The sequence below is a fragment of the Scatophagus argus genome, chromosome 15 (assembly GCF_020382885.2).
Source record: "Scatophagus argus isolate fScaArg1 chromosome 15, fScaArg1.pri, whole genome shotgun sequence".
NCBI classification, from domain to species: Eukaryota; Metazoa; Chordata; class Actinopteri; family Scatophagidae; genus Scatophagus; species Scatophagus argus.
This window is the reverse complement of record NC_058507.1, coordinates 15,569,215-15,687,315: the sequence shown is the minus strand read 5'-3', so window position 1 is coordinate 15,687,315 and position 118,101 is coordinate 15,569,215. Positions and strand designations below refer to the sequence as shown.

The following is a 118,101-nucleotide window of genomic DNA, read 5'->3' as shown; positions in this document are numbered from 1 at the left end:
ATTTAGTTAGTGGTAATGATCTCGTTAGGGATCTGAATGGACCACCGTCTAAGCCCATTGAGGACAGCGAGTGTGCCTCCCCATCCCCCACCTCTGCCTGCCTTGTGTGGGCTTACACAGCCCGTGAACTGTGATTAATGGACTTCCAGGGCTTAATAACTTGCAAAACAGTATTAAACAAGGGAGGCCCCGGGACAATCGGAGAGGCTACCCAGGCGGAGTAGGAGGTGGCTGTAAACAGTGCCCAGCAACAATTGCAATGCATGGAATTAATTGAGATGGGCCACTCACAATGCTACAGCTGGCTAGTGGCAGGGAGCCAGGCCTGGGAGAAAGCTTCACTGGTGCTTCCAGGTGGCCCAGAGCAGGCCAGGGCTTTTCAGTTTTGTAAGTGTTAAAAAATAGAAGGGGAGAAAGGCTACATTTGTGATTGGGAGACAGTGAGAGGAAGCCATTGAGCAGAGACAAGAAAGAGATTAAAGAGCACAGAGAGTGATAAGCAGATAATAGGGGGACACATTCAATGGAACAAGTAATCCTTGACACGCAAGCGCAAATATGAAGCCTTTTGTCTCTTGTGTCTAATTCAAGGCAGAATGTGTAAAGTGGGAAAGCAAGAATAGTGATCCACATTAACACAGTACACAGAGACAGATAAAACACACTCATCTGTCCAAGTGACACACACATACACAAACACAAGCATTTCATCACCAACTCCCACCCCTTACCACCCTTCCCACAACTCTCTGGCCGTCTTATGCTCGATTTTTTTTCCCACCCTTGTGCCCTCTTGTGTGGAAACAAATGATCCCAGCGTGGAGTCATGAGTACTGATGTGTTCAGACCACCCTCCACTCAATCATAGAGCTTGTCTTTTCTCCCAGGCATCGGTGTGCATTTTATGCCGCTGTAATCTATCGCAAATTTGTAAATATCAGGACCACACGAGAACTGAAAAAGTCAGTATTGTGAGAATGCTTTGGTTTACTGGATGAAATTTTAATTGACTGGTTTGTGGTCACTGACAGTCATAGTTTTGAATGTTTTTATTTTATTTTTTTTTTGCAAGTACATTTAAAATGCGTTGCAATGTCGTCCGGAAAATAATTTGCGTAAGTATGTTTGAAAAGGAATACCACAGATAACAGTGATTGCCATTGTTGAGACAAATGTAATGCCAGCAACTGCAGAAAATAGATACTGGCATGAAACAGCAAAATTGCACCGTGTGTGTTCAATTATACGTAATTATGAAACAATTTGGAAAGCATTTGATTAAAGCATGAACAGGTAGTTTCTCCCACCACGACACGTGAGATAAATGTTTTTGTCGAACACAGCGTAACCATTGTTTTTGTCCCTCAGTCTCTTAAATAAATATATTTGGTGACAATAGCATTTTGGAAATAGAGCATCATGCTGAAATATGTAAGTAATTCAGACATTGCTATTGTCTTGCTTCAGTGAAAACACTCGAATTGATCCCCCTTAATAATAAAAAAATATATTTGTAACATGTTTTGGTTATATAAGAGGAAAAAATGAATAATTGCATGTGAAAAAAGCAGCAAATCGAAGAGGCTTAGCTGTTAATGCTGTTTGACATTCTCTCCAGTATGTTTGGCTTTTCTCAACAGTGACTCATCTCCAAATGAGTGACACTGAGGTCATCCTAATCTGATTTTCTTGCAGATCAGAGACATGTTGGACAAAAGCTCACTTTTCCATTCACTGTGGTGTAGAAGTCCAAGATGTCTCCAAAGTATTTACCCAAACCCTTTACTTAATCAGCAGCTGAGAGGTTATTCAGCACCACAGTCTGACGCTCCTTCCAGGTTTCTCATATGCAATTTGTGTGTGTGTGTGGGTGTGTGTGAGTGTGTGCATAAGATGAATGTGAAAGAAAAAGTAAGAATTAAAAACTATGAGTAACTCTCCAGCAGAAATTGATGTAAAAACACACACTGGTCACATTTTAAATACGAATAAAGATAGTAATTTCAGATCACGCCATAATATCTTCAAGCAGTTGTTACAAATTTATGTACAATTGCAAGAAATTATAACAGTTACTATGTGTGTGAGAATATATACTGTTGCATTATCTCTCCCTCTTCTACCTCCCAGCTGTCATCCGTGCTCCCCCCGCCCCACTCACCCTCTCTTGCATCTGGGTGCAGCGGGTGCAGCGGGTGTAGCGGGGGCCTTGGCCCTGACGAGGCCGAGAAGGGATCCACTGCTGTGCTAAGCCGCTGGCTGGCTGCTCCTTCCCCACCTCCTCACATCATGAATAATGGAAGAGAGAAATACATTTATCTTTTAATAGCTCCGGCCCCCTGGCTGAGACCGTTCAGTCTGGCCCAAACCGCCACAGCACAGGGTTGAGGGTTCTGAACACACACACACACCCCCCGCTTCCCCATGCCACACCACCCCACCCATGATTGTCTCTGCTCCTTTTGAAGATCGGCGCTTCTTAGTGTCCTAGAGATGGGTAATCAGGCTTGATTTTGTAAGGGTCAGGCCATCTTTTGAAGGGGCGGTCATCCCCAAGTTCGACCAAGGAGGGCTATGCTCACAGTCTGTGTAAGAATTACTGTAATTTCATCAGACATATTCACTGCCCAGCTTTGAATTTAATAGACTCAAAAACGTAGATGATGAGAGCATGTTGGTCGTGCTATGAATACTGTAGCAGGATTGTGTAAGAAGCAGTACTGGGATAATTCTGAGGTAGAAATACTGTATTCATCTTTGATGCTGGAAGAATTGGTCTGTTACTCTTTCAAATATGAAGCTTTAAGAAAATGAAATAAAAAATTAAATTAAATTAAATGAATAAACATACAAAAATGTGAGACGATGTGGTCTGTGCAGTTCATCCAGTATTTCATAATATTTTAAATATTTCTCCTTTGAGAGTTTCTGCCTTCATGATGAATATCTTAATTTTGAAAAAAAATAAATAAATAAAAAGTATAACATACACCCTTGTGTATATTTTCTATGAACTTATAAATATCTTAATTCTGAGGTTTTACAAAGAGAACACTCTTGCACACACAGGTACAAACAAACCGATAGGCTTCAAACAAACCTAAGACAGTTTGCATAATCAGTGTTATTTCTAAAACCAGATATGTGCATGAAATAAAGACACTCTGTCTATCTTGGCTGTCACACTATTTCTAATAAGGCATATGATTTCCAGTCAGCCAGGCCCTTAATGCGCTTCGTATCGGTGCACCATAATGTGGGAATAACAAACGTCTTTCTCTATTTAACTAGGATCAGGAGGATTTCAGTCCAGCCTCTTCGTCCTCATTGCTAACACATCTGTATGTGTGGGCTCTGGGGAAGGCAAGTGTAGCTGGATACCTTAACCCTCTGTTTGTCTACGCTGATTTAAGGCTCAAGCAGCCCTCGCTGTGACACCTGCAATAAAACAAACAAGAATAGGATTTAATCAGCCTGCAGTGGCTTCGATAGTTATTTGATGGTGAATTTGTTCAACTGAGGAGTAAGTTTATAGGACAATTATTCACACAATAATCTGTTATTTATGCTTTAGTGCATAGACAGCGTTAAACAGGTTTGTCTATCTGAAGGAGCAAAAAAACAAAATCACTATTTTTGTCCCTGTTGTGGTTTGACTCACTCTCTGTAGGATTTCTCATTAAAGTATTTTTTTTAATTTATTTATTTTTTTACAACAGAGCATTTTAATTTAAATAAATGCACAAAATTACACCATCGTGTGTGTGGCACCTTTATTTTAAATTCTATGTTTAAATAAATTACATTGAGTGTTTCTGTATATTCAGTGTCAACAAAAACACAATTTCTAATTATAAAAAAAAGCTTTCTTGTGACAATTTCTTTGATTGTCTTATAAAATTTTTGGTAGCACTAATATTAATGTATATGTTGGTACCATTTGTAAATTAAAAAAATACATTTTCATGCTGGAACAATTCACTGCATTTCATGGCTTATAGCCAACAAATACTTTCATCACAACTTTTAATGAAATTTGATTTCAGGTTTGTTGGCACAATATACATATGTAGGAGTCAAAAATACCAAAATACAATTTGAGACATCTTTAGGTCAGATATTTTATGTCACTATCTTGTTATCATATTATCACATAATTAAAAAATCCAAAGAACAAAACACACTTGAGAAACAGTGAAGCTGACATCACTTTTTTAAGCCAACAATAACAAGTTCAAGCACACACTTCCTCCCAACATGCCCCCTCCTCCCCCACTTCCAGCATGCATACACACACACACACACGCACACGCACGTGCACACACACACACACACAGTGTAACTGAAATCTCTTTTCTCCATATCCACACACACAACCCATACGGCACCAAACCCCTCTTACCCACCACTCCCCTGCACCCACAGCCTTCAAGCAGCCCCAGGCTTGTGTAGTCATGCGTCAGTTGCCCGGCGTTTGGGATGAGGCCTTGCTAGCCGTGGCTGTAGCTGGGTCCTAGCCAGCAACTCCTCAGGTCCCTGCTCTGCTCTATGGAAGGCAGAGAAGCTGAAAGCACCATTTATCATCACTTGTGTGGGCAGCATCACCACGGCAACGCTCGGGCTGGCAAATGCCACTGCTGTGAATACTAATGAGGCTCTTGGCAGGCCTGTGTTGGCGTCAATGGGGCCAGGGTTGTACTCTATGTGTGCGCGTGTGTGTGTTTGTACGTGCATGTATGTGAGCAAGCGGGTGCTGGGCTCTAGGAGGGCTACAGTAGAGGTAAACAGTCCAAAGGAAATCAATTAAGTGTTTCCACAGTGTTTGGCAAGTGCTCTAATCTTCAGCACCACATTTTAAAATAAGGGCGGAATCTGCCTTTAATACCTCCTCTGCTTTCTGCATGACAACAAATAAGCAGGCAACAATAAACAGCCGAGCACAGCCGAGCTTGACTAAGTCCTCCTGGTCTCTACTTTGAGAAAAGTCATTATGGCACAGTTCTTTAGCTTTCTTACCCTTTGCAGTATGTCTGTTCTTACAGCTGAACATTGTTGCACTTAACTAAGTAACAGCAAAAGGTTTCATATTTTATGAACATAAAGGTGAGACACTCTCAGATGACTAAAAGTTGTGTTGTGCAACCCTTAGTAGAGGCTGCAAGGCATTTCAGCTAATGCAGTGAAGTATCAGCAGTGCATGGACGTGAACACACGACACCTGACTTTGTGTTATTGACACTGGCTTTTAGTATCAGCAGGACCTTCATTCTGTCACCTGTCAGAGATGCTCTCTCTCTCTCTCTGCCCTCTCTCTGTTTCTTGGTGACTCTTATGTTAAGAGTGATGCTGTGAATAAATTGGGCTGGAGCACGCCTGCTCTGCTCTTTATTGATTCAGGCACTTTGATTGAGCAGAGATCTAATCAATTCTTCAGTGGTAGTGAGACGCCAGAGTAAAATTATTCTTAGACAAACCCCTCAAACGACTTGTCGTTAATTTCCCTCTTTACTGGCACTTGTTTGCTGGGAACGAGATGCGTTTTGGGCTTTCTCTGTCTATTAGTGGGGTTGTGCTCCTGGGATTTTTCATGGGCTGCTAAGCTTGGGGGGAGAGAATGTGTGTGTTTGTTTTTTGTGTACAAATCTGTTTATGTGTGTGTGAATGCTGGGTGATTGGGCACACTATGCTTGCTCATCCTTACAGAGTGACTTATTAGTGCTAATTGGGAAGGACAGTTCAAACAAGCACAGAGGAGTGGTTGTCACACAAGCGTGACATGAGTGTAGAGAGGCAGGCAGTGCCGGGTGCTTTTCCCAGCTTCAGCCCTCCCTTTTCCCCAAATCCAGCCCTCCCTTTGCCTCCTCTTTCCCGGACCCCTCCACACCCCCCCCACCTCTGGTTGTCCGCGGCCCCCGGGCTGGCCCCGCACAGAGTGGCCACAGAGTGGGTTCTTTGTCTGGAAACGGCCATTAGCAGTCAGCGGACTTCAGAAATGTGAGCGGGACAAGGCAGTGGACAGAGGCGCAGACAGAAACATGGCTGTCTGAGACACTTAGGAAGTCAACAGCTGACGGAAGGGCCAACACAAAGGAGGAGCTGCTGAAGCACGGGGGAGCGTGATCTGCATAGAATATAGACCTCCCTCCCTTCGCTTGTGCACTTCATGGCGAGCACGCGCAAACAGCTACATGAACCCAGGCGCACATGTTATGCACATAAACACGCCTGATGTGCTATGCACACAAGACTGCACACAGATGTGAATATGCTACATCAGTGCCTCCATTAGTTAGTGCAGAAGATGCACTGACACCACAATATGATTGGAATGGTATTCCCTCTGCCCTGAACCCTCTAGTTAATGATGAATCAACCGGTGGTACACAGACACTAAGACCTTTTTCCTGGAAAATGCTCCATACTTGAATTTAGCACATTTTTTTTTTTTTTTTTGCTAAAAGATGCTAATTCCAATGATTATTTAGTACCATAATGGCTGCAATTATATTCTGCACAAACTGATATAAGGTATAAGCACCAATTAGTAACTGGTCATTATCTTAAGCATTTGGTGCAGGGAGAGTGAAGTAATAGGCAACCATTCAGTAACCCCTTGCTCAGAAAAATGACTGCATAGTGCTTCAGTAATTAGTGGAGCTTGTTTGCCTTTAGTCTTGAAAGTGGGTTGTATATTCACTAACCTGCATTACTGCTTATTGCTTGCAGTCATATTTTGCTATTATACAGACAGCCTCGCTATTAATGGGTAGCATGAGGACAGTGCCGTATTTTAATTATTATGTATTTGGTTGTGACAAGAGGGTGCTTTCAATGAAGTAGCTTTTTCTCGAGAAATGCTCAGCATTTTCATGTACCTGCAAAGTTGCTGTGTAACACACTTTTTTTTATTTTTTTTTAGCTATTTCAGGAATGGACACGAGATAAAACCAAATATTGGTTTGAAGATGGCGACAAAGTGCAAATTTCCATACAAACGCATTTAATGCCCAACTGAAAGAGGGCGGTTTCATGACAATAATAATGGGAAATTCTGGAATATATAAAAAGCACTGTGTTCAAATGGTATGTAATGGTGATGGCCTGGGTTCTGTGCTGTGTGTGTGTGTGTGTGTGTGTGTGTGTGTGTGTGCGTGCGTGTGTGTTTTCTCAAAGCCACACCAGCGAGGATCACAAGAGCTGTATCAAAGCACTCGGCCACCATGCGAAATGTCTTCTCGCAGCAGGAGGTTGTGGGATTGTTGTCGGCATCCCAACTCTCTTTGAATGTCAGCCTCACTAACAGGGCAGTTGGCCTACACGGCACTGCTGACAACACAGCTACACTTTCAACTTTTATTCTTTAATTTTTTCCCCCTTTTTTGCCCGGGCACAGCGCCTCTCAATGGCAAAGAAGATGACAGACACACAAACCAGTCTGAAACACATTCACTCCATCCTTGCGGGAAACACAATGAACGTGTAGGTGGGCATGTGTTGAGGTGAAAATCGGGCCAATGTGCATTATTTAAGGCGACGTATGCCGTGGGATCTTTTTTTGTTAGCTGTGACACAAACAGGACTTGTGGAACATGCAGCCCAATACGCTGCTGAGTGTCCTCACAGCTGAACACAACAGCTTTGCACATAAATCAAGCGCACCCCAACACACTGGGCCTGCCTAATAGATGTTTAACTAAACCCCCTCATTTCAAACAGTTTGACCCCAGTTCGCTAAAACACAATGGGAGAACTCCCTGAGGATTAGGCCCTGACCTCGCAGGGAATGGAGGGAATGGCCTGCACTGGCTATAAAGGAGCCTGTCATTGTGCTGTCCAGGCATGGGGGAGGTGGTATGAGGGAGATACATGCCAGTGGGTGGAGATAGCCTTGTTGTAACGACATCTTGATGGAGCATCTTTCCCACCCACCAGAGCAGCACCGTCTCTGTATGTATTTTAATGAGGCTTTGTGTCTGCCCACATATAGCCCCTCTACTGACAAGGAACGTGTTAGCAACATGCTCACCCTTTGTCACAGCACCCAATCACGTAATCGACTGGTCGGCGAGATTTATTCTCTTGACTCGACATGTGAGAGTGTGTGTGTGTGTGTGTCCGTATGGGCAGGGATGTAAATAGTAAGAGTGACCTTTTACAGACAGTGCACTGCATAGTTGGCATGGGTTGTAAAGCTTCTGTGGTGAACGACAAAACCCACGGAGCTTTTGTAAGTGCCTTTACAAATCCCTGTGTGTGTGCGGATGTGTGTGCACAGGCATGGTAGACCCTAAATACAAAACTTCAAACTTTACCAAATCTATAATTTACAAGGGTTGCTGTGATGACAGAAGTACTCTGAAAATGCCTGTCCTGAAGATGAATTTACCTTTCATTTTGTAAGATCAAAATAATGATTTTTATTTTTGATGAACAGTCTTTTCATTCCAAAGTGCCCCTATTGAGAACATGGTGAATGTGTTCATCATTTTGGGGTGGTGGTGGTGAAGAAAGGAGGGGCGTAATTTTATTTTCTTAAGCGGGGATATAGCAGGGTTGGAGGATCCAATTGTGTGCCAGGTTGCAATTCAGATTTTATTTTCTTAGTTACTGACCTTGATCGGGGAACTGCAGGGTCAGAGCCTCTCCAGTCTCTATTGTAGGCTCGAACAGAATGTTAATGAGTTGGTGCACTGAATATTAAAATGCAGACCCACTTTCAGCACCCAGTCAGACTGCTGTAGCATGTTGAGTGTTTTGGCGGCTGGACATGTAGTGTCTTCCTCACAGAGTCTGCAACTGACTGGAGAAAGAGCAGGTGGGGATACCGAAGCCATTCCACCCATTTGTAGCAGTGAGAATCTTTTCTTTTTCGCTTAACAATGCAACTAAGTCTCAACTACCAGGAGAGGGAGGGAATGATTGAATGAATGAAGGAAGAAACTGAGTTTTTCTTTGTTTTTGTTTTTTTTTGGGGGGTGGGGGTGAAGGAGTATCACTTGGTCCATAATTCCACACTTGGGTGCTGTGTGATCCTGAAGGTTTTTCCAGGAGAGTACAATGGTCCATTTTGCTTGCACTCAGTGCCCTGGTCCTCCTCGCTGGCCCCGGAAGTGCTTCATTTTGTTCAGAGGACAGCTGTGCAGCTCTGTTTGTCTTCCCCTGCCTTTTGATTGGCCTGGCATGCTCGAGAGGGGCATGAGTACTGATTGTTTCAAACAGAACCTGGCATGCTATCAGCTGGGAGGATTGCTTATTGGGGGAGAGGCAGGACAAAGTCAACAAAGACAGCCAGTAGCCAACAGTGGATCTGGAAACATCCAAAGACAGAGACTTCAAAGGAAACATGCATCTGTATGGCACCTTCAAACCACCAAGAAATATTACAAATAGCGACAGAATACTCATCTCTCTAGTGCCATCGCAATCAATGGCTTTTGTAGTCAAGTATTAACCCCACTGAGCCAGAATGGGCTCCATAGCATCAGCAGCCATCCAAGGATGGATCACATGTAGAGAAGTATGAATATTAATTATTACATAAGGAGAGGCAGTCCATCAGTGATGATGGAGAGCTGCATGACTGCAGTCATGACTAGGGGTCGCCATGTCCTCAGCACACTCTTGAAGCATTTATGTGTAGTGTATATATTCATATTTAAATTGGTACGTCAAATAGGATATGTTGAATGATGGCAATAAAAATGGATGTTTTCAAATGTATTATTTATCAAGGACATTTATCAGTATATTTACCCACAAAAAAGAAAGTGTTCTATAGAAGCAAACACGAGTGAGAAAGAAATATTGCAAATATAGAAATATGTTAAAAATGGTGAGCTGGGCCACTTCAAAAATAGAACCACACTAACAAACAAGACTCGAGCTGACTAAATCTAATTACTTGTTAGCAGCGGCAGTTTCAACTGTATTTACCTATCAAAGGAAGCAGCATATTTAATGCCACCTAACTGACAAGTTGAGCTGAGTTTCACCTTGCATTTGGTATCTAAGTGAAAAAAAGGGGTTATCCTTTTTGAGTCTGGCTGAATAGAGCAGATCCCAGAATTAATTTAGCCATGCCTATTTCTCTTTCACGGCCCTACACTGAGTCCCACTATACAAGGATGAGTGAGTTGTGGCCTTGTGCTAGCCTCCATCTCCCTGAAAGAGGAAAGGGAGAAAAGGCAGCAAATAAACAAAAACGCGTCTTGGAGTTGCTTTTCCTTGCCTCTCCATCCTACTCATTTTGAAGCAGCTGTGCAAAGAATGTCAAAAATTCAGAGTGTCCTCTTTTTATATACCTTTCTGTCAAGTATTTCTTTTTTCCCTCAGGTTCAGATGGAAACCAATGTCTGATGACACATCTGAGGTACTCTAAAACGACCTGGAGAGAAAGGGAGAGCAAGAGAAGTAAGAAAAAAAATAAGAAGAAGAAGAAGAAGATGGGTGTGCATATGAGTGTGTCTGTGAGTTTCCCTCTGTACATGTGCCTTACTGTGCATCTGAGCGTGTGAATGACTGTGTGTGTGTGTGTTTGTTAACACACACCATCTGAAGATGGTGCAGATGTCCATGCTGTGGCTGGTCTCACACACTGTTCAACATGCCTCAAAAAGAAGGGATTTTCCCTCTTTGTTTCAAATTTCACAGGCCGTCCAAATGGGCACAGACGTGCTTCCAAAATAAATAAATAAATGGATGTATCAGTGGCCAACATCTGCAGATTATGATTAGCATTTGGAAACTGCGTCCTTGAATGAGATTTGGATGTCAGTCTTCTTTTATGCGAGCAACTCCTATTTTGGGGAACTAGAGGGTACTGCTTTGTCCTTAAATTGGCTACAATTTGGAGGGAGAAAGAAATCCTCTTCTCTCTCTTCCCCTCTGCCCGTTATGATGTGCCGTCTGAACAAGAAAGAGACACTATTAATTGTGTTGAATATGAATAGCTGTACTTGGTTAACCAGTTTCAAAGGAAATTGGCCCAAAGGAACTTCTTTTCCTCTTCTTCCCCCTACTGTCTGTCTCTGCTTTTTCTTCTCCCTTTATCAAGATTTTTTCTTCCCTCTCTAATTTTACACTGAGCGAGCTGGCTGCTTTAGTGCGGCTGCATTATCTTATGTATTCAGCTTTCAGCTCCTCTCCCTCTCCCGATGAGGCGAGGCTTAATTGGGCTCCGGCTTTAAAGTCTGTAGAGCTCTCCACTTGCTCATAGAAACACATTCAGGGGCTGCTCATTCACTTCGAGTATGTGTTAGATGTACAAATATTATTTACTTTTATACTCCAAATCAAAAGGCACACACTTCCTGCCTCTCTACACACAGTCCGTGCAGGAGAATTCACAGTACAATTCACTTCAAGGTATTTTTTTTCCCCTCCTTCGTCAACTGCATTACAAGAATATGCTGCTGCTTTATAACAAAAGTATTATTTAAAAGGACTGTTTCATTACAGTGCAGTGGTATTGTTGATAAGAAAATATTAACAACCCTTTTAAAGGACAGTAATTATTACACTGCCTTAAAGTGGCGCAAAAGCTACCACTATTTAATTCTAATAAGAAAAGAAACTATTTTTACCTCAATCAACCGACAACTATTTTGTGCAACTGACACAATGTGAAAATTTGCATTTTACTTGTTGTAAGCCATAATTCAATATATGTCTAATTTTTCATTTAAATTTCCAAAAACAGTTTTAGTAGAATTCATGAACGAAAGCTTAAAACAAACAAAATATATATGAGAGAAATCCAACAGAAAATTCTCGAATTATTTTCTTCTCTCTCTTTGGAAAAATTAAACACACACACACACACACACACACACACATACAGGCACACACAAAATAAAAATAGACACAGATGGCAGAAGTGGAAAATTAAGGTTTCACCTCTTGGAGATCAGGCGAAGGAAACAGCTTTACACAGACACACACACACACACACACACACACCCCTCCATTCCTCACAACTAAACAACCTGAGCAATTAGTTGCACCATTAGAGCCTGGAGAAGGGAACAGAAGCTGTCAACAGAAAGGAGGAAAAAGAGAGGAAGTCCGACACAGAGAAACTTGGTGACTCTTGTCAGCGTGTCAGTATGCTGTTTACATGGAGTGTCCCGGCACTGCTCGCTGGCCGTGCCCAGGCCATTTCAGGCGGGAACTGATGAACTGCAGATGAACAATTTCGCACTTCCTTTAGACCTGAGCTTACATACAAACTCCTCCTCATTAGTTTTTGTCACTTGCTCGGGTGCCAGGCACAGGAATAAATGAGACCACTATCAGCTGCTGCCTTGATAAGCTGCCTTATCTCATTAGGTTCCACATCAAAGTTAATCAGAGATGGGAATAGTAATTGGCCGACTAGACAATGCCACAGATCATGGGGCTTTTGTAGTGCATGTCATCTCCAAAACATCGGCAGGCTGGGGCTGGAAGATAGGGTGCATCTGTTGGAGAGAGAAGGGAAGAGGAGTGTGTGTGGGGGGAGAAGGAGGAGGGGGTAGGGTGAGAGCTGGGAGTGAGTGTGCATGATGAAGAGCAGGGGGTGCGAGAGACCGAGAGAGAGAGAGAAAGAGAGAGAGAGAGCGAGTAAGAGAGAAAGAGAGAGAGCGAGAGAGAGAGCGGGGATGAGAGGGGAAAGGAGTAATGGCAGAGGCATAACAAGCAAGCTGCTCAGAATTAATGAGCTTACTCAATAAGAAAAGAATAACCAATCAGTGTGTGTTGGGCAAATATAATTTGGGAATAATTGCTTGATTGCTTTTCTATAGTAGGCTGATTTGACCACACACAAGAACTGAGAATTAAGATGTCAAGACAAGAATTAATTTGGCAAGCGAGGGCACACAAATGTTCCTCTCGCTCCCCACTCAGGCGGCTTGGGAGGCAGCAGAGCCGTGAGTTGGAGCGCACTAATGATGAAAACACAGTGGTAGATTGCGTATTCATTTCTCTGTCTCTATTTTACATAAAGAGAGCCACTGCTAATGTCACAGATGTTGGGATATCATACAAAAAAAAAAAAACTGTGCGTATGCTAACACATTTAATTGGCATTTTTGCATATTCCACTCCATTGTTGATAGCTAGTTGCAGCTGATTGTTCATTTTGTGTGCTCATTGATTTCAGTGTGTGTGTGTGTGTGTGTGTTTGGAGGGGTAACTGTCTGGGGATAGTAATTGGTGCGTTTTGACGCTTCCCACCCCCAAACAGTGCTTATTTCTGAAGTCTTCTCTCCTCTCTCAATTGCCAATTCGTGAATGCTTAGAGTGTGTCTTTCATTACTCGCTACCTGCTTTGAGAAATCAGTCTCGACCTCACTCACACACACTTGTATGAGTGGCAATGAGGAAATGTTTTTGTCCTCTAACAAAGTGCCGGTGGTCAGAGTAACACATTAGAGAATAACCGACAGGAATACAGTGAGGAGAAGAGCAAAACAACACCCACCCTAGGATCCTAATGGCCAGCTGGACCCTGCTAATGGTACACACACTAACACTCACATGGATGTGCATGCGCATATGTGCACACACACGCACACACACACACACATAACCCTGATGTTCCACTTCCATTACAGGGCACTGTATAGGGTCTTCCAATGTACACATGGCTGGAGCTTATTAATAGTAATCATGGGGTATGATGCAGGATAGAATCCAACATTAGTACCACATTTGGAATGGATTCAGCCAACCCCCATTCAATTTAGATTTGAATAAGAAATATATCCCAACCTGACCACATGCATATGAATCGCCACATATATTTGCTCCCACATGTGTCTGGTACTTAGTTCCAATTAGGTTGAAAACACTGCTGCTGTGACACAGGCTGCTCACACCGTCTCAGTTATCACTTCTCTGCAGGTTCCACAGCTAAGGCTATTCATTTTCAAATGTGTGTGTGTGTCAGCGTGTCAGGGTTTGTATGTCCGTGTGTGCATTGACATTATTTGAGCAGTGAGGTAAGTAAAGGGAATAAATAAGCAGGCAGAGGTCCTGTCATGATGATGTTATTGCCACCCTGGGTTTGCCTGAGGCATTATGAGGACAGGCACGCTGCCATATCCCTCACTGTCACATGCACACACACACACACACACAAGCATGTGCACACACACGTGCCGGCGTGCTGGGGATCCAGGGCACATGCTCTAGGTAAATTTGCTTTGATCCGCATTGCACCTAATTGAGTCATAGGCAATGTCTCTATTCCCACATCAAGGAATTTGAAAATGTTAGATTATTTCGCTTGGGGATTAAACCTAATTTTCGTGTGTTACGCATTAACCTATTAGGCTGCTTCATCTGCATTGCTAATGCCCTGGTGCAGACAGCTGTCAGTGCCCTGGAAAAAAAAAAAAAAACGTGATCATGCAATCCTTGAATGAGCGATCCCTGCACCGATTAGTGGCAGTGAACTTCGCTGAGCCCAAGTGATAAGGCTGCAAAATTCCCAAGTTGCCAATAGCTCCGAAAATTATCAGACTGTAGGCAAAGGAGAAATTGTGCCTTCCGGCTCAGGGGCTTCAATCCAGGGTTTGCCCAGATTGACATTATTTAAAGCTATGGAAATGGGCTCTGGCTATCTGGAGGATTGCTAGAATAAGAAATTTTCCAGCAACATTTATGAATACGCTGACAGGAGGGGATAGGGGCAAAATACACACACACACACACACACATATATATATATATATATATATATATATATATATATATACTACATAAATATATATGGTGTGCATGTTCTCGAAAAAGCAATTTTAGGGTAATTTCATGATTTTATGATCTAATCTGGGTAAATAAATAAACAGATATGTGTGGAGGGAAAACTCATATAGCTGTAATATTCTTAAAGGACCTCAGCAATCTTCGCTGAGAAGCTACTTTTACAGGAATCACTGTGTACTCTGTGTGTGGACCAAGTGCATTGTTTTCTAACCTGATGCAGCGGAAATGGAAACAAAATCCCTTCAATCGCTTCCTGTTGTTTAGCCAGAACATATTGGCAATGGAACATCTGTGAAATGGCTTGAACGTGGGGTACATGGAGATTGTATTATATTTGCTGGTCCAGTAAAATGGATCCATGTTCTTACTAGACTCAGCTTGGGCGCATATTTTGTAATATCACTGCAGTGATGCCTCCATAGTGGACAAACATACAAACACACACACACACAGACACACACACACACACGCACTGGTGGCTCATCAGCTCTCTTTAGCATGCACAAGCACTAGTGAATTGTGAATGTGGCCATTTTGCATAGCTTAACACAAGTGTGCACACTGATCGACAAACGCATTTCTGTGCAGTGGAAGATGGTGTGTATGTTTCTGTGTGCATGAACACAACACGTATTCATCTGTCTTCAAGTGTGTATGCGTCTGTGAGTGGAAGAGTGTGTTATTGTCACATATGAAAATGTGTGCTGAGCGCGGGGGGGGGGGGGGGGTACACTGCCCCTGAGTGCCTATTCAAATGAACACAAACATCCATCGTTGGCCGGCCCCTTGTGTTTGCAGCCTTGGAGGGTGACACTGTGGTAGTCACGCACATGCTCCACCCAGGATGCATTTGTGGTGTTTTAATGAGAAGCAGAATATTAATCCTGTCCAGCTGTTTATAGTGTGTGTTTTTTTTTTAATTATCTGTTTTCACTTTTGTTTAAGCGCTATGCAAATAAAGCACATGCATGTGTGTGTATGTGTGAGTCTCGGGGCTGTGTGAATGTGGTGCTGGACACTTCACCATGCCTAATGGATACAACTTCATTGGATATGGTCATTATGGTGGATGTTCAAGAGCGACATGACCTCACATTATCACAATAGATTCCCTACTATTCTCATCCACTGTCTAATTATGCATGGGTGATGGGCACGGTGTGCTATACCCGCAATATGCACCTTGCCAAGTCTGGATTGATTTTTATCATAGCTGGCAGACTGTTTTGGTCTGCTTTGTGAAAATCTGTGACTTTCGATGAAACATCAGGCTAAATACTACAGTTCATGGTAACCAGTCAACTTTCTTGAGTAATAAATAAAAACTGAAATGTAAGACTAAACCTCAAAATACAGATCTTAGCCAGTACAAAGGTAGTGCAGCACTAATTTTAGGCATTGCTGATTGGTAACTCATCGGCTGTAGCCCCAAGGTTGGGGAGTCGCGGAGCACAAAGGCTAATCAATGTCAGGGTGGAAGCGGAGAATCCCCTGGCCCACCCTATTTTACTTAACTGCTCCGTTTGTGCTCCTACTGATCCTGTGGTCTTTGTGTACATTGTAATGAGTGCTGACATAATCCTACGGATTTTCCTGGAGGCCAAACCTTTGCAACCCCCATCAGGCCTGGGGTTTCTCCTCCGATCAGGAGGGCTGCCAGAGGGGGACCACAATGCCCCCCCCTCATCCCCATGAGACACTTACATTTAGGGATGGTTTGAAGCTCTCTGTGATTGAGCTAGTAACCCATTTTAATCCTATTAACACTAGCCAACAAAAGCTAAATCTGCTGCAGGACAGGCAGGGCTGGGGCATGGAGGCTGGGCTGAGGAGAAAGTGGGGGATGTAACCAGAGAGACATGTGGAAGTATAAAAATTGGTGTAGCAAAAGAAATAAAAAGATGCTGAATTGAAAAGCCTACCCTTAAGGGTACTTCTTTTTCAGGAAAAGAGCTGGGGAAGCAGGAAACAAAGAACAAGAAGAAGAACACAAAGGCGAGAAACAGAAAAATGGTGAACAAAAAGGTCCTTTGTGCCAAGTCAGCCTCAAAGACGGGGGGCCACTAATAGCCACTGTCAAATATACACAAGGTTAACTCATTCAGCAAACATCTATCATGGAGCTTGAAGGACATGTTATTGGCAGAACAGGATAATAAATGTACAGCAAAGTGCAGCACCGGAAGTGTGTCCAGTGCCTTGTGGGTGTTGGTACCTCGCAGGTTGAGGAACAAAACCCGGGGAGACTCTCAATGCACTTTTGTTTTGGGTGCATCATGGGGCAGAGGGGCCAAGTATGCTGGTGGTCCTTGCCCTAGCCCCATCATAGAGGGAAGGGTTTTACACATCTAGTGTGGCAGCTTAAAACCCCCCATTGTAAGAAACAAGAGGGGAGTGACAGGGCCCATACAGAAAGAAAGTGTTCTTTAGCCAAACAGGGCAGGATATGACTCTTTAAGGGGCAAGGGGGTGAATGAACAATAACCTGCATGAAGAATGAAACTGTGTGTAGGAACACCGATACTGCAATTCCTCACTAGGGTGTCTTCAGTCATCTCTCAGCGCTATGCTTGGTGCTTGGACATATTCCCCTGCTCTTGCCCTCCTTCTCTGTTCCTCTCCCCAGCTCCTTCTCCTACCACCACATCTCTCATCACCATATCAATTTGCCATAATAGTGGCCTGATCCGGCAGCAAAAGCTACATATACGATTATAATTGTCGGTGTGGGGTCTAAGTGATGAGGTATGATATGTCATTACAGTTGTGCAGGGTAGTCTTTGACATGGGTCATTAGAGACATGAGCCTTAACCAGAGAGGCGGCAGGCCATGAACCAAACTCCAAGGGGAATAGCAGGCACCCCTGTTCATGGCTCCAACATCATTATTTAGACACGAAAAGGTATAAAACCTTGCTTCTTTGCCCATTTCCCTGTGGAGTATCTCCAGTGCAGTCTGGGAAGTGTGCATAATCAGTGAAGTGAGACATGGGATTGGCTGACTGGTTGAGACAGACAGTCAGCTCCTGTGAACCTCCTGTGAGGTCTGCCCTTCTCTCTTCCCAGGGCGAAGTTCTTTAAGTATCCTGAGATCCTCCTCTGAGACAGGCCACGCTTGCGGTAGCCTTGCATACATTTATGTATGGGTCTGACCTTTCCTATAATGAGTTCACGTCATAACCATTGACCTAAAACAAATTCAGAAATGTTCTCTAAGTCTGAGGTGCAGTGGAAGAAAGGTAGCAGAAGGGAAAGAGGCGACGACACAACAATTCCGTGAGTGGGACTAACATTGTTCTTGTGTAAAGTCCCATTTTACGAGCGTCTTAGCTGGAGGCTAATTAGAAAACAGCTCGATGGATATGGATGTGTGATAACGATGCCGTTTACTTGGAATATTTATTGTGCAGAGAGTGAGCAAAATACAAGCATGATAATTTGAAATATTTCTCTTTTGTATGTGTGACACATTATTCCTGTATCAGTCCGGTGCTGCTGCACTTTCTGCTCAGTTTAGTGGCTCTTGGTGTTAGCTGTTGTTATTTGCTACCCAAGTGTCTCATGTTGTGAAAACTAAAAAGCTAATATGAATCGTGCATTTTCATTTTTTTAATGTCTTGCTAAAAAGCTGAGAACGACTGTGGTTTAGATTTTAAAATGAATTTGATTGAATTCGTCACCATTTTTTAAATAAGAATTTTGTTTACATATAGAAAATATAAAAGTACAAGTACTTGAGTATTGAGACTTCATAACATTTTTATCCCAATCAATCAAATACTGAAAATAGTTAAAACAAACATCGTTCCTCCGACTGTCATAAATACTTTAGATTATCACTACAAATTTAAGATTTTTTAATCCAGATACCACATATTGCAGTACAGAAAATAATACTGCATTTCGGTGGACACAAAAGCTCTATGATATCAAATTCTAGTATCTCAAAATGATTCCAATTAGTCAGAAAATTTTGTCTGAAATAATTTGAGCACGTGCGAGCGCGAGAGAGAGAGAGAGAGAGACAGAGAGAGAGAGAGAGAGAGAGAGAGAGAGAGAGAGAGAGAGAGAGAATAAATAGCTGAGTGAATGAGGGCCTCTGAGAGAATACCTTGACAACCCAGTGTGTGCCCTGTTCACAATAGAAGAGACCACCCTACCAGTTAAGATTGCAAATTCAACCAGGGGAAGTGAGCTTGGAGGAATTGCTTGGCTAGATTGGATATGACCTCCTGGCTACAGGTATATGATAAGCACTTATCTGTTTGCACTAACAGAGAACATGCATTCGGAGGCTTCTTTCCCCCCTGCTGGAGTATTTCTTCCGTGCACTGTATACACCCTCCGATGCTGCACACACATATACGCGCAGGCAAAGACACACACAAATGCAGCCGTAAATGTTTACATCCCGGGAAATAATATCTCCATACAATGGAAAGAAAGGCAGCAAAATAAGTAGCTGCCCACCCTGCTCCTCACCCCAGCTCATCCTTCTCATAATTAGCTCTCTTGTGCCGTTGTGCAGCACACACAGTCGCCACGAAACAAGTGCTTCATGGGAGGAGGTATTTATCAGCATTTCCATTTACTGTGTACAAAAAGGACATAAGCAGCACATTCTCGTCAGTTCATGGACAAACTCTTTTAATTCAGCGAGGAAGCGAGCAGGTTTTCAGCACACGTGGCGAGACAAGCGTATCACAAATAGTGCCAGGCAGGCAGATAGGGGCTCATAACAAGAGATCATCAGTAATTTTCAAAAGTACTGAGTTCCGCCATGTACGGCGTTCAGCGGGTCAGAAAGTGTACTTGACAGGAAATATGCATACTGAGTGGATCCTACTCCCCTGCTTTTCATTTGCATTGTGTATTGATTTTTTTGGTCCCATTTAATACAATATTATGTGTGGGTCTACGGCAGCTTTTAGGTGTCTCTGGAGTGGACCAGTTCCATTGGAGGCTTAATGATAATTGCAGCTGGTAGAGGCAAGCTCAGGCAGATTTCATTGCAGGGCCATCAGGACCCTCTCGCCCACCTCTACTTCCATTCCCATACCCCCTCCTTATGTTACACACACACAAACACGCAGGCACACACACAATCACAAGAGCAACGGCAGGGAAAGAAGGAACGTATCAAGAGAGGAAAAACAATGTTGATGATTTTTAAAGCAATCAGCCGTCCGTTTTGACTATTTGTCACTGATAAAGACTACAATAACATTTTATAGCTTGAGGAAGACATTCAAAACCCTTTAGGTTGCTTTTGTTCTTCTTCAAATAACCTTTACTAAGGTGTATATTGGGTCTATCCTATGCGTGCAAAGATATTAACAGGAACTGTCAGCTGCTGCAATGCAAATCACCTTTCTCCTCCTCCCAGGAGACCCTGATTAATGCCATTATTGTAATACAATTGGTCACAATGTGGCTTCCTTTGAGAAAAATAAAGTCAAATATGTAACTCCCTAATAACATGATACTTATCACCGGGATGGCTTATAAAACTGTTAAACCATGACACCAAAACACACAAATCACATTAAGGTCCCTGTCACGCTCTCTCTCTCTCACACACACACCCACACTGAGGTTAGAGATTATTAAGCTGTCACAGACAGTGGGAGTGATAAGCGGCTATTTGGTCTACAAATTAGGCATAATTAAAGAGACATGTTGCCAAACAGAGCCGCAGATATCTTCATCTGGCCCAAATATGACAGCGCCCAAATCCTATGCCTGGATTTACAGAGACAAATCGAACTGGGGATGAACTCAGGTGTTAAGGAGCAGATAGTAATGCCTGTATGCTTTAGTCACTCTGTGTCTTGCTGGCTTAAAGGAAGCCGACCACAGTTGTATATCTAGGGAGGTGGCTGGCGGTGTTCATGACGGCTGTCTTTTTTTTTTAAGGGCTTAATGCTCATCCCTTGTTTATATCTACAGCCACCAACAGACATGCACAAACATTAATGAGATTAAGAGGAAGCGCTGTGCAATATTTATTAGGCTAGACAAACACTTCTGGGCTTTAGTGTGCTGGGAACAGGGCTCTCTCCAGGCGCCGGCGTTGGCACAGGCTGCCCATGCAGGAGAGGCAGATGTCTTGAATTGCCAAGAGGATGTGCCTGCCTGCCACCCTCAAGATTGCTGATCCACTTCTCCACACAACTTTAAAATACACTTGATGTGTGTGTGTGTGTGTGTATGTGTGTGCGCTTGCATCTCTATGTGTGCCCAATAAATTCCCACCCTCCTTCCCGATGCTATTCATTTCCACAAGTTACCGCCTCCCTAATTTTTATTTTCTCTGTGACCGCTCTTATAACTTAAAAATGCAAATGTGTGGATTGTTGTGATCATTGATGAGGACCTCTTTGTATTGTGTGTTAACCTCCATTAGGCAGGATTACAGGGACACGGGCACACTGGCATTTGGTCAGTGTCACAGTGACAGCACTTGCTGCTGGAATGCCCGGCTGTCACAGTCAGTTTTATCACTGGGCTTTCTCTCCTCCGAGTGTGAACTAATAAGCCTAGAAATTACAATTGCCTCCCTGCTAAATCCCTGATAGGCGGAAGTAATGATATCAGTGCCCTGCTAATCTTCTTGGCTTGCCGCTTGGCATCAGCCTATTGAGGCACCAGTCATACTTACGTCTGATGAGATGAATTTAATCTCTCTGTCCGTAATGACAATAGGGGCCATTTTAATGTTATGGATGATATTTGTTAAGGTTCTGTCTTAGTCTATTTTTTTACTCCATCTCTGGCACGCACCCAATTTGAGACATCCTGTCAAGGTATCAGAACATTTGGACATTAGCTAAAGCAGACACAGATAGTAAGTCTTTGTTAATTTCCTCATTTCATAAGGAAACCAAACAAGTTTCAACAGCAACACTGTTTTTGAATCTAAATGGATACTGCACCGAATGTTCCTCAGAGTAATAGGATGTTGAAAGTACTGACAGAGCTAAGCAGATGCAACCAGACTTCTGCCACCAAAATATTTTAATTTCTCTGCTGCTAGCTATTACCCAGTGCTAATGGGTCATTCAGTGCTCCACAATGTCCTTCAACTCATTATAATCCCAAACACATTTGACAATGTTCAGCATTCTCACAATATTAATGCATTTCATTATGGAGGGTGTATATCATCATAAAGGCATGTGTACTTCCCCGAGCTGTCATTATTTTCCTCTGGTGGACAAGAAATAAGGGAGACAAATTTATATCAAACACAGTTCTTTCATGACAGTTATCCAAGGACACCTTTTCCAAGAATAAAAATTTTTGACACTACCTAAAACCACAAAGCCGTTGTCATAATGCACCAGGGTCACATGAGAGTCATAGCAGTGACCTGCTTGGTGCAACAGGAATGTAACAGTGAGAATTTAGCTAAATGCTTTTGAGAGTGGAGATAATTCTTAGTCCATTTACAGATGAGCGCTAAAATATAATCTAAGCTGCTTAACGATTCCCCCATACTCCTTCTTCTTCAGCACACAACACACACCCGCCAAAAACAAAAATGTCACCATTACCATTTGGTTTCTTTTCTGTCACTTATTCACAGGAATGAACATGTGACTTGGCCATGACAGAATAAGGGAAAAGAAGTGATTTCAAATTGGTGGTATGTAAACAGTGTCTTCAGACTTCAAGTTGTGCACAATATCATAGAATTAGGAAACATTTCCTTTGGTTATGTTAATATGTTACTAGAAACAATATTAAAATTATGCCATAATTCTGTCAAACAAATACATTAAACATAATTTTAATAAACTAATTCTTCCAATGTGAGTTACCAGGATACAACGCAGACACTCAGAATTAGCAATGTAACAAACTGCATCACAAAATATCAGATATAAATTCAGTGGTGGACTGTTGTGTCAAAGTAATTACAAAGTAAAAATTATTATTTTTGGTATTTAATAAATAATTAAATGTTCCTGGTAGGTCAAGAATATATTTAAGTAATACCTTCACAGCTGCACATCGCCACAGAGCATCTCTGTCCTCACGTCCTGAATGTTTTACTGTGTTCAACTAACAGTGTCCTCCACCACACACACACACACACACACACACACACACACACACACAGGCTGCTGCTGGAGGATCGATTGTCGTCATAGAAACTCTGTTATTAGATAAATGACTGCTTCCCCGAGCTGTCAGATTAACTTTGACAGAACAATCAACACTATGTTATTTATGCCTGGCTGACAAAGAATCGTTTTGGCTTGGCGAGAACTGAACAATCCCACTGTGTCCCAAGTTGTCCTATTCAGGAAAAGTACGCCATTACAAGGGCTGAGTTATGGAACATTGGACTTCCTTTACTGTCTGTTTATAGGCCAACATTTGAATCGTTCTCCTGTGTCATGGAAATTAGGCTTTAGTTATTCATTGGCAACTTGTTGAAATGGACTTCCTGTCAAGCTGTGAGCCATAAACTTCTAGTTTTAAATTAGGGAAATAAAAAAATTCTGTCACATGCCATTCTGTATACAAAGCAGCACCAATCGTTACTTTTGTCTTCTTACCGTATGGCGCCAATTATTTCAGCAGGGAAAACACAACAGATGTATATTAATATACAGTACGTATACAGAGGATGTTTGAAGTGAAGAACAGTGGGGGAACAATAATTATCAGTATTATCTGATGTGTTTGGCACAGCTACATGCACGTCATGCAGACAGTAAGTAGTCAACATTTGTTGAAGCAAGTTACTATGCAGGATTATATTTTCAATGGATGCTTTTCATGAGCTAGCTATGATTAAAAAATATGAAAGATGCGCCGTTCAAACCAATAACCATGGCAAAAAATTTCAGTCACTTTAACCCACCACTAGTGTGCACAAATCCCAGTGCGTGGGAGCAGAATATCACCACACCGTCTGCTTTGTTTCCATCCTCAGTGTTTTTCCAAACTGATTGCCTCTCTGCTTTATGCTCTAATTTGAAATCTGTTTGGCTTTCCTGGAGGAGAGCATTGTTCTTTCCTGCACTGTGCTGTTAATGAGTATGGTTAAGAACATCATTATTTTTTAAGTATCATTTGGGTGTTCACAGTGGGTGATCTCGACAATAATCTGTTTTCTTGTTTCATATCCAGAGTGACAGCAGTGGGTGCCTCTTTAATACCCAGAAAATCATTAGTGCTGAGAATCTTTGGTAGGGAGAGAGAGAGAAATTGTAATGAAGACGTATTAACTACGGGTAATTTGGTTGTTCTTCAGCTTGAGTTTCCCTTCGCTCTGCTAGTTGGTTTTATTTGCATTGATGTCTCCTCAGAAGTAGTTTGCTTCTTGAACAAAGGGGCTGGCGTATGTTAAGTGCTTTTGAAATCACAAGCGTTCCAGCCACTAGGGCCGGGACTGATGAAAGGGTGTGAAATACAATGTGGAAATCGATTTCACTATCTACTGATTTGGCCTCACCAAAGCACAGTTTTGTGTCAAAGAAGCAGACACTGGGCTGCTGTGTGCATGTGCGTACATTTAACACACTTCATGCAGTGAAGGACTAAGAACAGGCAGCCTGGCTTTAAGCCTCATAAATTCATGCAAATTCCAGCTATGCTATGGACAGAATACATTAAAGCTGTTTAGTCTTGATATGAAGGCTTAACAATTATGAAAAAATAAAGAGAGAACACTGGCAGGAACGGGTGCTGCTGCACCATAAGTCTGGAGGGAAGGCCGCCACAGCATAACACTAAGCCACTTGTAAGATACAAAGGTCAAATACTTGATTTTCATTTCCTCAACAACAGACACAATCATGTTACAGTTACACTAATGTGAATGCTGTCATTCAAAAAGAACGATGGATGGAAAAAGGGGCAAGTCCCAGGAAGTCAGGGGTCCTTAGATAGTGTATGCACGTCATTATACTCATAGCGATCTGTCAGCGCTGCACCGAGTTAGCATCATCAATTTCTTTCCATTCCCTGAAAAACTGCTTTTTGTTTTTCCAAATAGCTGCGTTGTTGCCATGACTCGGGCCATCCATCCCTTCGACCATCCATCCTCAGTGTATGTGTCAATTGAATGTAAATGACAGCTCAATGTCTATATTGTCACAAAAGGGCCACAGAAAGCTGGGGCGATGGAACAACAGTGTGAGAGCTCCTCTGTGGAGTGCTGGCAGTACCATCTGTGTGGATGGGTAAACAGGAAGCATACACAATGAAATTATAAGGCCTTCTCTCTCCCTCTTTTCCTCACTTTTGTGATTAATGGCAGTGATATCCGTCAAGCTGTTTGACCATATTTAACACTGCCACAGCAGTTTGCAGCTGTTGTATTTTTTTTTCCGGTGCAGAGAGACAGAGAGAAAGAGTGAGAGAGCACAAGACAGAAAGTGGAGAGAGACAGCAACTCAATCAAAACACAGAATCACTCCTGATCATTTTTTTTGGCACCTTAGCACGGTGCATAAAAACAAACAAGTACATCTAATAACAAGGCCATTTGACACAACACCGGCCAAAACAAGCTGAACAAAAACATCACGTCATTCTGAGCTTTGCCCTGTGAGACAAGGCCTCTTATTGGCTGGGTGGGATCAGTGAGATTCCAGGTCAGGCAATGAGCTAGGGGAGTCAATTAAAGGAGCTCCATCTTAATAGGGCTGTGATGTGGAGCCATAACAGTGTTATCTTGGCTCTCGCTCGAGGTGGCCAGATCTCTTTTGTGACACGAGCCAAGTAAATAAATAGCCAAATGAGGGCACACAAAAGAGTCGGCAATATCCCAGGGCACCTATTATGCAAGGGGCAGGGGAAAATTATGCCCTCAACAAATTGCTAATGATGAGCCAGTGATGTCTTGTTAAGCGACATTGTTTTCCCTCAGATCCCTTTGTGTCTGTGTCGTGTTCTCTATTTAACGAGACACAAAAAGGCAGCAGTGCGGCTCTGCGATATTTTCACTTTCTTCTCTCTCTTCTCTGCTTCGTCCGTTCCTTTCTCCTCCTTCTTCTTCCTCCTCCTCTTCGTTTCTCCTTTGCAGTTAACTTGTGCCTTTGCCTCTGTTTTTCGTTCCCCTCACATCCGCTGCCACTCAGAGGTCCTGATTTGGCGCATGAGAACATGCTAGAGTGGGCCTGCTCAGCAGGGAAGGGCCTTTTGATGCAGACCCCCCTGGGATCCATCCACTGAACCAGCAGTACGCATCACAGATGTGACAGCTTTCATCTAACAGTTAACTTTTCCTAATTAAAGTCCCAAGTCTAACTACACACCAGCCTGTCTGATATTTCTGAGATGCTTATAGCAGTTCTGGGGGCAGAGCCCATCAAAGATCCAATCCATTCGTGATTGGGAGGGTGGGAGTTTTTTGGAAGGAAATGGAGCGTTTCTGGTGCCCTGTGTGGGCTGTGGGCTCACCTGGGTGTGGGGGGCAGTGAATGCCAAATGGCAAGGCCTCATCTCATTTGCAAAGACACTGCCCCTGAATGCGGATGTGCAATTATGAATCAGGCAGCAAAAAAATGGTTAAAAGAAAAAAAACATTCCATAATTAGCAAGGCAACTCCAAGCACAAGCAATGGAAATTAGTCCTGGTGCAATAAATTAGCCTGTGCATATATTACATGGGATGAACACCCTCGGGGCCTCGTATTAGCAGTTTTGGCTGTGCACTCCTGTGTATTTAAATAAACCAGTCACTCCTTCGTTATGGGCCCAATGACAGACATTTCTCTTCAAATCCTTAATTTTTTAGAACTCATCCCCACAATGTCAGCTGGGTGTGGTCTCTTTGTTCCCATGATACCACATGGGCTATTGCAAAGACAGCCTCAATTCTACGCACAGTCTGCCAGCCCGCGTGGTGGATTTGTAATCATGGGATATTTTGTGTTCTATTTTACATTGATTAGAGTTACCCATTTCTCCCTAGCTATTTTCTCTAGCTCTGATAAACAAATGTGAAATTAGAACCCATGAGCTGGGAAGGAAATTTGCATCAAAATAATACAGTGTGCAGCTAACAAACCAAAATCAGATAGCAGTAACAAAAGCTGGCAAATTGCAAATTAAAAGGCATGATGTAAATGGTATTTGTCATTAAGCTTCAGCAGCCATTTTCAGGGTGGGGGGTTGGTGGTGGTGTGTGTGTGTGTGTGTATGAGTGGGAGTGGGGGGCAGTTAGGCACTGACTGTGATGAGTCTTATCCAGAGCGATTATTCATACTTGTCCTTCTGCTTGAATTAAAGCAAGAGTGCTGGAGCCAGTTAAAGCCAAATACTTGAATGGCTAGTGAACTCTCACCTTCACGCGCATCCATTTAGCTCACAAATGAAAGCCAAGTACAGTCGGTGGAAAGCCATAATGGGTCTTTCTTCTTGCAGAGTGTGGCCATTACATACTAATTTCTTCTGGAGGCTCTTCAGGAATTTAAACACTTGGCTGGAGCCGCTGAGTCTTGTGCTGAGACAAGCAGACCCAACAATGCCAACACACAAGGTGTTTGTGCTGGTCACAATCATGTCGACTGACCACAATTGTGCTAAATTGGAGGGTTACAGCATGTTGTTTTATCTGGATAAGTTGCTGTATGTTTTTGTGCAGTGGAATGTTTTGTTTTCATTATTTGTAGTTTTGAATATGTGTTCATACAAAGTCCTTATACACTCAGACTGTCACATAATTACAAAGCAATGTCAAAATATTAATATGCATTTGGCCATCATGTACGAATTGTTGAAATATTTTTCAAAATTCAAAATACCATTAGAGATGAAAACTGTTTCACTTGTTGTAAACAAAGTGAATATATTACTTCAAGCTCTAAAATGGAGTGTATTTCTTGGTCAAACATTTTCTAGTTGCATAATTATGAAACAGAAAACACTATTTTAAATTGGGTATCAAACTGAACAGCTACATTAACATGAGTAGAAGCACAAATGGAAGAGGGCATTGGTAATACTGTGTCATTGTCTATTTTGATGATAAACAAAATCTTTTCCCAGAATGATGCACAAACTGACCGTACCCTTTTGTGCATTTATAAAGCAAGTTGTCTGTGGTGAGATGCTGTGGTGCTGGCGATCCATTATCAACCATCCCACATTGTTGATGAGTGGTATTTTTGCGCCAGATTACCCACTGCACATCAGTAACACCCAGGAGGCAGTGATTTAATTATGCAATTAGTGTGGTGGATGATTAAATGGCTTAATTAATAGAGGAAGATTGGGAATTTGGCTAGAGTTGACAATATTTAACTAGCACACTAGTTTATGTGGATCTTTCAATAATTAGTCTTTAGCTCTTTTGTTCAGTGTAATGCATTGGCATGATGAGAGCAATGATGGCAAGGCAGCTATTGAAAGACTTACCCAATACCCAACAATAGTTGCATTCATTTGGCTATTATGAATTTCAAGTGACACTCTTTTAAACATGGCTTTCCACAATAATGGCTAATATTTCTGGTAGCGACTTGTTAACTAGCTAATGACTCCACTCAGTAAATCAATAAATATGATTATTTGTCATTGTTGGTGGTAGCTTCGTCTAGCACGCAGGCTCAGCTGTTTCTTTGGAACTAGTAGGATTTCACACTTCATGCCTGCTTTGGAGTCATTAGATTTGTGTGTTCCCAGCTTTCCTCCTGTGGTTTGAGACTGGATCTTCAGACAGGATTTTTCTCAGGTCGAGGCTTTTGTTGTATTTACTGGATTAGTTCAGCTCTGAGCTCTCTAACACAGCGTAGTGTACACTTGTCCATTTGATTGATGGCCTGCGGGGACCGAGTGAGCAAGTTATTTACTGCTCGTCTGTTTGCTCTCCCACCAAGATATAGGGACGATACCAGATTGTGAGGTAAAGTCAATGGTGAGTTACACGGGCCTTTGTTAGTCACAAATAGTTGCAGCAAAGGCACAATCACTGGAGCATGTTGTCTCCTGAGTCGAGCAGTGCTTGCTGTAAGTGCATATTGTTTGCAGCACTTGACGATACAACGTCAAGCCTCATGTTCTAGTGTCAAGTTCACTGGCCCTCACAAGTGTGACATTGTCTTGTGTGTAGAGAAAAATGAGCCTGTCAACTACGATTTTACTAAACATAATTGCCACTAGTGTATTGCAATTTGTGTTATTTCTTTTCTGTCACTGTGAGTTTCAGTAAAGCTTTATTTTGTTTTATTTTATTTTTTTTACAGTTTTTTTTTTTTTTACTGCTTTCTGGAGTGGCGCTTGAATGCTTCATGCTCACATCATCTGAAAAGGAATATAGTGGTAGAAGTCAACAGTTGTCTTTTTAACAGTGTAACCCCTGTTGCACTGAAAAGCTATGTGCAGTTTGAACTTTCTGCTCCTCTGGGTAAATCCTTTTCATGGATCAATTTAGAACATTCTGTTAATTTACTGCAGTATATGGCATTGTGTCTAGTCAATCAAACTGTCACTGCAGTTATACAATCTCAGTGTCTTGTTCAGAGCACGAATGCAATACAGTAGATATAATTACACTATTTTAATCACACATACGCAGCAGCCATCATCAAATGGACAAATTACTAAGTGTGCAATTTTCCATTTGTTCGCACAGAATTGCACTAATAGAGGCTTTAAAGCTGGATATAATTATTTGCTTTTCATTTTGCATGGTTACATTATCCAACTCTATTTTGAGCCTTCTCTCAGTCGAGTGGGAGCCAGGCTTGGGGGTTCTACCCATTCCTTATTCAATAAATAACAGCATCTCACTTAATAAATATCTAGCTCTTCACTGATGCTCAGTGGGTTCACATTTTGGTCACCGCTCTGAATCTAGAAGTCACTGTCTGGTAATCAAAGTGAGCTAGCTGTGTTTATAGCATAGAGAATTTATTTGGGAGAAGCATTCAAACAGAATTGTCCCATTTATATATATTTTTTAATTTGTATTATTCTTTTCTTCTGTTAAAGATGTATTATTTGTATTTGTGCCATTATTATTTCTTTCTTTTATAGGTCTGTGCGGAAATGCAGTTGAAAGTACAGAGTGATTAAGAGGTCTGCCACAATTGAACTGAATTTGTGTGCAATCTTGTCAATCCCACGTTTATGTGAAATCACCACTGTTTCACCTCGCACTCTCCTTCGGGTTCATCACAAAAATTTAATTTTTAAAAAATGATGTCTCAATCAAATGATGAATCTGGGGACTGGAACTGAAGGCTCCAAGATAACTACAACCTTCAGGAAAACTCAGATTTAATTGTGATTGTTTAATGAGATTATTCAAAATTATGATATTCCCCCCCCTCATATTTTAAAAAAATGTTTTGTTAAACTTAAACTTTTTAGATTCAATACTTTGCTCAAGGGCAGCATATACAGTATGAACCACTGTATGAACTGTAGCTGCTTTCCGTGTTTCTGCCACTGTCAGCGGCCTGTCTGTCAGTTTGCCATGCTGTGATTGAGACATCAACCTAATCCATGTTTACACTGTCCTGCACGTGTCACGCCTAGCCGTTAACCACACAGAATTAGGCCGTGTTTGACACCTCCTGCAACCTGCCACTTGAACCCATCATCGGCTTCAGGCTCAAAGAGCGGTTCCACTGCTCTGTAAGCAGTTACTGCATCATCGAGGGCCGAGAAAGCAAAAATGAGGCAGGACGCTATAAGGGGATCGTGGGATCGGTGGGTTGGGGGGGAGTGGAAGGAAAAACGATGGATGGCTGTGGGTAAGTGCCACTCCTTGAATATCCTCTCCGGCTCCCTTCCCACTCTGCCTCTCTTCCTCTGTCCTTCATTCTCCTCATGTCTCTCCTCCTCCCATCTTTCTCTCCCTCATTCTCTCTATCTTCCCCTGCTTCCCTCTCTCCGTTGCTTACACAGAGAAGCTGCCAGTGTTTGCTTCTCCTTATCCAGGTTTCTAATCCGCCGCCAGTGAAAGAGGGGGAGAGGGACAGGCAGAGCCATTAGAGGAGAGTTTATCAGAGTCGCTCAATCTGTTATCACTCCTGTCCCTCTGTCCCTCCTGCTAGCCACCACCTCCCTCCCTTGTCACAGAGCTACTGATTGTAGCCCCTACTGCTGGTCTACACGCACACATACACACAGCCCACCTCTGAGTATGCTTGCGCATGTCTGTTCACTTGCTTTGTTGGTGTGGTTTGCCATAAGTGAGCGCGTATGTTGTTGTGTATTGCTGCCCATCAATTTCTGCACCACCTGAAAATGGCTGCAGCCAAGAATAACACCCCCCACCCCCCCACCCCCCCCCAACACACACACACACACACACCACTTCTTTTCATCAAGGGTCTACTCTGAGTTAACTTTCTGTGCCTGTTCACAAAGGGCCCAAGAAATAACATCAAATGTGGAGTATTTCGTGAGAAACCAGCAAGGAGACACTGAGAGTCCCTGAGGGCGCTTTGAGGTGTGAAGCTGGTGCTCTAAAACACGCCTGTGCTGTTTTGTTGGCACGGGTGCTGTTGGGACTGAGAAGGGAGGGCTAGAGTTTACCTAAAGGATAAATGTCAGAGGATCAGCTAAATTAGATCCTGCCTGTATTAAGACATCAGCTGCTGCTGAAGTGTGCATGGTGTGTGGCTTCCAGTGTGAGGACCCCTGCTCTCAGCTAGACTGCAGTTCAGGCTAATAAGGAGCTCGAAATGGAAGTGGCAGAATCAGTTGTTTCCTAGAGTTCTGTGTAGAGCAGAACAAACCAGCGAAGATGTGGCCAAATAAGCAAATAAGACCATTTGAAGGACTGTTAGTTTTAAATAATGGACAGTGACCACTGACACCTTCAGGAAAGTAACACACACAGTAATAATGATTTGAAAACATTTAATCTACTGATACTTGAAGGCAGCTAACTGTGAGATTCTTCAGTCCAGTGATATAAGGTGCATCAGAGCTCCTTGACCACCATAGCTGGAGGCATTCTGGGCCTATCTTTAATTACCATTAAGGTTATATAGGTGGTCACAGTGTAAGTAGTGCTGTGGCCCTAGCGCATGGAAAAGGGAATAGGTTGTCTTTTCTACCCCGGGCCCGAGTGTAGGATGCTGGCTATAGTCACTGAGATCATTGCTGCTTATCACACCTGCAGCTACAGCATTTGTACTTTGTTTGGCTGCCCAGAACAAAGCCTATGAAACATGCCGCCTATCAATTTCACGTGAAAATACAGACGGGGAATGACTGCATTTTGATACTTTCTGCGGGTAATTTACTGTGAAAACAGTACCACAGACCTTATTAGTAATTCTGTTTTTCAAATTTTGATGTCTCCATCTTGGTTTATGGTGGAGCACAGTACAGCGCAAGGCAACAACAGGAAAATGGCTGGTGCTGAGTGACATTTCTGCCACTTCGTCCATGTTCCGTCATTTAGAAGTAATGGCCGTGACCACTGTCTCTGTGTTTACATATCAGTGGGCTCCCAGCACCCAGCCTGTGACAAATTATAAAAGCCAGGCCTCTGTAGCTGGGCTGCATTTCATTAAACTTTAACTTCCCTTATCTGCAGCAACAGAGGATGGAATAATAAAGGCTGACAGGTATCTAAAGATGTATGTTTGGACTAGGGGACAGGAACAGCATGAGAGCCTTAGCCAGCTTTGTCACCAAAGAAGGGACATATGTTGTGGGCTATAAAAACTGCAGGCAGATGTTGCTGTTTTACTGAAGCTGGGAGAGGTTGTAGACACTGATGGTGTTTTGCACATATGTCCACCATGAATAGCTGTCTGTTTCACTAACAATGCTTCCTGCTGCACATGTCAAAACTGAATGAAAAAAAAAATACAGGTGTTATTTGTTATCTGATCAAATAAGGTGAGGACATAATATTCACAAAACATGGTTGTCATTTTTCAGCCCATCACTGTACATTTTACATTTTTTATCCTACCAAAAATATGTAACTGGTTGTAATTGTAATCTCTTTGTATTGGTGGTTATATTGAGAATGTTACATTAAATGGGAAATGAAAGATTCAAGTAAAGAATTTCTGCCAAATCTATATATATATATATATATGTATACATATATAACATATAGATAGATAGATAGATAGATAGGCGGAAATGCACAATGAAATAAAATGCATAGATTTTATTTAATACATACTCATACAGCACTCATATTGATTGTGTGAAAAGTTGAATATAATTTCAAGATGACTGACATAAAGATGTTTCTTTGACTGTGGCCAGTAAATGTGTCTCAAAAAATACTTGAGGTATGCTGTCACTCATTATTAGTGAGAACAATATACCTCAGCCTTGCTTGTCTCTGGTTGTTTTTCCCCCCACATGGAGGCCTCTCTGAAATCCACTCTACACAAAAAGACCCCTCAGAAAAGAAACTTGGATCTCAGGCGTAAGTTGGATGAGGTTTATATCTCAAAAGGACAATGTGGCAAGGCCAACATTAAACCATGTTAAGATCTTCTAAGAGAAGCAGTTGATTGATTCCATAGACCTTGTTCATCAAGGCCACCAGGTTTGAACCAAAGATATTTGAAATGTGAGGAAGAAAGAGGTAGTTACTGCAACAAAAAGCTGCTGAAGCGGCCTTTGTAAGTATCTGAAAGGACCTATCTACAGCAAGCTAGGCTCTCCCGTTGAGCAGACGAAAGACTGCCATGTAAATAAAAGCCAAGGGTGAGCTCAGAACTTTGCCTGCATGAATAAAATTGCCTACAATAACATTACAGATGCATACCCAAATAAAGCCAGCCATTCATTTCCTTGTAATACCCAGCAGGCGCTTTCTCTTTATTCAGTACTGCAAAAGCATATGAATTTCTCGTGTGGTTTAATTTCACGTATAAAAATAAATTCATGTTCTGGTTACAATTTCATTCATTGTGTTCAATCTTAGCACTGATTTTGTGAGAAAGATGACTGCCCAATACCATTTTCTCACTCTATAATATCCAGTTTCAAGACTGGCTGGATGCTGTACACATTTAAGTGCTACCAATTTTGTGATTTTCTTACATTCTCCATGTAAGGTTGTTTTCTGTATACCAGTGCTGCTTTACCAGTGCAGCCAGACAGTTGCGCACATGCTGAGATAAGGTCAGATATGGCCTTCCCCATGGCTGCTGGTGGTGGTGGAGGGTATCAGCCAGCCTGAGGAGTGGACTAGGTGGCTGAGATAGCCTCCTCCTGCAGGCGAGTAGGTCTGGAGTGCTGCTGCTGCTGCTCTCTCCCCCCCAGCAGCCATGTCCTGTTGGAGTGAGCCCCTTCACCAAAGCTTTGTCTGAGAAGAGAGTAGCCGAAAGGGCCCTCTGACACACTGGACAAGACCCTTCAATATACAAGCGCCACCTCCACAGCCTCGTAACCAACCTCAGCTACGCACACGTGTGCACATTCTGCATACGCGCATGTGTGGCACCACACAAGTGCTGATGTTGTTTTATCTACCGTTTTCTTTGTGTGATGTTAGAGCTAAGCTCAAACACAAACATTGGGAGCTGGAGGCGAGAGCAGAGCGCCATCTGCCCCGTTCACGGCCTATCAGGCTTTCACTGTCCATTTCCAACAAGAAAATCTCTGCATTCATTGCAAGCCAGGGGAGAGAAAGGAAGCTAGATAGAGTTGCACATTGCCTGAGTAAGTTTTAAATAGTTCTTTATCTACAGTGTTTTTCAATGTGTCTCTGGAAGGAGACACAGAGATATAATCAATAATGAGCAACCTTGAAAATGGCTGTAAACAGATGGCCCATTGAAAAGATGCTTTCACCTTCTGTACTTTCCTCCTATATTTGTGTTTTCTAATTTACACTCAAAAAAAAACTTTCTCCTTTCCTGAGCCGATGGCCGCATCTGTTCCTATTAAAAAAAAAAAAAAAAAAAAAAAAGATTGAAAATCTCCCAGTCAATACCAAAACACAATTGTCTTTCATGTTATCACAAATAATAACCCATCTTTGCCTGTCTCTCAGCAGACACTTTCCCAAGTCTCCACAGAAAGCTAACACCATGTGTCACAAGGCATGACAAAGCCCACAGTGTGTCATATCTAGACTAACAGAGAGAACCCTGAGACAGTGAGGGAAGAAAGAAGAATGAAGAAGAGAGTGGTGGGGGAAGGACTGTTAAAGAGGAATGCAGTATAATGTATAGTGGTTTTGTCCAGGTAACTGTTGGCTCAAATGCAGCTGTGACACATTTGAAATTGGCCCTGGCCTGACCACAAAGACGGACAGAAGCGCTGCAAGCACTAGCCAATCCATACTCTCCAGACACCTGCTCGGCTTGGAGAATCCTCAGATATTGACCTTCAATTCAGCCGGCATTCAGAGTTGATGAAAAGAGATAAGCACTCTAATCTGTCCGTCGTCTTCGCGCTCCTATTTATTGACTAACTGACACAGACTTAGACTTTAGCTGTGGCTGCATGCTGTCGCCACACGCCAATGTCATACATAAACCTAATAGATGTTTATTTGAAAGGGGCTAATATGAAAATTGCTGCTAAAGACACATGAATCAATTTTTCAAAAGCAAACATAATTGGATATTCTGGGACACTTATTAAATGTGAATTTGCCCAGGTCTTTCTGTCTGTCAGAGAAGCCCCTGCAACCCACCCCACCACCCCCACCCCCATGTTTCCTTGTGTGACATGTTATTATGCTCCATTTCCGTCTGTCAGTAGTAGTCATTTAACAGATTGCCTGAGAAGAGAAACTGCTTTAAAATCTCAATGGAGAATGTGTGTGTTTGCGTGTGTGTAAAATTACTGTGTGTATATCGAAGCTCATTTATGTGTACAGTTACATTCACACATTATACTCAGGTAGGTCCCTTTTCTTACTCCTCCCACAATCATCCTACATTTTCACATGGCAGTTGTAGGATGGATGTTAGAGGCACTTGACAATGAGTAGGGGAGTAGGAGGAAGTGCTTACTGAGAGCCTCTGTAGAGAAAAGTGATGCCCACATACTGTGTCACAAACCTGCCATGAGGGCGACCATGTGGACAGACAGACAGACAGACACAGAGACACACACATAAACACACACACATATTATTGAAAAGATTCACACACACCCAACCATGCATGGTCACACACTGTATCAGACAGCCATCCGGTCATTTTCATATTCATATTTACATGTATATGAGAGCCAGCGCATCCCAGGAATACAGATCTATTTAAATTCATACAGAATCCGTAAATACCCACCTCCCGAGAGCTAGGAGAGGGAGAGAGAGAGAAAGTGGCCAGTATATTTATTTGAGTGACATTGTCTAAATTGAAGTTTGACACTCTTCACCACTCTAACCTTTATGCAAATGTGAAAACATCTATATGTGATGGACAGAATTCAATTAACTGAGATGACAGAAAATAATCTAGTGAACTGAATACATCATGCAGTTGAAAGTAACATAATCATCCTGGTAGGAAAGGGTTGGTGGAGGGGGGGGGGTCAGTTTGACAGAGAGAGAGAGAGAGAGAGAGAGAGAGAGGGAGAGAGAGAGAGAGAAGTGGGGGTGGAGGAATAGGAGGGAGGGCACAAAGGAAGTAGAAGATAGAGCCCATTTCTCCGCCGTCTTATCGAATGGCACAAGCTCTATTTCTCCAAAGCGGAGTCTCCAGTCCACTAAACTCTTGATCTTAAATGAGAGACCCTGGAAGACTGTTGCTAAGCAATTAGGGGGGGCTTATTGAGCAGCTGATTCCCGCTGCTCAGTGTCCATCATTACAATTTTTCCTCACCTCATAGACTTCCATACTGATGAACAGCGGCCAGCGCCCAGCGACCACACACAAGAAAATGGGCTCCAAGGCAAAGCTTGGAGCAAGGCTGCAAATTACACTGCCACACCACTGCCGTGACTTCCCCCAATACAGTAAGACACTCCCAAAACAACTGTTGCTGCATTGTGTGTGTGTGTGTGTGTGTGTGTGTGCGTGTGTGTGGTGTGCAGGAAATGGAAAAGGGGATAGTAATACATCCCTAAAATTCTGATGCAAGTAAAAATCTCCCTCAACTCCTGGGTGTTTTTCGGTTCTCTTAACTCCTACATTATAAACACAAATCATCACATGTCTAGAATCATTAAAATCACCTTATATCAATACCAAATTAGCATAGGCCTTTAACATCTTGCTAACAATTAGCTTGCATAATAAGAATCGGTGCAAAGAACAAGCAGTGGGGCAGGACGAACCAAAGGAGCAACCAAACAGCCTCACACAATCTCTCAACACACTGATGGAGCTGTTGGCCAGATGGGGGCACCCTTAACTAAGATATGAGAAACCATACTACATGAGTGAAATAGCTTGCCACAGTGAAACAAGGGAGTATGTAGGACTGGGAATGTTTGTTGTTAAGCTTAAAACTGTTCAAAAGTTGAAATCCTGTACTTATAAACCACTAAACAACACTCTACTCAAACACACTTGTTTAAATTAACTGCATACTTTTCTGCTTGTTGCTCATGATATGTTGTGACATCAACTTAGGATGGATTTTCCTGACAATTATCACACACAAGCAAGCCCATATGAGCTCTAACACTTTTGTTAGTGTGATTTCCAGCCATTCAGTGACAACAGCGTACCTGAGGCCGCTAGAGGAGTCTATTGTGTGTGGAGTGCTAACACTAGGTGGCTCTGTGCTCTGTTAGTGGTCCTGAAGAGCCACTCAGTCTTACTGGATTGGTCTTGTGTTTACATACTGTAGATTTGACAAAAGCTTCTGTCCTCACCTCACACTGAATCTGAAATGAAAATAAAATGCATTCTAAAGTTTAAAAAAAAAAAAAAAACTATAGTAAATTTTTACTACAGATCATTGCCAATCACGTGACATATTTCAGAAAGCACAGAATGTAACAATGAAAGAAATGGTATTAAACAATGAAATCTGCAAAACTCCTCTCACTTCACACATCTTGGATAATTTGTATTAGAATGCTGATTTAATCCCCATCATTTACACATGGCTAGAAAATGCTGCTGCAGAACTGAAACTGCACCTGTAATGGATGGTTAAGTGACTCCTCACCAGATCTCTTACATATAATATAAGTTCCATTAGCCCCGAAATGGCTACTGTATGGCATTTAATTAAATATACCCTTTCAAAGAAACCGACAGAAAGCAATTTAGAGTGCGGTAACATTTGAAGCTTGTGTGAGGTTACTAGTGCTTTTAACTACTGCACCCACTGCACAGACCGTTAATTAACATATTTAGAATGAAGTAGATTTGCCATGCACTAATCATTCTCTAATTCACCAAGAACTGCAGCCTTTCAAACACTGGACGGTAATCAACATGCCAGGCCTAAACATTACATAATCTGTAATTATGTTTCACTGAAAGAAAGCAAGAAATATATAAATTAATATACGGACGTTAACCAAGCCTGTTGATGTGATTGGTTAATGGATGCCTTTGTGTGTAGTGAAGACTAGGTCTGCAGTGAAATACACTTTGTGACCTACAACAGACACACTCACAGGAATGCTGGAGAGGCAGAGTCAGAAGACAGTGTGCGTTCTCGATTGCTCTTAATAAGTTTAAGTACTCGAAACCTATTTCAAACATTATGTTTCCTGCTTTTTGAAATTAACCAACCACACAGATTTCTAGTTCAATATGTACTAATAATGAACATGAAGAACAAGAAATATCTGCTTATTGCCCATCAATGTATGGACACCACCCTGCTCTGTATGGTACAAGGGGTGGGCCTATCCTAGAGGCTCGAGTGCAACATGGGTATTGTTTTGACTCCTCAGGTATAATGAGGGAGCTGTGGCTCGGCTGCTGAGAGGGAGAGTGGCAGCACTCCAGCCCTGACCCCCTCCTAATCCTGGAAAACCCATCCTGGGATGACTCCCGCCTCACTCACAGCTTTAGGGTAGAGGAGAGAAACAGACCCAAGCACTACTGCTCAGTCACAGAGAGGACCAGGGAACTCAATGTACCCGAGCCCATCAGCAGGTTAAACGGTGGAATTCCTAACTACACCCCTTCTGCTGTCATTCTCTTGGCTCTCTCAGCTCTTACAGGATCACCTGTATCTACATTAGATAGGACTGACTAGTGAGATATAAGTACCAGAGAATAAATGAGATCTTTGATAACGCTTTTTGCTTTCTGGAAAAAAACAAAAAAACTTAACAGACATCTATGTGTCATTACTTACTAGAATGTTGTTCTTTATTTACACTCATCCAGAATATAGATTTGAAATCAATGGGGAAATTAACCATGCAAATCAGGACTGCTGAACCAGAAAGCACATAAAATGTGAAGCTTTGTGTCAGGAAGGTAATCATTGGATGTCTTGCTTGTGACCGTGGCGAATGGGAGGTAAAGCAATGAGCAAACCTGCTGGAATTCAACAGTTTTGTATTATTGTTTGTGCAAAAGCAGTTAGTTTAAATATTTAGTTTGGTTGATTCACACTCAGGTACTGTGAGGATCAAGCACACACATATATTCTCTGATTGAAAGAGGACCAATAACCAGAAAACTTGGCAGGGCTTCAGATATATATTTTTCAACATCGCATTACTTCCATCCCAGAGGCCTGTAGTTCAGTCACATGCACATTAGGAGGAGATCACACAGCAGGCAGGCCGGCCTCTGCTGTACTGGCTGTTGTCAGGTGACTCTCTCTACGTCTTCAACAGCGGCAGATCCCAGCAGGGGACGTTGCTGATTGCTGACCACGCACACAACAATGTCGCCTGTGAACCCACCGCTTTATGGCTGCCCCGGCTTTGATGCTACATCTAATTGGCCAAGATGAACTGTTCGCTGCGGCAGCTTGGGGCCCAGCTCCACTGTACACCATGTCCACACAGTCACTGTCTGCATTTAATTAGGTCCCCTCTGCCTCTTGTGTGTGTATACTGTGTGTGTGTGTGTGTCTGTGTGTGTGTTCACACACACAGTGCATTGCTATGTACATCTGTCTCTACGTTTGCAACCACTTGTGCGTATCTGCGTGCATTTGTCTTTACAAGTTCGATATTAAATGTCTCAGTTTATTATTTGTTGTGATTAAGAATAATTAGAAAGGTAAATCTATGATTTCACATTAAGAAAGGAAGGTGGGGTGGTTGCACAGCATAGGTTATCAGTGACATGACGAGGTGCATGGTAGAATTAACATGGAGAGGTTAGGGGCTTTATTACCAGGTGGTTTGTTTTCTCAGTTCTTAACGTAGCTTGAGGTACTAGTGATTGGCTGGGATGGTGACAGGGTGCGGTCGAGAAGAAGGAAGAGTGAAGGGTGTCGTAGTGGTTTGTTTTCACAGGCCCTTCACTTCTCAGCGACTGGCGATGGGTCTGGAGCCTGTTGTCACCACGGAGTGGCTGTGTGTGAGTGGCGCTTTGTTTAACTTCCTCTCAGTGCTGGAGGAACCAGCAGGGCCTGGTAATGAGTCTGCAAACAGGACTCACGAGGAAGAGAACCGCGTTCCTCATTACTAATTACAGTGACTGACGGAAATGTGTTGCTTAGCATTTTAGCAAGAGGTTCAATTTAAAAGTATATGGTGTTAATCATGATAAGTCGTTTGGTACAGTAGATCATTGCATTTCATGGCAAATACATAACTCGTATAACAGAGGAGTAGAGCTTAGCCGAAATCACTCATACCTAACAGCTACATGAAAGTTGTGTTGGAATTTACATGCAAACAGACATTTTCATGTCAGAAATGGAGGGCAATTTTAGAAGCTGTGCTGCTTTGTTTATTTGCATAAAATTGAAGAAATACCACAAAGTATCATGTGTCTCAGCTTGTGCTGAACTCACCAGTGCACAATGACTGATTATGGCAAATTACTATCCCTGTACAAGCTGCCGAGAAGCCGCTCTCTGGCTGTATGCAGCCCTGAAGCAGGGGAAGAGAAATTGTTCCGCCCAAGTACCATAAAAACAGATTGGAAGCTCGGCACTGTGAATTAGCTGCACAGGAAGCCCCTAAACCCCCTGTTTTATTCATGAGCATGAAGGCTATCGGAGTCTAAGAAACCCCTGTGGTCGCACCCGCTACATCAAGGTTGCATGCCGCATTTGTGGAAGGTTGTTTTTTTTTTTTTTTTTTGGACATGCCGCATTAAAAAGCGTTACAGATTAACTGCTGCTATCATTTGAAAGAACATAAACAAATTCTTTAGCCTAATGCAGTGAGAGAGATCAACCCTGAAGCCATGTTGAATGATTTTAATAAGCAAACCATCATTCAACTAATGGAATCCTGAATGAAATGTTCACAACTTACATTTTGGGATTCGAGGCTTTGTTTGGATGACCGGGGGAAGAGCTGGTGTAGGAGAGGAAAGGAGGAACTTTGCACTGTTGGGAAATGCATTGTTGTTGGTAATCCTTTGGAAATTGGAACAGTGAGAGGGAGTGGCTCCTAAGGGAAAGTGTTGTGGTGGGCACACACATGGCAGGGCTACACTGGAACACTGCAGAGCCTGAGAATTTGGTGGTAGCCACAGGGGGCGCAGCAGATAGGGGGCCATGTGAAAGGAAGGTGAAGAGGCCATATATGCAATAACTGCATAGGAGTATACTACAAAAAATGAGCTTTCAAATTAGCAATGCCTTATGCCATCTGTTTACTGTCAATGTTGTTGCTATTCTGAGATCAACTTCTACACAGTTTAGCATCCGTGACAGTACTGCATACATACTGAGAAAAATGCTTAACTCTTCAAGCCACAGAGCAAAGAATGTAATTTGTATATGCATGGGAAGCTGAATTTCCCAAACAATATTTATTTTTTACTCTACACACCAAATATATATATACTGTCAATAAAGCTGATTCTTCTTCAAAAATGCTCTCTTTTATTGCATTAAACTCAAATCTGACTACAAACTGCATGGTAAGAAACGTCTAGGCTTTTGCCATAAACCAAGAAAAAGACACTTTGACATGATGATGGCACTAGATGAACAGTGGCATTTCCCTTTAATGAGCATGAAAACAAATATGAAGGTCTTACTTTACCAGTGAGAAGGGAATTGATTGGTCTATTTCACATTATGCAAATAAATAAGCAATGACAAAGAAGTTGCTACTGTGACAAGAAATACCAAGCAGGAGGCTGTTTATTTCTTTTCTTGTTCAAACTCCCCTTGAAAGCTATTAGATGTATCTCACCGTGTTGAGCCACAGTATATGGACAATGCAGAGCCATGTGTCCTTGTTTATTTGGTTTGTCTGGTTGCCAGCATTTCCTAATTGTCCTCTCTGAATTTAGCAACTTGGTCTCTCGTCATTACGGTGGCACTGAAGTCCTAATGAGTGGAATTGTTATCTGAAAGATGGCCCCCTTTTTTTCCCTGCTGCGAAAGCACATTAGATCCAGACAGCTCATTTCCATTCCCCCTGTCATCTCTCTAGAAATGACGTGCAGTGCTTGAAACTGTTTATTTCCAAATTCAGACCTCCTCCGCGGCAGCCATCGGCTTCAATTACCAGTTTTTCCTGAGCGGAGCCATCAGGCAGCCTGACACTGAGGTCCAACCTAATTCCCACCTTCTCCAAAGTCAAGAGCATAATGTGCAGATAAAAAAGGTGGAAAATAGCCTGCCACTCATTAGCATGCAGCGCCTGCCTGTTCATTTGCTTGCTGCGAATGAAAGTTCTGACACTCAGCGCCTTGTGCAATATGAGAATAGTCCTCTTCAGACTGCCTCGTGTCCTTACTGCCATGGAAAGGTCATCGGCTGAGGTGTGCGCTCACCAGCCTGGCTTGGTGCTCTTCACTGGCCCACCTGGGAGAGGGGTTAGCTAGGGGTATTGATTCAGGGAGAACCTCATTACCTGCTGAATCAACATATTATTGCCATGTTTCACCCAGCCGAATTGTTTACAAGTGTCTTTAGCGCGGGCAAAAGCCTGCTCTGGTGGGCCATGACCGCATTCGTTAGTGCCTGACCCCAGTGATTATGTGTTATCTGATACGCTGCTATCTGGCTTGGCTGCATGAGCAGGGTCAGTGGCCTGCATCGGCCTGGGCCCATTACAAGCCCTCTCCTTTCCTCTCTCCGCTTTTCTCTCCCTCTCCTCCTCTCCCCCTCGATCCCTCTGTCTGTGCTCCCTATGAATGTATCCATTAGCCTGCCAATGTGTAAATTGTTTTCACCTGCACTGCGGGCAGATGGGGAGCAGTGTCTCTGTCGTGATTTCCTATGCATGAGCTTTCTAATCAGTCGGAGAGTAACATGATTCCCTTGCTCCTTGCTCCAAAAAGGTGAGCTTACACGATCGTGCACACATACATTACATACATGCACTCACAATCTGCAATCAATATGCACGCTGTGTTGTGAGGATATTGGCACAATGGTAGCGGTGACAGGGTTCATTATATGAGCTTGCGTTACAACAACGTGATGGCTTAATACAGTGGGGAGGGCTTGGACCAGAGCTGATCCTTGCCTCTGCTATTCCCAATTTCAGTTTAAATTGAAGAATAATTTGACCTGGAAGACTAAACCCACATCAGCGCAGTGACATCCAGTAGCAGTGTCAACCGAGTGTGACCCACGGAAGAGGCAGGAGAGGATGCCCCTCACGCAAACAAATAAAGCATTCCCTAATGCCTTAATGTGGATGCGACATATGCCCTGTGGGCCTCTCCTGGAGAAGGGGGTCAAATGGGCCATCCAGGACTGGATTGGCTCTTTGGGTGTAGGACGAGGTGCTTATAAAATGAGCTGTTTAGTCCTGGCTGCATGTCTATTCTGGCTCCTCAGACAGAATATTACAGATCTTGGTAACATACCTTTAAAAATTACAATACCATATCGCAATAGCTGATTATGTCAAGCATTCATTCAGTTTTATGGCATATGCAGGGTTTTTGCAATTATGCTGCAAGGAGCAGTTAAAACAGACCCACAAGTTCTGTGTGTGTAACATTGCTGTAACGTATTCCAAGCCTGGGTATACATAATGACACAAGCTACCCCCTGGTTCAACATCAGTAATACATTTGCTTCAGCGCAAGTGACTCGCTGCATGACAGTTGGTTCACTACCATTAAACATGAGCTGATAAACAAAGAGGTGAGGTGAAGCAGGGCCCAGTGCAGGTGCAAACATCAAGCCCTGGCTGCCAGACACCTGACCCAAACAGCCCGGTGCACAAGAATCTTCTGACAAACGCCCACGCTGCCCTTATTCACTTGTGTGTGCCACACTGCCTCAGCTGTCAGTCATACTCCAGGCTCACAGACTGTTGTCAAACTGAGAGATGATCCTCTCCTTCCTGTCTCTCTCGCTCTCCGACAGGATCTTTGACATGAGCAGTAAGCATGTGAAAATGACTGGAAAGAGTCTGGATGAGACTAACAGCAGATGCCCAAAGGAAAAAAGACTTTAAAGAAGACAGAACGAATCCACTCTGCAGACCACAACATCACAAGGCGCGTGTATGCTAACAACAGGCCACTGTCTTCAGACCTGGGAGTCTTTGTTCAAAACCACACTGATGCATTGTGCTCTCAGACAGCACTCGAGACTGCCCTGATGTTTATTCAAATACCCAACAAGTGCAGCATCATGGTGAATCAGATCTTCTCACTCATCCTTAGCATTAGAAGAGACAACACTACAGAAAGAAATAAGGTTAAAAGAAACAACTCTTCATTTGAAAAAAAAGTATCTTCATACAGCTTAGCACAGCCTCTTGGTGTTCAATTTCTTCTTTAGTCGCAAATGAAAAGGCAAACACTGGGAACTAGTTCCCCTCCATGCCATTCTATTTTGTCAGCTTTCTTTTCCATGGAATTATAAAGGGGATTTGTTGCAGCTTTTCATCCACTTGATAGCACTTAACTAATTGCTGTCCTCTCATAGACAAAAACGTACTCACGAAACACAGACACGCAAATAAAACATATGCAAACACACAGGCACATGTGCACACACACATACATATAAAGATTAGATTGCAGTATTTTGTATCCTTTTGAAACTTTAATCAGATCCGGTTCTGAACACATACTACTGATATCATAATCTGAATGAACTGAATCTTTTTAATATAAGTTTGTGAAAATCAAACTATACCTGTGCCAATTACAAGTGCCTACTTTTTTGAAAAGATTATAAAAGCCCAGTGAAAACTCTTTGCCCAGTGGTATCAGCCAATTAGAGAAAGAAGTGACCATTGAATTAACACATGGAACTTGAAAGCTTTTGCAGTATGATTTAGAATGCTTCCTGGAAAAAATATGTCAGACCTTAATTTGCAATTTCACAGGTAGTCACCTGAGTTCTGGGCAAACAATAGCCTTTAACTCAATGGAGCTCACAATGGCATTGTAAATGTTAAAATGTGTTGATAAATGTCACAGTTCTCCTTCGAGATTTTTCTAAATGTTCAGACTAAGTTCATTGTAAACTTACCACAATAGGCAACTCCTACACCTTTTTTTTCTTCATAGATGAGAACTGAGGATTTGCATTAACCCCAAACACTGCTTCAGTATCTAAGTGATAGTGAAAGGAGTGAAGGGAGGGCCATGAAAACCAGAGCTGTGGAAGAACAGCCACAAAAGACAGATAAACCCAACACCACAGAGAGGTGAGCCAACTGTTCCAAGTCTCTCACAAGGGGAGGAAGAAAAGGGGAGGGGGCGGAGAAGATAATTTAGCATTTGTGTAAGCTGTTTATCAAATTATTAACTGCACAGATGTTTCTGACTAGCTAGGGGCTGAACATGGGCTCTGCCAGGCAGGGGAACAAAGGTCTGACGGATTCAACTGAGATGTGCGCTGAATATCAATTTAATTTACTAGCTGTTAATTCTCATGCAAATTGTGACCTCTGTTAGGGCATATCAATGGCCATACACATTGTACGTCTTCACAGGAGCAGCAGGCAGAAACACTGCCGAAACACTGTATGAAACTACAAATAGGGAAAATCATATTTTCATTGCAGCCATTCATGTAGTAAGATTTGAAAACTGTATGCATAGTACTTTCTTGTTTTTACTGATAAACACTTGTAAAGACTATACCTACTCTATCACTAAAAAGGGTTTTATTTTGCACCATTTGGGCTGTATACATTTTTCTAACTAGGAGGGAACTTCACCGTAGAGATAATTCACTGTAGAGTTCACATATATGCTGTTTAAGAGATATATAAATAAGAACACAGTATGGAGGGAGAAAATAATTTATGAGCTCTGTAGATTTTCTATGCAAAGTGACTGAAATCATACTCACCAACACATGTTAAGTTACACGCTGAGTCCAGGCTTAAATGGAGCATCTTTGCTTTTGAATCAGTCTCACTCATGCTGCCAGTACATCTTGGTGAGGTTTCTGCCTGATACACAGAGTACGGCAGAGCAGTATGGTACATTAAACAGTGGTTGTGAAGGCAGCCTATATTATGAATCATGATCTGCAGACAATAATCATTAAAATGTTGTATGACATTCAACAAAGGTTGATCAACTGGCATAAACCTCAGCTGAGCTCAGCTGGAATGGCAATGTTGCAAGTCCTATTTTCTTCATCACTTCCAAAGTACTGCCTTTCAGCTCTCCACAGCACAAACAAAAAGCCTGGCAACAATATCAATTATACATGCAGGGGGCAAACAAGGGGATTTATTTCACAACAAATAGCCTCATAGAGAGATGCTGAATAGGAGAGATTAGCATTAGAAAAGGACAACAAAACTCACTAGTTCAACCGCTAAAGAGCAATTTGATGGGACTGGAATTGGGAAAATTGCTTGATTAGGGTTTGCATTTGAAGGGCTTGAATGCCAAGGACATGTAGTGTCGCTGTGACAAAATGATGGGCTGCTGCAGCCAAAAACATGACATTATGAGAACTGTCAGTGGTGAACTTTGATAATGCAAGACAAGATCAGAGGGTGATACAGCAGCATCTGAGTAAATGAGACATCAATCTCTGTTTGATGGAGAAAGGGGAGCTTATCAAATGAAGACAAAGAACACCTTTTGATGGCTGGTATTTAGCCCAGTAAGGTTACAGACATTTTTTGTCAGCAAATGGTAGGATTTTATGAAGTATGAGGTTTCACACCTATTTCACCCAGGAAGCATCATCTATACATAAATTTAATTTGTTTTCTTTTGTATAAAATACTTTATCCTGGCAAATAAGAAATGACATTTTAAGTGCAGTAGGATATACTATACACGAAAAACTTATGTCTAGTTTTACACTTTCTAAAAATGGGTTCCTATGCTTCAGTGAAAATTGACTTTTCTTACCAGACACTTAATCGACCTTTTTCTGACAGCAGGGCGACTTTTTTTTTATCACAAACACGACACTTCTGCCATGTAGCCTACAGTTGTTTTTAGAAAGCATTATCAAGGGGAGCTCGCGCCTGCACTTGCACCACGTGCTCTCTGTGTTTATCAGCAGGGATTTCTGGGAAGCGGTGCTCATGGTAACCAACGTAAACATCGTCCAACCTCCTCCTTCTCCTCGTCTTACCCGTTTGCTTCGCAGTAGCGCCGAATTGACGAAAATGGCAAGCATGGCTCGAAGCGAAGACCCGTATTATGAAAAGATTACATCAATTCAACAAAGCATGCATAAAAGGTGAGGATTTCCCCTTTTTCACACGGCCTGGTGGAAACCGCGGGCTCGAGTGGTGAGCTTTGCTGCCCGGTAGCCTCCTCCTGCAGCTTTCTACTGGAAGCTAACCAGCTAGCTTTTTAGCTAACCAGCAAAGGCAGGATAGACGGAGATGCTACTTTGCTAGACAGTTCATTAGCTTATTTAGATCACTTCGGTAGCTAACTTTAGCTAAACACAGAAATGCTGAGGTTGTTCTTACATGTAGTAAAGATGAATGGAAGTCTATCCTGTCACAACGTAAGCAAGAGTTCTTATGAAGCTAACGTTAACTCTCGTGTTTTTCTTATGTAACGTTAGCCATTTCGTATTGACAACAACACATGCATTCAGCCAGTTTAATTGTATGTTGTCTAACAGTTAGATGATTTTTGTATCAAAATTAGCGCACGCTACACGCGTCTATTAATGAGTGATCAAATAGTTAACGTAAATGTTGCTGTTAACTAGTTAAAGAAAACTACCGAGACACTGCGGTGATTTGTGTGGGTGACAGTTGTATTGATTGATACAGGGAGAAACGGAGGCTGGAGCTGGAGAGGGAGCTGTTTGCTTACTCCAGATCTGACAAAAGAATGTAAGTTATACAGACTACTATGCCGCTCTTATCTTGTTATCAATATAGTATAGAAGTCAGCATTTTATATTAAATTGGTTCGAAAATTTACCACACATTTAATGAGTGCACATTCTGTACATACAAAATACTGCATACATGCATGATCTTTTTTGTAATTTCATTTGACTAAATGAAAGAAGGTCCTAGCATTTGTGTTTTTCTGAATTTCTTTTTGGTCAACAAGAAGAAAAAAAACGCCTTTGTACCTAAATGTGTTCAGAGCACGATGCACCTTTGGATGTGAGCAGAGCATATTTTTTCATTGTAAATGTATTCTCATAAATATTAACATGCCAAATCAAAGCAGCAAAGCTAAGGTTTATAGGCGAGTTGAGAATATGATTTAAATTTAAAACATACTGTGCTTAACCTTTTCTTGTGAAAAGTCTAGCTCTTATTTTTTGACAATGGTCCTAGATAATATTTCTTTGGAATAATAGTTCTCCACTGCCTTCAGCTCACAGATAAAGTGTTCCAAACTGCACAGTTATCTCAAGGAAATCTGTGGCAGGGAAGCACGAGCGAAAATGAGAAACCTTGAGCTGCTGAGAGATGTGGAGTGCATAGAAATTGGCATGAAGGAATATAATCCTGACCATGGCCCCCTGCAACAACAAAAGGTACAACACGCACGTGCACGCACATGCTCAATTTGATTTTTTCAGTGGAATTCTTTTCATATTTTTTATAAAAAGTTATGTTAAAAGCAATCTGAACAAATGCTCCACCCACTGAAGTTGATCTAGGTTAAGACAATTGTGCTTTTTTTTCTAAAATGCTTTATCAAATTGAATAACCATTACACAAACCGAACACAAACACTTGTTTCTACAGGATACTAAATGTAGTGTAACTTTAAAATAAGAACATTAAACTCATACCTACAATGTAATAGAGTTTTTTGAGAAATGTGTGTTTATGAAGCATGTTCTTGCACATTTGCCTTAATGCCTTGTTATAATTTTAACACAGAGCATTAATATTTACTTGCAGTTGCTTGATGTGATAATGGTAAACACTCAAACAGTGCAATTTGTCACTACAAGCAAATGAACGAGGGAGAAAACAATGAGCCAGTCAGATTATCACTTTAAACTCAACGACAGTGCTTGACAGCTTAATATCAAATTAACAAAATTGGCTAATTATGACTCGCTGAGTTAATTGCCCAATATAGAGACTCTGAAGTGCTCCAGAGGTTTAGTCATTCTCTCCCCTCAAGCAGTTGGTTTATTTCCTCTTGATGCTTTATGAGTCCTGCATGTTTGTTGTTATTTTGGAAATTTCCTGTTGCTCTTTCTGTCCAATGTATAAAGTCACCCAATTTTGTCTGGTTAAACTGTGTTGTTTTTGGTACTATGAAAAACATAAATTCTCAAATGGACAGGAAGTAAAGTGAAGTCACATGTAAACATGCTGAGATACATTAATTTCTAAAATAGCTACGCAAAACAGTCAGAAAGTATAGTGAATAAATGAGAAATATGAAAGCCGTCTTCTTTAGTACGTCTGCTTTTGTAAACTGCAGTTGAAAAAATTGTGGCACAAGCTAATCCAAGTGCCCATAAAGAGACCATTAGTGTTTTTTAATTGGAACTGGGATTAAGCCAGTTAGTCTGGCTGGTCAGATAAATGTCAAAGGGTGTCAGCAGTTACACAGAGGACACCCACTTAAAAAAACCCTTTGTGAATGAGTGTGATCGACTGATGCTTGATTTTGTCACTTTTGTTCTTGTGTTTTTTGTTTCTGCACTTCTCGCAGATAATATTCAGCACTGCCATCGCAGTATTGTAACAGACAGTTCCTTGTGTTTACATATAGTGCAGTTTGCCTGCCATATGTCAGTTAAATATTATCACTATCATCTTTCTGTCATTTATTTTCATGTTACTCAGTATGCTTAGCATCTACTTACCCAACTATTTGTATATCCACCTGTTCGTATCTTTGTGTATCATTTTATTCTTGTATCTCTTACAGGCAGAGTTTTCCAAAAAGATTTCAAAATTTATGGAAACAAGGAAAAAAATGGAGCAAGAGCTTGGTGCAACAAAGGTAATGCTAATATGTGCAGCATGAAATGTTGCATTGATTTTACAAATGTCATATCTTCTATGTAGGGTGTAAATGCTGTTTGTGTGTCTGTGTGTGTTTTTTTGCACATATTTTTGTATGGTTGAAAACGGCACTTATTTTTTTTTATGTTGGATCCTTCTTTTTTGAAATGTTTACACGGTTTATGCAAATCTCAGTTCTATCAAGCTGTGTTTTCAGGTTTAGAACAACAAAGGAACATAGGCATTATGCCTCGTAAATCTGTAGAGGAGTCTGCATTTAAACTGTGTATCTGTAATAGCACAGGTGTCTAATCCTAGCTGGTGCATCTGTACAAGCGATGTAGTTCAAGCCCATAGCTGCTTTCTCCCTTCACTTAAAGCAGTTAAAGCTCTTTTAGATGAAATGTCTAAGACATCTCATAATAACTTGGAGCATGCTGTCTAGAGCAGTCACTTGTAACTGTGTGCAAAAACCCCCGTCAGCCTGTCGATATTGTAATGAGCAAAATGGTACCGTCACTCCATTATGCATACAAGCCATTGGCTGGCAGTGTGCATGTCCCTCAGGCTGCAGCATTCATTAAGGGAAGCTTACCGGGCTGAAAGCTGGAGACAGATGATAACGGGATATGATTTTCATATTTAATACATTCCTTGGAAGAGCACACGCGTGCTGCAGATTGATAGAAGAATCAATTGCTACTTTAGTGAAACACTTTCTACTTTGCCCTGCAGCTACCGATGGAATCACTCAGCCAAGAAATTAACTTTTCCTCTTTTTTTACCTACTTTGTGGATCTGCTGGGCAGGCTGCATGGTTTACAGTGAATGTTATTAAGCAGCTAACTGTTTGGTATTTAAGACGCTTATCAGAAAAGAAACAGAAGCCATGCTTTTTGTTATTATGTTTGGAGGGAGGCTTTTTTGCTCACCCCCCCCCCACCCTCCTTGGTGACATTGCAGACATGAATCAAAACTTGTCTAAAGGATTTCTAATAAGATGAAAAGTTAAAGCACTGATCCTGAGACATTCCCCAGAAAGATTTTTTTTTTTTTTCTTAAAGAATTCAGACCTCGGCCAAAATAAGATATACTTATTCAGATTTGTAAAGTGGGTAGTTAACACACTTAAGATGAATATCTTTTAAATGTAACCTAACCGAGATTTGAAAATGAATTGAAATTGTATTGATGCCTAGAAAAATATCATATTTGTGGACCCCCCCCCCCCCCCCCCCCCCCCCTTCAGGTTGAAGTTGTGCACAGGCAGCACCAGGACAGTTCCCTTTCCCACACAGCCAAGGACTTTATACAACCATCAGCAGGCCCTCAGACCTCCAGAAGGTCTGATGCTGATGCTGGCACCACAAGTGTACACTCAGACCAAGCATTGCATCATTCACCCAATCGCAGCATGCACTCCCGTGAGCATCTACCAAGTGGCCTTTTGAAGGACTTCAGAGTTGGCGGAGAGGATGCCGCCAGCAACCGAGCACATTTATCAGATGACATTTCAGGCTCAAACGATTCCCCTGACGGCTGTAATTTGAGTGACAAACATGAAAGAACAATGGCGATGCTGCCATCTGTTCGTGCCTTAACAGGCTCAGCTGGCAATGTGCCTTTTAGAAGTTATAATGAACAAGAACTGTCACCTTTGGTGACCTTGACGAGGCCTGAGAAAGATCTGTCTCCCAGCAGCAGTGATAGCATGAAGGCTAAGAATTCCCCTGCAGAAAACACTGGCTCACATGAGGTGATTCATCAGCAACCTATAATGGAAGATGGACAGAGTGGTCTTAGCCGTTTGATGCCTCAAACCACTTGCGGAAAAGAAGCTCAAGATACACCAGGTTAGCAATGCTATTTCTTGCTTATTACCTTGTAATATCTTATTACAGCCTTACTGTATTCTTTGAACTTGATAGTAGACAATGACAGTTGAAAGCACTTGACTTTGTCCTTTTTAAAGGTTTAAAGTAAGCCAATTAATAAATCTACTTTATATTTCCATTCAGATAGATGTGGGAGTGTCAGCACGCTAAGCTCTGATGTGCAGCTGTCGCAAAGCAGTGCTAGTATCCTGTCCATATCGCTTACACAATCTGAGCTGGAAGAGGATCTACCAGACAGTATGGCACCTGAGAGGAGTGCCACTTCTAGAGGTAGTGATGATCACAATCAGCGCAGTCCTGAAACATCCCCCCATTCTAATGGGTCCAAGAACACACCACAGTTAAACTGTGAATCCTCAGCTCCTGTGGTGACCTTGGAAAGGTACTTTGTTTTCTGTACTTTGTTGTCTGGAATTGTCAGGTGTGTCATTAGAGAAACGCTAACATTTTGATTGCTTTACATCACATGCTCTTTTTAAAACATGAGCAGTGCAATCAGTATGTATTTCCAAGATTTAAAGCTAAGCAAGCCAAAGTGAGAAAGGAGAATGTTATGCATAGCCATGTTGAACCACAGAGGGCTAAACGATACGAGCGGGTGAAGACACCATGCAGTCCTTGCTACCATCACATCAGAGACTGACAGAGAGGATTGTGAGAGTCACGGTCCATGCCACCATGCTCTCTGTAGCTCAGCAGTAGCTGCGGTGGTGGCAGTGATGCATCTTATAGGGAGAGCTCAGGACCTGTCACCAACAATATTGCCATAATCCAAGATAATGCTGTAACAGAGCAATTTTCTGCTTGAGAGACCTCAGGAAGTCCCCAGTGGAGGAGGAAATTTGTGGCACCATAGAGTGTTCTGGAGGGTGGGCATGTGGACAGCACTTACAGCCACAAATCCTTAGCGTGATGATGGCCTCTGAGTTGAAGGATCATTTTGGATGGGGTTAGAGCCACAGAAAATCCCATGTGAATGTTTGTGCCCAAAGCCTCTGCAATATGCAGTATATGAACAGGACCTCTTATGCTCTTGAGAAACAAGAAAACTTTATTTCGTGTGTAATAGTCCCAGTGCTTAATTCTTGTGTCCTTGTTGGTGACGTACATTATGCTTGTTTACTATTATACGTTCTACTTTATTTTAGATTTAAATACCCAATTACACATGCTCACAATAATGTTATTAAAAAGCACACACATTTTTTTTTGTTACTGTAAAATTAAGAATCCTTTTGATCATTATCAGATGCTTTATTTGAAAAAATGTCTATACTTTATATTTATCAAAAGTAATATGAAGAATTTTATTTTCTCTGAGAAATGTGGCACATTTGTTTGTGCACGACTGTTTCTGTGTGGTCTACTATACTGTTTATAGCATGACCTCAAGAGGAGCTGCAGTTAGCCTGTGCTGGGAGACGATGGTGGGGGCTGCGGCTTTCATTGTTAACACGGAGGGCTTCTGTGTATGAGGAGAAAACCAGAGGCTTTGATGTAAAGCTTAGAGCGCATCCAGTCTCTATCCTCTCCCTCTCTCCCTCTCGTTCTCTCTCTCTCTTAAGGTTAGAGTTTATATCGCTGCCTCCATTCAGCTCACAGTCAGGAAAAACAAGCCTGGGCAATTCATTATATTATCCCATTATATTTCTCCTCCAGCATGGCTGGGGTGAGTGAGTGAAATATCCTCCAGGTTTTTTTTCCTTCGAGACTCAACATAATGGCCTCACTGTGTCCTGTTCTCAAATATGTCGTCGCTGAACTGCATGATGGTTCTGCTCAATTGTTGACAGCATGTCATACAATTTAAAGTTAAGTTCTTAAAAATCCAATTTGTGGCCAAAGCTTAAAAAAATGTCATTGTTTTCCAATGTCATTAAGACATTGTGCTTTTTACAAACATTCCTCAGTGATATTTTTTCTGATTTTAGTTCTAGTTTTGTCTAGTCCTGTGTCATTGTGTTGTTAGTATTCGTGGTATATCTTTCCATTTCTGTGTGTGTATTGCATTTGCTGCCTGTGCCAGCACGGTGAGATCCTTCTGACGCCAATCACTAAATTATGAGACCATTCCATGTGGTAAATCACCCCCAAGTCAGTACTGTACACTGTAGAGCAGTATCGCTGCAGAGAGGCTGACCTCTTCCTCCTAGCTAACAATGCATTCCTGATGAAGTCAACATGCGGACAACAGCAGCGTCTAAAGTGAGGTTGGAGACCTTGACATGAAAGCTGGCAGCAGTACAATGAGAGAGCGAGAGAGGTTTGCAGAAAAACACAACTAATTCCCTCTCTAAAGGTCTCTTTTTGAAGAGCATTGACAAATAAAGTGGAAAGAGAAAGATGACTATTTCAAGGCCCACGCTGATGATAAGGGAGAGAAGAAAAAAAAGATAGAGCTTTTGCCTATGCTACTTCAGCCACACTGAAGAGGACTTAGCACAGACGGATTGCACACTACAGAATGTCATGGATATAATTCAAGCTGCCAGCTTAATCAGGATGTTACCAGGAAACAACCTGCAAAAATGAGGGAGCAATTGTTTGCTGACCCCTAACCCAGGAGCCCATTACAGATTGTCATAAATTCTTTTTTGGCCCCTTTTATGTAGGGGGGCTCAGGATCTCTCGGCTTGGGGTTTCTGGGAAAATTCAATGAGGGCCACCCAGAGCTTAATGCTCAAGAAAGAGATGGATTCCCAATATCCACGTGCATTAGGCATCCATTTCTCATTTTGCAGCCTCACACAGCACCAGATTAAAGTGTAAATCTCTCACCAAAAGAAATCATCTCGAGGCCCCTCTTTTTTCTTCCAATTTTTTTAATGTGAGATAGTAGTGTTATAGAGTTGTTTGTATTTTCATTTTTTCAAAAAAAATCCTTGTTATCATATTACATATTTGTAATGGTTATTTTGCCATATAACGGCATATAGCTGATTAAATTTTAACAGTAGACAGCCAGTTCTACATGCTCCAGTTTTGAATGCCATCTCTCACGAGCTTTCTCACATGACCTGTCATTACATATTGCACCATCAAAAGACACACTTGAAATCACTGAAGTTTTTTATTGTGGTGTTAGCACTGTAATGATCAGGTTTCTGCAGCAGTCCTTGAGTACCTCAAGGAAATTGCCTAGAGAAATATATCACTTTTTTTTTCAAAAATGGCAGGCCTATCGATCAAATGACCTCTTCCATTTTATTTCTTTTCACTATATTAATGGGTAATGTTTTTTTTTCCTTTTTTTAGTCTCAGCCAAGAAGGACTCTTTTATCTGCTAGACAGCATTGAAGGACGACTCTATTGTGAACATACTAGCCTGTATGGGGATTCTTCAGTTGATGGAAGACAACTCAATAGAATTGTCAGGTATGCCCATCCTGCCTGTCTTCAAACTTTACAATCTCTCCCTATCTGAACAAAATTTTTTGTATATTTATTTAACGACCATGGAGCAGTTCGTGCAGACAAGGAAAACGTATTATCCTTTTGCCAAGGGCTCTCACTTTAGATGTAGTGCCATCACCGACATACACACATCTTTATTTCTGAGGGGTATTCAAACACACTGGATTGTTCTAGTAACCACCCTGTTGAATTGTTATTGGGAGTCAGGGAGATGAAGAATGTGTTTCATTAGACTGGGCTTATTTGTCATAAGCCTTTTATGTTTCATAGCGTGATTAATTTACCATAATTGGAGTTCTTGTTGTAAAGTATGGATAAATGTCTAGCAAAGGAAAGCTTCTCATTTATTTAAAACCCAACATGTACTTATCCCCGTCTGTGCAAACGTGAGTCCAATAAGTGATGTTAACAACATCTTCAGTAGTAAGGAGAGTGGCCATCTTGTGTCATGACTCTCAATATCATGTTTAATCTTGCTATGATATCATGTGAGCAAGTGTTCATGTGCACTGATGTGTATTATTACACTTTACTGTGTCTGTGAGTGTGTTTGAAGTGTTACCAGCTGTTGGATGTCCTCCGTGTACTCCTGACCCATGGCCTGAGCTCATGGCTCCATGGCAATAGCTGACTGCTCTCTATATCTTGGACAGCCTTTGTAACAGTGGAGCGGACGTGAATGGCGAGGACCTTGAAGCATGTGGAGCAGTCATCCTTCATGAGCTTCAGAGGTTGTCATGGAGCACAGCAACGGGCTGCCTGCTACCACAGGATCTTGTAAATGCTTACCAATCCAGCACTGAGCCTAATGAAATAAGGTAAGGCTCCTGGTTTCCCTGTGAATCTATCCTCAAAGACCAGTGTCAGTGTGTTTTCTTGTTTAGTTGTGTTTATTTACGTTTTTGTCAGTGTAAAGAAATTCAAACGTTGAGGGGTTTGTAAAAAGAATCACAATAGCATAATCACATAGTCAGGTTTGATCATTTGTGAGAAGCTGCAAAAAAGAAATACATATATTGGTTATAATCTGTTGTATGATAGTGTTTTGTGTAGACAATGACACCTCAACTCCAGTAGTGAATAGTGCTATAATGGCATGATTTAGTGCACAAATATCAATCTGCTGAATGCTACAGGTCAATAGACCTTTCTTTTCTTTTCAGAGCGACAGTGAACAGTCTTTCAGGAAAGGTGAATTCTACTTTTCAAATCAAGAGTGGATGGCTGCCTGTGCTTTTTTAGACAGAGGGGGAGGGGGCATACTCTTAGTACCTACACTGAGATATTGCACGCCACCATTCTATACAGTCTCCCTTGTCCACAAATGTAAAGGTCATCTTTGGTGTCACCTTGTGCAGTAACACTGCATGGGTGAATGTCATGAGTAAATTAAAATGCCCTATCTGTGACTTCCAGTCCTTTGGATAATGAGTAGTTATACTCTGAGCCAAATCCATGCCCTGCTTCACTACTCTATTGATTTCACTGAGACCGTTCCTGCTGTATTCTCAATCTGAAGAAACGTCCCTGTCTTTCCTGTGGAGACACACTCTGGCTTTTTGACGTTTTTATCCAGTTTTCAACCCAGAGCTATGTTACTTTCTGTGTGTATTCAGTGTTTACTGGAATTCATTAATAATCTGTATCTTCTGATTTGTTTTAAAATGGACCAGCAAGTAGCCTTTTGCAAGTTCTTGAAATTAAATATATAAAATTAATAGAAAATAGTGTGAAAATAGTGTGACAAATAGTCTGCCTCAGTTTTCCTGATAATCAAAGAATCTTTAACTCCATTGTGGTACAATTATGGTAGTTTGCAATTGTCATATTTTTCATTTGATATGAAAACCTTTCTTTCTCTCCCACCAATCCCGTCCCCCCACCCTCACAACAGCGAAAGCCTCCCTCCTGATGCCGCTCGGCTGTGGGATCGCTGGTTCAAGCACGCCCTCCTGCTCAAGGAGCGCCGTGTCCTCAGTACTGAACACTTGGTCCAGCTGTTCACACCGCTGCTTCTGGAGCGCCATGCCACCTACAGCCACCAGGTAGCGTTGGAGGCACGCACACTGCAACTTGACACACAAATAGGAGGCACACACTTGCATTATCTGGCACCAAGTCCCAAAAGCAAGCAGACATTTACATGCACATATGACTGCAGGAGTCTAGTTTTCCACAAAAGCTACTGTTCTTGTTTCTTTGCACATTTTTTAGAAGAGAGCTGTAGTTGGTACTCAGTGCCCTCTTTGTGTCTGGTGTTTGAAGCAAAGCCCTGGCTGCCTTCTCATCAGATTGCTCCACACGTTGACCTAGACAGAAGGGACCCTGACCCATGTGCTAATCGCAAATTACAGCCTCTGCTTGGCTTTTTTCATCTCATGTGGCGTATTCATCTGAGAAACACTTGCTTTTAATTTGGTATTAGTCAAAAGTATAGCCATCAGCTGGGTCTGTTTGAAAGGCAGAGCCATTTGGGCCTTCTCCACAACAGACAGGATTATTTTAAATTCCCCACTCATTGACCTTGTGCAGATCATGCTCAATTAAACAAAGAAAGAAATTATGATTAATATTCACACTTAGACACCGAAGATAATGTCAAGAGATTTGTCAGGAATCTCACATTTTCAGGAAATCTACCATATGATCCATCTACAGGAATGATCATATACACATGCAGACTTTTGTGTTATTAATTTTTGTGGACTCATCTTGTTGGGATTCTTGTGGCTTGGAGATCTTGCTCCAGTGTCCCCGGCGCAATGAGAGAGGCAAAGAGGGAGACTGTAGAGCCTCTTGAAAATATGAACCGACAAAAGGAAGAGAGGCACTGCCATCTACATCATTGTGTCGAAGTGCGTCAGAAAAAGCCTGAGCGAAAATCTTTCTCTCCGTTTATCTCTCCCACTCCATCTATTTCTCTCTCCCTCACTCTATTTTCCCTCTCTCCCTTTATTTCTCTCTCTCTCTCCTCCCTGTTCTCTCATACAACAGCTTACTCTCCACACACAAGAGCAAACAGAAATTTCCATTCACGTAATGCCACACAGCCTGGCTACCCCGACAAATGGGAGCATGCAGCTCGCATGCACACACTCAAAGAGGCCCTTTGAATATTCAAGTGCTAACAGTTGCATTCATTGATATTTAAAATGCAGTGGGTCTGCGAGAGCCCTCAATCCACAGTACATTTGACTAAATCTAAAAAAAGAACAAAGACAGATATCAGGGACAAGGATCAAGACAGTTTTTATTGTGCAGCAGCATCAAATACCAAGTGGTAAGCTCAGATTGGTGTGTGTTTGGCTCTCTTCCCCTCTCAGAAAATGAAAGCATGTACATTGTCGATGTTCACTGCGACCTACTGATAACAACTTACAATGCACTTAAAGTTTGTCACTGTCAAAATCCTCCTGATCATCCCCTCCATATTAGTGTTCATTAAAAGTAGCAAATAGCCATCTGAGGCTGAGAGGCAGTCTTTGATCACAAAAGAAAGATGATGATGGCAGGATTTGATATGGGGGAGGGAAAAGGGAGAAAAAGGAAATCGGTGTGTGGCATCTCCCTGCTCCTCATCTCCCAGAACAGCTCCTCTTAATTGTGTATCCTCATCTCCCCAGAGATAAAAAATGAGCTAGAGAGGGAGGAAGAAAGCAGTTTGTCTCAATTCTCTCAGCCAAGAGGAGAGATATCTGGAATGTGTTGCACATTAACGCCAGGGTGATTGCATTCTTTAGGCGCTTCTCTAATCTCATGGATGAGAAGAGAGGGAGAGCAGGACGGGGGAAAAAAGTGTGATTGAGAAGGAGAGCGGGAGTGAAAGTGTGTGAAATAATCTTTTTTTAGTTAAACGAGTGAGAGAATTTGAAGTTATTTTCTCTTGGCGTTTGAACACACATTACAGCCGCACCTCTGTGCGAGCAGCCATGGCCAAAGTAAATGACTTGCCTAATCGGCGAGAGTTCAATTTGACACTTCCTTCACAAAATGGGAACAATTAAGAGTGTGGTTTTAATTTGTGCTGCTCGCAGGCCAAAGTGCTGCTGAGGACACTTGTGTCCCGGTCCAGTGAGGAGTGCCCCTCAGCAGAGGACGAGAGTGACTTGTCTTCTTCATTTGGTCCTCCTTCTCTCCTGGCTGACGGTGATATGAAGCCTGCCAGGCCGGTACAGAAGCGTCGCATCCAAGGTTACTAAAGATTATTAGTATAATTTATAATAAGCATGATATATTCTAGAATACAATATTTGGATATTTAGGTTTTGGTTGTTATTAGCTACAGAGGAATTGATGCATTTTGTTACAATCAAAAACAAAAGTGTTTTGGTCTTGTTATGGCTGACAGCAGATTCTTACAAACATCCAAAATGTTCCACACCGAGATAAGTCTGTGTTTGCCCAGTAATATATAACACCCATTAATAGGAACAAATGTTAGACCGCTGCAGTTTTTTTTTTAAAACCACCTCTGCAGTGAACTAAAACTTCCTTTTTATAATAGAAAATCTATTTCACCATTGAGGTTTTTTTTTATATAAATCCCTCACAGCCCAGTTTTCTTACAGCCTTCTATTCACAGCTAAGAAAGACCCCCTCCCTCCCCCATCCCCATTTCTATCCCTAAACTCCCTTCCTCCCTGCCACTGCTTCTCACTATGCCCTTCCCTTTCTTACAGAACTACAAAGTACTGAAGAGGACAGCCAGGACGAAAGCCCTGTGGAAAGTGTTCCTATTAGAGGTAAAAAGGCATTGCCGGTGCCCCAGCATTCACACTGTCCTTATGTTGTGGTTTGTTTTCTTCCCACTGCAGTGAATAATGGGCTCTTTTACGCAATGGCTGAGGCAGGATGATCAAGGTGAATCCAGGGTCAAAGTCCCACCTGAAGGGCTGTGCTAGTTCGCTCTAATTATCTCCGAGAAAACACTAGCTATGTTTTCAGCCTGGTCTGAGGCGTTCTGGCAAAATTGATAATTCGCTGGCCCGGCATAATGCTGCTGCTTTAATTGTCAGGACGCCAGGGTGGGAAGCGCAAGAGATCTGTCATCGGTTCTCATTATCTTCTAAACAATGCTCTGGTAAGGCTGGACTTGAAAAATACTAGATGTGAAGGCATCCTGGAAGCAGCTGGTGTGCCCATCCCTAAGCTGCACCTCTGAAATGTAAAGCAATCCTGCATTACCCTTGGCTATCAGATTTCCTACAGGGTGTTTCATGTGTCTGCACCCCTAAGGTGCACAGCTAGCAAAATGAGTCCAGTTTCCAATCCCTACACTTAATCAAAAGAGTCATAACCAGTCCTAGGAAAAAAGAAACATGACTAAAGATTTTTGAAGGGAAAGGTTTTGCTGTGGTGAGCAACATCAGTGTCACAATCAAATACCATGACCTTGAAAGTGATAGTAATTGCCAAGACATGTGTGTTTCTATCTAGTTGAGGTGTTTTTTAACTACATGTAAAATGGCTGTATAAAGTGCTGTGGGTGGAATAACAGTGTAGATTCCCATGCACTGTAAATGTTGTATGGTTTTAGAAAATGATTAAAAGTGCTGCTTCTGTTATAAAACCAAGTTATAAATGTTCAGGCTTGGTCATTCAAGATTGCAATTTGCTCTGTCCTTTGATTCAGCATGTGTGTTTTCGCAACATCATTGAGACAACAGCTCTTTTATTATGTACTTCTGCTCTGTTGGTTTTTTGCAAGTGCAGTCTCTGTGCTCCTTTCAAATATGATACCTACTTTAGTGTGGCGGAAAGTAATTATGAGTGTTTTTAAAACAGAAAATCAATCATTGCCTTCCTGGTAGGGGATGCTGAGATAATGTGAGATGCTGATTGCCGTCTCATGGAAACTGTTGCTACAGACTGTAGGCTAGAATCAACAGCTTAGCTGATTGAGCACAGTGTTTTCACCCACTCTGTTCAGCAGTGAGACCAAAAGCTTCAGCTACTGAAGCGTGTTGTCTCATCAAACACAGAGACCTCTGAAAGTTGGAAACCTGGGTTTTAAGCAAATATTTGATGGTGACTTTGTGTGTGTGTGCGTGCGTGCATGCGTGCGTGTGTGTGTGTGTCCCTGAACAGAGACCAAAGCATATCAGTTACTTAAACAATCAGCCATGCAGGAAAGGCTGCAGTGTTCTGAAGAGGATGAGGAGGATGACGATGACCTCTCAGGTAAGAGATGTGGTCCACTCTACCAGGCAAGTATCGAGCAACTGGGACCTAACCATTTGGCTATCTGTTCTCACATCAAAACACAAAAGAAAAACTATGTTTGTTGTGTCCAAAGCTATTACACAAAGAATTTCCCTTCGGGGATAAATAAAGGAATTCTGATTCTGATTTCTCAACCATTTTTAACTCCACCACATTTTTAATCCCCAAAAACTGTCACCATCTCAGTAGTCATAGCCTTCAGCTTGTCGTGTGAATTTGGATGGCATGAAATCACATATCCTTGATGCATGAAAGGAGCTCCAAGTGAAAACATGCATCAACAAATGTAAATAATAATTGTGTAACATTACCATGTGTCCATATCAGGACCTTTACACTAAAGTTATATTAGATATTAGTTTAAGCTGTACCGTAAGTTTCTTTGTTAATATGCATTGTAAATTAGCTTGTGATGAGATGTCCGAATCAGATGTTTTTATTGGGCCCTGTTTGCTCTTTTAAGGAATAAATCATGGCCATGAGGAGGACCTGGGGAGGGCCAAATGCTCCTCACATCAAGACCCTTACCCTCGGTAAGAACATTGTTATTATTCAACGGGCCACAGGAAATGAGCCACCAGACACCAAAGTGGTTGATGTACATTTGCATGGCCACTCTCATAATTCCCTGTTCATTTCCATAAGATCAAGGGGCCGCCACCCATTAACTCGCTTACAAAGACAAAAGGCCCCTAAAGCCCCTCTCACTCACTGTTCACTGGGTTCAGCCAGGTTTTAGAAATCAAAAGCAAAATAGCTCCCACAAAAAATAAATTGGAGTCATAATATCACTGTCTTCAGGCTTGTTGTCAGAATGCAAACAGATCATGTTAAGAAGAGAATCCGGGACAACTGTTTTGGAAGAAGGGGACTCAAGTGTTGACAAGGACAAATGTCCTTTTCATTTTCACCCTTGAAATGCATTTAGGCTGCTCAAATCAGCGCCCTAAGTGGGGTGGAAAAGAAGATTTAATGATAAATTGCTTGGTGGAAGCTAACACCATCATGGTTACATTTGAATATCAACACGACTTCATCAAATCTGCAATTGCATGTCGGGTCCTCAGAGCACCTCTTCACTGCGAACCCATTTGGGCTGTAGTAATGGCTGGGTAAACGTTATGAGGAATAATCTTCTCTGATTTCATGTGATTACTGGGCACCACGCTGACACAAGGGTTGAAGTCTATATCTCCCTGGCCTGGCAAGCAGGCGCTCCCAGTCTGCCTATTAGCCCAGGGAAAGGCCTAATGGGCTGGCTCTATTGTGGTCCTCATAGCTGCCGATGTCTGCCTCTGCCAGCCCCAGTGACCACCCTTTTTAATAAACATGAGCCAATTTTCGGGCCCAGACCCTCTCAGATGGTGCCTGTCTCCCTGTCATTAATGTGCATGGGAAGCCCACAATATATGTGATTAAAGAAAATTTGTAGAACAAAAAATTAGAGACAGAATGCCTTGAGCAGTGATGACTCACAAGTTGTGTACATGAGTGACAAATGGATAGTTCAGCATGCCTGAAGCAGTGCCAAGAGCTACTAGTCACCATGACCATCATCCTTTCTGTGGTCATACAACAATTCGCCCTGTCTTTTCTTTGCTTTTCTTGGACGCTCAGATATAAGCATTCCACTTACCACAGTCACTTCTTGCGCTTTATTGCTTCCACAAGTGGTCTAAAAGCCCTGCACTTAAGCAGAAGCATAACACTGCAGCATGCTCTTGCCCTGCTTCTCTCCTTTCTCTCTGTGTCTCACTCTCTCGCTCTCTTGCCCTTTCTCCATCTCTTTGCCCCTATTCCTCTCTGTCTTCCTGTACACACCCCCCACCCCCACCCCCTCCTTCTCCGTCCTACTCGTTAATTGTTTGCTTTATTTTGTCAGTGAGCTGATGAGTGACATCAAAAGGAGGATGGAGCTGGATTCTAAATACAAAAATGGCTTCCTCTCTGTTGTCTTAGACAATAATTATGATTTGCCAGTTAAGCCTAGACTACAGCAGAGGGATTGTAGTTTAAAGCAGAGGCTTTGGTGCAAAAAATGCATTTATAGCCCTTTGTGAGGCTCCTCATTATGTGTGGGCCCGATTCATTAAGTAATTGGTTTGCAGTTGTTTACATGAGTATTAAGGCCTTCTATTCAGGGCCTTTGAGAGATACATTGTGCAAATGTTGCATGTTATGAATGCAGAATGAGAGGCGGGGGGCCAGTCCTATTGGCCAAACACTGCACTCGGCTGAAAAGCGAGAGAAAAGCACTGGGTGCTGCTTTGCATAGCAATGACTAGGGCCTTAATAAGCTTTACAGATTAAATACATGCAGTCTATACAAGATGCAAAGAGATACTCTTAACACATTTATATGTGCTCATTTCACTATTATGGTGTTTGAGAGAATTGGGGTCTTTCATATTCTTTTTTTTCTCTCTCACTCTCTCTCTCCCTCGCTCTCTCCCACACAGTGTTTTTCAGTCAGATACTTTTATAGAATGTGCTGTTTATTGTATTATAACTCGTGGGGAAGCGACTGATTTGTCCATTAGAAATCTTTTGCTGTCTTTGTGAGTGGCAAAGTAAAATCACTTTGTGGTTGAGTGGGGATGAAAGGAATAATGCACGAAGGAGTGAGTCTTAATAAGCAGCTGCACTCCATGTAAAGACCACTTGTTCCCCTTTGTATGCGAGTGCATGCCACTGCTTCCTCTCGTGCAAAGAATCATTGTGCTCCTTTCTACTGTAGGCATTTCAGATGCCACTCCTTTCTTATTTTTATTTTGGGTTTGTTAATGCCTTTTTATTTCCACCTAGTTTTTGATCCTAAAAAATGCTTGAACATACATACACACACACACACAAAATACTCCAGCCATCAGCTGGTGTGATGATTGTTGTGCCTAGTGCCTGCTTGACAAAAACCTTGACTCAACAATTAGTGGTTTACAGCTTTGCCTTGGACAACAGGATGTGCTCAAGCATTCGACCTCAAATCACTCAGAGTGTCAAAATCAGAAGCTCACTCGCTCTCTCTCTCTCTCATGGGAAGGCGATGTGTGTGGATCTCTGACAGCTTGCTGGGAGGAGGGATAGAGGGGTGAGAGGGACATGAGCTGAGAAAAGGACTGGAGGGGAGGAGAGGGGACGTAGAAAGAGAATAGCGGGAGATAGAGGGAGACAGAGAGACAGTACCAGACAAAGAGGTAATAAAAGATGGAGGATCGCTGTCCTAAAATCCATGTAAACAATTTAACAGACAGTATAATCATGAGCAGTGTAAGACACAATGAAGTAGATGCACAATAGTGCATATAGCAACATTAAATCTGTATTTCTATGAATATTTCTATTGGGGAATATATCATATTAGAAACAGCTAACAAATTCAGTACTGACTATGTTTATTGTTTTATTTTATTTTATTTTTTTACATTTGACAATTTAATAGTTGATCTACTTCAGTGTAGGCTTAACAATTAGAACCAGCCCATAACAGTACAAACAAGACAGTGACTACGGCAGAAGGCAGCATTTAGAGGCTCCAACCAGAGGAGGTCACTGTCCTACATTAGCTGCCTAAATCTGCCTTAATACCCTATAATAATATATAAGTTAACTTTCAACCACTTTCTGCATTCTTTTGTTCATTTTAATTTAATTTAGTAGCAAAACTATAGAAATATCATGTTTCTCTCATGAATTTGCTGTGATACCTGACAGCTGATTGAAAAAAAGGAATGTAAGATGAATGGTCTTTCCTTCAGCCATTCCTTCCACTGGCTGTCTCCGTTAGACAGCCACCAGTCAAGAGGAAAGCTCACTGTGTTGAAATCATTGGCCCAGTACCTCTTCCTCTGAGCTGCAGTACCTGTGGATTGCCAGCAGAGAGCACTCACATGTTAGAGAGTGCCCACTCATAGTTGCCTCTCACTGCTTGCCCCCAACTGAAGGCTATATCCTGCTACCATTCAGGCCTGTTAGAGTACATCTAAACGGAGCCCAAACAATGTTTCTGTGGGGTCATAGCTGGGATGGGAGTAGGAGTTGATGGGAATGATGAGGTGATGGGTCTCCCTTTACCTTTAGACAAGCACCGCTGTGCAAAAGTGCTATTGTGATATTAGCATTTGTGTGTGGGTGGCAGGAGCTTAAAAAAAGCCAGGGTAAATAAAAGCAGCTCTCTAGCTATCGGTGTGTGCAAGGCAGTATTAAGTGCTTGGTAAGCATTATTTCCTCTGACAGTCCTCACATTTCCTATTGTGACTACAGGATTATTAGTCACATCTGTCTTTGGTGTCTCCAAGACACATATTCAAGTCCTACGTGTGAATTACTTTAAACTGCAGTTTGAAAGGACAGTATGTTTTATATTATTTTTTGGTCCATGTGCTATTGGACATTATATCAGTACATAACTACAGCACAATTACATCTTGAATTTCCCTCGGGATCAATAAAGTATCTATCTATCTATCTATCTATCTATCTATCTATCTATCTATCTATCTATCTATCTATCTATCTATCTATCTATCTATCTATCTGTCTATCTGTCTCACCTTTTATTTGACCCTTTATCTATAGTCCATGAGGATGTTTCATACAGCATGTTATTCCACTGATCGGGGCTGTCTTGACAATAATACAGTATTCTCTACTGACCACACTTGTGTTTCACAGAAGATTTCATTCCGTAATGGTGATACTGAAGAGATATCACGTAAGATGTGGTAAAGCAGAATCAGAATGCTGCTTTCAGGAGCAAACACAGCAAATGCTTTGCCTCGCCGAATCTAAAAATGTGGCGAATAATCTCAAAAGGACTTTTAACTTGAATCAGTGCGCCCTCGATTTTTGTAGGCTGAGCAATCAATGTGCTATTCTTAAAGAAACATGCCACTTTTTCACTGTTCCCAAAACATTGTGCCGATTTCATCCCTTTTCATTTTCTTGTTTTTAATTAATGATTATATATCACTACATTACCAGCCTGATTTGAAATAACCTACATTTCAGAGCGTTAACTCAGCTCATAGAAAAGACAACAATAAAAATATCAAAATATTTTTCTCCAAATTCCTATTGTGTAGTGTGGGTAAAACTCATCATATAGTCCTACAGGTCAGTGTGAACTCAGTTAGGCATAACAGACACTGTGTAACTTAACAGTTAAAACTGTTGTTGAGATAAACAACAATATGTAACAACTGCAAAGGCCAGAGGAAGAGAATGAGCGAGGCATTAGAAAAAAGAGGACATTACAATAGCTGTAATTTGCATCATTTTACACATTACATTCACCTCTGTCTACCAGAGCTTGTAAAACACTGGCCAGACCTGTCTTACATATTCAGATCATTGCCTCAATTAAGGGAAACTCAGCAGAAGATGAACTGGCATAAATGTTTATGGAAACGGAATATTAGATTGGTGGGGTCAGATCCAGACTGGGCTCTCTATGGTAATAGCCCTGTCTTGAAATCAGTCCTGTTCCTCACTGAAGTGGAACAGCTGATAGACCATTCCCATCCTGGGGGGAAGTTCAAGAAAAGAAAAGCCTAATTTACTCGCTGTAACAGCTATTATTGTGGCAAACTAGAGGAAGTAATCGGGTAGATTATCGCCGTATTTTTGCTGCTGCATTCTCTCTGCTCGAGATCTGTTTCCTAACCATTGAAAATGGATGCGCTAGTCCTCGTGTTGCAGTTGTGCTTCAGCATCTATACTTCCTCTCCTATGCAGTTTAAAAAGCTGAATGTGGATAGCAGCTGGATGTCCTTTTTAAAATGCAGATGTGCATATATATTCTTCACTTAATTCTTAGACTATCTCCAGATCTTTCAGTTAAGTCATGTTCACGTTACGTGCATATTGAAGAACTTTGGATTTATATATCCAGTCTCACCTCCAGCAGTACAAAAAAAAATAAAAACCTAGTCTGTATGTTATGATGATGTTATGTTCTTTCATCTAAATCATTTTGTAGACAGCCATGTGTCAGTCTGTTGTGGTCAGAAGGAAATGAATCTGGCAAGTAAATAAAGCTCACATTTACTGTCCGTAAACATAACATCCAAAAACAGTACCAGACATAATGTAGGACTCAAAACACACTACTCTCTGCTCACCAGTAACACAACATTTGATTGTGCGTTTACTAACACACGCATGTTTTGGCAAACAAAATCTTCTCTTTCAGCAAAACACCCTTATATGCAGTGCAACTTCTCTTTACGGGCAGACATGCTGACTATTTGTCATTGTGTCTTTGTTTTCTTTTCTTTTTTCTGCTCTGCTTTCCTTGCTCAGCCTCTGCTTTCATTTGCAAGCGTTTTAAGCACCTGAGGTCCAATGTGCTGTCTGAACAGATGCAAGAATCATCCAAATTTCCTGTAGGAAGCCTCATCAGCACATGAATATAAACGTTATCTTGTAATAATTATACTGCCTGTTTGGTATATTGCTTTTAGCAGGAAGCAATCTGTTCACAGTTAGAAATGGAAGTTGCATCCTTCTTCTCTCATTCAGCCTTGAGTGGCGCAAAGCAGCAATATATAGTTTAGGAGATAGCATTTGGAACGCAGCCAGAGTAATTTGGTCCTTATACTCAATGTACAGTCACATGTGCCAAGATTTTGCTGAGGCAGAGACGAGGAGATGAGGGTGATTGAGAGGATGACAATCAAAGAGGTCATGGGTTTGAATCGATGCAGATGGAGGAACACGCCACATTTTTTCTTGTGTTTTGCTAGGGCTTGTCTCTTCAAACTCCTTTTTCTTCCTCTTCCCAAGAAAAGAGTCAATACCGCTTCGATATACAAGGGCCAAACAAATAAACCATATGGATATGTATGCTAACCTGGGAGATGATGAGGCTATATTGTGGGGTTTGAAAAGGCTCTGTGATGATGTAAATTAAAGAGGAGGCCTTTAAAAGAGGAATGGGGGGGCCTTATTGCATATGCATTGAGGAAGATCAAAGCCTTTTCGGAGGTCACACATTTACATAGCGATATCACCAGAGCTATGGGAACCTGGCAACGCTGTCTTTGGACTATTTTTGAATAAAGAGGGCCTTGTGGAAGTCTTTTGGCTCAATTAGAACAGGAGTCAAGGAAGTTCCCTCTGCTGCGCTGTCTGCCTGCCTTTTTCCTTTTTAGCATTTTTTGGTGAGATTAAGCATCTCTTTTTCAGAGAAAGCTTAAGGTAGTACATTCACAAGACTAATAACTTGTCTTTGTGTTTCTAGGAAAGAGAACAGCAACTCAAAGCTTTACTCTGCTCTGCAGTCAAAAGGTGAGTAGAGACAAAGTCATTTCGGTTGCGTATAAAGACGGTGTTAAAAAAGGTTAATTATACCAAATAGGTCACCATAGAGGTTTGTGTATGAAAATATTGTAAATTTTGAGCTTCATGAGAACACCCTCTGTTTGATTAAATGTGTCTGTAAATGCAGCTATTCCTTTTGAGGATATGTAAATGAAAAAAAAGACCTTGAAGCCAAATCCAGGTAACAAAATATTGGGTTTAAAAATAAAACAGCCGTATTTTAGGAAAACGTCTGTCTTCTTCCATCACTGATCAAACCTTAAACAAAAGGAGATGCCGAGTGGTTTATTAACTGCACTAAATAAGACCATGAAAGAGCATTTTTGATTCTAATGGGGAACAGCCAGACATTAGTGTTAGTTTTTGCAAAATCAAAATACTCTCAAATAAGTGTGTAGTTTGCTCAGAAGCAGATTTGTATTGTATTTCAATACTGTACTGTATTTCAATTTTCATTTTTTTGGCAAATGTCGTATTAATTTCTTTAGAGCTTAGCTGCTACATAACTGAACAATACAGAGCTCTGAATATGGCTGCATATTGAATCCTAATTTATGTACTTTCGGGTGCTAACATCACATCTATGTTCAGATATTTGCAGCTGTGATCAGATCTCTGCAGATACACTGTATTGCCGCGAGTGAACAAGTCGAGATTTAGCCTGCCAGACATAGATGAAAGATCAAATGTTTAGATTTTCAAGGTGAAATTAAACACAAGGTAAGCTGTAGCTTCAGTGCGTTCAGATCACAGAATGCTTACAAAGAGAGTGTAGAACTGACTCGATAAATAAATTATGTGCACAATGTAAAAGGTTACACATGAAGTGATACCGTTCCATGGAAGGGTAAACATTCTGCACTAAAGTCATCTTGTTTTTCTTTCCTCTGTGCCTTTCTCTATAGCTCTCTGGGATGAATCAGACGACAGCAATTCAGACATTGAAGCAGCCTTATGTCCTCAACCTTTCAACACAAATATTGATGACATTGATGACTTCTGTGACTGATATTTCCCTACAGATATTCTTTTCTAATCACACTACATTATATCACAGGAAAATCTGAGGCAGTTTGGCTTACAGTAATTCACCCCCTGACCATTATTTTAGTGGTCTGCGTTTTAAATCATATGCACACTGTATCGTAAAAACAAATAATAAAGTTGACAGCTCTCACACTGGGTAAAGTATGTGAAGAGTTGTCCAACACTCTGATGTTAACCCTGCTTCAGTCTCTTTATCTGAACAACTCTCCCAGCTCATAATAACAGCTCGAAATAGATTAAACTGATCTTTTAAAGCGATTTGTTTGCACTAGGCTGAAAATCATGCATTTTGAATGCCGCAAGCATCTCCGAGTGCTCTACCTCCAGCATGCTCGAGTGTAATGATGTGAGTCACCTGTGAAATGACAAAGCACAATGGCCACTCTGCACGCTGCTGCGCGACCTGTGAACCTGCTGAAGAGGCCCATCTCCCAGGGCACAAAGTGTTGTAGTGCTAACAAACTCAGAATATTTAGAAGCTCCAGCAATCCCTCTACACATATTTTCACACACAGATGCTTCTTTAATAACTGTGCCCATGCTCCAGAAACACAAAGTTGTATGCCTAAATTCTTCTGTGCAAATGAGTCACAAGTAGCACAGTTGCTGCTGAAACCACATGGTGGTCTTCTGCAGTTTATGATTTTGCAGCACAGTGAACAATCTGTAGCTATTAATAACTCGGAGCTACTGTGTGGGAGGCTTCATTCCCAAGTTTACATTTATAGTTCATTATGTCTCTAGTGTAAATTTCCAAAACTGCCATTCTGGGATATGGTAAAAAAAATAAACCCTGGCATTTAGTGTCAGCAGGATTCCATTAGTCAGCTTTAGATGACTTTACATGCCTGAACCTTTTAAAGTAGGACTCCACATTCATTACCAATAATGGCCTCAGACAGCCCTGACCCACCACAGAAAAGGGACTGTGGCAGAATAATTTGGAGTTTGCTAAAAGGCTCCCCAACATAATATCCATGTTAAGGAGCATGTCAACAGATACTTATGTGTGACAGATAGCTCACAGTGGAAGTGGAGTTATATTGTACTAATGTGTACTAACACAATAACATTTTTTAAAATAACTCCTCTGATTCGGTGCCAGAGAGACGATGATGAGGATAGTATTCAGTTGGTTCTTTTCAGAGCGCATATGGTCAGACTGTCACGGGAGGAAGGTTTTATCTTGCAGTTAAGGGGTGTTATCCACCTGGTGACTGACTCAATTACAGCATCAGCTTTGCCATCGGGTCGACATGAGACGGAGCTCAGTCCATACAGCTGTGGTTTTGTGAAGGTGGTCCATGTTTATGTTAACAGAATGGTGTCTCCAGATACAGATTGCCTCAAAAATGAAGTTGGATAGGAAACAAATATACATATATGTATATATATATATATATATATATATATATATATATATATATACATTATAGTCCTGCAAGACTGCTTTCACATTTTTTTGTAATGGGTTTCAATGTGTGCATGGCAGTGGACTCTGAACACTTTCCTTTATGTTTCTATAAAAGGTTTTGTGTCGTCTTTAGTAGATGTGAAGGTATCACAGAAGTAGATGGAACTCAGCCGTCCTTGTGAGCACACGTCTCTTTTGGACAATGATAAGAGCACATCTGTGTGAAGCGACGTCGGAATTAAATTCACATTTTTATTTTGAAGCATTTCTTTTGGATTTACTGCATTTTAGCAGCTACATGGACTCAAGAAGAAAACTTGTTCTTCGCCAATTTCACGATTGGATCTGTGATCATTTAGTTTTGTAGCAGTGAAAGCCCATCACCTGAAGTATGATGTCTAGCTTTTAACTTAATGTTTAACAAAATGCTCTTTAACTGGTTTAGTGAAATAAGCATAACAATAACATGCGCAACCACATCCACTGATATTGCGTTATGTACATTTTATACTTTATGCGCCCATAGAATTCCTCGTCTGCTGTATGTAACAAAGCATAAATAATCTGACAGTATGTCCAAATTAAATGCCTGTGATGGTATCATGTCAGCTGTATACAACATAGCCAATAGACAATATTCAGTACTGATATAACAGGAAATCCACACAAGACAAACCAGCTTTACCGTATTAGCTAGAAAAAAGGAGAAAAAAAATGTTAACTGTATTACAAGTTCTGAATGTGCCCTGCTTGAAGACCGTTATTATTAATGTCATGAGTTTTCCCAAACTAGCATTGCAGTTTTGTGATTGTAGCTGAGTCCATTATTCAAAACACGTCGTGCTTGCATTGTGGGTCACCATTGTCAGAGAAATGGTCTTATGCATCTTCAGTCCCGTTTCATTGCTGAACAATGGTGCAGAGCGGTGAGTCTTGAAAGAAACCCACGGTCTCTGATTCTGATGCACTCACATTTGAGCTGAAAAAAGAAAATAAAATAAATCTGCTTTTCATTTTCCTTTGTTTTCTTAATACTTTATGGTAACAAAATGAGTATCCTTCGGGTATGGACTGCTGTTAGGACAAAACATGACCCTGAGCCCACCATGGACTCAGGGAAACTGGGCTTTATTTGCTGACATTGACCAAACAATTGATCAATGTATTCAGAAAATAATTGGTACATTAATCAGTGGAAAAAAAAAGTGTTTGTTGCAGCCCTGACAGTCTGATGTTAATCTGTCTTACATCACTGAAACCCTTCTTTTTCATTAAAGCTCATTTTAGCTGTGAAGCTCAGCATGTTGTTGAACAGACAAAGTTACACAATGCACAAAATAACCAAAATTTACTTTAGAATGTGAGCTGGCAACAACCCCTGCTTTTTGAGTATGGAAGCCTGTTCCTTTCAGTCTGGCAAGCTATCAAGTACTGAGCTTAAAGCCATTCATGTTCAGTTCACATCAATTCAGCCCTTTTTTCCCTCTCCAATGGCTGTCATGAGTGCCTGGAAAGTTGAGAGGAGGGTCTTGCTCCCTCACAAGCCAGACTGACCTGCTTTTTGTCCAGACAACTTCCAATAAGAAAGGGTCACTGTTCTTTCATTGGTGTTTTGCATTTGAGTCTTATGCATGCGTCTAAATTGTTCATCCAAGATACTTGTGTTACTATTAAGAGAAATAGTGGATGTATCCCCCCCATAACAGCAGATTGCATGCATACCCTGCATAAATAACCCTAGTAAACGTTTAACAATGGTTTTGGAAAGTCTGTCAATCATGTGTCTCTCTGCGTGCTTTTAGAAAGGCTATTGTGTATATCTGAGTTCTGTTCAAATAAAAATGTAACGCTAGCTGCAAGTGGAGGGACGCAACGATGAAAGCAAGTGAGAAAGTTAAACACATTCATCAACAATGCTATGGTTTTGTTCTCATATTTTTGCGTAATATATTAATGCTTGCTGGACCAACCGACGCTCTCAAGTGTGTACCTTCCATTCTCCCCTAGATTACTTTTATTTTGATCAGCGAATAATCATTTAGAGCAAGGTCATTTTGATCTTCTGCCTCAATAGGCCTCAATTAAATATTCATTCATTCTGATGTGGCCTCCTCGACAGCTTCTTTGGTATGTGTGTTACAGAGACAAAAAGGCTGTGCTTTTGATTTTCAAAGAGATCAGGCACCATTATATGGAGTTAAACAATCTTTTCCACTGATCATCAGAATTGTTGGTAAAATGTTTACTTTGGCTAGGATTAGTGTTGTTGTCCTTGAATTTTGAAACAAAAACAATTCGTTTTTTCAGTTTGTTTGGTATTCAAAGCTTATTTGTGATGGGTCTCCAAGGCTTCTGTTCCATGTGTCATGTTGTAGCTACTGCCACATGATGAATTCATCTGCAGCTACGCTGTTTTTGGTTGCTTGTTGACAAGAATGGAGGCTTCTCAGTAACACTGTTTGCAGGAAACATGAGTTTAGCATATTCGCAAGCACCATTGTCATAAGGCTACGCTAGCATCATGGCCATTTGTTCTTTTGATCCAACGCTTTGCTAAATAACTGTTGATTCATAACTTTCATGGACAGGCGTGACATTTGGTATAGACATTCATTCAGTCAACAGAGGATGAATCACAACAACAATTTTTGTGATCTCTGATTTTCAAGTGCAGCGCCACCAGCAGGTATCATTTAGACTTGTAGAAAAACTACAGGTGTTGCCAATATCATAACTGTTAACTCTCTGACACTATGGGTCAGAATACACAATACCAGGACTGTGTCCAAAATTCCACTCTTTGTACCTTCCATTGCTGTATTTGTCAGAAGTGAATGGAATTCAGCTATCTTTAATTTCTATTTACATCTACTTTTCCCTACTGTGATATGCCAAAATGTCTTCTCTTCTGTTAGCACAGCTTTATTATACAGCTGATTCATTTATTTCTCAAAATATTACTAGCAATGATTATGTTCAGGGTCACTCTTAGGCCTGTCCCCCAAAATCTAGAGGTGAAAAGCAACTACTTACAACTAATCTTTTCAAATACTTTTTCAAATATGTCCTAAAGTCATTAGTAAAAAGCCTCTACCTTTTGTTTCCTGTGGTCTAATAGTCATAGTATTGTGGTCATAGTTTGAATATTACAGCATTTGTGTTGTTATAATGAGCAAATGAAATGATAAATTATTTTAATGGTGAATAGGTATTTTAATAATAATAATAATAATTCTTATTAAAACAGGGTTTTAATAAGAATTATTTTTTCCAAATTTTATCATTTCACAAATCAGCCATTATGACTGAATGTGATTTGGAACCAAGTTAAGGTGTCACTAACTGTCTCTAAGCACAAAAATAGCCATTTTTGATCCTGTCAGCAAAAACGAAACAGTTGTAGGTGAGAAGGGCTGTGCTCACTAGCGACAAGACATGGTGGATAAAGTGTGCATCTTAAAATAAAATGAGAAAGGAATATAGGATTTACTCAAAACCTTAATTTAGCTATTGTTCTAGATGGTTGTGCAAAGTTAGTTTTCCTCCTTTGGACAAACGTGAGTGCTCAGATAAGTCTAATTATTTCTTTTCACTCATATGGAACATATCTCGAGCCCTGCCATTACATTTATCACTTGATTCAGCAAGTATCTGAAAGCGCAGTGGGTGAACAATAGGTCCAAGGATGATTTGCACATGAATGATGTCTGTGAAAGAGAGTGGGTTACAGAGGAAGGCTGTTTCTCCATAGTCAGGGCAGCAAGGTTTGCCCCCCTTTGCCCCTACTCCAAAGACCAGGTGAGATTCTCCGGCACAAAGGGCCAAGTGAAAATCTGTTCTGCATGGACGCCTAAAACCCTTATTATGGTGATGCTTTATGGAGGATTTCAGTGGACGCCATAGCCGTGGATGCCGTGTCTTTATGGATTGCTGTCACATGTCTATAGGGCTTTGATTTTTTGATTTTAGGACCATATTTTTGCTGAAGCATTGTGTAATATGTGCCACTGTCCAAATTCTGTGTGGAACCTATGACGTACAGTGCCTCTTTAAGGCTGTTCACAATAGGCTGTGTTTTTATTCTGAACCTTTTCCACTGTTGACACTGTTCAGTTGTATACAGGTATGTGTACACCTAAGTATTAGCAATATATTTACATTTAATGTGTATGCACCACTAATCTTGAAGCTTGTAAAGGTGGGATAGATTTTAATTACTGTATATACCTCAGTGTAGCCCAATCAATAATAAGACATCATAATTTATTAGTTATTTGTACGTTGTATTAAGCCCTGCGATTGACTGGCGACCAGTCCAGGGTGTACTCTGCCTCTCGCCCGTAGTCAGCTGGGATAGGCTCCAGCTCCCCCGCGACCCTGATGGATAAGCGGTATAGAAAATGGATGGATGGATGGATGGATGTTGTATTAATCTTAATCAAAGTAACATCTAGAGCACTGAAGGCACTGAAAAGGTGTGAGGCAGAACCCATGCTGGCCACCTGTAAATATGCACAGTGTTCATCATGCAAGATTTGGTCAGTTTTGATAATGAAGTTGTTTGCTGATTACAGTGTATATGCTGTCTTTCACAAGCTGAATGTCTTTGGATGACCAAATAATCAAAGTGTTTAAGTCAAACCAAACCAGCTGTATCCACCAAGTTACATGGCAGTACAGAAACTGAGACTTTGCATTCGGTTTGTCCCCCTGACTCTCCCAGTGACAGTTGAACAAACAGTAATGAAGATGCCAGCATTTCATTACCATATGGAAAACGTTACCCATCACATCCTTCAGAATGACAGGATAATCCCACCACAACCAGTCAGCTGTCATTTTGTCTGCATGTGGTTCACATGGTAGTCTTGACTGTGGCGTGTGAGTTGGATTGTGGAAAATGGTTAGAGTAAAACAATTTATTAAAAAGAAAAAAGGAACAAATTAGCACAGTGCTAATTAGCACAGCGGATCCTAAAAGATTCCCAGGATTTGGTGCATAAACTCAAATCTCACTTGCCTCACTGAAATGAAGTGAAGGAAAAAGAATCAGAATAATCTGATCCCAACATGCCTGAAGTGCATGTATGCACCCCAGTTTTACTCCTGCTTCTGTGATCCTCAGTCTAAGGGGGAGACGAGACGAGAAGTCTTATGGGCCACCTATGCTGGGCAATAATGAAGAGACCTAAACTGGAACTGTGGTCAGAGAGCTTCAAATCAAGATTGCCAGATTCCTGCTCGAGATGCTTCAAATCACATTATAATTAACCGCATTTAGGATGGAGAGCAGAGCGCCTGCTTAGAGCTATTCCCATGATTCTCTCTCTCTTTCTCCTCCTCACACGCTCTTCCTCTATCGCACTCCTCCTCTGTCCCCCAACTCTTGCTGTCCCCATTTTCAGTTGGGCTAATTAATATGGAAAGATAGAAAGGCATCATATTCTACAAATTCCTATGAGATTGGCTTGCAAAAGCTGTTAAAGCCAAGTAGGCAAATTAGTATTCATGCAGGTTTTCCTGTTGCAAGTCATCTTTCCCTGTGGGACAAAGTAGTAGATTGGGTAGACAGGCAACGCTCATCCTTGATTATGCGAGCAGAATGCCACCACAGAACTGAAACCCAGTAGGAGGAAAAAAAAAAAACATTCCTTAGGCAGTAAATCAATTTCTGTGACCTGCTAAATGTAATTGACTACACTCTAATTCTTTAACCCTGTGTATGAGGGTGAAAACACATCCTGAGGTAGAATGATTACCAGCTATTATACAAATCCATGGTTTCTGTATCAGTTAATAACCATTTACTGCAAAATTATACATACGCTATGATTTAGTGGCAATAAACAATTGCTTTAATGCACTAGTCATGTCTTTGTTTAGTCAATCAACTGGATCTCAGAAAACCACCTATTATTCAAAATAGGAAAATGGCTTGGTAAAGAGTTTTTTTGCTTTTAGATACATGGAAATTTGTATGTAAATTGAGATGTTAATATTTCAGCTTGTGCTGAATACTAGATATGGCCTTTAATGTTATGGTTCATACACCATAGGAGTCACTGGGAACATTTGATGCTGTTAGGCTACATGAAACGCTTTGGTGATTATGGTTCCACATTATTGGAGCTTCGGAGTTTTCGTACAGCATAACATTGGTTAGAAATATTTGATTATGTTGAATACATTGTCGAATATGTCTTTGAAGGTACCATTTTGTTGTTATTTATAACATTCAGCAGTCAGTATTAGCAAAGATATCATAATCAGAATCAAATAAACACATATAATTATTTTTTCCCCAGTGATTTTTATACATAAATCAGTGTACATAGTTTCTTTCATTCTTTTATTAGTATGTTCAACCAAGGCTAACTTTTTTTGTGTATCTATCCCTGAAACACAAGCTCATTTAAAAATACATGTGGCCATGCTCTCAACTTGACCAGTTTTCAGCGGGCCCAGGACACAAGCTCTGACTTTGGCCAGAGTAATTAGCAGTCTGTCCTCAACAGTCCGTTCCTCCCATTCCTATTAGACCGAGCTCAGCAATCTGGTGGAAGGTAATTTGGTGCTCCATGCACACGGGGCGCAGCATTGACACCTTATGCTTCGTGATTGAAGGCAATCTCCTGGGGACAGCACTAAATTTATTCATGGTACGCTCTCCCACAGCCACTAGAGACTGAGGCTGTGCCTGACAGGCACACATCCACAGATTTCCTGCTCTGCATCTTTCCCCGAATGCACAAATAATACTAAATGATCTGAGGGAGTTGTTGCAGTGTCTTGTTTTACTGTCCTTGCAGATACCTGGTGATCTCTGGGTGAGCGACCTGCCTCTGCACACGAGTCCCTGAAATAAAGACAAAGCATAACATCAGGCTAGCGAATGTTATTACATTTACAAATCTTCATCCTCACAAGCTCCTCCATTCTCCCTTTCTCCCAAAGGAATACACGGTAACAAACGCCTGTGCTCAGTGCAGCTGGGTCACAGGAAGTGGCATTAATGTAATTCCTTGTTGATGGCTGAAATCTGTTGATGATAGAGATGTTAGCAAAGGTGATCAAAGCAGATTAGCCCAAGACACAGCAGGGGGATTGGTTGGACTCCCTGTCATTAACACTGGCTGTTATCTGGGAGCAGGCACACTCCCTAGTCCTCACCAGGGGGATACAGGGTCAGCCATTAGCATGGAGGAGAAATGCTAATGCTCAACTTGAATCAACAGACACCTGACTGCCTGCCACAGTTTATTTACTGCTGAGATTTCAAAACTGTTATTAGCCAGTGACACAAACATGAGAACTGTGATTCTGCTAAGCTTTGTGGGCAGTTGCTTTAGGGCACAAAGTCACTTCAAATATAACCAAGGAATGGCCTTTTTTCATGAAACACATGCTCAATAAAATAAGTTAGAGGATAAAGCATAATATCACATGTATGACCTGGCCTTTTATGTGACACATTTGAACCTAAAGCATCACAAATATTGCAAGCTTTGAGTGCAACATGAAGGTCAAAATGCAGTATTAGATCACAGTAGTATCGCTGAGAGCTTTGCACGCTCCCTCGTCTCTCACAGTGATAAAAGGAAGTACAAGCCATCACTCCTGAGGCTGCAAACTTGTTTGGAGTTATTGAATCAGCCGAGCAGAAGAGGCAAACAAGTGCCCTCAAGTCTTGCAGCGCTTGAGTTGAAAGAGGTATTTTGACAATTAGCCCCATGAATATGGTTCCCTCAGCATCAAAACATGAGTGCTATCAATATTTGTTACACAATATACATTGTTCCCAGACTGAGGCTAACCAGTTTCCTTTGGTAAGTGAGCAGGCAGTAATGAATTACATATAACTGAATTACATAGTAAGATCACAAAAAATAAGTAACTATAATCAGCCCATATTACATTTGAAATGTGTATTTATTATTCTCAAGAATTGCTTGATTACATTTGGGTTGTTTTCAAAATATGACTATTTTTAAATTATGACCCTTTTTTGAATATAAATATGCAGAATATGTTCTACTGTATGTCTCGGGTTGCCAGGTTTGGTAATAGTGATTTAAGTAATATTTGTATTTTTGCTAAGTCTAGATTAAGAAAATAGCAGCAACAATTATTTATGCAAAGGGAACAGCATCTCACATGTTGAAATGTAGAAATGTAGAAAACACACAGTACAGCTGCAGTTTGTAAAGGTAATTGTTTTGAACAGCTGGAAATGCTGAATATGCAAAATGCATTGTATTTGCACTGAAAAAGAGTAAAGAGAATATTTACGGTCTGTTCATTTCTAGTATAAGATGTAAGTTATACTTCAGTGTTTGATTTTAAAGTAAGCCAAAATTATTCAGTTTAGATTACATTCTTTTGCAATCCAGTGTATTAAGTTAATAATTACAAACATTGTCCTTTAAACACAGTTTTCTGTTCATTCAAATAAACATACAAGCAGTACAATGACTTTAGCTTTGTTTAGCTTGGTCAAACAATGAGTGGAAGAGCAGTTTAAATGGCAGACAACGGTGGTTAATAAATCCCAATCAAGCTGTTGCAGTAACTTAGAATGAAAATGTACATGCTGCTGCAATGTGATTAAAAGCCTGAAAACAGCATGTGACTCTCAGGTTCAACATGTGTTTGTGAAGCGGTGATCTATGAACGAAAACCTGAAAGAGGGAAGTGCTTATGATAGATAGATAGATAGATAGATAGATAGATAGATAGATAGATAGATAGATAGATAGATAGATAGATAGATAGATCTGAACTAATTGTGTTTGTTCTGGCACACAGTAAGCCAGGCACAGGAAATTAGTGTAGCTCTTTGTATGCGAGCATTGACATGTGAGCACAGCAACGTATATCATTCAGTTAGTCCTCTTTTGAACAGCTCCATACTCTGCGAAGGCAGGCCAAGAGGTACACCTATTCATTAGTCCCCTGCTTTGATATGTGTTTGCTCAGTACTGTATGGGGATGTGTGTTTGCTTTATTTAGATGATCATTCAGTGAGAATAAAACGAGCCCAGAACCAGTGATCATCAAACAATATGTACCGCAGAAGCAGAAACTGTTGAAATTTAGCATTGATGTTACATTATATATGTACAGCCTCTGTAGCTGTTTGGAACAGTGTTTCGTTTATTCATACATTTGCTGATGATATTTATGTTATACAGCTGAATATGAAGACCATCATTGCCGCTTCTTTCTTTACAATTAGTTTGCTTTCATGTAGTCAACATATTTTAAAATATAAATGTCAGAAGAAAAGAGATTTTGGTGAGTTTTACTTTGTTAATGTCAAAATTGCATGGAGTCTGTTTTATGATTCAGTCTTCAAGCTTCAGTGTACTGATCTGCATATTATGGAAGAGCGAACAATTGATCGTGGTGGAGGTCTGTATTTTCCAAATGCCCCTCTAGTTTCTCATGCGTTGCCCAAGCACTTTTCCATAAGTCAGGTGTGTTAATGTGCATTAACTTGGTAGAGATCTGTACCAAAGACCCCTACATCGGATGACCTCTAGCGATGTGACATATAAATTAAACCTTCATCCTTCAGTCTATCAGCAAATTCACTTATTAGTCCACTGCAGACATATGCATCATTTTAGGAAGGATGACATGGATTTTCCGTCTTTAAAAAATATGGTGTTGCAGAGGCTTCTTCATCACCATTGAATCAGCATGAACGGAAGTCAGTATTAGGCAAGGAAACCCTGTGAATCTGCTGGATTTAACAAATTCAGCCTTTAGGTTCCTCAGTGTAAAGAAGAAATCCATGAGGCTCTGCAGCTGTGATGGACACATTCTGTTAGTGCTTGAAAATTATGAGGTCTCCTTCATTTACTTTCATGTATTCATACACTAATTTCCAGCGCTTTTACTTGAAGAAGTAATCAATTACTGTAATCATCACTGCTCAACACTGCTAATTACAAACTGGAGTATGATTTTGTCAACCCAGAATTCAACACTAAAATGCAGATAAACACAAGAGGTGAGTGCCAACTCTCTGTATGTCTGTGTAATTTGTGAAGGACAGAGTATGAATTCGTAATCCAAGAAAAACAGAAACAATCCAGTTACTCACCAGTTTGGACATGATAAAGACTTTGCTGAGGGCAGCTCAGTCCTGCGTCCGTAGAGTGTTACAGTATGTATTATGGATTCAAATTAAACACTGGTTGTACGGGGACAAAGAGGCATATTAGCGACAGCAGTAAAGTAGGTGCTTGATAAAAATTGTGCGGATTATCACACATATGGTTACTTGTAATATTCTCTAATGGATTTTGGACAAGATGAAACTAGAAACACCTAACAAGACGACAGCGTGTAAAGATTAGGTAAAGCATGCTAAGGTGCTACAGATGACAGTGTTAGCATGACAACATTAGACGTTCTAATGTCTGAAAGCCGTAAACAGAGCTGATAAACTGAGTCAATAACAGGAAAATAATAGGAAGCGCAGCATCTACAAGCTGACACAGCAGATAGTGGTAGGCACTGTTAAGATGGCTTGTGATTTTGCAGTAAACACATGGAAGAAGAAGAAGTGCAGCATGTTGTTGTCATGCTCATGATGTCGTATTTCTGCACCTGCGTATGGATTGGATGTTTGGATTGTTTCCTTCATCACTCAGCTAAAAATAGATTATGAGCTCTGTCTTCTGTTTTGGATAAAAACCACCTTGTTAACCTTGTAGGCAGTGTCCAGTGGTTTAAGTGAGTAATGCTACAAATTCGGGGAAGCAGTTTTTTCAGGAGACTGACGGACAAATGTTGTTTCTTAGCAAAACAAAGTATTCTGAAATCAAATTCATTATCATGGAAATTATTGCAAATTTTGACCTCACACGTAAATAGTCGAGAAGGTAATTAAGTATGTTTTAAAGTAATTTTCATGTTTTGGTTTTATCAGTATGGTTTTCATTTCAAGGTTAAAAGACAAAAAATTAAAAAAAAGACAAATTACAGGTGAAGACTAAGAGTATCAAATATAAATCAAATATGTTCAGGACATCACCTGTTATGTGCTGAATGTGCTGTTTAGATACCTAAATCCATCAGAATAAGATTCTGTTTTTACAAATCACTCTTTCATGATCTTGGGAAGTACTTTTGTGTGTCCAGAGGACACATTAATAAATATCCTCAAGTGATGACATTTGATTCTGCCCAAGCAGGGTAGGCAGCAGGTTTTTACAAGGAAGAAGAATGTTTGGAATAAAAATGACTCTCTCTCTCTCTGGTTCTGTTATAAAAAAAAAAACCCACAGAAAAATAATACTATAGTTTAAGATCAGTCAAAAATTCTTCTTCTTTCTGATCCTGCTGAAAGACGTTTAAGATATAGCTCACACTATATAGATAAAAGTATTGGAACACACCTCTTTATTATTAAACTCAGGTGTGGTATGGGGCTGTTTTTCAGGGGTTGGGCTGTGAACAACAGTGAGGGGAAACCTTAATGTTTCAGCATACCAGGACAATTTGGACAATGCTATGCTTCCAACTTTGTGGCAACAGTTTGTTGAAGACCCTTTTCTATTCAAGCATGACTGTGCCCCAGTGCACATTGCAAAGTCCATAAAGACATGGTTGGATGAGTTTGGTGTGGAAGAACTTGACTGGCCCACACAGAGCCCTGAACTCAACCCCATCGAACACCTTTGGGATGAACTGGAACAGAGGTTGGAAGAACATCAATGTCTGACCTCTGACCTGCATGAATGGGCAAAAATTCCCATGGAAACAGAAAGTCATCCAAGACAAGTGGAAACTGTTACGGTACTTTCATCTGTAAAATGTGTCTCAAAGATGAGAAAGTGCACATGCCTGATGAAATCCCTGGTAGAAGAACTGCAGATGGGTATAAGTTATGCTCTCCCATGCCCACATCCTTTAACTGCTACCCCATCTGTCCAGTGGAAACTCTCCATGGCCCAGAGGAGAAGAGTATGGGCTTAATTTATAAAACCACGTGATATATTCAAAGTAAGAAACATTTGTGTAGTTGGGGCATTCTAACAAACCATTAATAACTGCATGCAACCACAATATAACAGTTGCACCCATTATAACTCTCCCTTCTTTGTACACACGCACACACATTTTTAAAACAGTCTTCATCTAATCTTTACTCATTAGCTTAACATAAAGAAAAACGTTTTATGTAATTCAAGCGAATTCAACTAAAAAAGTCAAAACTTTAAAAAGTTTCTCGATTTTTTCAGACCACTTTAAAATTCATAAACATGAGTTCTTCCAACTTGAAGTCTTTTGACAAGAAATGATGATTTGGATGAATGCACTGTACAGATCTCATTAAAATAAGTTTCTAAAGAGAAATGATTAACATTTTAACAGACTTCCCAGCATGCCTTGTTTGAGACCTCCTGCCACCTTTTATTTTTACAGTTTGAAGAAACCATTAATGATGGATAAAGTCATAAAGCATTATGAAGGCATTCTAATTCATTATGAATACCGCCATAACACACTACAGATGTGGTCTTCTGCATAGGGGCAGATCACATGGTCACGTGGGCGCTCCGAAAGGTTGAGCACCCACCATGTGAAAAATAAACAAATAAATGAATTAATTAAATTGCATCTTTAAAATTGCTTCTTTTTATTTCGCTATTTACTATCATTGGTGAACGTGTTAACTATGAATCACATTCTCCAATTGCTCTTGGTTTTATTGCGATCTGAGGCAACATGTATATAGTGTTGTTAAGCATGTGAGCGATGTTATGTTACGTTGTGGCCCATATGTATGGACATCCTTTCCCTTCAAGGAGGTGTGCTGATGTGGTGTGGCCTGTGATGATTTGTAGCAGAGCAGTGTTACATTTTGTTAAGTAGGCCCACTAAACAGGCTCAATAAAAGTGATTTTGTGACATTCATGTATCATCACTGGTGGTGTTCACTTAATTTGGACACCCGCGAGCAAAAACGTTGCCTTCATAGGAAGTGTTACCATATGCTGTATATGTTATGTGATTTGAAGTGTTGCCTTTGGTTTTTACTTGTGAAGCAGTTTGCAGCTTTTTCGGAAGCTTGACAGTGTAGAGCTGGTATATTGAGCGAAGGGCAATGCGGTCAATCAAAGGCCATCTTTTCTCTCTCAGCCCTTGCTTTGGGGTCTTCCTGACGGTAATTCTCTGATTTGACTTTGATGTGCCAATTTGTGCCTGATGAATAATTGTCTGCTTTGCTGATAACTTGTGGGAGTCAAGTGTATTCTGGTGGCACTCAATGCAAATGGGAGATATTTGGGTCCTTGAAATCACGACAGTAGCCCCTCTACATTTGCCTCCCGGTTCCGTGAGTAAACTGACCAATTAGCTGTGTTTGAAGAAGCCATTTTTGATTAGAGCAATCAGTAAACAGCAAGGCCTTTACATGATTGTCCCCCTGATTAGATGAGTTGTCACTTGAGAAGTTGTTGGAGATTTTAATTTATGGCCTTAGATCGCTGGAAAGTATGGTAATTACCTAATCCATTCTCTACACTTCAGCATTTGGATTAAAATTCATCCATACTGTCAATGTTGATGACCTCGTTTTTCCTCCTAAAGTTTTCAAGTAGTTTCTGAATCCACTGAATCAAGCAAATAGGACAGCCACCATTTAGACACAGGTGGACAGCACTGGTGTCGGTGGTGGTGACATCAGGATGAGGAGAAAAGTCTGTAGAAATAGCATATTGAATAAGAAATAAACAAAATGCTTTCAAACACATTTATTTCACTTATTCTCAGTTGTTTTGTTTTTTTTTACATGCTTTCTGCTTAAGTAACAAGCACATTACTCATGCATGATCACAGAATAATCTGCATGAGGAGAAGCGTCTTATTATTCATGCCCATCTTTTGAGTGTCTGTGCATTAGAACCTAATTAACACTATAGTGCAGATAATGACTAAAGGACTGAAATAAGTGATAAATTACAACACCTCTTATGCAACAAAATTACCAGCTCAGTAATTCAGTAAATATGTTAAATAAGTGGTAGCAGAATGGATACGTTAACCTATAGTTTGATAAGGGAAGTAGTATAGCATGGCATAGTATACAAAAAACAAAAACCTTGGAAAGGAAGAACAGGTGTTGGATAATCCAAAACAAGTTACTGCACACAGTTTTCATAGTAAGTGTCTGGTTTATTGAAGACATCCTTTAACCTGTGATTATCAGAACTCAAGTCCACATCAAGTGAAAAAAAGAAAACATAAAATATAATATTCACATATGTTAAAAAAAAAAAGTCCATACTAACCCCACATGCAATTAGCTTCTGTAAATAGCAACAATTGCTGAGTGGGTCAGAATGGTATTTTTTTCATGTAACAATTTGTATACTTTTTACCTGAATATTGAATATTTCCAGTTATGTCATTAATAACTTGTAATTTAAAGAGGTTTTCCTTACTTTTTTGAGTTTGATAAGACTGATGGTGAAAGAGAACTAATACATTAACACAGTATTTTTGAATGACTTGCTGGTCAGAAGGTCATTCGTGCCACCTAAGAAGCTTTACTTTCAAATTTCATCAAATGTCATTGTACAATGTTATCCCAGGTGCACCTACAGCCCATCACAGATTGCAGTGTATTGACCATCAAATCCCCAAATGATGCCTTAATCAATACAGCACATGGAGTAAGTAGACAGGGGACAAGTGTGTGTGTGTGTGTGTGTGTGAGAGAGAGAGAGAGAGAGAGAGAGAGAGACAAAGCCAGGATTAGGCCTGATTAGGGCAGTTTTAACATGTCCTGCTGATTAGGGGCCAGTGGATCTGACCGCTAATTAGCTGTGAAGTGTGGCTGGCCGCACAGACAGGACAGCGGCAGGAGGAGGGGTTGGCAGCACAAGCTCACCCCCTACCTCTCACCGTCCCTCCCTCCCTGCGTTGTCCACTCACCACCCCCACAAAAGGGGCTCTTTGATTGGGTGTGCTACATTGTGGAGAAGAGAGTTGAAAAAGAGTCCTATTTCTCTTTTGCTGTGCCACTACCCCCTGCAGGGTGGAGTCAATGTACCCTTTCTGTGCCTTCGTATGACCAGCTGGCTACAGCAGGGCAAATAAACACTCCAGATCCACTGGCTAGTATGAGTCCCCTCTGAAACAGAGTCTTTGTCCCATGTGGATTGTGCCCTAATTGGCGTCCCAAATTCTCAGTGTGATTGTTATTTGCACTGATGAGGTTTTAACGGACAGATAATACACAGAAGATACAAGTTACAAGTAAATAATAGACTAATTAACCCGCTGAAGGAATGGAGGGAGAATCCCTTTGTTTATTTCAGCATTTAAAATGATGTAGACAAACATGATTCATAAACTATAATAAATATAAAAGAGTAATTCTCTTGAAATATACCAAACTTTCAGAAAAATCACAACATTGTTTTGTTCAAACTATCAAATATTATTAACTTGAATATGAGATCTCACTTTGCATGAGATGTTATCCATTTATCTAAATCAAAAAAGGAAGAAATAAATGTATTTTTGTATTTCCTTCTAATCATCTTGTGACCTCTCAGATCAATCTTGTGATCCCTTTGGGTGATCATGTGACATCAAGTTGGAGACCACTGCTACTAAGTATGAGCCTTGTCCTGTACCTGAAGTTACTTAACCTGAACCAACCTTAGTAGTAAAAATCCAAAAGATAGTCTTGTCTTGTCTTGTCTTGTCTTGTAGCATGTGTCACAAGAAACTGTGTATACAGAAATTACAAACTGGAGTTAATGAATATAAAATTATGTGGATGTCACTTAATTAATTGATGTAGTTTGTGTATTTGCAGAATATGAGGGCAAATTAAGCTGCGTCTCCACATTTCCCTTCCCTGCCTCCATCCTGAGACCCCCTGACCACAGCAACTCAAGAGGAGGAGAGGCGAGACTAAAGGAACATGGGATTTGGGGCGTAATCCTGTTTGTCCTCCAGGTCACATGCTCTACTAAGTTGATATTGTCAGCTACAGTCTGGAAGTTTATTCGAGGGACAAACAGCAGTCTAATTGTAATTCCCTCTGGAGAGCAGTCAGTGTCTCCTGCTGAATGCTGGAGAGGAGACAGGTTGCTGCAAGATGATAATTGAAAAGAAAGTGGGTGGTCCTCTTTGGCCTCCGTGGCCCTCTGGGACAGTTATATTGAGACTCCTGCATGTTTTGGAGGGGGCAGATTACAGAACGTTATATTTGAAGAAACGATTATGTCCTTCGGGGCTTAATTTGACAGACGTTGCTATTGAGTGGTGGCTGTTACTGTTGTCTTTTGCCATTCATGTCAATTTGTGTATTTGTGTGTCTGTGTTTGGCTGTTTACTGCTGGATCAATGCCCCCCATTAACTATTTCTGAGAGCATTTTTCAGTTTTGTTTTGTTTTGTTTTGTTTTGTTTTGTTTTTAACAAGCATGTTTTAAGGCTTGTCCTTGAATTTTCCAGAGCATTTTTTAAAAACTTGTATGTTTTTTGGGGTTTTTTTTTTACTCCTTTGTGTATTACATGTACACGTATTCAAATTAAAATATGTGGCTTTGTATCTAAATATACTGACTACATGTTGAGATTCAGACATAGAACAAAACAACACACACACAAACAAAGTCAACTCTCAAAAGTAATAAAAAAGAGGGCTGAAATTTCTTATATAAGAAAAATTATCTGCTAACTCAAGAGGAAAATATTACTTGTCGAGATTGTTTAAAGCTAAATATGCCTAGTCTCAAAGAACCAGCAGATATCTTTGAATTAGTACATTTGTCTGGATGCAAAGATCTATGAATTATTTTCTCAATATGTAGTAAAATGTACTCCCAGCTGAAAGTGGGCAAGAGGCAGGATATGCCATGTAAAGGGCACCATGCAAACCCTCATCCTTCTGCTGAGAGGCTACAGAGAAATGATTGCAATCTATTAAAAAATAGAACTAGACATGAGATTGGGTTACTAAAGGTAATTAATCAAAGGTAATAATGAAATTGTAACATGTGTGGCAAGATAACAAAATAGAAGAGTACTTTAAAATCTCTTATAATAAAAACAAATACCCTGCCTATTGACTAAAGCTTATCAGACTGGAGCAAATGATAGACACAATTCTGTTCTTACGTGAAGAGATGAAAAGCTTAAGATGCTTGAAGTAGGAAATTCAAACTTTAACAATATTTTTCTACTTGTCAGTGTTGATCAAAAGCTCTAAAATTCTGTTTTAGTTTTTAGAACTAAGTAACAAGTTATAATAAAATATTATTAAGGACAAAACAGCTTGAAGCAAGTAATAAGCTCTAACATGAAAAAACTGGTTTTGAAACCTGGTTATGAAGAAACATCTTGTCAGACAAAAAAAAAACAAACAAAAAAAAAAACAAAACAAAATGAAACGAAACAAAAAACGAGCAAACATTACTTTGACTTAAGATATTTTGAGTTACTTGGATTTGAGTTTTTGCAGTGCATAGATAACTATGCCCTAGCCTACACACACCGATCTTATCCATTGCCTAACTTCAGTGAATTGCTCTTCAGTCCTATCCCTATTAACCAGTAATCCACAGACTGGCAGCTGGCCATTACTGTGGCAACGATGAGCTGGGAGAAAACTGCTGGTAAAGACGTGTGTTGTGAAGGACAGAGATATGTGTAGTAGTAGAGTATATGTGTCTGTTCATATTTCTGACCATTACTTACTCATATTCACTTCAGCTCTTTGAAGGTGATGATTGAATGTCTTTTATGCTTGTTTGATTTTCTTTTTTGTCATTTCGGGACTATTGAAACCCATTCCAAGGATGCAGTATAATCATATTATATGTTGTCCTGCCAATGAAACAGGCAGACAGACAGGTGTACTTTGAATGGCTCATGCATGTCTTGTGGAAAAGCTTGTCCTTCGTGTCATGAAAAACATGTAGCCATTTCAGGGTTTAAGTCAAGTCACTATCCCATTTTACTGTCCTGTTTTTGATAGTACATGTCAGATTTTAAAACTGTACGGAGGAACACAGGTTTTACAGAAAAGGACAAAAATATGTTAGATATTTTGTATGAAATCACATTCCTTTGAAATGGCCGAAATGACAGTAGTTCCGATACATTCATTTCCTTGTGGTAATAGTGTGTTTTGGTGGCATTACTGTAAAAGCTTTGTCTCACCTCCCAGAGAAGATGATATATGGTTTTAGCATAAAGAATTTAAAAAGTGCTTACAAGCAGAGAGATCAAATTGTATGCAAATGCTTGTCAAAAAAAAGCAAAGGAAGGAAAGAGGATGGACTGACTGTGTAACGGTTCTAATGCCATGTCTCAGTAGGTTGTTACACAGTAAAGCAAGTCTCTCTCCAAACTTCCCTGTCATGGAGTCGAAACACAGTGCACCTCAGTCGGGGCTCCACAACCGTAGCAGATTTTAGAATTAGCTAAACTAATTTTCTTAAAGAAGAGTTTGTGGGACTTAATGAGGCATAACTAATGGAGGTCCCACAATCACCAGTGCCATGCTGGAAGCACCATGGCGGGACAGAGCAGCCATTGATTCTTGCTTCAAACCTCTTGAGTTCCTAATCAGCTTCTTTGGTTGTGCGTTTCAGGCCTGACAAACCTATTGTTGGCCTGTGTCACTGGAGGTCAGTAGTTATTAGTGGCAACTGAAAACAGTTTCTCTAACTACTTATGAGCGAATTGAATAACATGCATAGGGAGACTTGGAGGAGGGATTACTGGCAGAGCAGCGAGTCCAGCCGACACAGCAGAGAATGTGACATGGTTTTCTAATAAGGGATGCTGCCCCCCCCCTCCATCCTCCCCCACCCGGCACACACTCACACGCACACACACATACTCCTAACCTGGTCCTCCATCCTTCATCCTCTATCCCCCACCCAACTCTCCCCACACTTCTACAGACATTTGTGAATAGTCTTCAAAAGGTGGTGGTTCTGCAATGTCTCATATTGCTAAAATGGTATTCATACCGAGCAATGGAATTAGCCAGTGTAAGTACAGGAATAGCATATAATTGTGAGTGTGTTTATGTGTGTATTTGAGTTCATGTTATCGTCAAACTAAAGGTACCGGTAAAACGTGGATTATGTGGTTCTGTGTTTTTAATTTCATGGAAATCTATTAGAGTGAGAATTGCTTTCAGAGTCCTATGACCTTCTTGAAATGTTTTTTTTTTTTTTCATTCTGTAGGAAGATGATTATTTGCAGGCTATTTATTTTCCATTTGAAAAAGACTGGAATTAGGGAACTTTTACTTTCTGGGCCAAAGACTTGCAAACTATGGAAACCAAAGAAAACCAGCAGACGCAGGTTTGTTACAGAAAAGAGGAAGATTGTCTCTCCTTGGCAGAATATGGGGGCAATACACTAATTAAAATCTCGCTCTGTGTCTCTCAGAACTTGCCAATTCAAAGCATTCACTCGCACAGTGAAATGAAAAGCAACCCTCGTCTCTGTTAATCATTTCACTTGGAGCAAAATCTGGAGAAAGAAGTAAAGAGGAGATGGTGGAACATGTGGGAGTAAACTTTAGATGGTGCTACTAACTTAACGTTAATACCTATTCATGATGTCTATCTATATCATATGTATTTGTTTATATGATCATACAAATATGAATCATATGAACGTTAAGCCACACTATTCCATATTTACCTGAGTATCGTCATCAAAAATCTTGATTCCATCCAGAAACTAGACCTTTTCTGTCTTTTTAGTCAAGACCAACAACATGAAGCAATTTCCCCTCCTGCTATATGAGCAAAACTTAAAAACTGTGTACTGTGTAGGATGAGGGTTATATGTTTAGCCTATGTTTCTGAGTAAAATGTGCAGCCAATAATGTTAAACCCTCGCCAATTAGCGCTCTCTAGGTTGCTAGGTTGCCCTGGTCAATTGAGGAACACATCAATAGGACTTGAAAAGGTTTCTCTGCGATCAGACCTTCTGACATATTAAGTAGAATAATGAGGAGGAAGGGAGTTGGGTGGGGGTGGAGGGGGTGGGGGTGCAGTTGCAGAGACTGAAGCAAGGCTCCCTTCTACATTCGCATTATTCAGTGCATCCTGCAATTACCTGAGAAGAATCGTCTAAAAATTCTTTACATCAGTGAAACAAATTATTCTCTGCCTCAGGGTCTATGCTAACAGTACACATGGCATTGAGGTAGTGATAGACTTCTTCCAGCGCTGATGGAAATATCTGCTATGTGTCATAGAGGCAATTTTATCTAACGCATGACTTATTCTGTCGCTTTGTTAGTGTATGTGAACGTGGGCCGCGTGTACGTGCATGTGAGTGGCCATGCATCTATTTGTATGCATGCATGTGCACGCGTGTGGGTGTGAATGTTGTTAACACAGGCAGCCTTTAAGCTGGTTGTGCTACAACATATGTGGACGTAACACCACACAGTAGCGGCTGCAGCTGCCAAAAAACTTTCCAGACAGAAATGATGATGATGCACCAATTACAGTGCCCAGCCTGTCTCATATATTCTTACAAAGAGAGGTACCCCCCAATAAACTGAGAAAAGCAACAGGCACAATAGCCAGTGATTACCAAGCACAGCCTATTAGTGCACCATAACTATGGCTATTGAAAAGAGAAAAGAATAGCTTCACCTCCACTTTCATTTCATGTGGTACACCATCAAAATCTTTGTTGACAGCTCATTCATACCCTCAATGTAGAGACAAAATCTATCTGAAACGTCTTCCAGCATCAAAGTGTATATTGTGGAATGCATTTCTCTTTTTAATGCTCTTATCAAACTCCCTTCTGATGGAGTTGCTGTGCTCAGTTCCAAATGTCAGGTGCGTATTGGCTCTGATGCTTCCTTCGAGTGTAGGGATGATAGCACATATACATACAGCTGCCAGGTATGTGAAGGGGTTGGAAATGGGGGCTCTCCAAGGTCTCTATTGAGACACACTGATAGCCATCATCATCATCACAGGGTGTCATCAGCAAAGGGATTGAGAAGTAATTTCCAAACGTGTTTAAATGACCACAGGAAATGAAATGTTAGACCCTATTATCAGCCACTGTTTTTGTAAAAAAGGTTTTGAAGGACAGAAGCAAAGGGGGAGCCGACACTGATGCTAAGTGATGACCTTAAACACTTTGGAGTTTGTTTGCACAAATCATTCATCTACGAAAACGATTGATCAGAATGAGGCTTGTCTGTGTGTGTGTGTTTGTGTCTGTGTGCATGCATACAGTATGTGAGTGAGTGTGTGTGTCAGTGAAAAAGAAAGCGTGTGTGTGTGCTTGTGGGTATTTTGAACATTTGCTCACAAGTCTTTTCAGTGCATAAAAAATGTCGATATCTCTGATTTAAATTCAAAATATCTCTAAATGATAGATGCAGTATTTGCAGTAATTGTATTAACTTAAGAGGCATTCTTTGAGAATCGTTGAGATTTTTGTAATTCTGATTGTGATGCATTTTGTTAGATTTTAATTTCTGATTGGGTTAGAATTTTTAACAAGCAGTGAGTTTAAAATAAAGGAGATTTGATTTTGACGCCCTAAAACATTTTTGGAAAATTCGACAATTAATTTAGACTATAATAAGATATTCTTACTTACTGTGCGCTAATCCTAAATATTAATGTGCCAAAGTACGTAACTGCCTCTCAGCCAGCTCCACTTACGCTCAAATTTAGTGTTTGGAAAAAATAAATAAGATTAATTATCTTAAATAATATGAATAATACAAAATTCCGTGAAATTAAAAAGTGTGGATTTTTTTTGCTATTTGCATTTGATGTTAAAGTGACGTTAGAAACCAACCTTATTTTGATAGGTGTATAATTGAGCAAAGCGACCGAGGTCTGTTCATATTACAAATACTTCTATTAATAATAATGATTATTATTATTATAAATACAATAATAAAGTGTAATTAACTTTAATGCAGTATAACAATAATAATAATAGCAATAATAATAATAATGCCAGGCATATACTTCATTCCTCTGGATAATATATTCATTCTTACAATAATTGGTGGTCATTGTGTATTTTATGGAAACTCGCATTCACAATAAATGGACCAATTATGCTGCGGCAAAACGAAGGGCTGGGCCTATTAAGCACGGTAAGATCAATATTTTGTTAAAATAAATGTTAAAATATATGTAAATATACATATATATTAAGCCACTATATGAATGCTGATATTATGTTGATATTAAACCTGCCGTAAAGTGTTGGTCTTTTTTAAAGGAGTGATTTCCCGGTCTTAGCGTCTTGCAGACATCCTCGATGAAAGGCAACCCTCCAAAATGTCACCTGAACAATGCTGGCTCCCTCATCGACCTTGCTTTCCAGCTCAATTTGGTCTCAATCACAACATAATGAAAATGCACTCTAAAAATTACTTCTTCAGGAGTAGCTCTCACACTTCAAGTTATTTATTGTTAACGTTCACTTGGTTTTGAAACATATACAGCAGCCATCACGCATTTGTTCCTTTTTAACTTACAAAAGAATAAAGAAAACATAAAAGTGGACGCAATAACGATTATTATACAGTTAAACGCATTCTTGTGTGTTAGCCAAATATACAAGTCCCTACTTTATTTATTAAGTCTAAATGAATACATTAGTTTACAATATTAATATGATAAAATACCAGGTTATCACCGCAAATAAGGAGTGGTGGCTTAGTGTACCTCAGACCTGATCCCACCTTCCCCCCAGTCCGCACTCAAATGAAGCAGCATTCCTTTTTGTTTCAACAACATAGACTACGTTTAAAACATCATGAGGAAGGTCCAAAACATGGATTACAAAAGGTCCAGAAACGACATAATTGCTTTCAAGGGCAGCCATTTCTGTAATGTTCAAAAATAGACTCCCCTCTCAGAGATGTCAAGAAAATGTGCCCTGATCAGCTGGTGCGCTCTGTGCGCCTTGTCCCTCCAACACCAAAGGGCCCCATTTTCAGCCTTTAGTGAGTGTGTGTATATATATCTATATCTATATAGATATAGATATATATAGATATATATTGTGGTTGCATGGGCTCATCCGCAGGTTCACATAGAAAAAGTGACAGTACTGTATTAAGTCCTACCACGTCCTGCCGTAGAGGAGGTTTGAGCTGACCATGTTACTGGTGTAATCTACAGCAGATGTGTCTATCTGGGCCATGTTGAGCTGGCTGTGCAGTGAGGGGGGGCTGGGCGACATCTCCTCCAGCTCCAAAGCGTTCACCTGCTGCTGGCTTTGATGCTGGCTGAGGCTGCTGGTCGGGGATGCAAGCACAACTCCGGCCCCGTTCTGTTGTTGGCTTTGTTGCTGGCTCTGTTGTACCTGTTGCTGATTCGGCGTCGGCGTGTTAGAGCCGTTCTGGCACGGTTTACCGTCCTTCACCAGAACTGGCACGGCTACGCGCCTCGGGGACTGCGCCTGCTGTTGGCACAGGTTACCGTCCTGTTGCTGCTGCTGCAGCTGCTGCGCTGCCTTGTCCTTGGCCTGGCGCTTCATCTTATACCGGTGATTCTGAAACCAGATCTTCACCTGGGTCGGCGTCAGGTGGATCATGCTGGCCAGGTGCTCCCTCTCAGGCGCCGACAGGTATTTCTGTTGCTTAAACCTCCTCTCCAGCTCGTAGACCTGAGCTTGCGAGAACAGGACGCGCCGTTTCCTCCTGGGCGCAGCGTGCAGAGCTGGCATGGATTTGGTGGCGTCCGCCATGCCTGTGAGACCTCCCATGCCGGTCATGTTCATACCTGTGGAAGGTCCCATGAATCTAGAAACTTAAAAATATACATACATATACATGCGTTCAATAAACAGAAGAGGAGAACACTGTTTCGCCTGAAGTAGTCTTCTTAATGATTACTGGCTTTTATATGTGTTGATTAATTAAGTTGGAAAGCATCAGCTTTAAAAACATGTAATAATAATAACAATAATAATAATAGTAATAATAATAATCTTGCTTTTAATATTTACGCCAAACATAAAAAAGTCGAGTCAGACTTGAAAAAATGATCTCCTTTTCAGTTTAAGCGTCATAAATAAGTAATAAGTAATTTCAAATTAAAGATTTCTTCAAATAATGAACACTATTTTCAGTGACATTTTATCAGTAGCCCCAAGCATAAATTAAATATTTTTAAAAAGCTTGACATAATTAGTCTCGAGCGTTTTGCCCTCTCATTCCTGAAATGTCAATTTAATTTTTTGATTTACGGTGAAATAAAATCACAGAAGTGTGAATAAATGGAGTAAAAAACTTACTTGTGGAGTATCTTGGATCAGGGTTGGCGCTGTACCACCCTGTTGCTGCTGCACTATTCCGCATGCTTTCCTGGTACGACGGAAGGTCTCCCATGTTGCCAATGCTTCCATTGCAGTATCCCCCCATTGCGCTGTGGGAGAACTGGGAGACGGTGTGCGGCATGTGGTAAGTGGTGGCCACGGTGGCGTTGTGGCCCATGGAGTGCTGTTGCATGCCGGTCTGAGACACCTGAGGCTGTCGGTAGGCTCCCAGTGGAGAGGTTAGGTTCCCTGCGCCGTCCATGCCACTAAACTTCTTGTAGGTCTCCTCGATTGGACTCAAAATATCTGTCACTGAAAAAGGCGTTGTGTGCTTTGGGCTCAACGACATGATTCAGAAAGCAGGTAGATTTTTGTGTTTGAGCAGATCAACCGTGTTGTTGTATCGGCTCTCTCCTTGGTGGATGTCTACGTAAGAGAGTGCTTGTAGTGCGCCTGAGATCCTATTGATCGCCTTGGAGAAGGAGGCGAGCCCAGGGCGCTCTTAGCCCGGGTTTATTGGAGCCAGGAGCCAGGTTTACGACAAACACAGGGGGCGGAGCAAAACTCCTAAACCAGCAAACAATAGTCATTGACATTTTAGAGAAATAACTCGTGGAAATACACTCTGCTTTATATTAAGTTGTATACACGCATAAATCGACGCCTCATATTTACGATTCTGTCCTTTGTGACAGCTATGTACAGGTGAGAATAACCCGTTATGTTCTGCACATCAGCTGATCTGACAACATATGACTATTTTGCGTCAGTAGGGAATTCCACTCTTTCTAGAAACTTTGAGAGCTCTTTGAACAGACATAAGGGCCACCGAGTATCATCAAAGAGGCACAATGAAGTTGTATGACCAGCTCATTTATGCTTCTTAAGCATCATTTTGCCCCACCAGAGAGAAGCAAGTCCAAATAAGCTCAAAAAGACATAAAGCTGACAGGGAGCGGCAGTAGGGACCCAGTCCGTGAGTATACTATATATCACTACCTTACATTCATGAACAGGCGAGAAAGTGGGATTTAATACACAAAATGTATAGGCTACAATTGTCAAACCTGACCAGGCAGTCGCACTTTTCCTGACACCATTTTTTCTTCGGTAGTGGAAATAATTTAGGGGAGATTCCATATATTTCTTAGAAAAAAAGGACGACTTCTTTCATTTGACTTAATGCAATTTGGAGACAATATTGTAAGCCCCAAACCCTCGAGTCTGGTCACCCTGCATTAATGACACAAGGCAGTCTTGACCTGACATTGTAATCTCTGAGCAAACTGACTGGCGCCAGGGGAGGAATCAGAGGAAGGGAGATACAACAGGGGGGTCAAAAGCGAAAAGAGCTACTACAAATTGTAATAATGAGTTAAACAGTTAATATAGCTTCCCATGACAGCCTAACATAAGTTCCTTATGGATCTATAAGGCATAACTGAGCCTATAGCTCATAACTAAAAGAGAGGCGTAGCTATCTTGCTGCTCATATACGCTTATAATCGTGATATTTGCACTGATGATTTTCATCACTATCAGCACCTTACAGCAGACAGCAGGTGTGCTGCGTTGAGGTTATTTTCCAGACGTGAAATGTGTTGCCATCTTCTTTTATTGGAGGAAGGAAACACTCGTCTGCATGAAGCCACTAATGTAATTTAGCATGGCAAGGCAGCAAGTAGCTGCCTACCCTAATTGAGCAATTGAAGATGTGACATGGTCAGCCATCAATTATAGCGACATATCAAGAACACCAATCTGCGGTTAAGCTGATAGCCTGATTGTAATAAATCATTGTTCTTATGCAGATTTCAATACCCGAATTTCTTCTTCCTTTTCCCTCTCAGATGCCTGGACTCCGCCGCGGATTTAAAGTGAAGTGGTTGGACTTTATTGTTGTTGAGGAAAACAAAACAAGGCGTGCGTTTATACAAAGTCAGCTGGAGTTGTCAGAAAGACGCCGAAGAAACATGAAGCCTAAAACTAAAAATCTGTTTCCAGGGAGGTTTAACAGGCATAAACCAAGCGCTCCCATTAAAACTGTCATAGTCTTTTAACGCGACAATGTAAAGAAAATCAACTAATTTCTGAAAGATTAAATAATATTTCCTACCTGCAAATGTTCCTCTACTTGTCCAGTCTTCTGTGCGCCTTCTCCGCTCTTTTGGCAGCGGCAGCATGCTGTCTTTTCAGGCCGAAAAGAAAGGTAGGCCTCGGCCCAGACCTCTAACATTATGTAAATGAGACAAACCTCTCAACCTTGTGGATTACTGAGTCAGAGAGCAGGACCCTGGTCCACAGACCCTCCACATTAGGATCCCATAAAAATCTGGAGCTGGTTAGGCGCATGCAACGCTTATGAGAGCTTATAGTCCACAGTAATATGGTTATCAATCTAAGTTAACTTTTACATCCACTGAATATGATGTGGTCAAGGCAGTGGGAGCGGCATAAACGGACGTTCCAAGGAGCTATGAAGGCCCAGCAAAGGTTTGTTCATAATTCTCACATATTTATAGAGAAAATAATTTCACTTTTCAAAGCTTTTTGCAGCTGTTTAAAGTTCGTGGTATAGCGCGTATTGCTGTATGTGTGTTCAAAGGATACATTCAGCGTGCGTTGTGATAGGTGATGATAAATATCAGGCAGTATACTTATTTATATTAGCCTTCACTGACCCTTGCAGCCCCAAGGAGAAAAAGTGGTACCCCGATGGCTGCGAGCCGAGGAAAGGTAGATTTTATCCCCAGATTTACGCACGGGGACAGTGTGTTGTAACTATCTCGCTTTCGTCCGTAAATACAAGCTTTTAAAATTTAAACTTGATGTAATTTCCATACTTTGACACTAATTTCACTAGGAAAATATTGGACATGGTTTTAGAATAACATAAATTCTAAGATACAAATTAAAGTGTGTAATAAGAGAATCATAATCAAGTGTCCCATTATTCTTAAAGGAGTTACATGCCAAGCAAGGCTTACCATCAGTGATAAAATCATTTGGTATTGTGTGCATTTATGATGGGACGTATTGACGCAAATTCGCCTTGTGTATCTCTATAAACCTGCGGACTTTCGTGAAGGACATTTAGCCAATTTTATATATGATGTATAAGCGTTCATTGAGCGGTTTACGCATTGTTACCAACAACCAGATAGTAACCCATTAATGTAGTTTATGTCATACGGACAACCTTTTCCCGAGACCACCACCCCATCCCCACCCCCCCACCCCAGCACAGCAGATGGACCAAAGCGCCTGGTTGCTGAATTGCTTTTCTCCATCTCGCCCTTGCTAGCTCAATACCCTGAGAGATGTGGAGAGATGGCTGAAGGGCCAGGGTCCCGACCTGCAACCCGCAACCTCACACACCGGCCGAGCACAAAGTGCAGAAAACATGGTGATTTGTTTGGTCTTGCTGCACTTAAATCTCTAGCCCAGCTTTTAACTTTTAATGCGATTTTAATGCCATTAAACTTCAAACAAGTCCCTAAAATGGCGAGAGCTTTCCAGTTTTGTATCCATTTTTCTCTTCGCGCAGTTTGGAAGTTGTTTGCCAAGTGAAATAAAGAAAAAAAAAATCATCCAACGTAACTTTAAAGAATTACTGATAAATGCCGATGCACCATTATCATAAAACCAAACTCCAGGTTAAGTTTTGCGAGCGTAATTTACGCACGATTTGTGAACGCGTTTCTTCCTTTGTCTTGGCACTTCAGTGCGCTTATTCCATTTCTTGGGGTTTGTTAACAGGCACTCATTTAGAAGATTCGTTTAAGATTTCAAGAAAGAGATAAAGTACAAATTTTAGTGTGATGTATTTCGTACTAGACGGCTTTCTTTAGGACTGTAATTTTTATATTTATATTTGAGGAGAAATTTAAAGATATTTCTCAGGAACAGAAGCCAGTGCTCCGTGGAGTCTTCCAGTTTTTATATTATGGATTATTTAAAGTTAAGTGTTAATATTTTATTCGGGTGTAATTACGCACGAAATATGACTATGTAGTGTTCCTTGAGGCGGAAACAAAACCGCAGCTTTGAAAACTGACACTGAAACCACCAGTTAAGCAACATCAACACAAATTAATTGTCTTCTTCACTCCAAACTTAAGATTTAAACCACGTCTGTTTTGTTTCTCGGTGGCTGAATTGGTGTGGACATTGGTGGAGAAAATTCCACACCTGCAGTCAGTGTAGTACCATTTAGATCAAATACTTTCTCTCCTCTTAAATCGCCGAGCAGTGTGAGAGTAAAAAGCGGGCAGGTGCATATCTTTCAGCTGCACTACTTGAAACGGTGCGGTTCCTCAGCTAAGTAGGTTAAAGGTCCTCCCAAGTGGAGAAAGTATGTGACAGGCCTCTTGAAGACCGTATTCTTCTGCAGGAGTTTGCATTCATTCACAATTAATGTCGCTTGATGGACGAAATGATGCTAATAGGCCGCAAAAAACAGAATATGGGCTTTTATGGGATGCTGACCATAATCTGACAGCTGAGGAAAATAGAGGACAGGAGAATTTAAATCTATAATAGGATTAGAGTGTGGAGTTTATTCTTTAAGTTTCACTGTATAACGTGCCACCGTTCATTTGCTTGATTAAGTTAGGTTTATAATCAGACACTGGGAACTGTACTGACTGTAAGGGGGAGCCTATATGACTGGCCATGCTGTGTGTGTGTGTGTGTGTGCAGGCCACTGATGTTTTCACTGCAAGCTACTGTAGTTTTACTGCAGAACACAGTGACCCTTTAATAAGTGGAAGAAGTCAAAGTCAAACTAAAATTTAAAGTTACATTTTGTTGAATTCATGTCTCGCCTTAAAGCAATTTTCTTTGAGCTTTCAAACCACCTCACTGACACACCAAAGATGAACTCACAATGTGTGACATTCCCTAAGTATAACACAGCACCATACGATACTGCTGATTATAGAATGTAAAAACCAGTTGTTCGCACTTCTCAAAAGACACAATAAATATCATGACTTATATCATCTTGTCTTAAAGAGGGAAGATGTTTATCTTAAAGTCAAAGCTTTGAAACTGACGAACAAATTAAAGAAATTAATAACTAAACATGTATACACAGACATACACTCTATAATTCTATTCTATTCTGCATCACCTTGCTCGAGATTTAGAGAAAAAAACAGCAAATTCCACCTTTCTGGCTCTGAAACAGATTTAGCCTTCTGAAATTTTAGGTACTCAGGGTTCTGTGAGTGCCGCTGTCCTCTGCATTGTTTTGAGTGGCAACACTTTAGTGTAGCTGCTCTCTTTTGTAACAACAATTAAAAAAAAAAAAAAAATAGCAGCAGATCAATGCTGATCACCAAGGTTCCAAGGGTACCTGGTTCGTCCACTTCTTTGCTGCATTAATAGTGGCAGCAGTAAGGGCAGGTAAACAAAGCTGTTAGAGAGTATGGCTGTGACTCAACCACAACTCATTCTAGCTTTGTCAGTCATATCGCAAAATCTTTTCTCTGCATCTAATTGCCCTTGGCAGCCAATTGTTGTGATTAAATGATGTCTGTTTGATGGCATGTCCTGAAATGATCTTTTAAATTTAGATACATTTTGTTCTCTTCCCAGAAAACACCCTTGTGTTCAAGTAGTGGCATTCATCTTGGAATTGTGGAACTTCCTCTCAGTATTCTCAGATGACATATGAACTGTTTGATAGTTTGCAATTGCATGTCGTAAAATTTATATTTTGCTATCTTTTGTAGCAAAATTATGTATTTGGCTGTGACTGCTTTATCATATATAATAGTTAAACTTTTTCCACTTTTTCGGGCTTTTTAAGCAGGTTGTACAAGGCAAGCTTGCCTTTTTTTGAAATTTTGTATGCATCCTGTGTTTTTTCTTTAGTTCCATTATTTTACCAAGAAGTTTGAGTTATGGTGCATATAGATATAGTTTAGCTTTTCCATAGCTGTAGGTGCGTGTGTTAGAAAATAGAAGAAAATAATAATCAAATGCGGTTTTACACCTGGAATGCATGCAAATACCGTCAGCTGCAATCTGTATCTAGTGTTTCCTGATGTCCATTTATGTCCGGAATTCATTTATTCAGCTTGTTTTCGTGTTAACTGTGAAGAGATGCATCTTCTAATCAAAAGTTTCAGAGCACTTTGAGTGCTGAGACGGAAACTTTTTAGATGGCTTCACAATTCAACAATGGAAATGTGAACAGAAGCTGCATATCAAGCGTCTTTTTACCTGTCTGTTTATCCCCACTTTGGGATGCTTTTATCCAGTAGGCCACCTGATAGCCTACCATTATTTAGATGAATCCACATAAACACACCACAAAACTACTTCAAATTCTGAATGTATTGATCCTGACAGATACAAGCACTACTGGCATTCTACAATTTACTATGCAATTTAGAATATCAAGTCCAAGCCTGTTTCTATGAAGAGTGTAAAAAGATTAAAATTATTATTTCCTCCCGTTTTCTTTTCAGAAAATGAGAGCTGCCTAAATCAACTGTGACATGCTGAAGGGGAGAGTCTGTTAAACTGAACCCCCGAGAGTGAAACGATATCAGCAGAACAATAATAACAATATTAAAATTAATAATAATGAGCCTGATGTATTGTAAATTGATCAATTGTACTGTTTACTGTGTAACCGTATGTGCATGTAATATCAGAATATTCATATTCACTTGTGTGATTAATTCATATCTTTGCCACATAATTTCTGATGGATTTGCTCTTCTATAGATTCATTAGTTTGCTTCTGTCAAAAGACAAATGAAAAACATATATTCACATGAACTATTTTCAAAAATCTTGGTTTTTGTTTTATCACAGAATTATATTTTATGGCATTGTTTTTTTTTCTATTCTATTTCTCATATTATTTTTTAACTGAATAGCAACAAAATAAAATTGGAAATCTGAAAAAAAAACTGAATACAAAACAGTGGATTATTTTTATTTGAAAAATCATTTTGAAGCAGTCTCTAATTAATAATATAATTTAGTTGTGGGCCAACATTATACTAGTTCAAGCTCAGTATGGCCACGCTGATACAATTGCTTGACTCAATATCACATAATTAATGACATTAACTGGGAAATAAGAAACCAAAGTATGTCAGCAGGTGATTCATTAACTCTCATATTGACACAGTTTTCATCAAGTCTGTATACTGCAACAGCATATAGAATTTCTGAAGCTCAGTCAGGATTTTGGTTTTGGTGTGCCACCCCAGTGGCCACATCTTTCCACCCCTATGTACGATTTCCAGGGTCGTCACTGTATAAAAGTTGTTAATTCGATAGATGGTTCAAGTGCAAGTCATAACAAAAGCAGGAATCCTGTGGAAAATGTTCATGTTAAGTCAAGATATAAAACAGATATTTAGCATATTCAGGTAGTGCTGCTTCATCTAATAATAGCATTAATGTATATAATAGTATTAGTGTAATTGGTATCTAAGGTACAGCTAAATTCTTTCAATATTTATTCAGGGGCAGCAGGAGCAGGAAAAGAAGTCTAAGTGACTAATGTCCCATGCCATAATAATAACAACAGTGTGTCTAAGTTTTGTTTTCTCAATACACTGCAGTGGTTAACTTTGTCTGTGTCATTCTGAGGGCATGGGTATCAGAGTGAAATGCATGACAAGTGGCACACTGACCTGACATATGAGAGGCTTACTTTTCTTTTCTTCTTTTTTTTTTCTCCTCACCAAATGGATAGCTGGTATTTGTGGCAGGTTAAATTTAAGTTGTGAATGTAGTGAGTGAGAACATCATGTTCCATTATCAAGCAAAAGACTAGTATTCAACTAAACTACAGTCATTCATGTCATCAGTGACACAAGTTAGTTTTTTGTTAGTGCTATGAATCTAGCTGCTTTTTTGAATTTGTCATACAAAGTGCATTTCTTTATCTCTTTACCTTTAAAACAGAACCACAAATGTTCCAAGCATAGTTTAATAATTTAATATTATTTGTTTCCTAAAAACAGTCACAACATAAAAACGGTCATTAATGACATGAGAATGACGTGATGATGCCCCAGTCCAGTCATCACACCTGCTGTAAGCCTGATTCTGATGGAACAGATCCTGAATTTGGAAAGTTTAGTACAGCATGGAGAATTTAAAAAATATTAAGAGATAGGTAGAAGTGATAAAAGCAGCTTAATTTGATAAAGTTTTAGTGTTGATTTTGGTACCGAGTTACATCCTGTCTTCACTGCCTACTTCACCGTCATCATGTATAAATTAACTGTTTAAAGCTGACGTGTTGGTTATTTTTATGTGGCAGTATAAGATCATAAAATGCTATAACTAAAAATAAGGATCATCATGTAAACTCCTCCTGGAATATTAATTATTTCATTGCAAAATAAACTATTTTTATAAGTGCACAAATTGTAGTCAGTGTTGACTAAATATAAAATGAACGATTTGTAGCTGCTGTAATGGTCAAGCCCTAAAGGTGGAATCAACACTGATGCACTCACATAATTTAGTATGTATGATCACATGAGGATATACTTGCATTTGAAGGTGTTATATTTTTCAGTGTTTGACTTATGCACTGTTACAGTCCCTCAGTTCCCATAATTCCACTAGACGTAAGAATCTTGGGACGTGAAGTGCATCTGAAATGTTTTTCAGTCTGTGCACAAAATACAGAAGCTAACTGTAAAATTACACATGGAGTGACGTGTCATTATTTTGCTCCAGTTTTTCTTTGTCTCAGTCCCTGCACCGAGTGTCTGACTTTCTGCTGCTGTACAGTAATAACAAGTCTGCCTGGGGCTAATGGCTCTCTTGTTTGTTGGTTTTGTCTCGTCCCGTTTCAGTGGTTCTTTCTCTCTGGAAGGATGTCAGCTCTCTGTGCCTGGCCATCCCTGAGGACGCTTGATGTCATCTTGTCTACCTGATCATTACACTACCTGCTCTCCTCTACAATGCTGCCCTCTCGCTGCTCAGCCACTTGAAATGCTTGGTTGGCCTCTTCTCTGAAACCATCATGAAATTGTGTGCTAAAACGCTGTGCACTGTTCCTCCTCTCTCCTCCCTCCAGCCATGTGTGCAGGAGCCAGAAAAAGATTCCTCCACTCGGGCGACTGCTGCTCAGTCAAAGGGAAAACACACAAAACATCCTTTAGCCGTCTGCCACCGCTCACCTCTCACAGCTTTTATTTGATTTATTGACGTTGTAGTGTATGATATTTTGAACACTGCAGCAATATCCAAGTAAGTTTAAAGCAAATGCACAGTTGTTTAAACACAAGTCTGTTTACAGATTCCCTGATTTATTCAAATCTTCTCGTCAGGTGGGTTTGCTTGCTGTGTTTGTCATTGGGCGTAAGATGTAAGCCACATTATTTTCTGCTGCTCATGGAAATCATAGAAAATTCTCGGTTCAAACTACACTTTACTTACATCACAATGATTTCTCCCTGTTGTAATAACCCACATTTTTAATTTTTGAAATCCAGTTTTATTTTTGAGTATACCATATTCAATATTTAATCATTTGTATAAGAAAAACAGATCTACATGTGTCTTTCTGTATTCAAGCACTTTCTTTCTTTCTTCTTTTTTTTATATAAGCGAAGTCTGAGGGCTTTAATCCCCTAAAAAGGCCTTTCATTGCTCATGGAAGACATGATGCACTGATGAAGTGTAGTACATTTACTCAAGTATTGCAGTTTAGTGCAAATTTGAGACACTTACTTTTTGTACAACTTTATAGTTTTTTTTACATCCTTCCGTCCAGTGAAAAACATGTATCTTCCAACTTGGTGATTTTGAATGTTTCTTATAAACTGAAGGATGAAGAGTTCCTTCATCCAAAAAAAAAAATCTACTCCTTCTTAGACTAAATTAAAATAAAATATTTTAAACCCCTTTCCATCATCACAAAGTTGAAAACAGGGCTGATTTTCTTATCTCATGAAAACTTTTTGACTTTTTAGAGATCCGTGTTTCTCACAGGACAGCCACACTGCACGATGATCTTATTAAAGATCTTATTAAAGTACTTTTACTTTACTTCAGCACGTTTTGCTGATTATACTGACATACTTATGGTGGAGTATTTTCATAGTGTGCTATTAGTACTTCTTTCTAGGATCTAAATACTTCTTTCACCACTGATTTGATGTACAATAAAAAAAACAGTAAAAATAAATAAATAAACAAATTACCTAACTAATAAGTGAATTTCAAATAGCTGCTTCAGTTTCAGGCTCCTGGTTTGTGCGTGTCAGATCACTGTTGCACTGTCATGGTCGTTGTTAATGTTATTCATACCACCTGTGCTTTTCGTCCCATGACAAGATATGATATGAGGATTATTTGTTTCTGGAAAATCATTTTGAATCTTCATTTAGTTGTTGGCCAACATTATACTAGTTCAAGCTCAGTATGGCCACACTGATACAATTTCTTGACCCAATATCACATAATTAATGACATTAACTGGAAAATAAAAAAACAAAGTATGTCAGCAGGCGATTCATTAACTCTCATATTGACACAGTTTTCAACAAGTCTGTATACTGCAACAGCATATAGAATTTCTGAAGCTCAGTCAGGATTTTGGTTTTAGTGTGCCACCCCAAGGTTTTCAGTGGTTCATTTTGCTGCCTTGTGAAAGATTTTAAGGAATGCTGATGATGTTTGTTTGTGCGCACCAAACGAAAATCTGCTGTCATTTATGAAAGTACTGATGAGCTTTTTCCTGAACTAGACTGCGTCCAAGTTCCACCTCATTAATTCACTCTTATGTGCAGCTCAAATTGATTGAGGAATAAACAATAAATGTTAAAACTATGTACACTGTATATTTAAGATATATGTTCACATTTTTCCAGTCCGTATTTACATAGTAGTCAGATAGTAGTCAGTCTGCTGCTGAAGCCCCATGAATGAGGACTGTGGATTTTGTCCCCCATCACAGGCAGAAACCGCATTTGAGTAGCGTCTGTTATTGGCCAGAACAGCAGGAATGATTACAACAAGAAAAAACTGTTTCATTGTTCATATGGGCTCCTGAATATTGTTTAAAGGACAGACTTGGAAACTGTGAATCTATCTTTGGATGTTTAAAATATTTACGAGCTCCTACTATACACTTTTTGCCTTGTACAATATTGCAATTACTGTAAGTCAGTTGTCAGTTTCATTTTATTAAAGACTAAATTACTTTACAGAATGCAGCTCACATGTATTGGTTACTTGCAGTCCTTTATCATTTCAGTTAGTTGTCTAGGCTTAGCTTTTCTTGATTGAGTAGAAGTATACACACTAACATGTTTAGTTAAACATTTTGCATCATGTTGTCTGAACACAGCTGCAGTGTCTCAGCAGCGATCTGGCTCACGCTGGAGCAGAGGAGAGGTCGTGTGTCTCCCATCTGTCCACTGCATGGTCCCACAGTGCTCTGCTGCTGGACGTTGAGCAGTGGAGGATTAAGTGTCTTGCTCAAGAGCACAGAGGCATCTGTAGAAGGAGGGGGGCTCCTCTTACCGGAGGTTTCTTTCCGGGGGTGTTCCAAGCTCATCCAAGGATTTGAACTGCTCGCAGATGTGCTTCTGTTCTCGGTAGCTGGCCCAGTTCCATTGCATGCTTCACAATAAAAGTCCTAAAATAACTATGCTTTTAGAGTAACATGCCTTTGGTGTTCACTGAAGTGGTTGTACATTATAGGGATTATGTACTTCATGTATTAAATCTGAAAGACAAAAATGCATCCAATTCAATTGCTACACCTATCACATTTCTTGATTTCTAAAATAACTAACTACACTATGTAGGTCTCTGTGTTCCCGGCGTAATGACTCTCTGTGGAAGTCATTATGTATTTCATCCTGATGTCAGATCAGAAGTTTAAACTTAAACATCAGTTGTTTGTTTTTGACATTTATGCACTTTAGGTCATCCAAACAAATAAATATCTGTGGTGCCATAATGAACCAGCATACTGTTGGGTGAAAATACATGACTCAACACTGCAACATCCACCATTTAATTACTTTTAACACAGCAAAATACATTGCATATAAAAATACTTCCTATACTGCATACAGTCTTTACATCATTTAGACCTGCAATAAAAATAAATAAATAAATGATGTGCTGTCTGTTTTACTTTAATGTCACAAATGAAGCCATTAATTCTGAGGAATGGTCAGTCTATTGAGTGTGTTACTGAATGAGTGTGTGAGCTGCTTTGCAGTGCTCTAGGTGTTCCTTGTACCCGGGCTAACTACTGCACATATGGCTTCTTTTGCCAAGAAATAACTAACAACGATTAGATAAATATAATGGAATTGTGTGTGCAGTATGTCCCCCTAAAATGTAGAGGAATTAAAGCAAGTCTCATTTAGATGGACCTGGAACTTCTCTTACACAATGCTGCATTCTTTCTCCCCAATAAATGTGTCTTGCATCAAGTACAGATTGTGATTTAAACCTAATGATCTTTTCTGTAAAAAAAATAAAAATTGTAAAATAATTGTGATGGTGGTATTTATTTTATTGAACAGATCAATTTTACTCATTCTGCACATTTTAAAACAACAAAATTAGACCAGGGCCAGCAGGCAAGATAAAAAAAATATATACATTTAAAGTAACAATACATACACGCACGGAAAAAAATGAAGTGCAACTACAGTAGATTTGCCAACTGACTTACAATAATATGTGTCTCTCCTCAGTTGTAAATTCATATGAATTTCACCAGAATGTTACAGAACGTCATGTGTCTTGTTGGGCAGTACCTCAGGCTTTTTATGCCTTGCTCAGGTGCACTTTGGCAATGGCAGCCATGACTGTGACACTCCTTTGTAATGGTGTCAGCTCAGATTCCCCTGTGTTTCTCAGCTGATCAGACAGTGAAATAAGGTAGTGGGAGATTTTAGAATGAACACAGATATTGTGGGGATTGTGATTTTATGTCATTTGAGTTGATTTTCATCCATTAGAATATCCATACCCACACCCAAACAGTACCAAAGGACAGAAGGCTTATGGGAAGTTGTTTGTGCTACTGCTTTGCCTTTGTGTGGATGAAAACATGGTCAGCAGTTCTGGGACTTTAAAACATAGGCTGAAGGTTATTGCTTCAATCTCACATATTACAAGGATTGTAGAGGCATACTGAAATACTGCACCTGTTAAGCAAAGCCATTCTACAAAAAGGAACATCACTGAGGAGCTTTTTTAAACTTATTTTCTATTCAGCGAAGTTAAGCTCTGAAAGACATTACAAATTCACCACAGGGCACAAGTGCACAAACACGTGACAGGCACAACTTGCTACACATATTTTATATCCTCTTTAAACAGGAAGCTAATTAGGCGACTTGAATTGGTAAAACACGTTGCCACCACATTGTTGCTCTTTGATCATCACGCACGCTGATTGAAGCATGTCTGAAACAGATGACGGCTGGTTGTTATCAGGCTCAAAGCCCCAGGATCCATTTGCAGTGCTGGCATCTCAAGCACCTCATGTTCATCCTCTGAAGAAGGTGAGACAATCCATTAAGTGAAAGGCATAAACACTCAACTCTGGGAACCTGATTGTTGGCGCTGTCCCCCATCCAGCCCATCTGACTGCAGCGGACTGTGGGTTTTATACAAGACAATTCAAGTCCTAAGATGGAACATTGAGAAAGAGAAGACAAAGGGAAATAAGACCATATGGCACTTTGCATATTATAACACAGCAGCACAACTTTTAATAGAAGACCTTGTAGATGTACGAGACAGACGACTTCGAGTCGAGTTAATATTAATTATCATGCATTGCTGGCAAAACTAATTTAGCTGCAAGAGATGGAAAATGTTCATCAATTTCAACGAACATCATCTACATCGTCAAAATTTTAAATTAGAAAAGTGCACATGCACATGACATGTTTGTCATATATGCAGCCCAAATTTATTGAGTAATTGAAAAGGGGAATGGTTTGCATTAATAACAACGACATGAAACAACATGAGTATCTCTGATCTTGTACATAAATTGGGATGAAAACAGTCCCTCTTGTCTGGTGAAATTTAGCTTAACTGCACACAAGGTCATTAAAATGCAGTAATATGTTTAAGGTGTCAAACCTGCACCGACTCTAAAATACCACAAAATTCAAATTGAACAAATGCAGTTGAATAAACATGTTTCCAAAAGTCCAGAATTGACCCAGAAGACAATAAGCATTGAGTTGATGTTGTTATAAACACCCCATAACTTGTGTAAAATGTACTTTTTATTCCACTAACACTGTCAGCCTGCTTTTGTCACCATGAGCCAGTGTCCCTAAACTAAACTGATCCACTTTTTTCTTATTTAAAGTTTCTCTAAGAAAGGTTTGGCATTCCTTTACATTAATAATTTCTTTATAGGAAAGCATAAGAACCCCTTAATTTGTTTTATTCTGTTAAAAGAAATATTTGTTCCGAGAGTGGGTTGTGAAGCACTTGGCAGACTGATATGCGACATCGCATTGCAGCAATGAAATAAACTTTATAATTCAAAGTGATAACTTTTCAAGATGTAAACATAAATGCAAATCAAGAATCTCACTTGACATCATGGTATAAAGGTTTTATTGCATTCCTTATATATTTTCCTTTTTCTATAGCTTCAAAGGTCATAGATGAATGGTTATGCATTCATTTTCCAGTGATGTACCAGTGTTTGTCAAACCTTGTGGGATCTTATGCTATTTAAATGTCTAATGAATGTTGATACATAGGGTGTATCATAATCTTAAATTTGATTAGTTTTTACACTATAAGCCCACCTTGTAATATAAAAGCAACAAAAAAAATTAGAAAAGCCAATATGATTTGCTATAGTGCTTTATTTGTTTCATTCACCACACTGATGAGATTTTTTACATGGTTCTAGACATGGAACACCAGTAGGCAGATGGAGTATAAAGTACCTGTGAAGAAAAGCACTAGCAGATCAGATCCTGACAGACTCCGGGTTGCGCTCTGCAGACTCTGCTGTTTCCCTAATCTCAACATTCAGCAAAGTCAAGAACCTTGACGCTCACTTCTTTTCCATAAAGATGACTCTAAACTGGCTGCTGACCATCTGCAGTACTTTAAACTCAGACCTACCACTACCACAATATAAGAACTGCAGTATCAGCGTCTCCCACAGCAAAACTCTGCTGCATGTTTGGTCTTGTCCCAGGAAGCGAGAATGGAAGCTAAACACACAGCTGTTTCACCGCGAAGCATCGATAAGATCTTGTTTGCTGACTTCGTTAAATATACTGTTAGTATTTTAGCATTCACAGAAATGTCACAAAACATTTCTGACAGAGTGACCCTCAGACCTGTCTTAACTTAACCTCAGTTTCACATTCGGAAGGAGAAAGGAAATAAAAATCCTACTTGTCTACTGAGACTCATGACAAATGAGGCTTGTAAAAAGTGACCTTAGTTGGAGACAAGGAGGCTTAAGCAGATAGCTTCTGCATTTACTGTCTGCCGCGTTTTTATGCACGTGAAAGAACAACACTGAACGCAGCTGACGAGGAAAAGGAGCTAAAAGCAAGTGTCATGACATGTCAGAGAAAGTAGCTAGAGGGCTAACTGTAAAAGCAATTAAACAATATTGTCAGGATATTTATTTGCTGTTTGTATGCAAATGATCAAAATGATGCACAGATGCAAGATATGAGGTATATATATAACACTGCACGACACAATAATTTAAAGTAAGTTCTTCCTTTTTGAATTTGATTTGTCTACGTATTTTAAAATCTGTCTAGTTCAAAGTAAACATCTACATGAACATGAAGATTTTTTTTGTGTTTTCTCCCAACATACAAGGGCATAAACTGTAAAAAGGTATAGGAGTTGACTAGCGCGCATATGTTAAATTTATGAAATAAGCAATAATAAATTGTGTAAAAGTACAGCTCAGTGCTGATAATAAATTTAACTACTTATTTTTCCTGAAATAAATTGACTTGTAGCTGGAGTATACTGTGTTATAGTTTTACAGTTTAATAGAAATGACTATTCTTTGATGCAACTCAAAGGAAAGGTACCAAAAAGACTCCTTTTTTTTTTTTTTTTGTGGTTATTATTCACGTTGAAGAAGAACGCAGCGTGACAGGAGTTGGAGATGTGGCCAGATGCAGCAGGTATCTTCCTCTCCCTCTTTAAGCTCCACAGAGAACTGTCATCAAGCTGCAGCTCTTCTGCTTCTTCCTTGTTTAAACCACAGATAACTGGTGTGTGTCAGCCAGCTCTCAGCTCAGCAGCTTCTTCTCATGCAGATGGGAGGCTCATGTGAGCAATACTCTAGCACACGCTCCGTCCCGCTGAGTAAACTTGTGGATGTGCACTGGTTCACACAGCGCCGTGCACCCTAACAACTCCACCCTGCCACCTGCACAAATACAAACGCGTTGCTGGGGTCAGCAGCGACTACAGAGCAGGTTGGTGACTCATTTGGAGATGCTTTCATGAGATTTTGAACTACTTTTCCATGTCCATCTTTGTCTTCCCACAAACACATTAAACAAAAGACAACCTAAACCCATTTTTAAACTAGTAGTATCTGTTTGCTCTTTGAGCTGTTTGTGCTTTCTGGACATTTTTCCTCCCTCGCCGGCCTCATTAAAGTAGTCAAAACTCTGGCAGGATGAAACACTTCTTTTCCTCCTCTCTCACTCCTCCTCCATCATGTTCAGCATCCCTCCACCCCCTGCTGGTGCAGCTTTCTAACCCACTGAGGCCCCCTACAGGTGCAAGCTCACTGATGCTGAACTGAGCAGGTGCATAAAGACGGTAGCCTTTTATTTTGTCATCTGACCCATTTTGCAGTGCTTTGCATACTTCTTTTCAGGCTCAGGCACTTTGTAGCCTTGAAAATAAGTCCTCATGACTGCAAGTGCAGTGAGGGACATTTAAATGGAAAGCCAGTAGATTCTATATAACAGACAGGTTTGTAAGTATTTTATTTTGTTTTAAAAGGTAACTATCAGACATATAGTAGTTAACTTAAGTATAGTTGCTCCAAGAGGATTGGTCTTTTCTTGTGGATTTGTCTTTTACATTTCACTCAAGGTCCTCTTTGCTGTGAAGAAAACTGATTAAGCTAAGACTTGGAAATGTTCATGTCAGCTCTATTGTTCACTTGCACCGAAGTGAATTAATCAGCACCATATTGGTCCCCCTATCCTATTGCGCCACACCGTGGAAGTACCCAGTCTACCCTCCCTCTGTCTCTGTCTCTGTCTCCGTCTCTGTCTGTCTGTCTTTCTGTCTGTCTGTCTGTGTGAAATGAAAACAGTGCCAGTTGTGCATGGACTGTTTACGTTGAGTCTAGTTTGTTTTCAAAAGCGATGTGATTATACTCTCAAGATTCACAACAATGTCATAAACCATAATCATGGACATAAAAAGACAATCAAAGTTGCTGCGATGTCTGTTTATTAAGAAGGAAAAAAAATGTTAATTTCAGTGGCAGTGATGTTTCATAAATGTAATCATTTTTGCTGCAGTGATTTGTGGCCTACTAGTGGAATTAGATGGAGTTGGACTGCCTGAAGTTGAGTCGTTTGCAGGTGGAAGCTGCATGACGCCAACTGAAGACCTTTGCTTCCATCTTGTGGCTGCTCAGCGAAACAGTTTGTGTTCTGCCTCTCCCTCCCTCCATCTCTAACTCTGTTTAATATCGGCACTGTGGCGAATCTAATCTGGATCTCCTTTAAGGCAATAAAACCCAGATAGCTTCCTTTAAATGAATAGCACCGCTTATTATAGCTTTGAAATCCTCGTTTATTTGGCGATGTGCATGATAGAAAAATGATTCATGTCGAGGTTCAAATGGGCAGGATGACGAAGATCCGTGGTGTCCCAAGTGCATATTTCCTCAAGTATTGTATTCCCAGGTATATAATAGTGTTATCCACGCAGGTCGAACTGTGCCGCACGCCAAGATGCTTGTTTTAAAGTCGCCTGCTTTATCCCTTCAAGCAGCCAAAAGCAATTTCCGATAAATCTGACCCTGCTGCTGAGCTGGTAGAGGGGTAGTATAATTTTCTGGTGCGTTAATGACAAAACACTGGCGCAAAGCGAATACTGTTCACCGTAAAAAGTTTATCATGCAGGTTTTTACACAGCTAACATTTTTATTTCGCTTTTGCTTGAAAGTAAACACAACAAGGCATGACCAGACACACAAATAAATGTTCTGGGCCGATCTTAAAAATATGTTTAAACCTACAATAAAGACAAAAGATCCTGACTCCGAGGACCCTGAAAAAAATATAAAATGTACGATAAAATATAAAGAAATCTAGCAATATACATGTACAGTAAAATATGATTTTAAGAAATAAGCGCCGTTTTCTTAAGGTAATTTCTAGTCTTTCCAGCGTCTTTCTTGGCGCATTTGTGCGCAAGACACCTGCTACTATCCCCACTTTTTGTTCCCATGGAAAAACATCTGCACTCCGCAGCATCACTTCCAGTTCATCGGATTCACAATAAAATTAGAATGCAAATGACAGCTTCAACATTTACCTCTTAGATTAATCAGTTGTGTCTATTTGCATATTTATTATATATTATATGTAACTGCTAACTGCTACATGAACAACCTGCAGAACTACGTTGGCGTAAAATCCGAGAAAGGGTTACTCAAATGTTTTATTGGCGCAGAATGTGAACAGTGGCTTAGTTTTACACCTGATATAGAAATCCTATTTTTCCCACATGTGTCTATTTTAGAACCAGGCCTACGCATACCAGCGGGACTCAAAGCAAACAAGGAAGAACACTGTCTGGTATTAAAAATAGTTTTTGCTCTCTGACGAGCGACTTTGGAGGACAGACAATAATCCGCCTTTCACTTTGGAGAACGGGGGAGAGAGGGAAGGGAGAAATGAGAAGGCTGTTGTTGGCATAGCTCTATCAAGGAAGAAGGACTCCCTGTTATCTGTGAATGGGGCTTCTTTTTTTGACCAGAATAGATATAGCACGAATTTTTAATTCGTTTTTCTTTAAGAGACAACAATGCTTTATTTGAAAGCTTGATACAATTTGGGGCTTGTAAGAGATCCTTTTCTCCTTGTCCGAGCCCAGCTGCCCATATGGGATACAACGTGTGCAGCAAAGATCACAATGGCACCAAGTGACAGGCGGGACAAAAAGCCCAAGGATGCGTCTCCCTGACTCTGAACAGCACCAAGAAACTCTGTCAGTCTCTCTATATACACTGTCCGCAGCCCCACTCCTGCTGCTGCCCGTGAACATGCACGCCTCTGACATCCAGCAAAACCAGGCCTGGGCTTTTGTCTCCGTGTTGTGTCGTGTACTGTATTATGCAACGATAGAGTCACAGGGCAAAGCCTGGCCACGCAAAAATCGATGTTTGCCTTCTACTTATGAGGTTTGAAATACTGGTATTGCGGTTGTGCTGGTTCATTTTGTTGGGGTGTATTTGAAAGAAGCCGGAATATCAGCAGAGTTCACTAAAATCTAATCACAGACAGACAATCATTTATCTTCGCCGTTTGCAGTTCAGTTTATAATCCCCGTCTAATGTCACGTCGCTCCTCGTGAATGCGCTATAAGCGAATATTGGCACTATAAGCGACTCTGAGTGTTTCCCGCGGGTCGACAAAGGCAGTTGGGAAAAAAAAACCCGAAAACTATGAGCAAATTGCTGATTTATTTGACCTACAAGCTCAACCAGTGGTGAGACACAAAACCTTTCTGTCAGGGACAAATTGAGTCTGTCGCCCACAAAAGCAGTAGCCCCTTGAGACTCAATTCTGTAAATAATTAGCAAATCTGGCCAATTTAGCTGTTTGTTCAGTGATGATAGGGGCGACTCTAACATCTGTTGGGAGATTTTTGTCCCGGGACAAACAAAATGCATAGATTTTTCGGCTAGGTTATCATATTTACCCAAGATATTGACTGGAGTCTGATAATCCGCAGTGCGCTGCGGAGCATTGGGGAGCCATTTGTGCTTATTTTGGTTCCACCTTAAAGAACATTGTGGCTAACAGGGCAAAGTATATGCGGACTATCACTACTAACACGTTATATGATCATATAAAAATAGCTTTATTAGGCGGTTAAAGCCCCTCTAAGCCGTGCGTATTTTAGTTGATCGTTGGCCGTGGCTGAACAAAGAAGACTGGTGAGTCATTGATTATTCCTGCTCTATTTGCAGTTTAGCACTTAACAAGATAACAAAACATTTATTGCATTAAACGATTTTTTTTTTACTCCCACAGTCTACCACTTTACACCCAAGGCTGGGAGTGGTTGGGGATGCTGACAAAATGGAGAGCTTTTGATTCAAAAGCTTCTTATGTGGAGAAGTCCTCTTATATTAAGTGAGTGGATTTTAGTCCCATTTCGCAAGTGACTTTAGGCTCTTTATTAGTGAGGTGTTCGGCTGCAGAGAAAAATTCTCCGGATTACATTTGTTTAAAAAGAAAGGAGTGAAGTGCGTTGGAGATTGAGTCAAGCTCCATTCTGTGCCACAATAAAGTGTTTGTCTCCTCGCCTTCCAATGTGACGTTTAGCGAAGTTTTTCAGAGATAATACAATCGAAAAGGACACTTTATATGAACCAAAGCCTCATTTCAGAAACACAGCATTTTATTTTGAAATCCTTATTTATAAAAAAGAAATGGGATATTCAGCCATCACCGCGCGGCTACACTGTTATCTACACATGTCATCTGACACGGCAGTCAGTCGTTTTGCCAACAATCACTCCTTCAATTTTTTTTTTAATTTGTAAATATATATATATATCTAGGCCAATCTTAAACTTCACGCTCCCGATAGCTGTCTCGGCTGCAAACATGTGCCACAAAATATTTACAGGAAATAAAAACAAAAGAAAAATTGCTGAAAAGTTGCCAGTGTTTATTCATGGCCATAAATATTTTTTCGGTCCATAAAAGAAGCAAGAAATTAAAATTTCTATAATTATAAAGTGGTTCGTACGTGCTGATAATAACACGAAGGGACAAAAGGAAAAAAAAAAGGAAAAACATCTCTACAACCAACACACAACATACTTTACAAAAAATTTCACAAGAAGAGCATTGACATTCTTAATAAAATCTATAAGGGAGAGGTTTGGACCCAGTTCTCTTAACGAAAACATGTAAACACGGCGCACACATGAGCCCCGAATAAAAATGGTAGTATATATATGAGTCAAGCTGCAAAAATGAAAAGTCTTTTTTGTTTTTGTGTTTGATTTTTTTTTTTCTTTGCTTTGTGGTGAAACTCCCTATCGTGCCTCCGAGCCAAGTCTCTATAATCTCTCTCACCAAGTCCACTGTTGCGTTTGCACCAAGTGATGTGCTGTGGGGAACTGTGGCGTGGCCGCGGCGCTGTACTGCGCGTTATACTGCATGTTGTGGAGTGACTGGGCACTATAAGCCGAGAAGGGGATCCCGGCCTGAAAAGTGGCCGCCAAGTCCTGAGCTTTAAGAGTATGACAAGGCTTTCCATCCCTGACTAAGACGGGCACGGCCACCCGCCTGGGAGAGGGGAGATGGGTCACTTCCATACCTTTCTCGGCCCGGGCTCTCTTCATCTTATATCGGTGGTTCTGGAACCAGATCTTCACTTGGGTCGGGGTGAGGCGGATCAGGCTGGCCAGGTGCTCCCTCTCAGGGGCGGACAGGTACCTCTGCTGCCTGAAGCGACGCTCCAGCTCGTAGGTCTGAGCCTTGGAAAACAACACCCTCCTTTTCCGCTTCTTGCCGGAGTCGCTGCCGCCGCTGCTCGAAGTTTCCTTGTCGTTGTCCGGCGATTCGTCGTCCGCGGACGGCTCCGGGGATTTGGCCGAGTCCTGAGAGCTGGCGGATAGGCCGTGCACTGCGGCAAGAAACGGGAAAAACACTGTCAAAATGTTATGTTGTAAAGTTCTTTGAGACATTTATCATCAGCACAAGCCACACAATCATCTAAAGTTTGGATGAAATGAATCGTGCTGCGGCAGTAAAAAAAAAAAAAGAAAAAGAACCTGTTCATGACTTGTCAAAATAGGACGATTTTTAGGATATGCAACATTTTTAACACATAAGCAAACATAATAAAACACGAGAAAGTTTTGGCTAATTTGACCTCTTTGGGGTAATTTTGAAGAGGAGGGGGAAGCACCAAATAATAATTGTTCAGCCCAAATCTGCACAAGCAAAGCGAGTCAGTGAAGCATTAAAAGGTGCATTGTGTGCCTGTAAAACCCCCACAGAATGCAGTCTTATTTTCCACACAGTCCTTCTACTCTGAATAACTCACAGCCTCCGTGTTTTTCCACGCTGCATTATCGATCAAATTCTTACAACGCAAAGTGCTTTGAGCCCAAACACTGCA

At 40.7% G+C, this 118,101-nt stretch overlaps 3 protein-coding genes and 2 long non-coding RNA genes across 6 annotated transcripts in view; 1 reads left to right on the top strand and 4 right to left on the bottom strand.

The window, feature by feature from the left end:
* Window positions 1-2,342, bottom strand: part of LOC124072210 — a 7,337-nt gene extending 4,995 nt beyond the window's left edge. The window contains exon 1 of the long non-coding RNA XR_006845465.1: window positions 2,162-2,342. This is a non-coding gene — a long non-coding RNA (uncharacterized LOC124072210). The remainder of the gene's footprint in view (window positions 1-2,161) is intronic.
* Window positions 2,343-41,607: 39,265 nt separating this feature from the next.
* Window positions 41,608-47,135, bottom strand: LOC124072038. Its single transcript, XR_006845438.1, has 4 exons — window positions 47,031-47,135; window positions 46,251-46,349; window positions 45,178-46,108; window positions 41,608-44,377 (listed from the first exon to the last, which is right to left on the bottom strand). It is a non-coding gene; the product is annotated as an uncharacterized LOC124072038 (long non-coding RNA).
* Window positions 47,136-47,189: 54 nt separating this feature from the next.
* kiz (kizuna centrosomal protein) lies at window positions 47,190-70,108 on the top strand. The gene is made up of 15 exons (XM_046413160.1): window positions 47,190-47,367; window positions 47,918-47,980; window positions 48,480-48,642; window positions 50,004-50,078; window positions 51,330-51,933; window positions 52,099-52,357; window positions 55,231-55,350; window positions 56,043-56,207; window positions 57,284-57,434; window positions 59,424-59,580; window positions 60,069-60,131; window positions 61,477-61,569; window positions 62,075-62,144; window positions 68,852-68,898; window positions 69,837-70,108. Exons 1-15 carry the CDS (start codon window positions 47,210-47,212, stop codon window positions 69,938-69,940), a joined length of 2,292 nt encoding a protein of 763 aa, XP_046269116.1. The 5' UTR covers window positions 47,190-47,209; the 3' UTR covers window positions 69,941-70,108.
* A 24,256-nt stretch (window positions 70,109-94,364) lies between these two features.
* nkx2.4a (NK2 homeobox 4a) lies at window positions 94,365-96,274 on the bottom strand. Its single transcript, XM_046413084.1, has 2 exons — window positions 95,695-96,274; window positions 94,365-95,207 (listed from the first exon to the last, which is right to left on the bottom strand). The coding sequence occupies exons 1-2, from the start codon at window positions 96,062-96,064 to the stop codon at window positions 94,519-94,521; spliced, it is 1,059 nt and encodes a 352-aa protein (XP_046269040.1). The 5' UTR covers window positions 96,065-96,274; the 3' UTR covers window positions 94,365-94,518.
* A 20,659-nt stretch (window positions 96,275-116,933) lies between these two features.
* Window positions 116,934-118,101, bottom strand: part of nkx2.2a (NK2 homeobox 2a) — a 34,765-nt gene continuing 33,597 nt past the window's right edge. For both annotated transcript variants that reach the window (XM_046413568.1, XM_046413569.1), the window contains one exon: window positions 116,934-117,603. In XM_046413568.1, the coding sequence (XP_046269524.1) occupies window positions 117,047-117,603 (557 nt within the window). In that variant the 3' untranslated portion in view covers window positions 116,934-117,046. The remainder of the gene's footprint in view (window positions 117,604-118,101) is intronic.

Bases quoted from the DNA above. Each gene is read 5' to 3' on its own strand.
- nkx2.4a (XM_046413084.1), bottom strand. From the start codon at position 96,064: ATGTCGTTGAGCCCAAAGCACACAACGCCTTTTTCAGTGACAGATATT. The intron at 95,208-95,694 runs GTAAGTTTTTTA...TATATTTTTAAG, and splicing joins TGATCCAAGATACTCCACAA to TTTCTAGATTCATGGGACCT.
- kiz (XM_046413160.1), top strand. From the start codon at position 47,210: ATGGTAACCAACGTAAACATCGTCCAACCTCCTCCTTCTCCTCGTCTT. The intron at 51,934-52,098 runs GTTAGCAATGCT...ATTTCCATTCAG, and splicing joins AGAAGCTCAAGATACACCAG to ATAGATGTGGGAGTGTCAGC. The intron at 60,132-61,476 runs GTAAAAAGGCAT...GTCCCTGAACAG, and splicing joins GGAAAGTGTTCCTATTAGAG to AGACCAAAGCATATCAGTTA.